At 34.9% G+C, this 144,179-nt stretch overlaps 5 protein-coding genes, 3 long non-coding RNA genes, 3 other non-coding genes and 3 pseudogenes across 11 annotated transcripts in view; 9 read left to right on the top strand and 5 right to left on the bottom strand.

Annotated features, from left to right (window-relative positions):
- LOC145002528 (protein FAR1-RELATED SEQUENCE 5-like) overlaps positions 1-881 on the bottom strand; it is a 3,621-nt gene extending 2,740 nt beyond the window's left edge. Inside the window, exons 1-4 of the mRNA XM_078961784.1 lie at positions 725-881; positions 568-642; positions 403-456; positions 174-283 (exon numbers count right to left, since the gene is read on the bottom strand). Of these exons, the coding sequence (XP_078817910.1) occupies positions 174-283; positions 403-456; positions 568-642; positions 725-881 (396 nt within the window). The remainder of the gene's footprint in view (positions 1-173; positions 284-402; positions 457-567; positions 643-724) is intronic.
- A 2,007-nt stretch (positions 882-2,888) lies between these two features.
- On the bottom strand, positions 2,889-3,614 carry LOC145048150 (uncharacterized). The gene is made up of 3 exons (XR_013682734.1): positions 3,460-3,614; positions 3,301-3,356; positions 2,889-3,173 (listed from the first exon to the last, which is right to left on the bottom strand). It is a non-coding gene; the product is annotated as an uncharacterized LOC145048150 (long non-coding RNA).
- Positions 3,615-5,581: 1,967 nt separating this feature from the next.
- On the top strand, positions 5,582-6,866 carry LOC145002519 (uncharacterized). Its single transcript, XM_078961775.1, has 3 exons — positions 5,582-5,917; positions 6,104-6,573; positions 6,638-6,866. Exons 1-3 carry the CDS (start codon positions 5,582-5,584, stop codon positions 6,864-6,866), a joined length of 1,035 nt encoding a protein of 344 aa, XP_078817901.1.
- Positions 6,867-34,331: 27,465 nt separating this feature from the next.
- Positions 34,332-35,947, top strand: LOC145002664 (cyclic dof factor 1 pseudogene; annotated as a pseudogene).
- An 11,240-nt stretch (positions 35,948-47,187) lies between these two features.
- Positions 47,188-50,133, top strand: LOC145002510 (uncharacterized; annotated as a pseudogene).
- A 20,507-nt stretch (positions 50,134-70,640) lies between these two features.
- LOC145002507 (putative calcium-binding protein CML46) lies at positions 70,641-71,066 on the top strand. Its single transcript, XM_078961765.1, has one exon. The coding sequence runs from the start codon at positions 70,641-70,643 to the stop codon at positions 71,064-71,066; it is 426 nt and encodes a 141-aa protein (XP_078817891.1).
- A 3,358-nt stretch (positions 71,067-74,424) lies between these two features.
- LOC145002501 (protein FAR1-RELATED SEQUENCE 5-like) lies at positions 74,425-75,305 on the top strand. Its single transcript, XM_078961761.1, has 3 exons — positions 74,425-74,884; positions 74,938-75,127; positions 75,212-75,305. Exons 1-3 carry the CDS (start codon positions 74,425-74,427, stop codon positions 75,303-75,305), a joined length of 744 nt encoding a protein of 247 aa, XP_078817887.1.
- A 15,004-nt stretch (positions 75,306-90,309) lies between these two features.
- On the top strand, positions 90,310-91,610 carry LOC145002619 (uncharacterized). Its single transcript, XR_013661868.1, has 2 exons — positions 90,310-90,607; positions 91,426-91,610. It is a non-coding gene; the product is annotated as an uncharacterized LOC145002619 (long non-coding RNA).
- LOC145028053 (small nucleolar RNA R44/J54/Z268 family) lies at positions 90,700-90,792 on the top strand. The gene has a single exon (XR_013675809.1). It is a non-coding gene; the product is annotated as a small nucleolar RNA R44/J54/Z268 family (small nucleolar RNA).
- LOC145028052 (small nucleolar RNA Z267) lies at positions 90,880-90,950 on the top strand. The gene has a single exon (XR_013675808.1). It is a non-coding gene; the product is annotated as a small nucleolar RNA Z267 (small nucleolar RNA).
- Positions 91,016-91,100, top strand: LOC145028054 (small nucleolar RNA R44/J54/Z268 family). Its single transcript, XR_013675810.1, has one exon. It is a non-coding gene; the product is annotated as a small nucleolar RNA R44/J54/Z268 family (small nucleolar RNA).
- Positions 91,611-95,077: 3,467 nt separating the features above from the next.
- On the bottom strand, positions 95,078-104,855 carry LOC145002493 (uncharacterized; annotated as a pseudogene).
- A 264-nt stretch (positions 104,856-105,119) lies between these two features.
- Positions 105,120-106,139, bottom strand: LOC145048149 (uncharacterized). Its single transcript, XR_013682731.1, has 3 exons — positions 105,817-106,139; positions 105,522-105,680; positions 105,120-105,229 (listed from the first exon to the last, which is right to left on the bottom strand). It is a non-coding gene; the product is annotated as an uncharacterized LOC145048149 (long non-coding RNA).
- A 1,884-nt stretch (positions 106,140-108,023) lies between these two features.
- LOC145002489 (uncharacterized) lies at positions 108,024-108,737 on the bottom strand. The gene has a single exon (XM_078961748.1). It carries the CDS (start codon positions 108,735-108,737, stop codon positions 108,024-108,026), a length of 714 nt encoding a protein of 237 aa, XP_078817874.1.
- Between the last annotated feature and the right edge of the window lie 35,442 nt (positions 108,738-144,179).

Here is a 144,179-nt window from a genome sequence, read left to right as displayed (position 1 = left end):
CTTCTTATGCTGAATATCTAGAGTATCTAGTTTACTACTATTCGGATTACCTTCCCGATTGCACACAAGATGTCTATTTGTAATAATCCCATTTTTCATTTTTTGGACTCTTCCAAGCCTGACATCAAAACCAGATTCTAATGCATATTTTCTATACATTGTTTCTGCTTCACCATATGAATTAAATTTTGATGAAACTTTTGGTTTGATGCGTCTAAAACAATCGGAGTCCAATACAAGGTGCCACCAGGAGAAACATAATCATGAGTAACATGTGGTTGTCCTGCTTAAACATAGCAAATACAAAATTATTATGAAAGAATTATATAACTTTTATTCTGACACAATTTTATTTTTTCTGTAAAAAATAAAAAATAAAAAATTCTGAATTGAAATTGGTACCTTCAATGAAATCAATATTAAACTCTGTATCTTCATGAGTAACATGTGGTTGTCCTGTTTAAAATAGAAAATACATAATCATTCTGAAAGAAATTGGTACCTTCAATGAAATCGATATTAACTTTTTTCTGTAGCAACTTCAGTATCATGAATTGAATTTATTACCTTCACTGTAATCGATATTAACCTCTATATCTTCATCAACAAAGTGATTTTCGTCTTCATCATTATTTGCCTCCTCTGTATGTTCAACAATGAAAGTATTAACAATATAGAATCTGAAAACAGAATGAAAAATTAAACAAAAAATCAAAAAACTAACCTAAATCAGGATTACTGCTTTCTCCTGTTTGAAATCCGTCATTATATAGTGTATCATTATCAGGAAAATCGAAATCTTCAATTCCATTTCCATCATCACTAGCCAAATAATGTTCCTCATACATATGATTATTGACATCTGCTTCTTGATCGCCCATTGCTAAGAAATTCCGAGAGTGTTTGTCTATGCTTTGTTAGTTAAATAATCAAAATATTTAAAAATGTCATACAAACTAGATAGGGATTAAAACGGATTCTATGCAAATTAAAAGCCTTGATATTAGGGATCATTGATAAAAATAAATGATTCCGATTTGATTTTTTTTAAAAACATGATAAAGGGAAAACATGAAAACGGTACTATATTCACATTCCAAATATAAAAAATTCCAACATTACATTATATTAACTACTTAACAATAAAATTATGTATTTTTTTAAAGAAAAGTTGCAGAATATTTTATTAACGAAAGTATTCGATTAGAATGATATATAAATATGCCTTACAAAACTCTGCATGTTATCGGAATGAAATAATTCTATCAGAATGCTATCGGAAGTATGACTTATAAAACATATCAATTTTTGTTAACTCGAATCAATGCACGCATAAACAACTCTTGTTAACTCGACTCTACTATGATATTCTGTTAGAAAGATAACCTGTATGATCATATAACACATAAATATATCATAGAACACGAACAACTTATTAATTTTAACCATAATACTTAAAGAAAAACACATAGAATTCATCAAACGACAACTTTATTACACTGAACTGAAACTTGATAATACCATATAATTCCTCAAAAACTACTTTTATTTTACTGAAATCCAACTAAATAATATCTAAAAACGTCCAATTTGATGAAGTTCTTGTAGTTCTATGATTTCTTCAATCCAGAAGGACAATTTCTGCTATAATGACCAACTCCAAAGCATGTTTTACATCTTCTTATTTTCTTCACAACTTTATTCACCGGATTCTTGGAATCATTGACATTACCCAAATCCTTCCCGGGATTTTGATCATCGTTTGCCTGGAATATTATCAAATTGAAGAAAAGGGTGTGTGGGGGAAATTTGAAACAAAATCAGTATTATCGTTGACAGAAGCTTGTAAATATGTATCAATACCTGGTTTTGATTTCCAGAATGAACATCCATCGAATGAGTAACACAAATTGATCGGCAGAGTATGTATTCGAGAATTGTGATCTGTGTTTTTGATCGGACGTTAAAATCAATTATATAGAGAAAATTACATTAAAGATAAATAAATCAATCAAAGAAAATTGCCTAATATAAAGGGATAAGACCCAGATTAAAAAAGAAATTAAAATGAAAGATTACATAATTACCCTTATGGATTAAAAAAATTAATTAATAATTTGCTAAATTGTGATTGGTGCATTTAGGCACACAATAGTTATTGAAAACATTTGAACCTAACTCTCTCTCTTTATATATATATATATATATATATATATATATATATATATAGAGAGAGAGAGAGAGAGAGAGAGAGAGAAAGGGAAGGGTTATATGAAAAAAAAAAAAAAGAATCCTAAAAATCATAAAAATGTATAAAAAAAAATTAGTTAGACATCACAAATCATAATATATATAAATGATTTGTGATGTCTAAGTATTTTTGTATGCATTTTTAGGGTTTCTTGTTTTCCATAGAACGAATATATATATATATATATATATATATATATATATATATATATATATATATATATATATATATATATATTCGGTTTAACCAAAATCAAACCAAATAAGGTATTCTTATTCAGTTAACCAAACCGAAATAACAATAACCAAATTAACCCGAACCAAATAAACCAAAAGGTTTCTATTCCAGAGGTATTCAGTGTTGCCCTTCTTCCTTGAGATTAATGGTTTAATCCGTCATGAATATAAGTGGATTTAAGATTAGATTTGCCGTTTAAAAAAAATTATACCAAACATCATTTTGGTTTGGATTTTTTATCACACCCCTCACTAAAACAACTTGTTATTTTATAAAAAGGTTGACTTTTGGAGAAAAGTCAACTATCATGTTCTACAATCATCATTAATATTGTATATTATCAATAATGTGACATTATAATCAAAGTGGAACAACAGAAAATTGGACATACACCAACAAATAGAAGACCGAAAAATTATAATAGTAACACAAAACATTCACTCTCCAACCATGACATATTTCTTACATTCAAAACCTTGTTCACACGAATTAAAACCAGTCAGTTGTTTATTTGATATACAAATGGCTAATTGTTTTTATTTGAAATCATTTCAACGTTAAATTGCTTTCATATCCATGGTTATGGCCTTGGTGTGTGACGATCATTCGCACCTGATCCTGGATAATCACTTGTTAAAACCATCCTTCTTGATGACATGGTCTCATCCCAGTTGTCTTCTTCGTTCTGTGTTTGAAAATGTCAAGGGGCATACATAAATTTCAAGTTAAACAACAAAAAGAAAAAAGGAATTCGAATTCATAATTGACCTCCAATTAAAGCATTAACGTGATTTATATAGCAAGATAATTACCAAGTCTGTGTTGCTTGAAACTTCAAGAGACCCTTCATCAATTAGATTTATAGTTCCTGAAAAGAAAAACACTCTCATTAGTTTTTAATACTTACTATTATCCAATTAAAAAGTTTTTTCATAAACACATAAAACAAGAGGGAAAGGGAGTAGGATTACTTGAGATTGGGATGGCAGTGAATGACGAAACAAGTAAAAAGAAGCCAAGTAGAACAACAACAAAACTAGTGCTTGATGCCATTGCTTTCAACACAACTTTCAATCACTTAATGTAAATCAGATGCCATCAAATTGCTATACCTTGTAAGTATATATAAAGGGTATGAGTAGCACTCACGTTTATGTTCTTATATATATATATATATATATATATATATATATATATATATATATATATATATATATATATATATATATATATATATATATATATATATATATATATATATATATATATATATATATATATATTTGTGTGTGTGGGGCTTTTGTTGATGAGTTTGCCTCTCATAAAGGTCAACTAGTCTAATACATCATGAAAATGCAAGTTGCTTTTTAAATTTAAGTTTTATATGTCTGTTATTTAATAATGTATTGTAGATATATGATAAAAAATAATAATAAATTTTAATTATCTAAAATACGATATCTACATATGTAACAATGAGAAAAGAAACTATTATTTGTAAACAAAATTAAGGGTTATTATCATTCTGCCCAACTATCTTTCGTATATTGGTTTAAATGGTCCATCGTGTTTATTTTTTTTTATTTTTTTTTTATTTTTGCTTTTAAGGGGCTTATACTTGTCATTTTACTGTTTAAAAGGTCACATTTCTAGATTTGAAGGGTGCAACCGATCACACCCATCCGACTAGGACGTTTTTTTTATTCACCTCAATGACAAGTAGATTAAATATGTTAGGTAATTGTCACGTGTTATGTCACTAAATGAAACTTATATCCGTTTAAACCCTCTCAACTGTCCCTTTCATTTATTTTGCTACCATTTGCATTCGTATACTTTTTTTCAAATCGTGATTGACACGAATCCATTTCTTAAACTCTTCCTCCCTGAAATTGGCCAACATAATCAATCCTATGGCTGTCTACATGAAGATAGATCTCCATTTTGCCAGAATTTTTACGAGGTACCTCGCTATTTGTTACTTGGATGGTGCAGAACAAAGGTTCGATGATGTCGATTTTGCTGGAATGGACAAGAACGAGTTTGTGGGGTTCGTTCAAAGATTCGCTAATGAGGTATGCATCAATGTTTACTTTTACATGCTCGATGTGGTGTTCCCTGACGGATTGAGGTTAATAGCTACTGATATAGACTATATGGACTTCATCAAAGTAGGATATGCTTCTGGTAGTGTTATTAATGTATACATGGACCATCTTGGTGTCAATGTACATCAATGGATCCTTGAGGAGCAAGGCGAAATATGCAGTTCATTAGATGAAGTGTCTGATAGAATTGAAGCTGGTGAAGAAGTGCAAGGTGGTATGGATATGGATGATGGAATTTAAATTGAGGATCTATTGGGTCATAGTTGGCAAGGTGTTACGGAGGATTTTTAAGGCACTAGGGAAGAGTTTCAAGATGGGGAAGGTGATGGCATTAACATTGAAGTCGAGAATGATCAAGGTGATATGGAGGATCTGCAAGGTAGTAGGGAGGATTGGCTAGGTAAGGAAGATGATGACATTGACTTGGAAGTTGAAAATGAACCTGATGAATGTATTCCTATGAATAGGATAAAAAATGATGTGTTTTTGAGTAAACTGTGCCTAAAGGACCAAGTTACCCATGACAGTCTCCTCATGAAGAGCTATATGAGGATGTAGTCGATGATGAAGTAATATCTAATGAGCAAGCTATTTATAATGACAATGTTCATTGGAAAAAACAGAATCCTGTATTAGGTATGAGATTTGTAAATCCTAAACAACTGAAACACATGTTATGTAACTATGCTGTTGAAAATGGTTATCAGTTATGCTACAAGAAAAATGATAGCAGGAGACTTTTAGTGAAATGTTGTTCCGGTGCTTGCAAGTTTAGATTGTGGGCATCTTGGATGAGTGAGGAAAAATCTTTCGAATTAAGAGTCTCATAAATGAGCATAATTGTGCAAGAAACTTCAAATTAGGTTTAATTGTCAACTACGCTTGGGTAGGTACCCATTACACCACCCAATTCTTATAGAAACAAAAAGTTAGTGTTAGGCTCCTTAGGGATGAGCTTAAAGAGAAATTTGGGATAGATGTAAGTATGGGACAGTGTAGAAGAGCTAAGAAGTATGCAATTGAGTTGATTGAGGGAACATTGGTGGATCACTATGCAAAGCTATGGTCATATGGTGAGGAGATAAGAAGATCAAATCCTGGATTAACAGTCAAAATGGATGTCAATGCTATGCCAGATGATAAGACTTATTTTAGCAAGTTTTACATTTGTTTTGATGGCCTAAAGCTAGGGTGGAGAGGGAGCTGCAGAAGAATTAAAATTTTGGTTGGGTGTTACTTAAAGGGTTTATGTGCAGGAGAGCTAATTGTTGCTGTAGGAAGGCATGCTAATAATCACATATTCCCAATTGCATGGGCAGTTGTATGTGTAGAAAACAAAGCAAATTGGAAATGGTTCTTGGAAAATCTAAAAGATGACCTTCATCTAGATGATGGTTTTGGTATATCATTGATGTCGGATCAACACAAGATATGTCATATACTTACAACTTTTATATATTTCACAATTAAGTTACATGATGTTTAAAATATGACTATTATTATGTAGGGGTTGTTAGAGGCTGTCAAGAAAGTGCTTTCTATTGCTGAACATAGGCAATGTGCAAGGCATATTGTAGCCAACTTTAGGAAAATATTTAGTGGTGTACACTATGAGAGCATGTTTTGGAAGGCAAGCAAAGCATCCACTGAGCCTTTATTCAATACTGCCATGAAAGAGATTCAAGTACTTAATCATGTAGCCTATGATTACCATATGGAAACAAACCCAAAATCTTGGAGTAGAGAATTCTTTCAAGAAGGAAAGATGTGTGATGCAGTGGAAAATGGATTGTCTGAGAGCTTTAACAGTGTCATCAGGGATGCAAGGAAAAAGCCAATCATCACCATGCTAGAGGAGATTAGATTATATGTTATGGAGAGGTTGTACAATTTGAAGATGAAAGGTTGTTCATGGCATGATTACAAACCCTGCCCATCAATAACACTCCTACTAAATAAATTGAAAAGAGCTCAAAGGTACTTTCTAATCTTTACACTTTTAATATAAGTGACATACTAACTAATAAGGTGGGTTTAATAGGTATTGGCAGGTTTTACCAACTGGTCTTAACCAATTTGAAACCAGAAACCTAGCAGAATCATATGTTGTTGACCTTGACAAGAAGACTTGTACTTGTAGAGTATGGAAACTTAATGGGTATGGTTGTGTGCACTTAGTAGCTATTATATCATATCTGAATAGAGATGTATCCACTTATGTTAATCCAATGTTGTATGATGCCTTCTACAAGAACACTTACAAATACTAAATACATTGGATGAATGGCAACAACATGTGGCTAGTTACTGAGTTCATACCATCCTTACCACCATTGAAGAGAAGAATGCTTGTAAGACCAATGGTAAATAGAAGAAGAGATGCATCAGAAAAAGCTTCCAAGGCACATTGTGTCTAAGGTAGGGAAAATAATCTTGTGTAGTGTGTGTAGACAATCATGACATAACAAGGTTACCTGTCCCAAAGTTGAAAGTGTAAGTAGATGAAACGGATCTTACCAGTGATCAAACAATCACGAAAATCAATAATAAGCATATGTGGAATGGGGAAATGGGGCTCAAATATCTCCTCAGCAACTTTAATCTGATGAAGGCTTAGATGATGAATGTCCCATTTCCTAAATTGCAAAAAATCCCTTCGATCATACAGACGAATGCATCCCTCTTTTAGTTTGATAACAGCAAATGTTGTAGTTTCATCGAATACCCAATAGAGTATAGAGCTTAGGGATCCATCTGGGTAACTTTGAAGCACGGGGATTTGTTTGACTTGATTTGTTGCAGGCCACATCACCACTTGAAGTGGATGACCAGTTTTGGGATCAATGACATTAGGATAATGCTTTATAATAGATTCAGAAGTCTTCATAGATGGAAAGCCCTTCTTCACCTGATCATCAAGAAAGTGTTTGAACTTAGTTTCATGTTGATTATCTGAAGGGTTTGAAAAAGGAGATTGGGACAGCTCTGAAAGATCCACCCTGGTCCAAGAATTAAAATCATGACAATCTTTATAGAGCTTTGTGTTGCCACTCTTTCTCCGCACGATCCATATATTTAGGGTGTCATGAAAACCCCAAGAAATGATTCTTGATCGATCACCATACGTGTCTCTAAACCGTACGGCCTCAAGATCCATAACAGTGGTTGTGGATTGATTCCTTGGTGCGTTTTTGTCGGAACTCCTCTTGAACAAGAGTTATCCCTTTTGAATAGCTTTAGCTTGTCTGTCACAAATAATTTCTGCAACATGTGGAGCATGAGCGGGTTCTTCTTCAAAACGGTCTACGACCCACGAAGTTTGAGCAGTTGGTACGAAAATAGGATGAGCTTGAGAATGAAGATTGATTCTATACTCATCTGCATATGTTTTATACTTGGCACCAAGATCTTCTTCAAGCTTCTTCTTTAAATCAAAATAGCAAGAGGTCATAAGATTAAAATGAGATTGGAGCTCAGAGATTTGCTTGGTCTTTGTTGCCCTATCTTCCTGAAGATCAGAAACTTAAATCTTCAGATTTGTATTCTCGCTCAAAAGATCTTCAACTCGAATGTTGAGCTCTATATTCTTCTGGCCAAACGCGTTCACTCCCCTTTGAAGCTCATCAACCACAGAGTCATCTTCTCCTGAATGACCTTCTCTAAAAGCAATTCAATTGGATTTAGAAGAAGGTGCAATAGTTTGTTCCTAGGCAAGATGCAAAGCCAACCGCACAGAGGCCTCATCAAGATCTGCCCTTGGAGTAGAAAATCCTAGTGGAGTAGATGAGCCACCGGCTTCAAAAATGGTGCTAGGGCCTCCATATAAAGGTTATGTTGATACAATAGCAGGAGTAGTCATTGGCGTAATCGTCAAGCCATGAGTCAGGTTAGAGTCCAGAGGCCCAAACCTAGGATTACGTCTTATTCTTTTAGATGGAGGCTGTAAGGTCTGGTCTGTTGTGCGATCACCCTGAAGTGGTTCAGATGTAGGTGAGGCAATGTCAAGGGGAGGAATCCCTAACACTATCACCATTGGAGTTGTAGAACCAACCACTTGCTCTTTAGAAATGAGTGTTCAGTCAAGAACATCTTCAATATCCCTTATCTCCGTTGTTGGGAGAGCAACATCACTGATATTATCAAGCAAAGTGTTGAGGTTGACATTCAATAGGAAGTCATCATTGCTTCCAAAATTGGTAGGAATTTCATCTCGATCAAAACCTGTAAGGTCAAGGTCTTCATACTGATCAGTCTCATTCGCATTCATGGAAGACCCTTCATTGTAGTCGCTTTCAATTCGAACTAATCTCAGGTCATGCTCCTCAGCTACAGCCACATTAGGAGCAGCTGTCTCTTCCCCTTCTTGATCCGATACAGTGATCACATCTCCTTCCAAGATCACCCTTTCTGATGAAGTGTGTTCTGAAGATATTTAATCAGAGGACCCGTGGGACTCGGACGCCTCATTCGGCTCAACAAATCGTCCGAATTTGACGAATGGATATAGTCCTAGAAAAGTAACCTTTCCTTTACGATTTTGTTTAATTAGCCCAATAGTGTGAGGGCCCAAGGACTTCATGTCAAGAGTATCTCCCTCCTTTACCATGTCAGTAAATTGTTTGTTGATGAAAAGCTGAATGAACCTAGGATACATCAAGAAGGTATCCTGTGTGATGGCATTGATGTTGACCATAAATTCATCCAGAATAAACCTTGAAAAATTATAACCAATTCCTACAGCGAGAGAAACTATAGCTCCGGTGTTTCTCAGTGATATTTCATCTGCACCAGACCTCCTGCCGGAGATGCAGCTCAAGAACACATGGGCTAGAAATCTCCAGTAGGGTGGCAGAAGCTTTTTCATTGTAGGAAGAGAATCTCCCTCATAACTCATTTTCCTCAAAATCTTCTGAGCATCTTCAATACCGATTTTGTGGGAAAACTTGGTAGGTCATTGATCAACAATGTTTCTTTGATGAACTGCTCATTGATCACAATTTTGCATCCTTGAACGATTCCGTCTACAGTCACAGCTCCATTATCGCCTCTTGTCATTTTGGCAGTCTACCAGAACTCTCTTATGATATTCTGATAAACAACGGTGTTCAGGGTGATGGCGGAGGCCAAACAGCATTCTCGTAGTCCATGAATCATTGACTTGAAATCCACATGAGCCACCAGAGGATTAGCTAGTACCATTCCCAGATTGTGCATTTCTGCGAACTTTAAGGCTGTCATTTGATCTACACTAAAACATACTAAGTAAGACAAGAGAGAAATTTGAGCAACTAATATTTTAAATGATTTAACTTCGATCCCAAAAGTGAATTATTAATTTTTAAAATTAAATTTAAGTCAAAGGGAAGTTTACGGTGAACGGGGGTTTACGCCCGTAAACCCGTGACCTTAAACCTATGGCCACAAACGGAGTTTACGACCATAAGCCTGGGTCGTAAACCCTGGCGATCCCTTTTTCATCGATTTCAGGCTCAAAACTCGTCAAATCTTAGAAATAAACACATATCAATGGTCGAAAACATGATACCTTCGAAGTGATCGGAACAATTTCACAAGAAAAAGAAGAAATTTTTTCAGGAGAGAGAGAGAGAGGGAGAGAGTTTGCGGCCGGAATCAAAATAGTGAATGGGTTTCCGACTGTAAACTTTATTTATACCCTTGATCAATTTATCTGCTGACCACACAGTGTAAGGCACAGTCCAATATTTTCAAAAAATTTCAAAAACAAATCTTTTTGAGGATTAAAATTAAAATTAAAATTAAAATTAAAACAAAATTTATTTGCAAAATTTAAAAATAAAAAATTAAATTTTAACAATTAAATAAATAAATAAAAATAAAAATAAAAAATAAAAAATAAAAAAGACAAATAAACTAAAATAAAATAAACACCCTAAAAAAATTAATTACTGAAAATAATTTTGTGACGCTGGGATCAAAGTTGTTGGACAACCCTATTCCACTTGTCAGTAACCTTATTTTCATGTTTTCGTCTGATCGATCACCAGTATGGTCCACTTAAGCACGAAACATTTCTGACTGAATTTGGACAATTTACGAATGACACAACATTGTTAGCCCTTATTCTTAAATAAATTTCTTTGGGACCCTTTAGCTGACTACAACGAGGGATATTGTTGTCCACCTAAATTGAGCAGCGAGATCTACAGACAATCTGTATGTGTTTAATTTTTAATTGTACTAGAACGTGTTTCCCACTTCTTGATATGTTCCAGCAATCAAGGACTTCCAGAATACTCCTTACACAAGGTGAGCAGACAATTATTGAGAGAGAAAATAGATTTAGAATGCATATGCTATACATCCAGGTCGGATCTTTTCCAATCACGCAGAGGATGAAGCATATGACTAACTGAAGTTTTAGAGGGATTGAGAAGAAAATGATGCATATACTGTGTACTAGGTCGGATTATGAGTCACACAGAGGAGACAATATATGGCTAACAGATAGAAAGAATTGCATAGAGAGAAGATGCAGAGAGATAGAATTGCATATGTTACAGTCCAGGTCAGATCTCTCGATCACGCAGAGGAGGCAACATATGACTAACAGACAGAAAGCAAGAAAATAACCTTCTACAGACCTAGTTTATCAAAATTCCGCAGTTAGCCCATCAAAACCAGAATTAAGGAGAGAATCCGCACATCGAGGAAAAGTTAATCCATAGTTCTAGATACGAGTTCTTTTAATGTGACCGCTAGATTCTTATGTATATCTCCCTGCTTAACCTATCCGAGCATCGTATTGTCAGGCTAAACGGATCTAACTGGTTCAATATTTGTGAAGTCCTTGAATTCCTTAAGTTCAACTCTTCCTAGTCAAGTCCATTTAAAATCTTTCGTGCCTACCAGCGCATCGAGCACAGAGCGTAGACAATTCAACTTTGGTACGTTATATAAATTCAGATTGTCCGTTATTACTTGATAATATCACTTCCCATCACAACACCTACAAACAAGACTGTTAGCAAGATTTTTAATTTTCTGGATTTTTTATTGTTTTTGATTTTTGAATTTTTTTATTGTTTTTGGATTTTTGGATTTAATTATTGTTTTTGGATTTTAGATTATTTCTCCCCCTAAATTTGTACATGAGTGAGAATGGAAATAAAAATGAAATAAGATGCCCAAATTTAACCTAACCTATCTACAAAAACTAAAAATTAAAAAAAAAATTAAGAAAGATAAAGGAAAACAAAAAAAATTAAAAACAGAAAAACTTAATCCTCAAAACGAATCATTTTCAAAAATCTAACAAGCACATCGAATCGAGCTTTGTTAAAAGGCTTAGTGAAGAGATCCGCCACATTATTAGCAGTGGGAACGTGTTCCAGCCGGATGAGTGAACGTTCATAACAATCTCTGATGAAATGAATTTTAATTTCGATGTACCTGGTTTTAGAATGTTGGACAGGATTTTTGGCAATTTGAATTGTGGCCTCATTATCACAGTAAATGGGGGTTTCTAAGTAATTCAAATCGTAGTCCAACAGCTGATGTTGGACCCAGATAACTTGAGAGCAACAAGCAGATGCAACAACATATTCCGCCTCCGCTGTTGAGGTTGAGACAGTGTGTTGTTTCTTGCACTGCCACGACACTAGCCTGTCACCAAGATATTGATACCCTCCTGAAGTAGATTTCCTATCAATCTCACAGCCTCCATAATTATTGTCAGCATAAACATATAAATCAAATTCAGAATTCTTCGGATACCAAAGACCCAACTTTGGGCTACCTTTGATATACCGAAAAATTCTTTTGACAGCAATAAGATGTGAAAGTTTAGGATTAGCCTGATAACGTGCGCATTGACAAACTACAAACATGATGTCTGGATGGCTTGCAGTAAGATATATCAACGATCCGATCATCGATCTGTAGAGTGTCTGATCTACGGAATCGCCATCAGTATCTGGAGTCAGAAGAGGTCTTTCGGCCATTGGTGTCAATGCAGGTTTAGCGTCTTGAAACCCGAACTTCTCAAGAATATCCTCCACATACTTGGCTTGATGTAGCAGGATTCCGATTGAATTTTGTTTGACCTGAAGCCCCATAAACATGGTAATTTCCCCCAACGAACTCATATCGAACCGCTTTTTCATAACGCTTTTGAATTCCTTGCAAAGTTGCGGACTGGTCGACCCGAAAATAATGTCGTCAGCGTAGATTTGAACAAGAATCTGATCATTATCGACATGCTTGATAAACAAAGTTTGATCGATAGTGCTACGAGAGTATCCATGCTCGAGCAAGTGCTTTGTTAGAGTCGCATACCACGCTCGAGGAGCTTGATGTAATCCATACACTACCTTTTCCAACTTGTAGACATGATTAGGAAACTTTAAGTCAACGAACCCAGGTGGCTGATCAACGTAGAGTTCTTCCTTCACCTTGCCATACAAGAAGGTTGTCTTAACGTCCATTTGGTGAATAATGAAGTTCATGTAAGAGGCATATGCAAGGAAGATACGAATAGCCTCCAAGCGAGCTACCAGAGCATAAACCTCAGTGTAATGAAGACCCTCGAATTATCAAAACCTGCGAACCACCAATCTAGATTTATTTTGCACTATAACCCCTAAATCATCCTGCTTGTTTTGATAGACCCAGCGTGGGTCAAGATACTTTTTGCCCTTTAGCAACTCAACCAACTTCCAAACCCCGAGTTTTTCATTCAAAGCCATTTCAAAATTCTTGGGATCTATTTGAGATATAAAGCAAGAGTAAAGACAGGTATTTACATCTCCACTCTGAATTCTGGTTTTAACGCCTTCGCCCAGCTGACCAATGATGTTCTCGATCGGATGATCGCGTTGAATCCTTGAGGGTATCTCCTGGATGATATCATTAAGCGGGACAGGAAGATTGTGAATATTGACACCTCCTTAATTTGTTGATTGTGCCGCACCAGATGACTATGCTACAAACTCATTAGAAATATTTTCAGGAAAGAGTAGTTCCATAAAGGTTGAAGTGACAGCGGAAGCATCTTTAGACATGAACTCTCTTTCTACAGGAGTAACTGGTGAGTTTCAGAATCAGGAGTATCATTCTGAACTGGTGATTTTGGACTATCAGGTTGTACATATGACTCCCCCTCAGGCGAAGCAAAGGACTCCCCCTCGAGCGGTGAAGAGGATACCGTTGGGGGTCTGTAGACAACTTCTTCGTCTTCGTCTTCAGAAACATTCTTCGAACCAGAGACAGATGCAGATGAGCTATCCGAAGACACATTTATGGACTTGAAAAGCGATGTGTGATCAAACAACCAATCCGGACCCACTCGAGCATCTGTCTTATTTTCCTCCAACCAACGCACGTCATAAGGTTCCACAACCTGCTTTGTCTTCTTATTGTAGACCTTATATGCGGTGTGTGCAGCATACCCTACGAAGTAACAATCATCAACTTTGGCATTAAAATTCGGGTTGGTCTCTAGGTGAAGAAGGGTGCAAGGGCATCCAAATACACGAAAATAACTTACTGAGGGTTTGTGACCATACAGAATCTCATACGGGGTCTTCATCTGAGCTTTGTTGATCAACACACGATTATGAACGTAGAAAGAAGTGTTAATCGCCTCGGCCCAAAAGAAAAATGGTAGCTTGGAGTCACACAGCATCGTCCTTGCAGCGTCTTTTAAAGTTCTATTTCTCTTCACAACAACATCATTTTATTGAGGGGTGTGAGTGGAGGTGTACTTATGCATAATACCCTTCTGCGCAAAAATGATCTAGAATAGAATTTTTTAACTCTGTTCCGTTGCCGGTACGAAGCGCCTTCACCCGGTTGTTAGTTTGGTTCTCAATCAACACAGTGAATTTCTTAATTAGATCAGCAACTCCAGATTTGTTGGATAGAAAGAAAACCCACGTAAAACGAGAGAAATCATTAATCACAACCAGACAATATGAATTTCTATTAATACTAAGAATGTTGACTGGTCCAAACAGATCCATATGTAGCAATTGAAGCACCTGACTGATTGAGTTAACCTGTTTTGGCAGGTGTGGTATTTTGTGATGCTTACCCTGGGCACATGACACACACTTTTCAGAAGTTATAAAGTCTTTGATAGGCAAACCACATACCATCTCATTCTTCGCAAGACGATTCAAGTTTTTGTTGTTAGCAGGACCGAGTCTTCGATGCCAACATTGCATTTTGTTCTGAGATCTTTGAAAACAGACACTTAACTTGTTCTAGAAGATTGTTATTCATATCAATGATGTAAGCATTCTCATCCCTTTTATATTTGACAAGAATCCACTCTTCTGGGATGACAAAGCCTGGCTTGAGAATCATACATTCCTTGTCAGCGAAATGTGTAGAATAGTCTTTGTCGCGTATCTGAGACACACTCAACAAACTATGCTTTAATTTGGGAACAAAGTTGACATTCTCGAAACTTAACACCCCATTTTTGATGGTTCCTCTCTGAGTGATCTTGCCACCTTCTCCATCCGCAAAGGAAACATACCCCCCATTAAAATATTGAATGTTGTTTAGTTGGGAGATGTCTCCTGTCATATGTCTGGAGTAGCCGTTGTCGACGAACCAAGGTCTGACGATATTCCCCCGCAAATGTCCCTGCAAAATGTGCAGGTTCATTTAGATTTGGGAACCCAGGTCATTAATTTCCTGGGTTGTCCCGTTGCCTTTTCACTTGTATCATTATTTACTAATTTTATAGAGGATGCAGATGATGGATTGGAACTTATTTTGGGTAGCCATTGATAATTAGGTTTTCTAACAGTCACCGATGGTTTTTAAACATGATTTTTGTTAGTTTGCTTTGAGAATCTGGGTTTTCTACCATAATTGGTTAAAGACCCAGAGCTACTTCTTGACAAAACCAATCTTGGTTGAGCCATGTTTGGTTTTGGCAAACTGTTCGAGACTTTTTTCTTATGATAAACCTTTTTATTAATTTTAAAAACTCCACGTTTTCTACTGCGATCATACTTCCAATCATCATTCCGAGAACGGGTTCTAGAGGACTTTCTAGTTAAAGACCTTCCTCTGAATTCGTTCTCTCCTCTTGGTGACTCAAAATGTACAAACATTCTATTAGGACAATTTCTAGCTATATGACCACGAATACCACAATCGAAACAAATCTGTTTGTTATTGTTAAAACCTGTACTACATTTTTTAGATTTGTTTGCCATACCAACACACTTGCTTTTCTCACATGAACATGAACAAGAATTAGGTTGTGAGATAAGTGAGGATGTATCAGACGGAGAAACTTGTGAAACTGGTGGTTTTTCATTAGTATCATCACAAACATTAGAATTGTCAACCACATCATCAAGCACTTTAAAACCATTAAAATCAGTATTAGAAGGTGCAGAAACATCACAAAAAACATTGTCACGTGCAACATCAGAAAAATTAAAGTCTTTATTTAAAACTAAAACTTCAGGTTCAGACTCAGTTTTATTTTCAGAAACAGATCCTTCAACTTCGTGCTTTGACTGATTTAAGGATATCTTCAGGAGAAGTAGAAATGTTAGTACTTTCAACATTAATATATCCTCCCGAAACAAAACCAGATGGCTTGCCATAAACCATGGATGGTTCATTGGCAATCTCCTCCTTGGACAAAGGTTGAAACTGATATGAATGATTGAAAGGAGGAGACACTTTATTATACCCTAGACCCTTTGACTGATTATGTTTAAATTGCATGCAGTGGTCTATCATGTTGGCAACTACCTCACTTGATACATCAAATTTTCTAAAATCAAAATCAGCAGTTTCAAATTCCCCCTTTAATGTTTCAAGTTCAGTAACTAACTCAACGTTCTGTCTCTTTATGTGGTCATAGTTTTCACATTTATTACTATAGTCTTCCTGAAGTCTTCTAAAGTCTTTTATTTTAGTTTCTAACTGGGCCTTAAGAGGTTTTTATCCTTTTCTAAGTTGATAACCCTCATATCTAAGGTCCTCTACTTCTCTACGTAGTGTTTCAATTTCCTCATGAAGAATTTTAACATAATCAATACAAGCTTGTGAGCAAGAAGACAGAATTGCCTCATTTTTCTTTGGTTCAGGAGCAGAAGAGACCATCAACGCAAACTGCAACTCCATCATTTGATCTTCAGCTGCAACACTCTCTGCGGAAGCTTCACCACTAACCTGAGCCAAATGAGCATTTTCAGGTCTTGATATATTCAGGGCCTGCATCTGATCCTCCCATTCAAATGATTGTGCAACCATAGCCTTCTCACTGTTGACTTGAGCACCGCTCCGATTGTTTCCTACTGCAACCATTGTCCGGTTATTGTTTAATCTTCTATCCGGCTTCCGGCACTCACGAGCAAAATGACCTGGCTCGTGGTAGTTGAAACAACGCAACTTTCCCTTGTTGAATCCTTCCTTTTATCAGCACTCATCCCCAGTTATTCTTCCCGGTCTTCTTCGCAAACTGCTTTTCCATGAAAACTACCACGGCAATCTGCCATGTGATATCCATTTCTTCTACGTCTTCGGGATGAATCTGATCGAGATCAGCAAATGACAATTGTGGTGGAAGATCTCCAACTACAAGAGCATTGTAGCAGTTAATGAGTGTTGTAGCAAGAGCAAGATTTTCATCACACTCCTTGTCGCTTGAGGAAGAGGCCACATTAGAAGGAGAAGCAGCTTGAGTAGGAATGAATGATTGGTTCTGAGAGAATGGCATGGCTGATGCAGCAGGAAGTGAAGTAGCTGATGGAGTGGAAAAGGACTGAATCTGAGCTTGCTGAGTAGCAAAGGGATGACCTGCATAGGAAAAGGTGAGAGATGAAAGAGCATTGTTTGATGAGATCCCAAGTTTTACAGTTGAGTATTAATTCACATGATTTATCTCCCGTTGTTTGTCATCAATATCACATGCCTTGATGACCGCTATCATTTCAGCAAGAGTGAGCCGACTTAGATCCTTGGTTTTCTTAATAACAACCACATTCATGTCCCATGACTTTGGGAGAGCATTTAGTAGCTTTTTATTTATTTCAAACTTTGTGAAAAAGATCTCGGCTACAGTTATCTCAGTGGTAAGAGTTGTAAATCGTTGCACCTGTGCCTCCAAGGTTTCTCCAGGAATGTAGTTGAACATGTTAAACCGCAGTCGCAGCATATCCTGGCGGCTCTCCTTCATGTCTTCCTTCCCTTCATATACCTCGATTAGGGCTTCCCACAGAGCCTTTGAAGAAGTATACTCCCTAAAACCTTGAGCTAAATCCGGAGACAGGGCCATGGTCAAAGTTGCCAAAGCCCGTTCCTACTCCTCAACCTTTTCAAAGTCTTCATTGGTGTAATTTTCAACCGCTTTGTCAACCACTTGCCCTGCAACAATGGTGGTTATTCTGATAGGATTTTTAATGATGCTTCTCCAAATTTTGAAGTCCTTCATTTTAATATACTTCTCTATCCTATACTTCCATTCAAGAAAACCATCAGCAAACAGCAATCTTGGAATGCGAGTGGTTGTGCCCATTGCAGAGTCCAGCTCATGGTGATGTGTTTGACTTTGTGAGTCCATTTAATATTAATTTAAGTAGAAGTTAAGTTATTAATTTAAATAAAAATTAAGTTATTTTTCAAAAAGAATTTGAGTTTCCGGTCAAACAAGTGTTCACGGTCAAAGGGGTGTTTATGGTCGTAAAGGGTTTGCGGTTTCTGTATATGGTCTGTGAGTCTAAGTTTCGGGTTGTTGAAGATGCTTTATTCACGGTCTAAGAACTAAGTTTACGGTTCAAGAAACAACTTGAGTTTGCGGCCGTAAGCTCTGGCCGTAATCTCCCAGAAATTCAAGGAATCACGATTTTTAAACTTGAAACCCTTTCGCAGCAGACACCAACTTCAGTCGTAAACAATGAAGAATATAGTCAAAAATTCAATTTGAGGATGCTTTGACACTGGTTATGCTCTAATACCAATTGTAAGGTCCTGAAACGGATCTTAGCAGTGATCAAACAATCAAGACAATCAATAATAACAAGTAAGAAGTAGAAATAGAAATCATAACAAGCTTGCACACACTTCTATTAATGAAAACGTCTGGTACAACTTGAAGAATAGCAGCCGTGAACTCCGTGGCATCAACAACCATTAAATGACCTAGCTATCATCTATTTATAGTGGACTTGGGCTGACCTTGGGTTTACGGCCGTAAACAAGCTTACGACCGCAAACTCACAATCTGGCCGTAAACAGCTATACAAACTACCAAAACTGCATATTGACACAAAAGAACCTATTACAATGAAAGCCTAGACCAAACCATTAATTAGACCCTTCAGAAAGGCCACATGTAGAAAGGTCAAGGGTGCAAAGGAGCAGGAAACTAAAGGTCAAGAAAAGGAAAACGGTTGACAAGGGTAAAGATGGTGAAGGAAGTAGTGGACCAACTAAAGGTGGTGAGGGAAGGAGTGGACCAACTATAGGTGATGAAGGAAGGAGTGGACCAAAAATTGGTAGTAAAAGGAAAAAATCTGAGAGGAACATAAATAAGAAACTTGCAAAAAAGGTTAAGACCAAGGATGGGAAAGGTGAAAGTAGTGCAAACCCGGTAGACCTTAATAAGTAGGTATAATTTGATGGTTTCCTATGGGTATGTTTGATAATGGTTTTATGTTGTACTTGTTTTTTTGGTTTGACATTTACTTGTTTGTGTGAAGTTAGTATGTTTACATTGACAATGGTTGTAATATTATCATGCTTTGGTTGTTTAAGACTTTCATATTCCTATTAGTTTTCACCTAGCAAGTAGTCAATTCCCATTATTTGTCATGTGCTATTTGTATGCTTAATGAACAAAAATGTGGTCCTTGTAAGTAAGGGTATTGGCACAAGACATTATACGTAATGACATTAAGCAACCCAAGAACATTAACAGTTGCTTTTATTTGACTAGATTAAGGGTAATGACACAACAACACATCAATGAACCATCACATAACTACATAGTGTTCTTAATTCACCAATCCAAGTACATAACTTATAAATGATTAAACAAAAAAAACCCAACTACAAAGTAAAAGCAGCTTCAACTTCAACACCTTTTCTTGCAGGTTTTTCTTCGACCTCAGGAGTACACTTAAAATTATGTCTTCATTGTTGCATTTTATTTCATCCACCCAAGAAATGAAACTTGATCGTGGTCCCTAAAATAGAAATTAAGGTAACATTAAAAAACCGATCGTCAAACTAGGGTTCTAAACATATGAATACAATTATCTGGTTTGGACATGCATAAAATGGTCTTCCAGGGTTATTGACAGTCATCGATGTGCGAATTATTGTTGGACTTCCACACCCACACACAATCCTCATGTGCGAATTTTTGAATCTCACTCCACAGTTCCTTTGAAAAAGAGAAAACAAAATGAAGGATCACAATTGCTTTGAAAAAAGAGAAAACAAAATGGTCTTCCAGGGTTATTTACAGCCGTTATAAGCATCAAATGACAAAAATACCCTCAACGTGTAACGCACGTGGGGTACAACAACCCAACATATGTTATGATCCTTCTTCTTGCATGATCTTACAACCAAACTAAAAATGGTCAAATGTACTTGGATACAAAACGCATGAGAGCTACTCAGGTCCTTTTCCATTAAAAAACTTAACATACGAACAAAATGCATGTCATTAACACATTAACACAGGTCTTTTAACATGATCGTTAGATAAAAAAAATTAAAAAAAAAAAAAAAAAAAAAAAAAAAAAAAACTAAGAACATAAAATCCATAACTATCCTAGCTTCATAATGTACCCAAAACATCTTATCCAAGCTTCATAAGGACTTTGACCCCAACCATCATCATCCCAAGCATTGCCACCATGATGCCGCCCATCACCAGAGTAATCGCTTGTAACTTCCTGTCATGATCTTCCAACTTGTGATGCAGACTGATGTGATCAACACGACACATAATGAAATCTTTACCCACCTGATCTTTGAGCGTCTGCATCTCGATCTGGTTGGCAGGAATCTTGTCTCCACAGTCGCAAAAAATCGAATTCAGGTCATTGAGGTTGAGAAACTCTCCATAATTTATCGAGTAAAGTGGGGGAGGTGGTGGAGCCGACATTGACAGATTTTAGGGTGTTGGTCGGAATCGTGTTTGGCTTATTAGGGTAGAGAGGTATCGATTTCTGCTACCTTAAGCGCCAAAGATTTGTGAACCAGACTTTATGCCCTCACCACCGACTCTTCCTTGTCCTCTACGGGTTGTTGGAGGGTTGGTAGACATAATGGCTAATTAATGAAGGTTAGTTAGATGCTTAGGTGGATGATGAGTACACGAGTCCAGTTCAATGCTGAGTAAGCTGCTTAGTTGGCAAGTCAAAAAGTTTCGTTTACCTTTGACTGTGGGTTAAAGTCCCATATTAACCGGTCATTTACAAGTATAAGTCATTTAAAAGCAAAAAATAGTCACGAGGGTCCATTTAAACCAATATACGAAAGATAGTTGGGCCAGAGTAACAATAACCCAAAAATTAAACAAGAATAATTCATTCGAAAAGAGGCTAGCATTAGTTTAGAAAGAGACACATCGATCATTACACTTGAAAATAGTCACGATGGTCCATTTAAACCAATATACGAAAGATAGTTGGACCAGAGTAACAATAACCCAAAAATTAAACAAGAATAATTCATTCGAAAAGAGGCTAGCATTAGTTTAGAAAGAGACACATCGATCATTACACTTGAAAAATATGTGGATCAGCACTCGATCTAATTTTCAATCAATTAAAACAAACACTTATCACCTCACTGGCTAGAACATTACATTTATTATATATGAATTGATATCTTGAATCAATATATCAATAAGATAGTATACGAAATTAAAATAAAAATTAAAAAGGTGTAATATGAAATATATAATTACCACAAAAGACATTATATTTTGATTTTCTTTTCTTTTTAGACCTAAAACTCTTTTTTTTTTGAAAGACACAACGGTTACTTGTTATTTAATACCCCAGCAGGTCACCAACATGTAAATAGTCTTTTTTTTGTTGCATAAAAAACCCTACATTTTTTGTAGTTCTTCCGTCTTAGAATTTTTTCTTCTAAAATAAACCAAACTTTATTATTACAAAATACAACCCCAACAAGCTATTGTTGTATATAATGAAATCCATACAAAAGTGTGTGGAAAAAACTTTTAATTAGTTGTAAAGAATGACAACATAATAATGTTGATACGTAGTTGCTAACATAATCAAATGAATAATATTTACTATCACTACTCGGTACAACTTGGGCAAGTCAAACTTTAATGCTTCTAAACTTATGTTGTATAAATCTATAATGAATTCCATCCAAAAAAAACATTTGGAAAAAACATTTTAAGTAGCTATGAAGAATATGAAGAATGACAATGTAATAATGTTGATATCTAGTTGTTATTATAATAAAATGAATTACATTTAGTGTCACTTCTCGATTGAAATTGGGCAAGTAGAACTTTAGTGCCTCTAAACTTATGTTATAGAAAAACCTTTTAATTAGCCATGAAGAATGAAAATGGAATAAGGTTGATATGTAGTTGCTAATATAATCAAATCGATTATATTTAGTGTCACTTCTCAATATAAATTACATAAATCTAACTTTAATGCTTCTAAGATTATGTTATAGAAATGTAAAATGAATTTCGTCCAAAAGCATTAGAAAAACCTTTTAATTAGCTATGAAGAATGACAACTTAATAATGTTGATATCTAGTTGCTATTATAACCAAATGAATTATATTTAGTATCACTTTTCAATTCAAATTGGGCAAGTTGAACTTTAATGCATCTAAACTTATGTTATAGAAATGTATAATTAATTCCGTCCAAAAGCATCTGGAAAAAACCTTCAAATTAGCTATGAAGAATTACAACGTAATAATGTTAATATTTAGTTTCTATTATAGTCAAATGAAAAATATTTAGTGTCACTTCTCAATATAAATTGGCAAATCGAACTTTAATACCTCTAAACTTATGTTATCGAAATATATAATGAATTCCGTCCAAAAACATCTGGAAAAACATTTTAATTAGCTATGAAGAAGGACAACGTAATAATGTTGATATCTAGTTGCTAATATAATCGAATGAATTATATTTAGTATCATTTCTCAATTCAAATTTGGCAAGTCGAACTTTAATGCCTCTAAACTTATGTTATAGAAATACATAATGAATTTCATCCAAAAGTGTAAGGAAAACCCTCTTAATTAGATATGAAGAATGACAACATAATAATGTTGATATGCGGTTACTAATATAATCAATTAAATTATATTTAGTGTCAAGTCTCAGTACAAATTGGGCAAGTCAAACTTTAATGCCTCTAACCTCGTATTACATAAATGTATAATGAATTCCTTCTAAAAACGTATGGAAAAACCTTATAATTAGCTATGAAGAATGAAAATGTTATAATGTTGATATCTAGTTGCTATTATAATCAAATGAATTATGTTTAGTGTCACTTGTCAATTGAAATGGAGCAAGTTAAACTTTAGTGTCTCTAAACTTATGTTATAGAAATGTATAATGAATTCCATTGAAAGCGTTTAGAAAAACGTTTTAATTAGCTATGAATAATGACAACATAATAATATTGATATGTAATTGCTAATATAATCAAATAAATTATATTCAATGCCAATTCTAAATATAAATTGGGCAAATTAAACTTTCAAGCCTCTAAGCTTATGTTATAGAAATGTATAATAAATTCCGTCCAAAAGCATACTAAAAAACCTTTTTAATTAGCTACGAATAATGACGACGTCTATTATTATAATAAAATGAATTGCAATTAGTGTCACTTCTTAATACAAATAGGACAAGTCGAACATTCATGCCACAAAATTTATGTTATAGAAATGTATAATGAATTCCGGCTAAAAATATTTGAAAAAACCTTTTAATTAGCTATGAATAATAACAATGTAATAATGTTGATATCTAGTAAATAATACAATTTATTAAACTATATTTATGGTAACTTCTCAATACAAATTTGGCAATTCGAACTTTGATACCTCTAAACTTATGTTATAGAAATGTATAATGAATTTCTCCCAAAAACGTTTGGAAAAACCTTTTAATTAGCTATGAAGAATGACAACATAATAACGTTGATATCTAGTTACTACTATAATTAAATTAATTATATATAGTGTTACTTCTCAATTGAAATTGAGCAAGTTGAATTTTAATACCTCTAGACTTATGTTATAAAAATATGAAATGAATTCCGTCTAAAAGCGTCTATAAAAATCTTTGAATTAGCTATGAAGAATGACAACACAATAATATTGATATCTATTTGCTAATATATTCAAATGGATTATATTTAGTGTCACTTATAAATTCAAAGGTGGCAAGTCGAACTTTAATGCTTCTAAACTTATGTTATAGAATTGTATAATGAATTCTATCCAAAAGTGTCTTAAAAAACCTTTAAATTAACTATGAAGAATGACAACATAATAATGTTGATATTTAGTTGCTATTATAGTCAAATGAATTTTATTTAGTGTCACTTCTCAATACAAATTGGAAAAATCCAACTTTAATACCTCTAAAATTATGTTATAGAAATATATAATGAATTTCAACCAAAAGCGTCTGAAAAAACTTTTAATTTGCTATGAAGAACGACTAAGTAATAATTTGGATATCTAATTGCAAATATAATCAAATAAATTATATTTAATGTTACTTCTCAAATTAAATTGGGCATCTAAACTTATGTTATAGTAATGTATAATGAATTAAGTTTAAAGTATGTGGAAAAACCTTTAAGAATTAAAACATAATAATGTTGATGTTTAATTGTTATTATATATATATATATATATATATATATATATATATATATATATATATATATATATATATATATATATATATATATATATATTAGTAGCGTACCCGCGTGATGCGACGACGACGATTTGTTTCCGAACGAAAGTTAGTGTTATTTCGGTAGTCGTCAAATTGTTTCCTTTCGATTTATTTAATTCCGACGATTTGTTCTTTTCGGTGATCAGTTGTCTCTAGACGGTCAATAAATAGTAATTTTCATCTATTACTCTTTGAGTAATTAAACGAATGGTCACTATGGTTTGGGTAGCTTGAATGCTTAGTTCCTAACTTATTTTTTTAATTTGAAAGGTTCTTACTGTTTGTTTTTTTACGTGTTTGGTCCATATTGTTTGTTTTTGGTACGTATCTAGTTTCTATCTTACCTAAAAAGACTATTATTTAAATAGGAAAAAATAGTGGAGTAGGTAAGGTAAGGTGAGAGAGTGGGCTTGAGGGTGTGTTTATTTAAATAAATTAAAAAATCAAGGGAAAAATAATATTTTACAGTAAGATAGGGACGAAGCGCATAATAAAAAGAAACAATAAGATTTTCCGAGTTAAAAAAATAAGGGACCAAATGCGCAAATGATTCTAAACCATAGGGACGTTCGTTTAATTTACTCTTACTCTTTATATGGCATATGACGACGGGCGGTGATTAGTATCGTTTAATGAATAATTTTAAAATGATGATAAATTTCCATTTTATTTGACTCATTTCAAATTGAAAATGTAAAAATACGTTATATTAAATATAAAAATATTGAACGTTTAAAATAAAAGATGTCATCTGTTTTGTGAAACTACAAATTTCATGAACATGTGAAAAGTTAAATAGTCGTGCGATGTGCCGATGATACCACGCAAATTTCAAAACAAAATTTTCATTTAAAATCATATAACTATAATATCACATTTCGTATAAAGTCAAAACTGCAAAATTGGTCCCTGTGGTTATGCAAAAACTGTGGATAGAATCCAAAAAGTTTTTGACTTGTATAAAAAGTCCAAAATCAAGTATTTTCCGTGATTTTGGACCCTAGTAAAGTTGAAATGACAATTTTGCCCTTCTATGTTTCTATTTTGCATTTTTATATTTATTTTAATAATTTGCTCATTTAAAAATAAAAGAAAAACAAAATAACGGCCCACCCACGACAATGGTACCCTCTCTCTCTCTCTCTCTCTCTCTCTCTCTCTCTCTCTCTTTCTCTCTCTCTCTCACACACACACACATACTCACCCGAAAATCTTTAAAACCCACTTCTCGTCCATCGTCTTTTTCCCCTTCCCCTGTAAGTTAAACACACACACACACACATAACTGTAACTTAACAAAAAAAACGCACGCACACATATAACTCAAACACATACCAAAACATCACCGACAAATTCGTCGACTATGGCTCCTCCCCACCCAGTAAAAATTTTATCAGTTGTTGACATAAGCTTGAAATATCCCTGATTCTTATTTGATTTTGTTAACCGGTAAAAGCAATATTACATCGCTAATCAATTAACTTAAACCACCATTACCCCCATCGATGGATGTACTTCATGAAATCATATACGATCGAAATCTTTCAAGATTGAAACTTTTTGAGAGCATCTCCATCGAAACCATTGGAGACCTTCAAATCGAAAACTAGTATCTTTCCATCAATCATCGAAATCTGATTACCAGAGCACAACCAATATGCCTAAAATCTATGATTAAATTTATCACAATAATCAACTATTCCCTCACAAAATGCAATCGCTTTTCAATATATTATCATGAAGGAATCGTCAGTTGAGGAGGTGACACTATATGTTTCACTTTCATAAACCCCCTTTCATTTGCCACAGCTTCGACATATATTACCCAAAACAGAAACAGAACCCTCCCCTCCGATTAACAGGAAACAGAAGGATGATGGCAATTAAGATTAAACATATGGATTATACAAAACCAAACCAACAAATCAATTTCTGGTGAGATAAGGGAGAACTAAAGGTGGCGGCAGACAAGGAGTTGAGAGCAAAATATTGAAGTACAGATGCTGGTCAGCGGCTGACTGGAAGTCAAACAGGGATTTGTAAGGGGGGGGGGGGGGGGTCCACAAGACCTGCTTTCATATTTATCTACTCTAAAATCAGACCTTGGAATCCATGTTGTTTTTTAATCTATAGTAAACTCAACATGGTGCTTGAATTTCTTCGATTTTCTCAATAGGTAGATTAGAAGAAGGAGGAGGTGAGAGAGAGTCGAAAGTAGAATGAGAGGTTACTATCTGGTATAATGGGTGTAAGGTGGACCCATTTTTTTCAATTATAAAACTTAATTAATCAATATAAGAAAATGGGAAAAAAGGAATTAAAAGGGCAAAATTGTCCTCTCAATTCATACAAGGACCAAAACCACAGGAAATTTCTAATTTTGGACCTTCCATGCAAGTCAAAAACTTTTTGAACTTTATCCACAGTTTTTGCATAACCACAGGGACCAATTTTGCAGTTTTATCTTTTATAAAACTGGTTGGTTTGCAAAAATAGTAATGACTAATATTATAGAAGTCCTAAGCTTTTAACGTGTAATTGAAAAAACTATAACATTTTTTTTATTATTGTTACGACCACAACTTTTTCGCTGATTTATCACTCTAACCCACTTAACAAGTTTCATGGTTAACTTTGTTATTTTATTTATTTATTTATTTATTTATTTATTTATTTATTTATTTATTATTATTATTATTATTATTATTATTATTATTATTATTATTATTATTATTATTATTATTATTATTATTATTATTACTATTTTGCAAAATCAGTCCTAAAATTGGGTTTAGCTTTAAATTTGGTTCCTGTAATTTGCAAAAAATTCAACAACATGGTTTTTTAGCTTTATTTTGTGTGTGTGTATATATATAGTTTATTTATGTTTATCTTTTAACACTATTTTTCAACAATTTGATTTTTTTTTTTTACTTTATTTTTTTTTTTATCTTTTCACCTTTTTTTCTATTTTAGTTGTTTATTGTTTTTCTAATGTTTTATTTATATAGATTCAAGTAAGCGAACTTCCATTCAATATAAAATACTATACAAGTTTTTTTATAGAGACCGAATATTATTATTTATTTTGTTCTTTCTTTTAGTCTATTATTAAATTGAAATATTTTATCTTGAATTTAAACTATTGATATCACATATATAAATATGATTTAATTTACAAGTTATATCACACTAAAACATTAATTCTCAATAAATAATCTATTATTTTTTCATTTTATTATAACATAAATATAGTAGAATTAAAAAGCAAAAAAATAAAAGAAAACACATTGGACTATAATTACAAATTAAAATATAACTATTTTATTTACATGAATAAAAATTAAAAAATTATAACAATATAAATTACCAAAATTGTAATATACTCTAATATATTAATACATTTTATACTTTTTGAGAATGATAAGAAAAGTTAAAAATACGAAGAAAAAAAATGAAAACAAATAATATGAAAACAAATTGAAAAAAATATGAAAAAAAAATTAAAAATAAAAAGATGAAAAATTTAAAATATAATGCTAAAATAAATGTAACATTTAAATTTTCAAAACCAAAAATTTCATTTTGATATAACAATTTAGAAAAACATGTATAAGAAAACATCATCGAGTCACATCATCTCATAAAACCATAGTCACATGTCTCAAAGCCATTTCATGAAGTAGTAATAATGTCAGAGTACAATACCAAGAATCTCATAATGCGGAAATCTTGTGTGTGTGATACGCTGCTACCGTGTCGGCTTCTTCCGCTTCGATGAAGAGGTACCTGAAAACAAAACTGAAAACTGTAAGCACGAAACTTAGTGAGTTCCCCCATCATACCACATACCATACCTAACACATACTATTAGGCATACATGGGTGCCTGACCTACCCTGTTGAGCATACCAGAGTGCTCAACCTACCCCTGCTAGGCATACCAGGATGCTTAACCTACCCCTGTCAGACATACTGGGGTGTCCGACCTACCCGCCCGATTTATCTGAACTGGTTACATGGATTATTTCACCCCTACTACTACCACATAAAAACATAACATAATCATACTGTCAGGCATACCGGGGTGCCCGACCTACCCCTTGGCCTAATCGACCGGATATGGGGGCTATTCCTCCTAATACCACTATCACATAACATCATATCATACTAGCACATAAAACATAACAGATAGTGGAAAACTAGGCAATTATCACAAAGACAATCATCCACAATCACTCCTACTAGTGGGCCAGTATTGTGGCCTTAGACCCACTTCTACTGGAAGGTAACTCACCTTAATGTTGTGCAGTAACTAAATTATCCTCGGCGCTAGGATCAACTCCTCTCAAACTCCTACACATAACAACCTTCCTTAATTACCATTTCATACTCGTAACCCTTTCAAGGGTCAACTCATGTCAAATTCAAAGTCAATGTCAACACCCTGGTCAAGGTCAACTTTTGGTCAAAGTCAACATCTGGTTGACTCAACTCACTAAGTTGGACCACCAACTCGTTGAGTTCCATAATCCACAAAATACTGGAACTTCGATCCTACTCGTCGAGTCTTTCAAGAACCCGTCGAGTTCTCCTTCATATAGAATCGAGATCTTTTGCTCATGACTCTCCGAGCTCATCCTTGAACTCGTTGAGTCCTGCTTCATATAAGTTGGAATGTTTAGCCCTTGACTCTTTGAGTTCTTCGTTAAACTCGTTGAGTTCTTCTTCATATTAGTTGGGACATTGCATTGAACCCGCCGAGTTCATCCTTGAACTCGTCGAGTGCTTTGATCTTTAAGTCCATATTGACGTCTATCTTGTTGAGTCCTCTTATAGACTCAACCAGATTGCTCAGAAACAGAAAAGGTTAGGGAACCATGACCCGACTTGCTGAGTCCTATGAGCGACTCGTCGAGTCCCCCAAAGTCCAAGTCCATACAGTCGAATTCAGTCGGGCTTATTGCATCCAAAGCATAGATTTGGCCTCCTAGGGTCAATATAACACGTAAAGTTACAAACTTTACGTGCATGCATGGGTGTTATAAAGCTAAAACACCAAAACTAAACCATAAATGAGTTCTAATGCATGAGATAGGACCATAGCTCAATAAAGGTGGCAACTTTGAGCTTCCCAAGCTCAAATGTTCCCAGATATGAAGTCATCACTCTAATATACACTCAAATCCAAAAGTGACTTAGAAATATCCCAAAAAAGACAAGATGCAAGCCCTAAGGAAGATCTAAGTGATGGAAAACCAAGGTTGAAGCTTTTTACCTCAAACAAGCTGGAAATGCAACCAAAACTCAGGATCTACTACCTTCTTCTTGGATCTCAAAGTCTTTCCTTCCTTCTCCAAGCTTCAAATCACTAAAATGGCACAAAAAGTTCAAGAACACTCACCAACTGATTAGGGTTTCGAGAATAGGGTCTGAGGGTGATGGAGGCTGGCGTGGAGGCCATATAAGTTGTTTAAATAAGGTGCAAACCATAAAATTTAGGGTTTCATTCAGACAGATCTACTCGTCGAGTCGGGGCTTCCGACTCATCGAGTAGACTCTTTCACCCACATCCAAGATTCCCCCCATACTCGACGAGTTTGGGGCCTTAACTCGTCGAGTCCCAGTATAAAAATGCAACAACTCATATTTAAAATAAGTACCGACAACCAGACGTTACAATAAATATGAAAAAACTAGAAAAATACAAAAAGTTTAAAATGTATAAAATATATTAGAGTAAATAAAAAACAAAAATAAATAAAGTATATATATATATATATATATATATATATATATATATATATATATATATGTATATATGTATGTATATATAAATTTTAAAAATCATGTTGTGTAATTTTTTTTACAAACTATAGGGATCAAATTTAAACTTTAAACTCAATTTTATGATTGATTTTGCAAAAAAAAAAAAAAAAGTAACAAATTTAATCATAAAACTTGTTAAGTGGTCTAAAGTGATAATTTTACGATAAAATTATAATCATAACAATAATAAAAAAAATATTAAGGTTTTTTCAATTACGCATTAAAAACTTAAGAATTTTATGATATTACTCTAAATAATAAATAGACCAACCCAATGTCAACTTGTTTATTGAACACATTTAGAGTTTGAGGTTGCATGTGTAATAGTCATGAGGGAAAAATTGCAGTTATGGATCTTTGCAGGGTAATTTTGTAAAACTCTACCATATAAAATAATTTGAATTGATTATTAATTATAAGATTACAAACTGTTTAATAGATTACAAAACAGTGTTGTAGTAAGCTGTAAGCCTATCAGTATATCACTAGGAGAGTTACAAAATAATGATAAGATCATAAGATAATAGAAAACTAAATTATATATTATTTATCTTTGACAATGCATGCTTGTATCTTACCAATCATCTTAAAAGATATTTGACAGAATTTATGTAAATCGGCAAAGACATATAACGTATTTAGGCATGTAATGAATGTGGAATAGATGTGGTACACAAGATGCGACATTATGGGCCAAAGCACACTTTTTTTTCTTTCCCTTTTGTATGGTTGTACACCCAAATCCCATCTAATTGGGTGCACCGCTTTTTCAATGCAACCAAAATAATCCAGCCACACTACGCTCCGAACACATCAAGGCCACAACATATTTGTGGCTCACAAATCATCCTCCTAAACTTTCTGTTTTTGGCCTTCTTTTGTTTAAATTATATATATATATATATATATATATATATATATATATATATATATATATATATATATATATATATATATATATATATATATATATATATATATTATTTAATACAAGAAATGCAGGACACGATAATTTTAACTTTAGAGCATAAGATTTAAGATTAAAATAATTGCTATGGTCTGGAAATTTATATTAATGTATTATACAGACATCAATATATGATTTTGGATATCTATAAAATGATGAATATGGTTATTACCTTGTTTGCACAAACATTAAAACATTTATACATACTCCCATATGAACATCATGGCAACTTTTTAAAGCTTAGGGTTATTTGAAATAAACATCGAGGAAGTTATTAACAATATAATATATCACCTTCTTATTATTTAGAGCATCCAAAATTATCAATATCTATAATAACTTATTATTTTTGCTATATCATCTTTCTACTATTCTTGTTTAATAAAATCAAATTATTGAATAAAACGGGATCGATTTAAAAACACAAATGAGAGATGGAAAAAGTAGCTGTTAATTATTCTTTCAATTTCTTTTTATAGCATATTATAACACATTGACCCTTACATCCAGGGAAAATAATGGAGGGAAAACAAGGGAAATGAATGAAAATAAGAAAGAAAATATTTTTTTTTGTGTTTCTAGTCTCATTAAAAGATAAAAATAGAAAAAATAAAAATAAATTGAATGATCACTTTTTCTTTTAACATTTTTTTCCAATTTGAAAGATTTCAAAAGAAAATAACAAAATGTTTAATTTTTCTTTTACTTCTTTTCAATTTGGGAATACAAAATACATTTTTTTCATTTACTTTTTTCCTTATATTTTTTTTTCTTTGTTAAAACTAAGAGTATTCACAATTATGAGTTTAATGAGAGAGTTGGATGAGATGACAAATCTATGTATCATTCAATGGATGAAACTCTATTATTGTAAGATGTCACCTTGATATAGTTTAATGGTTATTGAACTCTTCAATGGAAAAAAAATAAAAGTTTTTAATTCTTAAATATTTACTATAAATTGTATTTTGTAATATTCTATTGAACTTTATAGAGTTTAATGCAATGTTATGAAAATAAATGATAAAGTTGTCTGCATTGTAAAAATATGTTGCGATAATCTATTAAACTTTATAGAGTTCAATATATTATGGATGCCCAATTCTCCACCTATATCCCTCACAAGACTTGAACCTTCAACCTCAAGGAAAAAAGACAATACCGGATACCACTGCGCTGGAAGCCCTTTGGTATCAATGTTATGTGATATGCATTATGATATGATATATGTTTAAAATGGACAAACTAATATTACAGTTTTTTTGATATGTTACTAAAAATAATACAATAAAGATGGTTTATATTGCAATTCTTTTTATAGTATTCTATGATAAGATGATAAAACAAATTTAAAAAATGAGAACTAATGAAGTTATGAATCAATTTTCTTGATAAAATTTTATTTCATTTAATGAGACAAAACAAAAGCTATTAAAGCGTCCACAATAACAATTTGACAACAGTTAAATAAATGGTAATCAACATTGAATAAGAGTTAAACGAAATATAAATAATAACATAAAAAAAGAGATGTATAATGATTAAATGAAATCTGGAGATGATCAATGTTATTCTTTTTAGTTAAATTTCAAACAAAAAATCAATATAATCATATTTTTATATTAAATTTTCATTTGATTATTCAACTTTTTTTTTTTTTTTAACAAAAATTAAATGAAGCATATTCTTAGGTATTGTATTATTTAAGGTATCATATTATTAAATGTATTTTTTAAAATCAATAAATACAATGAAAGATTTCAAAATAATATTTTACAAAAATTATAATTTACAGTTATCATATTTTTAATTATTGCATTTTATGATATCGTATTTTTTAATTAATATATTTTTAGACATCATAAGTTTTAGGTTTCATAATTTTTGAAAATATGTTTTTAATACTGGATTTTTTAGTTATTGTATACATTTTTTGAACATTTATAGTAGTGTTTAAAATTATGATGATAATGATTCAAATTCATTACACATAAGCTATATTTGGCGCGTAATAGCTACCTGATAAGTTAGCTTATTTTTTGAGATTTTTTATGTTGTCGTGCTTAGGACGTGTTCGATAAAACTAGCTGGTAGCGGGTATCTTTTGATTTTGGAGCGTTTTGTTGAAAGCTACTCCAGGCGTGTTTGGTACAGAGCGTTTGAGAGCTTCTAGAGTTTGACAAAACGCTCTGTTCCGAACATAAAATCTCGTTTGACACTAGAAACTTATAGTGTTTAGTTTAAACAAAATGCTCTAAATCAAAGTGTTACTTCATGTAACATTTAACAAAACGCTACCAGTTATTTTTGCCGAACATGTCCTCCTTGTAGCTTTTGATTTTGGAACGTTTTGTTTAGCCTGAAAGTTAAACACTCATGTCGCCGAACAAGATGTTTTCTTTTTTACTAGCGTTTTTTAAAAAACTAAAAGTCAGAAGCTCCCAAACGTTGCGTGTCGAACACGCCCTTAGTAAACAAAAAGTAGCTTATAAACAAGTTTTTTAAAAAGCTATTTAGACTAGCTTTTTGAGAGCTTTTTAATTTTTTTCCAAAAATACCCCATAATTAATTATAGAAACACATTCATTTAAGATGTCATTTTATATATTTCAGTTAGTTTTATCAAACGTTATTTTTTATCAGCTAGTTTTTCAGATATCAGCTAACTTTTTATTTAACAACTAATTTTTCAGCTGATAGCTAGTTTTTCAACTAGTACACGAGACATAGTCTTAATACTTAATGGATTATTGATGTTAAACATTAAATTTAAATAAAAAAAACTGATCGACAATAATATGAAAAGGTATTGAATTCTTTAAATTAGAATGACTCAATTTTTAAAGACCTTATCTTATCTTGTTAATGGTTTAAGATGATCGAAGTTAGAATGTAAAAGTATTTACATAAATTTAAATCAAATTAATATATTACACAAGCACTTTATTTATTTGACACACTTATAAAAAGTCCGTTCGGTTCCCACTTCTACTACTACCATCTGCCAAGTGCCAACACTACTCTGCCTTTTTACGATAAAGATACTTTTATAAAACGTCGACGACAACTTCCCTTATCGGAAAATTAAAATTGATGGAAGGTACTGGTATCAGATTGTTTGGGAAGAAGATTGCGTATACAGAAAGAGGGAATATTGCTAATCATCCGGTCGTCTCCACCGCCACCGCCACCGCCATCGCCGCAGTGGAGTCTAGTGATGGTGGTCATAATCAACAGGGTGGTAGTGATCTCAATCGTGGTTTGACGATGGAGAAGAATAATTATGTTCAAGAAGACACGAAACAAGAAGATGGCAACACTACAACTCCCATCGGCGACGATGCAGCTGATAAAGCTCTAAAGAAACCCGACAAGATTCTTCCATGTCCTCGTTGTAACAGCATGGACACAAAGTTCTGTTACTACAACAATTACAATGTCAGGCAGCCTCGCCATTTCTGCAAAAGCTGCCAGAGGTACTGGACTGCCGGAGGCACCATGAGGAACATGCCGGTGGGATCAGGTCGCCGGAAAAACAAGAATCCAACATCCCGATGTCAGTTTATAACCATTTCCCAAGAAGCTTTCCAAGCAGCTCAGATCGAAGTTGCTAATGCTTGTAACGGAGTTCAAAATGTTCCTCTCAAATTACTTTCTTTTGGCTCGGATTCACCGGATTTTAATTGTAGAAACAAAGAAAACGGAGATGATTGCTCCACTGGATCCACTGTGACTACTTCTAATTCCTCGGTTGAGAGAATGCACGAAAGAAATGGATTCCATTCCCATGTACCAAGTATTCCAGGGCATCCTTGGTCTTATAATCCTTGGAATTGCGCCATTGCTGGACCGATGTACCCTTCACCTTACTGGAATTATATTCCGTGGTTACCCCAAGCCGACTCTTCCATCTTCGGAAAGCATTCGAGAGAAGAGGAATTGATGACTCCAAATGGTTTTGAAGAGGCAAAGAAACAAAAGAGTTCAGTTTTGATTCCAAAGACTCTTAGAATTGATGATCCTGATGAAGCTGCGAAGAGTTCTATATGGTTAGCACTTGGCATCAAGAATGAAAGCATCCGAACAGAAGGGATCTTTAAGCCCTTCCAAACAAAGGTCGAAGAAAATAAGAAGCACCATGAAATTACTACTTCTCCTGTATTACAGGCCAACCCTGCTGCTTTGTCTAGGTCACTATGCTTTCAAGAAAGAGCCTAAGAATGAACAAATCGTAAAGGTTTGATCAACACTTTGTTTCGGGGTGATACACTTTCAGAAATGGTTAAGGGTTCGAGTCTCAATGGTAACTACAATACGAGGATTACCATTCTAATGTAGATTGGGCTCTTTGTATACACCAGATTCCTAACAGGCTGATGTGTACCTCATTATCTCACATGATGTTCATGAATCATGAGGAAAACGGGTGAGCGCAGAGAAGTTACACGAAAAATTACCATTGTTACAATAACATTGTTTCATATATGTGTTTATTTATTTATTTAGAAATAGTAAGATACAAGGATTATTAGCACTACGAGAAACACAATGTTTGTTGTATAGTTTTAGGTATTCCAAACTTTTTTTTATAATTGATATTTGTTTAGTATACATATATATATATATATATATATATATATATATATATATATATATATATATATATATATATATATATATATATATATATATATATATATATATATATATATTCCTAAAAAGTGACTCTTTTTTCGTGTCCATATATCATTTTTCTACTTTAGGATCATAGAATGGAGACCATTAGATTAAGTCCATTCACCAGGAATTAAATGGATTTGTCCACTTTTGATAGTGAAGTCGATATAAAATCTGCAATAAAGTATATAATATTAATACATATCTTGATAATTCTTGGTGGGCATGTCAAAATCATACAAAAAATATGTGTACCATGAGAACCGGCCCTAAAGAAAACATGTAGATATTTTCATCTTCTCACCAATTTCTAGCCACATTTTTGTTACGTGGACCCAAAGTGCACTTAATGCCATATATCTACTTGTTTTGAAATAGTCATTTCTTGCCTTTTTGCTTTCCGCCTTCGTTTTCGACCCCTTTTTTCTCTTACAAATGTTCAAAAGTTTTTTGTTCTTATTCATTTGTAGACAAGTAAAGTTCACTCTTTCTAAAGATTTGTTTAATATGAGAGTCCATTGATTGATTGATCTGAGCCATTCATTAGCAAAAATATCTGTCTACTGTGCTTTGTTGTCATGTGGATACGTCTAATTGAAAAAGCAGCAGGTCCATGGCTCGTTGTTGAGGCTCATATGATCAAGAAACATCTCCGTAGACGATGTGGAATCTTATCTACAAACCTAAGAGTTCTTAGGAGAGCTCCAAAAGATGTAATAGATCTTTGAAGAAGCTTACACTGTCAAACTGTCATGTTTGTGTTGTTTGCTTGTTGTTTACCAATACAAGTCAGCAATCGTCAACTTTCTCCATAAAATTAACAAATAAAATATCTTTCACACTTGATTAAGTTCTTATACTTGGTGTGTCTCTTAAGTACGTTTGGCTTGCATTGCAGAATGTTGTGAATTTTATCATAAAAACTGGAATCCGAAAGAATTGAATTTTGTCACCCAAAATGGAATTGAATCCTTAAGTGAGAGGAAGGAAAGCACAGATGGAGAGTCCATTTAGGAAAGTCAAAAAATCTTGTGGGACCGCTCCCATTGGGTCCCGTCATGTATAGGGGTATTTGTTAAAATAAATTGGGGTTGAGGCGAAGATTAACCCCTGTTTTAATATCGGAGACGGAGGTGGACAGTCCAATCCCGACACACCCATGGAGGCCTCATTAATAAATTATGTATAATTATTTAAATATAATAAATAATAGCATGATTTTTAACCTGCTAAAATTCAATAAAAAACATGTTTTTAAATTGTTTGTAATATGTAATTTTTTTTATAAATAACTATTTCTTATTCAAAAAATAGTTTATTTTATCCCAAAATCAATTGGGGCCAACGGTGACAAGGAGAATTCGAGGGTGGACGTCAATGAGTGAGTGATATTTGTTTTTAAAAAGTTTTAAGATTACAAGGGCATTTGAATATTTATGGATTCTATCCATGGGTTTTTCATGGGTCAAAGAAATTTATAAATTCCTAGGAAATTTAAAAAATATAGATTCCCAACCGATAGGATTGTTCATTATTATTCATTATCTATATCTTTACTATTATATAAAGTATATCAGATGTTTCTTGAAAATTAAGAAGTATGAACTTCAATACATAGTGTACAACTAGCTAATGTATTTTATACTATTTAATAATCAACTTGTTTCCTTCTTTATCCCCCCTTAATCTTTAATACTATTTAATCAATCAATATGTTTCCTTCTTATTCCCCTTCAATACTGGCTTGGTATCTCGTCCTTTATCCTATTTTTGGTAGAAATTGAATGTTTTGAATGATATAAGGCTTTAGGGTTTGTAACCATCCAATTATTGCATCCGCCTCCTTACCCTTTAATTCATATTCATTCACATACACTCACACAAACTCTAGAACCATCACCATTTTCTCTATCTTTCTTATGTGATTATATCAACAGACCAATATTTATTTGATTTCATTAAGTTCATTGTAAGCAACAATCAGTGGGTACATGTTGGTTTTCTTTATTTTAGATTCGGTGGTAAGATTTTGTGACACTGAATCAGTACTTACTTCTCATGTCAAGGTATAAGGGCATCTCGGTACTTACTTATTACTCAAACTTCTCTTTTAATGCTTGATTTCTTGGTAGTTTTGTAGAATTAACCACTGAATAAGCGTCATCGTTGTAGTTGTTGTACATAATATTTTCTTAAAATTTGTTAGATCAATAATTACATATTTTGTTTTGTGTTTGTTACTTTAATTATTATTTTTGTTTTAACTTAGACTGCAAGTGTAATCTTTGGACATGCCTCTTAAAAAAATCCAAGGTTTTCAATCAAGTAGGGGCATTCATTTTTGGGGAAAGAATTAATTTTAATCCTTAAAATGTAAGAGATAACTTTGTTGATTCTAATAGAATAAAATGTATGCATGAATCAATTCACTTCATTCTTGTTGAATTGAACAATTCATGTGCAGAAATCAAAACAGGGACAGAAACGGAAGAAAGATAACATGGAAGAAGAACCGAAGGTTGTTGATTATAACTTGTTCACTAAGGTATATCTGAGATAATCAAACTCAAATCACAGCAGGAACAGGAACAAAGAAACATAAGGAAACACATGATACAAAGGCATAGTGGAAGAACGAAAATAAAGGGGGGGGGGATTCTTCACGGAAAACTTTGCTTGTTCTCCAAGCTTTATTAAGCAAAACGTGAATACAAACTTAATAAAAAAACATAAAATATGTTATCCTATTTATACTAAACATAAACAACTCCTAAACTAAATCAAAAACCTTAAAATAGGAAAATTTTACAAAAATACCCATAAGACTAATTTTGTCCTTGATTTCTAGATTATTCCAAGATAAAAAGCATAGCACATACATAAAAAGTTTGATCCATCTATATGAGATTAGTATATGAGATTCCTTTTGAGACGGTTGTGTTGAATTTTTTTTAGTCCCTTGTTGCTTTAACTACCCTCATTTTTTGTTTTTGCATATGAATTTGAAGATTGGTTTAGCAGAGCAAACACACTTTACATTATCATATTTTAGTGGTTGGAATATTTAGCTCCAAAGGTTTGCTTATTTCACTTCAATTTAATGGAGTTGTGATTTTGGATGTTATTTTGTTGTTGGGGGGTTTTGTAGCTTTTTTCATTCAGTTGATCCACCAACATATTTGTTTTCACTTTCTAAAAGATTTATCAACAATGACAATAAACCATCAACACTTTTTTGTCCTTTGTGCAGGTTTAGCTTTGTATTTATAAATGACAATGAAAAGTTAGTTTCATCTTTTATTTTGTTGGAAAGTGTTTTCTAAAGTTTAATTACTTCATCTACAACAAGCATGTAATATTTTCGTGTGGGTGCATGCCATTGGTGAAGTTCCTTCAAGCAATCTTAAGAACTTGGTAAGTCCATGTCAAACTCAAAGTGATTGTTTCATGTTTATACTAAAACCTTCAATTTACACACTGTTTTTGTGTGTTAAACTCTTAGAAACACTATCATTTCGAGAATCTCACCAAGAACACAAGCTAGACTCGAAATGTCTTCACCTTCTTCTTCATCTCGAAAATCCTCAAGGTGAGCTTCATACCCCAGTCTTTTTCGTGTTTTCATACTTTTTTTGTGGTGGCAGCGCGCGCGCACGGGGGGGGGGGGGGGGGGGGGGGGGATTACAAGTCAAAGTCTCGTTTAACCATTGGATAATTGTATGTAGCGGTGGGTAATGTGTTTAACCCTTGGATAATAGCATGCATCTAACATATTATGGTTGAAATGTTTATTACTTCATGCAAATCCATCATAGACTCGAGATTTGTAAGGTTTATGTTGATAGATTTATTTTACATTTTGGAAAATTTCTTGCATCATAGTCTTGAGTTGAAGAGGGAACAAATTTTCAACTAAAAAGATTCTTAAAGTGTTCTAAAAATCATACAGAATATTTTGATAACATATTCGTGTCTTTGGCAAAAATGGTGATTTGTTGAAGTTAAAACAAAATAAAGTAATTTATGTTACAAAACTCTTAAGGTAAACTTTGGTGTGTTGAGCCACAAAATTTGTTTATTTTGTTAAAAAATATTTTTATAGTAAAATTGTGGTAATATGTTGTAATCATTTTAAAGGTTTAAAAAAACTTAAAGCTTTATACTATTTACAGAACAAATATTACAAGTAGACAAGTTCATTAATGATTGTTTATAACAAAAAAACGTTATAAATAATTTATCCAAAATGGTAACAAAACATAATTACTACGACAAAAAAATTTGCGTGTCATAATCTGTCCATCATAAAGCTGTAAAAGAACAAGTTACAAGTTGTATGTCATAAAGCTGTAAAACGCATGTCATAAAACTACACTCATAAATTTACACTAGTAATGTTAGTTTCATTATTCATTAATGGGAGTCAAAGATCACGTAAATCTGTTAAGACTCTTGTGAGACATTCCTTCACCATACCTACCTAGTGTATACAGTAAGTCCTATAGTTATAACCAGAGTCTCCTTGAGGGAGAGTGAGGTAATTGTGTATAGATCTATATGGGGTTGACACACCCAAACCTAAGTTGTTCGCTACAGTTTGACGAGCCAGTCTAGGGTGACAAATATCTTACCTAAATCGACAACTGAAGAACGTCATGACATGAAAATCTATCATATCAAGCATGGTTGTAATGACTCACATAGCGATTAACAACACTAATTAGGTTTACGGAAAGCTTGCACTTCATCGATTTTATTAAACTATAAAACTGCAATTCACTTTTCAAGTATTCAGTCACTTACACTTCCGGTCTTAGGGTTTAAGACTACAAATCCTCATACATCAGAAAATATGGGATTTTCTGGGAACACACTCCTTACAATCACAAACACAAGTAAAACCAAGTTTTTTCAGAAACTATAAACTATTTTTTGATATTCACTCCCATCATGGTCTTAGGGTTTTTGAGACCATAGTTCATTTTTCAGAAAATATTGCATCTCTGGAAGTATACATTATTGTTTTACAAGGATGAGATACAACAAGATTACTTTCGATTTTAGTTCATACAAATGAAAATATTGGATTTTCTAGGAACACGCTCTTTAAAAATATAAACAAAAGAAAACAAAGGACATGCATGCATATATTCACGGTTTTAGAACGAGACTTACAAACTATTTTTATAGAAAATATCGAATTTTTTGAAAGTACTATGAGAACTATTCTAAACAAGTGTGAAACCATTTTATACAAAAATGCTTATGAACTCACAAACTTTTTAGTTGATGCTTTTCAAAACGACTTGTATTCTCAGAGAACCAGTAACATGTAATCAGCTCTGCTATGAGACCAAGTGGTGCGGCTTTATGAAATTTTACTTTTGTTCACTTTTGTGTGTAACTGGTGAACAATTACAATATGTAAACAATGTAAGTTTATATTTTAAATATATGTCACTTGTCATGCTATGTTTCATTCATATTCAATTGTTAAGGTAAACTACAATGACATCATCCGCCCTCGGACATTTCTGCAGTCCTGGTTCGGGGGTGTGACATGACCTTGGTGCCTTAGACCCAATAAATCCAGTGACGAAACTCACATTGAATGATCCTAAAGTAAAACACATAAACATAAGTAAGCAATTAAATATAAATAAAGAGATAAGGAGAAGATACATACCCATCACAACATCGGGAGTTAGATGCGCCTCCTCTGCCATCAGTTGGAAAGCCCTGCTCTTCGTCGCAGGCATATTTTCCCGGCCCTGGCAGACGTCAAAAATCCAAAGAGTCAGAGGAGCAGGTGCTGAAATTGGTCCTTCTACAGCCAAACTCGGACATTGGGCCTTCTTGTGGCCCCTCTTATTGCAATGAAAGAAAATCAGGTATGATCCCTGGGTGGTCGTAGTTGTACAATCGTTGCTATAATGACCCGTCTAGCCGCACCTGAAGCAACCAGAACCATCACCACTGCCACTCATGCACGGTCCCTCGTACGTCTTGTCGCATTACCCGTAGTGGCCACGACGCTGATGGCATCTTAATCTAGATCATGCCACCTTGGGCTTCTTACCCGGACTCCATGATACCAAAACCTCATGCGGCTTCCTCTTCTTCTCCATCTTCATATCCATATCCCTCTACCTGGCTTACTCAATCATATCCTCCGGCATCTTATAGTTGGATCGGCTCACAAACTGCTGAATGTCAGTCCTCAAAATCTCATGATATTAGGTCTTCTTCATCTCCTCATCCGCCACATACTGCGGGACCAGAAGTGCCCTCTCTCTGAACATAACAGTGATCTCACCTACCATCTCAGTAGTCTGGTGGAGATCCAGGAACTCTCACGTCAACTGTTGCACCTTAATCACTAGTGTAAACTCAGCTCGAAATCGTGTCGAGAAATCATCCCATGACATCACATCAACAACATAATCACCTAGTGTACAACCTACCTCCCCCCACCAGTCTCATGTTATGTCCTTCAAAAGGTAGGAAGCTAATCTGACCTTGTCGACAACGAATGGTGTGGAACGCGTTAGCAACATCTTCTAACCACCGCTTGCTTGCAATGGGGTGCTTCACCCCATGATAATCTTGAGCTCCACATACCTAGAATTTGCTGAATGTCAAAGATCATGCTCTTGCTAACACCATCATCTCATAATGAAATGAGCTTAATCATTCATTCAAAATATCTAGGATACCCTCCTTGACCAAGCCGAAGATCACAAGAGTCTGATCAAGAATGCTACAAGTAATCTTTGATGAGAGAAACTCCCTAGTCTGCTAATTGAGCTGCCTGGCTCCGGATCCTGATCCCGAACCCTCATCGGCCCCAAAATTGTCAATAGGTCTACCCCGCAATACCACCATACTAAAAATAGACCATATAAACCATCAGATCACACACAACGAAATATATATAATTAAGAATCACACATTCCTCAAGCTCCTTTGTCTTATGGCAGCTCTCCTTGAATCGAATACAAATCCTTTGCTTCCAGTAGTACGGGCCCATACTACCATCCACCTTTATCTGTACTTTCCTTAAGAATTTCTTTGACTCAACCAAGTTACTCAATATCCATACAACCTTCCCTCACAGATAAGGCTCCTAGCACTAGATCTCATCCTAGGATTTCCTAGGGCAAACTCCATACCACTCTCCACCTTCAGCTGTAGAAGGAACTCCCACTAAATTTCTCTAACTAGCTCACAAATATCATTACATATCAGTAAAACTAGATAATTCTTCAAATGAGAGGTCTCACACTAAAAAGGTTGGACTCACACAATAGCTGCGCAATGGAGTTAAAACCTAACCCTGTAAATTTTTTTAGTTCTCATAATATGTAACTTAGCATATTCGTTCACTAGTTAGCTAAAGCTAGTTAGAACTCCTAAAAGCACAAAGCAAGCGACATTCGAGAGTCAAGTATCGGAACCAAGCATAACCTAATCAGGCCATCCTATCACTGACTGATTAGTACTAGCATGCAAGTCTACATGCTCATGCAATAGGCATACAATGGCATCTCTCCTAGCATTCCATCATGCAAAAACTGAGCAGATCCTTAGCCCTAACTAGCGTGCGGTTCTTAATTTCACATATCAAAGTATAAAATTAATATGTATGGGTAATTTGGGAAAACTTACTTAAGCTCGACTGATTGCATGCACCACACCCTTTCTTATTTTAGAAAACCCTTTTCTTAAAATATGTTTCTTTTAAAAAACTTTATCAAATCCTCAGTTTGAGTTTAGACACACCCGAGAGTGTGTCCAAATCCCTCAAACCAAGGCTCTGATACCAACTTGTAACGTCCCAATAATATAGTCCAAATTTTCATTTTTAATTTAAGTAAAACAGTATTCCAATCATCAAACCTACATCCCAAATAAAACAAATGTATCAAATATCATAAAACCAGGGTATAATGTCAAGTGTGGAATCCACGTGGTGTGTGCAATGTAGTCATCCTGAGATCTTCCCCTTGGAACCGGAAGTACCTGAAATACAAACTGAAAACCGTAAGCACAAAGCTTAGTGAGTTCCCTAAACTACCATATACCATACATAGTTAGTCACATATTGGGCCCCCACCCGACATTAGGCCTCGCCCGATATCGAGCCCTACTCGGTTTACAGATCTATTATTCTCAGGCCTCTCCTATCATTGGGCCTCTCCTGCTCCACACATACAATATATATCACATAGTCATGCTAATACATATAATGATCATAAACACTAGCATATGTTCTAGTCATCAGGCCTCACCCGACATCGAGCCCCGCCTGGTATACATAGCAGCACACAACACATGTAAGGGTCACGCAAACTCCTAACATCCTAACATAATCAATAAGGGCCAACATTGGTGTCTTAGACCCAATAAACCCAATGAGGAAATTCACCTCGGATACTGAATCTCACTGAAAGAAATCCCTAGCTGCTGCCCTGACGACTCCCCGAGCTACCAATACAAAAATCACACCCAACTAACACTTGGGTTCCAATCTATAGTCCATAATCCATACTTGGGGTAAAATGACCATTTTAACCCTGGCCTAGCTTGAACCAAAACTGAGGCCTAAATCCATGAACCAAAAAGGCCCAAAACCAATTGATCCACTAAGACCGACTTATAGCCTAATTTTCGAAATTGGGCCCAACCCCCATATGGGCCTTACCCTAAAGCCGAATAAATTTCCTTAACCCAAAATCTTGATTTCAGATGGCCTAAAAGGACCAAAGCAACAAAGTCCAAAGAAGTGGCCTAATTGAGGCCCAAAGATGAGAAGTCCAAACTTACTGAGTACACAGGGCGTACTCAACTATATGCTAAGTGTACGCGTCGCATGGCTTATACGCTGCGCATACTGACTGTACGCCTATCATACTCCTCCATTAAGCCATTTCTTCCATTAAGCTCTTAATGCTTAAGCCTAACGGTCTAAAACACAGATCTGAGTCCCAAAGAGTATCTAGAACCATAAAGCCACTGACTTGGTAACTTTCGTGCCCCAAAAGATTCCAACTTCGATTTATAACATTCTACTTACAATATAATGGCCATAACTCATGCATGGATGGTTCTAAGCTTCAAAGATGACAACTTTATGACTCTTGGGCCAAAGAGCACCAAGAGTAGCAACACTAAGCTTCAGAAATGATAATAAACCACAAGATCTCATCTATGGGACTAAAAAGGGTCCAAAGCTTAAAAAAAATTAAAAAAAAAAGAGAGAGAGAGAGATCTAAGCTATAACACAACAAGTTCAGAGCTTTATACCACAAATGAGTGCCAAATGATGATGATAACCCAGATCTACAAGCTCTCACTCTTCCAATGAAGCTTCACGATGATCTTCTTCCTTCAAAACACCAAAAACACACCCAAAAGACATTCTAAGCTCAAGAACACTCAACAATGGAGTTAGGGTTTCGAGTATATGGCTAGGAGGACAAGGAAGTTGAATAAATGAGGGTTTCAAGCCATAAGGAAGATTATATAGTGGCCTACCCCGGAAATTAGGGTTTTCAAAAGTTCTTACGTACACCCCGCGTATGTTTCTGTACGCGCAACGTATATCCGGATCTACGATCAAACCCTCGCATGAGTACGCCAAGCGTACTACTTGGTACGCCCCGTGTACTCACTTTACAGCTTGTACGCTAAGCGTACCTTGTGGTACGCCCCACGTACAACTCAATGACTGAATTGGACAATTTAAATAATGCAAGGGCAAAAAAGAAACTTACCAAGATTCAAGTGTTACAAGACCGGAATATTTGAAGCGGTGAGTTTAATTAGAGAATGGGTTGTGGCGTTGATGAGAATAATAGTCTCACCTGTCATGGATTTTGCAGCAATTGAGACAGGAAGGATGAGGATCAAGATCTCGGCGGAGTTTTGAGATAGCTCTAATACCATATAATGATATTGATCGAAGGGATGATTATTGTATATTATTGCCGTTTGATTATTGGATATTATTGTTGTTTGTATCATTGACTTTATAGCCATTAGGCATTTATAGAGAAGTAAAGGACGTATATAAGGGAGATAATTAGGGAACAGACGGTTGACATACTCTAGACATGGTAATTGAATCAATTAGAACTGAAGATATTTAAAACTAGTGTATATCTGTAATAGTTACTAAGTTTTGTCTAACAAATAAGTTGTCACCTAACCAAATGATACTTGTGGTTTCTTCTTTACCCCACGCTCATAACGTTCCATACTTTTACAATATGTAAGAAAATCTTACACTCTAGCACGAATCTTAATCCACAACCACTAGGTTCGAAGACTTGGATTTTAAATAGTTAAGCCACTGTTTTCTTTCCAATTTTTGCATATATCAAATACAAAGAACATACCAAGAAATTTCATATAGTACTTAAAAATTCCTTTTCCATGGATCATTCTTGACCCCAGCCTCTGATGAAAATTCATAATATAAGTTCGATTACATCATCTAGTGACGTGCATGGTTTAACCTCAGCCTTTTAATTAAAGAATAAGAACCATCCAAGAAGCAGCCTTTTATGTTTCTAAAGTTTTGCAAGAACTTGCCTTAGATCAAGATAGCATGAAATTACCAATCGAAGAGCACAATCATTCTTTACTCTCCACATTGCTTCCCTGTACAAGGAAGACCCAGTTTTTCTTGGTCAATTATTGTTTTTTTTTTAATAACAAATTTTAGGTACCGTTTTATGGAACATGATGCTTATTGAGAAAGACACTATAAATATTTCTTAAATTCTCCATGGAAGTTACCAAGAAGCTCTCTCGGTTACTTCATTCCGTCCAATAAGTTTGAAAAAAAATAATACAAAATGTATATAGTCAATTTCCATCAATTTCTTGGGATATTATTCTACAATAACTCCCTACAAATAGCATGAGTTACGGATTTTGCAACACAAAATTACAAATAACTTTCTTGAATTTTCATCTTATGAAAGAGAACATCGAGCTGACCTCAGCCGCAGCAGCAGCAGCAGGCATAGTAATCTTCATGGAGCTTAAGTTTGTTTGTCTAACGTCGCTTAGATATTTCTTGATCTCTTACATGTTCGTAGAGTGGGTAATACTATTGCACGATTGTTATGCACTTTGGGCAAGACCCATGTGGCGGTTTATGTCCGCCACCCAAACGGCCACTACTCTAACTGTCGCCAATCAACCACAAGACACCAGAAAGCTTTGTTGTCATGGTAACAAGAAATCATTAGGAGTAGATATGAACATAATTATGGAAAGATTAGGAATGGTTTGGGATCATGATGATGATAAGAGACGAATTATCGTCTCTGAGGAGATATTAGATTTGTTCGCTGAAAAGGAGCCAAGCTTGGACGAAGTGAAGGAAGCTTTTGGTGTGTTCGATAGAAATAAAGACGGGTACATAGATGTAAAAGAGTTGCAATATGCGCTTTCTGAGATGGGGTATTTAAGAATATCGGAAAGTGATTGTAGACGAATGATTGATTGGTATGATGTCGACAAAGATTCGAAGATTAGTTTCATAGAGTTTTTGAGGCTCATGGAAGACTGTTTTCGGTGATTTTTCATAGAATTTAGTCGCCGGAGTCCAGGGAAAGAGATCTAAAAGTAGACCTTTACTCTCTTATTCTGTATTTTTGATGAATATTAATAAAGCTAGCCTTGTACGTAACTAGGTATCACCTAATTGGTATAACGTGATGTGTTCAAGTCTCTAAGAGATATAGTTAAGAGATATAATGGTGTTTAGGATTAGATTAGAACTAAGATAATCTCGCTTTTTCAAAAAAAATCTAATTGGTATAACGATGTATGATATGTGTTTCCGTATTGAATCCTGAATCCATTATTACCTGCGATCGAGACTGAAAATAAAAGTACCTACACATGATGAGTTTGAATCCACTATTTCATTTTCATGACAATATTCTCAGCTGTTTATAACGTTGAACGTTATATTGGAATTAGTTTTTGTTTTGGTTTATTCCAATTTGTACGGTAGAAACTAGAAAGCAGAACCCTATTTGGGCATTTTTTATTAGCCAAGTTGCTTTGACCTTGAAAATGCATGATTAAATAATTTGGTATAGCTTGACCCCTTTAAGGTTTAACTATGGTTAAGGCTCGTAAGGGTTGGAAATTATGTTTCATATACACAATTGGTAACTATCATTTTAATTGTAAACCATAATTTTTTTGACTTAATGGTTCTTTATATTAAAGTTTAAAACTATATTTGACAAATTAGATAAAAGATTAGTTGTTGCTAAAAAGTTAGTTAATATCTGATAAAAAATCATGTTTAATAAACTAATTGATAAACTAGTTAAAAATATAAAATTATATATATATATATATATATATATATATATATATATATATATATATATATATATATGTATTATAAATGATAAAACTGTAAATTTGGTCCCTGTGATATTCAAAAAACTTTGGATAGGGTCCAAAAAGTTTTTAACTTTCATGGAAGGTCCAAAATCAAGGTTTTTCTGGGTTTTTGGTCCAAAAAAACTTAAAAAGACGGGAATGCCCTTTTGATTTCTTTTTCCCTTTTTCTATAAGTATTTTAATGATATTTTCACTTAAAAAAAAAGAATTTTTCACCCCTACCCCATCGTACTCTCTCTCTATCTCTCTTTGACTCTTTCTCTCTCATTTCAATGGTTGAACTATTTGAGATCAAACATTAAACATGGCGAATTTTCTGATGATGAAGATAAAGTTATATGTGTCCTCTTTGCTAGCATTGGTAGCAGGTACACTTTCTCATTCAAGTTTCAGTATTAAGGGGGATTTTGTGGTATTTAGCACGCAAAAATGGAGATTTTTTGTCAAGATCTCTCATATGTGAATATATATATATATATATATATATATATATATATATATATATATATATATATATATATATATATATATATATATATGCAGAAATCTAGAAGTTCGAATAACTTAATGTACAGGTGGTCAATAATGGTTGCATAATTACCAGGAAGAACAGACAATGATATCAAGAACTACTGGAACACAAAGTTAAAGAAGAAGATGAACAACTTAATCACCCTACCCGAACTTAGAAAACCTCATCAACATCTTCAATGTTTCAGTTCTTCAACAAACTACAACTACCCATCACAATCGATTTTTCAAAATAGTAATATCAATGTTAATGCTCCATTATCATCATCAATATCATCGTCTCCATCATATTTGTACAGTACAAATACTTCTAGCTACCATGATCAAACCTTATCTATCCCATCTAGCCCTAGAATTAATGCTGCTAATCGTTAACATCCAGTTCTCCAATCACAAGATCATGGATTTCTTGGTTTGGTTTCCACGGAGACTTACCAGCAGGAGGTAAAAGACAGTTCTACCTTTGTCTTCTTTGGAGGTGATCAAGCTAGTTGTAGTTCTAATTCTGATAGGAGTTGCCATTATGAGTATCGTAGTACTGTTGGTGTATATGACCAGAATCGTAACAACTTGAGTGATTCTTACAAGGAATTTGGTGGGTATTATGATAAGGAAAAAGGGTATTATGAGGATGCTTCATTAGACTTTAGTCTTGAGGAGATCAAGCGGATGAGAGAGAAAGAGAGACGGGGGAATAGAAAGAGAGAGAGAGAGAGAGAGAGAGAGAGAGAGAGAGAGAGTACGGTAGGTGGGGGTGGGGTGGAAAATTCTTTTTTTTTTCTTTTTTTTTTAAAGTCAAAATAGCATTAAAATACTTATAGAAAAAGGGAAAAAGAAATCAAAAGAGCATAACCGTCTTCTTAAGTTTTTTTGGACCAAAAATCTATAAAAGTCTTGATTTTGGACATTCCATTCAAATTGAAAACTTTTTGGATCCTATCCAAAGTTTTTTGAATACCACAGGGACCAAATTTGAAGTTTTGTCAAATAGTAACTATATATACTTAAAAATAAAAGTTGATGTATAAATTTATTAAACTTTATAAGATTGTATGCATTTGAGAAAATGAGAAGGTGTGAGGGTGGAATGATGACAATGTTTTCTATGCAACTCTTAGGCTACAAGGATTAGATGGAAAACAACTTGGCATCTTCTCCGTGGAGCTCGACATGGTGATAGCACGCCACCCCTTAAGACCGGCAAGTGAAGAAAATATGACTTCCTCGATAGTAGGCTATATCGAGTCTCTCTCATTTGTAAGGGTTGTACGTTGACGTCGGCTGGAATACAGATGGACATTTGGACCAGGGAACCGGTTAGAACCGTAACCCGGTGGAACTGGTCGGGCCGGGATCGGGACGACATTTTTGTGGTCGGTCAGAATCGTAACCCGGTGGAACTGGTCGGTTAGAACCGTAAACCGGTAGAACCGGACCCGATAAAACCGGCAAAAACCGATAGAACCGACAAAAAATGGAACCATATCTTGCTATTTCTCGATGTCCGGTTTCAACATTGAAGACACAACAAGAACTAGTAGGAACCGGGAACTAGTAGAACCAGTGATCCGATTCGGTTCTTAATTTTGGCCGACTTCGGTTCCCGGGCCGGGTCCGGTTCCAACCGGAACAGTTCTTTTCATCATCCCTAGGTTGGAAAGAAGCTAAGGTGGTGTTCAACAATGTCGACACCACTCATCATAGCTTTATTAAGTTATATGCACTAACGATTAAATAAAAACTATGTATTTATTCGATTTATTAAAAACCAATTGTATTTTTATATAAATAAATTTTGATAAAAAAATAAAACTGAATAATGACAACATCATAAATGATGGACATGATAGGCACCAATCTTTTGTAAACACTTCTTTAGAAATAATAAGAAAAAACGTTGTTTGACAACATGAATTGTTAACTTTTAGTTTAAGAAAAAAGTTTTGAATTCAAAAGTTAACTTCAAATAGTTTTTCAAAGCTTTTAAATTATAATTTTTTAACTAGATTTATACATTTAAAAGCTAACTACTTTTGTCAAACACTTATTTATAAATAAAAGTTACACCTTTCACCTTTAGCTACCAACTAGTTTTGTCAAAAACGTTGTATGTCTTATTTACGAGATTTGTCATTGTTTTTTGGGATAATGACTTAAAAGGGTAATATATTATTTGATTCGTACACATTTGGTCACTGAATTTATTTTTTGTTCACATTTACCCCCTTCAACTTGTTAAACTGTACACATTCAATCCTTATGACCGGTTATTTCAGGTTAACCGGTAAAAATGTCTTAATAGTGTAATATATTTCTCATTTTGTACACATTTAGTCCTTAACGTTTTTGTACACATTTAGTTCTTAATTTTTTTTGTTGCAAATAATTTATTTTTGTTTTTGTACTCATTCATTAGTTATGAATATTTTCTTTAAGTTTTTCTCATAACATCTTACATGGAACAATCATTAACGAGGAGTTTTAGGCTTTTGATGTTTATGTCCATCGTGATCTCAACTATTTGGTTGCTTAGGTCATGTGTTTTGAATGTCATAAGTTTTTCATACTATCTCAGATTTTAACGATCTTTATATCTACGTGTTTGTATTTTAGTCTACTACAACTTTCGTTTAGACTACCCCCGTTAAAAAATAATATATTTTTTTAATTACGATCTTTATATCCATACGTTTTTATGAATGCATGTATGTATGTTTTTTTTTATAAAATCGTAAGTAAAAATATATTATATTTTAACAGAAGTAATCTTAACAAAAATTATAATAGAGTTAAAAACGAACATGCATATATAAAAATCGTTAAAATCAAACATCGTATGAAGAAGTTACGACGTTCAGAATACAAAACCTAAGCCAAACCATAAGACCTGTGCAACCAAGCAGTCGAGGCCACGATGGACATAAGCATCAACAACCCCAAACACCTCATCAATCAGGGACGGATGCAGGATTTGGTAGTAGGTGTTGCCAGTCTGTAGTAGGTGTTGCCAGTAAGTAGAAAAAAGAAAAAAATCGAAAAATATTCACTGCATACAGAAAAAGCATGGGTTGTCGGTGCCACTGCGGGCACCAAAAGAGAACCGTCTCTGTCATCAATGATAGTCCCATGTTAGATGTCATGAGAAAAACTATAAATAAATCATTCATAAGTACTGAATTTGTACAAAAACAAAAAATGACTTATTTTGAAACAAAAAAAATATTAAGGGTTAAATGTGTACAAAAATATTAAGGAATAAATGTGCACAAAATGAGAAATATATTACCCTAATAAACCATTTTTTTCGGCTAACTTGTAGTAACCGGTCATAAGGACTGAATGTGTACAGTTTAACAAGTTGAAGGGGTAAATGTGGATGAAAAAAAAAACTCAGTGACCAAATATGTATAAATCGAAAAATATATTACCCTTTTAAGTCATTATCCCTTGTTTTTTTGTTTTTTAATTTTCCATAAATTATCCTTTTGTTCGATATTTCTTCATATAAGACACCATAAATAATATAAAAAATAGTTTAGATTATGTTTGACGTGTTACAACTAACTTATAAAAGAATTTATTTTTTTGATTTTTTTAGATTGTTATGTTTGACAAATCAAAAAATATCTTTTAAACAATATTTATTAAAAGCTAATCGGAGTAGCTTTGCAACTAGCTTATATATATTTCTTTTAAATTCTCTCATAAGTAACCTTTATTAGCTATAATAAACACATTTTCTACATATATTTATATAGACAAAACTGCACAAATGGTCCCTGTGGTTTGCTCAAAATTACCACTTTGGTCCAAAAAAATTTGGATTAGCACCACAGGTCCAAAGTTTTCATTTTGTTGCGTCTTTGGTCCAAAGCATTTTAAAAATTCTTCAAATGACGGATTTGCCCCTCTTTATTTTTTTTTCTTTTCTTTTTTCCTTTACTATTTTTTATTATTTAACTACATAGGGTCTCTCTCTCTCTCTTTCTCTCTCTCTCTCTCTCTCTCTCTCTCTTTCTCTCTCTCTCTCTCCAATCATTGAAGAACATATACAATAAAAAACATACTCCCCTTCCCGTTGTTCTTCCTCCCTACAACCCAAACCCATTAATAACCTTCCTCTGTCTTTCTCCAGTGACTATCGTCTTCCAAAATCGATTTTTGTGTTCAAAATATTTGTTGTGAATCATTTTTTGAGGAGAATCAATTTCTGGTTTCATCTTCTCCAACCCAATTTTTGGGTTTCATCTTCCATCATCGGCAGATAAGGTATCCTTCGTCGTCGAAGGCATCATCGTTGAAGAGAAAGATGTCACTTTTCAGAGCCTTCATCGGATTAACTAGTCGATATGCTAACGGTAGTCCTAGAAAAATCGAAGAAGGCTAGATATAAAGATCGATGTCGTCGGAGCCACAACGAACCCTAGCTTCGATTGGGGCTTCGTCGTCGCTGCTATGAAGATCCAATTAGGGCTTCGCCTCCGCTTCAGATTCATTTCTCTCATCGTCAATCTGAAATCCCTCACCGTCGTTGCTATGAAGATCCACTGTAAAAACCCTCGTTGCTGTGAAGATCCACAACAAACCCTGCTCTGATTCATCCCAAATGTTATCAACGAAAACATCTTTTTCTCCATCATAATCTTTCTTTCATTCGAACCCAGAAGCTACAAATTGATTTGGTGATGGACTAGACAGTTTCAATGGACATGATAATGCTTCAAATTGTAGCACTAGCAAGAGGAGAGAGAAGCAAATGAACGGTGTTCTTTAAGTACCAATTTTTATTTGTTTTATAGGACTTCTTTTGGCTATAAAGGTTTGAAAATTATGGATTTTTGAGGTTGTAAGCATCGTATTGTTTGTGTTTGCAGTGGTATTAATTCATGGAAGCTTGGTACACACACACATAGAGAGAGAGAGAGAGAAAAGAGAGAGAGAGAGAGAGAGAGAGAGAGAAAGAAAGAGGGTGGGACCCTACGTAATTAAATAATAAAAAAAATAGTAAAGGAAAAAGAAAAGGAGAAAAACAAAAGGAGGGGTAAATCCATCATTTGAAGAATTTTTAAAGTGCTTTGGACCAAAGACGCAACAAAATGAAAACTTTGGACATGTGGTGCTAGTCCAAACTTTTTTGGACCAAAGTGGCAATTTCGAGCAAACCATAGGGACCATTTGTGCAGTTTTGTCTTTAATTTAAATGAAAAAGAAAATAAATAATTATATTGGACCCACATACCCCCTCCTTCTCTTCTCTTCTCTCTCTCTCTCTCTCTCTCTCTCTCTCTCTCTCTCTCTCTTTCTCTCTCCATACCGTCACCCCTACCATCAAAGTCCACAACTTCTTGAAAGACCTCGCCTCCCACCACCTCCGATCACCAAGACCCTATGCCAAACCTCCATATTACGACAGCAACAACCACCGATTTCCCTTACATCGATGACCACCTTTGTTGCCTTCTTCCTATTTGATGACCATCGCCACTTCAATCCGAGAGATCGATTTCTGCAACCTCCTTTCCACCGACTACCACCACCATCTTTGATGTCCATCTCATTCATCTCCCCATCTGATAGATATCTAAATTTGACATTGTATTGGATATGTAACTAATTATTTCTAGTCTAGATCCACATTTATTGATGGTATAACATTAATTTTGTTTGTGTTTTCACGTGAAATTAGGGCAGAAGGTTAAATTAAGTTCTTGATTATGGGTCTTATTCTCGTTCAGTCCGTAGAACATAAATTTGATTGATTTATCTGTGTTTGATTAATTTGTTTGATTAAGTTCTTGTTTGTGTTCTCATCCCCATCGACAACAAAAACAACACCTCCCGATAGTTCCATGAATCTCGCTCGTTCCTACTTCGTATGATCCATAAATGGGGGGGTCATTTCCCCAAATTCGACCTATATTCTTATGAGAACTTGAATTATCACCATCCCTGGAGATGAATCTCGATAAAATGTGTTCCGTTTCGGGGATTGAAGCCTGAGGGTTGAGGAATGGGTCAACATCTTCGTCCTCATACATGGGAGTTTTGGTGTGGCTGGTAAATACTGAGGAGGGGAAAGGAGTTGATATCTATCAAGGTCTCTTTGGTCCTTTCATCTTGTTGCTAGCAACAATAAACCGAGAGAAAAAAAAACAAGTAAAATTTCAACATTTAGGGGTACTTGGTAGCAAATTGTGAATGAGAAAAGGAGGTGGAGGCGGTGGCAACCGTCTGTGGTGGTGAGGGAGGTTGCTTGGATTTATAACCGGAGAATAGGAATAGAGGTGAGTTTGGGTTTGAAATTTGATGCATTGTGTTTGAGTTTTTTGGATTCCGATATGGTATTCTTCATTCGCCAGGGAAGAAGAAGCAATGACAACCCTCCATCATCGATGAGCACACAGAATCAAGAATTTGCAACATGTTTTGATCCATTCTTCTTTTTAGCGTCATTAACAGATTAATCCTCGATGCAAACACATCTTATTGATGACTAATTGATTTGTTCCATATGGCTACATCTCCGACTCTATGAACCGCCATACCCATCACCGATTTGTGTGTAATTCTTTAACATTGTTATCTGGTTCTCAGTACCCCTGGTCAAATGGTGGAGATCAAAGTTTTAGATTAGGCAGAAGAAGAAGAAGAAGAAATGGTGAAGAGGAGTGAAACTTGTTACCGGTGGAGGCTCCATCAAAGGTGGATGCTTGGTCTCGACGGAGATGGTAATTCCGATCTGGTAGGGGGTGAACTTACAAAAAAAATGGAAGAGAGAGAGAGAGAGAGTCATTTTTGTATTTATTTATTAATTATAAAACAGTTAAAAAAGAAAGAAAAATGAAAAATAAATATATTAAGGGTATTTTAGTCTTTTCAATTTGAGGAGGGATATTTTCCACGTACAAACTAGCTCAAAAGGACTAACAATCTAAAAAAATCGTAGTTTGGACTAAAACCCCAAAAAAATGCATACCACAGGGACCATTTTTGCAGTTTTGTCTTTTATAAATAATTAATATTTCATAAATTCAAACATTGCATTAACTAAAAATAGAAAGTTATGAAAATTAAACACATCTTATAAACCTAGTTAGTTTTCTTTGTTTTTTAAATTATCGATGCATTAATTAAAAAACATACAAAATCTAAAAATATTTAATAAAAAAGCACAAAACTAAATTACATCAATCAACAATTAGAAATATTAAAAATTACATAACTTAAAATTTACGACAATTAAACAAATAGGATACCTCCTTTTGTTTGTTTTGTATATTAATAACCTTTATTTAATTTATATATTAATAACTTTTTTATATCTTAATCAATCTAATATATATATATATATATATATATATATATATATATCAAGTCGGGCCCTCCCCTTTCGAACCGGAAGTACCTGAAACTATAAACTACAAATTGTAAACACAAAGCTTAGTGGGTTCCCTAAATACCACATACCATGCCTATGATACGAGCCATACATGTCATACATATCTAATCAATCAATAAAAGTGATATGTGTCAACCATAGTCTTGTCATTATGCCATGAGTCGCCTCGTGGTCTTCCTTGTCAGGTCGAGGGCCAAAACCCTGGGTCTTACAGACAAGTGCTAGGAGCCACCTCCAGGTCTTCTATGCAAGCATCATAAAGACAACTAGCATTCAATCTACACTACTCAACTAATTAACTATCAGAGTTCAAACTCTGGTCTTGCATACAGTTTTCCAGGAGACGCCTCCTGGTATTTCATACAAACTGCCAAGGGTTACCCTCGGGTCTTCCTACAATACATAAACCAAATGGGCTGTCATATTGGTGCCTTCAACCATAGAACAGTGAGGAGACTCACCTCAAATGCAGAAGCTCACTAAAAGAAATCCTTAAATGCTGCCCTAACGACTTCCGAGCTATCAATACCAAAATAACACCCAATTAGCAATTGGGTTCCAAACTATGATCCATAATCCATACTTGGGGTAAAATGAACACTTTACCCCTAACCCAACATGAACCAAAACTGAGGCCTAAGCCCAAAACTAAAAGGCCCGAACTACAAGATCCATAAAAGCCCACTAATGGCCCAATTTTCCAAATTGGGCCCAACCCCATATGGGCCTTATCCTAGAGCCTAATGATTCCTTAGCCAAAAATAAATCTCAGATAGCCCAAAAGGCCCAAATCCACAAAGTGGCCCAAGAATGTGAAGCCCAAAATGCAACAACCCAAAACTCATCTGATCGACGAACGCGGGGTGTACACTCAGCTACGTTAGGCGTACTCGAAGAAATCTAGATTGTGACCAAAAGAAGGTACATTGGGTGTACCATCAGTTACACGAGGCGTAACCAAAACTTCTCTAAGATTCAAAACACGTCTTAATCCTATAAGTCCTCACTTCAAAACCTCAGAAGACCTTCTAATCAAGCTCCTAATGCATAAAGTCAGCACCTTTATGCATTTAAATGACTCAAAGGGACCCAACAACCAACTCAATCCTTTAAGACCCAACATAATCCAACTAGAGCATGCATGGACCATTTCCAAACATCAAGCAAGCATTTTTATTGACTAACAACATCAGGAGAGGCAAGATCTATCATTCCAAGCTTCTGGAGTAGCTCAAACTCATAATGAGAACTTGATACACCATAAAAACCTTTAATCTTGCCCTAAACTCAAACTTGAAGAATAAGAAGTCAAGATGAGCACTTTATACCTTGAATGCTTTAGAAATGAAGCCAAAAGTATGGATCTAAACGCCCCCCTTTGAACCACAAGCTAGTATCAAGCACCCTTTTCTTGAAAATGAGCAAGAACACACCAGAAAAGCACACTTAGATCTCTCAAACATTGAAGATGAAATTAGGGTTTCAGAAATAAGGCTAGAATGCAATGGAGGCTGAGAAAGGAAAGAGCCTTAAGCTCATAAAGATGTTTAAATAGTGCCCAAACCCTAAAAATTAAGGTTTTGCACTCTAACCATTATGCGGGGTGTACCCCCATCTTACTTTGGGCGTACTCACCCAGCCACATGCCTTCAACCATGTATGCATGGGACTGAAACACAAGCCTTTTCCAATAAGGGTCATTTCTGCAAAAATCTTCAAAATGCCATAACTTCCTCAATTTCAGTTTGTTTCCAACAAATCTTATATCCACAGAAAGGTGGCGAGAAGCCCTACGCTTCTAACAACACACCCAAGCCTTAAAACCTTTAGAACAAAACCCAAAATCTATAAAATACCGAGTTATCAAATTATGATTATACCATTGACCTCCGAAGACACAATCGAACACTTGGGTCACTTAAACCATAACACCCACACCCGAGAAAGGCCAAATTCTTTCTTTCTCAAGGTCCTAAGCCTCATGGCCGCTGGAGATTGGGTAGCGACCCCGAATAAAGAAGCAAATCCAAAACCGAGTGTTATATATATATATATAACCATTGACGAAATAGATTTTGGCCTAGCGATATCAATGTGTTTGAAAATATAATTTTTCCCTAAGGGGTTGATGGTTGAAGTAAGATGATTCATAAGAAAAAAATTATCAAAATGAATCATTAGATGATTCACAAGAAAAAAATAAATCATTAGATGATTCAAAAGTAAGATGATGTATAAGAAAAAATGATCAAAAAAACACCTTTATGATTTACTTTTAAGTAAATCAAGAAAAAATTCATTTTTATGATAATTTTAGTGAATATCAACAAAATAATCATAAAAATGAATCATCGAGATGCTTTTTCGGGAATTGTTTTGTGAATCATTTTATTTTTTATTAACCTAGTGATTCATTTATTTTATTCGCCAAAAAAATATGCTGAAAAAAAACTTCTTAAAGGGATACAACTCCAAATCACATACAACTTCACCTCATCACCCTCCAATGCATACAATTCTCCTACCACTCCATGTAACCTACATACAACACCCATCATCAAAAGCGGAAACTAATACTTGTTTTGAAAACAAAGCCGATAAAAGATAAACATAAAATGGATGGCATGCCCCCGATGAATGTCTAGATCCCCTAATCACGTCAGCTCCTTTCCTTTCGAACATAAAGGACCAAAAATTAAAGACATAAAGTAGCAACCGTAAGCCTAAAGCTTAGTGAGTAATCACAACACTTACTCATTATATAGACCATATGAAATAACACATCAATACGTAACATCAAGTAATAAATCACATATTACTTTACATTCTAACACATAGCATATGCTAGCATACTCCTAAGAACTGTGTCTAGAACTTCCCTATGAGAGGCTATTTTCTAGAACACAAATCATTCGATTGCACTTCCTTCCAATAGGTTGTTTGTGATCAACATACTACCATGATACAACTAGAACTTCCCTCTGATAGGTTGTTCTCTAGTTTCTCGATCCTCCCAACCATACTTCCCTCCAAGAGGTTGCTCGTGGTCATACATAACATAATCACATAATCCATATAATAAGGAAGTTCGTGAGAACTCACCTAAATGACTGATAAGCTAATCCACATAGTAATCTGGGTATATGTACTTCCTCGAACCACTACACAATAATTAATCCTAATTTAGAAATTAAAGCATAATACATAACTTTCCTCTTTATATGAGTCATTCTCTTTCTAATCCTCATTTCGAGGCCAAATTGTAGTAGTGTTGATTATGATGGCATGTGCGGAATAAGATAAGATATATTGAATCATCATTTAAACTCAAGAACACAAGGAGTAAATAAAATTGTTTAAGCTTATATTAAATCTTGAAAGAGTATACAAATGGGTCTTGTATAAATTCTCTCTCTAGTCTAACACTCCAAATGATCATTATATAAATGAGTGCCACTCACTTCCTATTTATAGGAAAGACAACTCATTACATAATACAAGTGGGTAAAGCACAAATACATCCAAGCGTGATTTTGCACCCTAACATTCTCCCTTTAAAGTTAATTAGGATTGGATGCCCGACTTTAATATCCAATGAGCTTGCGCGATCAAAACCAAACTCCCCCTCAAATCAACATCGGTCTTCAAATCTGCAAATGAATACCTGAAAAACCTACTTTGAATACTCATCATTCTCCCCCTTTTTTATAATCCAAAAATGATTATAAAACCCATTAAGGGTGAGAAGTGTCCAAGGAATGAACTTCACAATACTCCCTCTTGATGTGTACCAAAAATGAAACCTTGATAATCTTGCACGGAAAAATAATCATGAAAAAGCCTCGAAAAAAAATTCCAATTTGTGAAAATTTTCGACTTTTAGGTGAGAGTTGCAAGATTTTCCAAAATCCAGGTAAAAACTATCATTTTCTGAATTCTCCAGGGATTCGTTGCACAAAAAACAGCTAAAGATGCGAAACACTCCCCCATTTGCGTAACTGGGCATTAAGTGTAAGTTCGCACCAACTACAAGGACCAGAAATGAAAAAATTTCAATTTCTCAGCTTTATAACCCCATTTTCGAAATTTGGTATATTCTATCAAAATTTTGAAACATCATGTACTAACTTCGAAACATCTTCACAATGCAGCCAAATTTTGAAAATAAGTCCTTATGTCGAAATGGATTTAAAGTGCCATGTCTTCGAAGGCTCAGGGGCTAATTTCAAAAGTTATTTGTTTTCTTCTTCACTTGTGGATATCAGTTCATCGACCATCGAACTTCGAAAGCTAGTATAATTTCATCGACCATCGACCTTCGAAATTAAATCTCCTCATATGATCCTTTGTATTTTGAACCTTCGAAATTTAGTCATAACCTTTATACGATCCAATTAACCTTCGAAACATGAACCTTTGCTTTTTCAATCAAAATCGATTGATACCAATTAACCTTCGAAACATGAACCTTTGCTTTTTCAATCAAAATCGATTTGATATCAATGTCTTCACATCATCAATCAATACTCTAAGCTTTTGTTCTTTAGGTAAAAACCCTTCTTTATCAATCGACTTCCCAAAATCAAAATAAATACATTAATTTCCCTGTATTCCATCTATCTTCATCCAGACAGACAATCGAAGTGTTCGACCCCAAATCAATTCAATCGATATTGACTCCCCAACACAGTCGATAAAACCATCGAATCAAAATCATCAAATCGATACTCCAAATTTTCGTCATCGTTAATACACCCATTTGACCATAATCACCATTACAACTCAACTATCCAAATAATCGATACGAACATCAATCGACTCCATAAAACACACATCATTCCAAGATAAAATCCAGATCAATTATGAGTTCGAATTCCGATCTCATTCTAACTTTCATCTATTTTGACTTTAGGTTTGACTTGTCGATTCTCGATGTGAAATCGATTCAAACTTCGCGAAAATAGAAATCGAACTGCTTACACCCATCAAATTCGATCCCATCGAGTCGAACACAAATCCGTACACCCATAAACCAAATTTCTAAAGAACTCGACTCAACAATCATACCATTCGACTCCAAAAACAAAAAAAAAAAGTCGAACAATCGAGTAATTTCAATCAACTCAAATTGAAAATTGATTCCAAATATTAACAAGTATGAGTCGAAATCAACAATAAGCATCAATATTGAGATTTGATTTCTCAAAGACTTCTTGAATCGTCTTTCAATTCCAAAGACGTTTAAAGTGAATTTGCTTATTTTGACTGTTGAAATTGACTTCGAAACACTTTATTTCGACTTAAGAAAGGGAATAGAAATTGAATTGGGCTGATATGAATAATAGCAACTTCGAAAATGTGGGCTCAAGAAAAAAAAAATAGTATTAAATACTAAATTTATGATTTTGTTTTGATTTGGGCTTTTGAATGAGTTAAAATGGATTAAAATGATTTTAATTCAGTGTTGAGTTTGATCTAAAAAATTGTTGGATCAACAATGGGGTTAAAATAGATTAGATCCAACGAGGCAAATTGATGAAAAATGAAAAAACATAAAATACGAATCGAAATCATGGATGTTTTGGAATCCATTTGAGAATTTGAGATACTTTTTTGACACATCGAGTTCCATTTTCAATGAACGAATCAAATTTAGAAGATCTTGGTTCTTTTGTTGGAAGGAGGAAATCTTCAATTTGAATATTGTACCATCCACTATTCATGATGTATAATTCGTTCTTCGTGTTCTTCAACGATCCAAGAACATCTTCAAAAGAACCACCAACATTGACTTAATCCATTAATTCCATCACTCTATTAGACCAATCATACAATGTGGTCGGGCGTAATTCCAAATCCCAAATCTAACGGTCCAAATGCGGGTCCTGGCAAATCTAAAACTCACATTTCCAAAATTAGCGTTTTCTAAACCCTAATTAGGCTTTCCAACCCAATCACGAGTCAATTAGTCCAATGGTTAGGTTTTTAGGTCAATTAGGGTTTCATTATGTCAATTAGGGTTAAATAAATCGGGCACCACCCACTACCACCTCGGATAGTGATGGCCAACGGCGGCTCACGGGACCAGCCACCAACTCATAGTGGTGGTGGTTACGATTATAGGCCAAAACATGTCCAAGAAACTCAATTAATAACCCAATCACACATAAATACACACCGCCACCCAACACAGCGGTTGGTGGCGGCAGAAGGTGGCAGCCACCAACTCACGGTGGTGGTGGTGGTGATTTCCTTGATTATTCTTGCAAAAACTATGATTATACAACATAAGATCCAAAGTAAACACACACACACACACAGCCACCCTTGCGGCGGCAGGCGGTGGTCGGAGGTGATAGCCACCACCTCACGGTGGTGGTGGTTCTTCTCTTTTGATTTCCGGTCATGCAACACATACACTAGCACACACACCAATCATTGCACGAGATATGGATGTAACCACCCACCTGGCGGCGGTGGACGGACATCGGCAAGAGATAATTCAACACAGAAGAAGAAAAAATTGGAGCTCCCATGATCTCGTCAGAACAGTCCAGCAGCGGTAGCAACTGGATGGTGGTTGTTCGTCGACGGCTCCATCTTCAAAAAGAACGGCGACTCTTTATCTTTGTCGGCAGCCTAACGGCAAAGGGAGTGACGACTAGCTGGCAAGAGTATTGGTGGTTAGCGGCGGTTCACGTTGGTGGACATGGAGGGGAAGATGGCTGGAGAGACAAGGGTGGTGGTTGAAAGATGATAAGGTAGGGTTAGGGTGTATGGGCAAGTTGACGGGATATATACCCCCATCCAAAATCAAAACTTCAACCATATTGTAACGCCCCGAATCTCAGGTGATAATTTTATGGCATTAATTTTCATAATTGCAAGGTCAACTCGACAAGTTGGATGCCCTGACTCGTCGAGTAGAAGCGGATTGGGCCACGTGTTTAAGTGACCTACTCGTCGGGTCCAAGATAAGACTCGACGAGTAGGAGCTAGAGGATGAAACCCTAATTTTCGGGGTTTTGCACCCTATTTAAAGGATCATTAGGCTCCTTTAGCCCCCTTTCATCCTCTTAAGAGTCCAACAAGCCCTAATCCATGTGTGTTTTAAGCTTTCAAAGGTGGATCTTAGTGAGAAGAGCTTGGAGAGCAAGTGGATAGAAACAACGAAACATGTGGGGATCTGATATCTACCTCAGTTAGCATCTTTTGGAAGGTATCAAGTCGTTACCTTGACCTTATTTCCTTTTAGATCTCATTTGGTTAAAGATTAGGGCTTTTCTAGCATATTAAGAAGCTATTCTTGGGTATGAGCTAAGATTTGAAGTTGTAACTTCAAATATGAATTGTCTTTGGTCTCTAAGAGTATAAAGCTTTCAACTTTATCAAGTATGAACCTCTCCTTAAGTGTAAAACTTCATTACAAGCTTGGTTTTGACATTATAAGTCTTTAGATCCTTGCATGCACGTAAAGTTTGCAACTTTACGTGATAAACTCTAATATTATACATTTTGGAAAACAAGTTTGTAATGATTTATTGGTTTTGAAATGTTTTTAAAAGTTCAATTTTGGCATGATTTTATGGGTGTTACACATATTAACGTTTTCAGTCCCTCCTCCTCTATTTATTTTCAAATAGGGTCCATAAATTACCATTCAGCCCCTTAGCCTCCAAAATCTATTCAATATAAGTCCAAATGATACCAAACACCCTGTGACTTCTGAAAATCTTTACAAAATAAATCCCATAATTACACTTTAACCCCCAAAATTACAAATTATATCATTTGTGTCTACGAAACCAAGAACCCGCTAAATATTACGGATTTTAGGGTTACTATAAAATAATATAAAATATAAATCTACATCTTGGGGTTCCGGGTTTATTATTTAATTACTCCATTTCAAATGGAATATTACAGGAAACATCATAGAAGGATATCTTGACACCCAAACATCAATGTATCATGGACATCACTCTTCATCTTGAGATGAAGACCCATCGAACATTATAAGAAATGGATCTTATGCAGGTAACTCTACGAAAGTGATAAATGCCCCTTTTGTAGATCAAGTTATAGACGCGACATGCCCCCTTGATAATGATATAAAGGATAGGCCGGATTTCTATCCCACAATAAAAATCAAGCACCAAAAAATCTATAAAGGCCATGTGTCGTTGGTATAGGGAAAACTAAATAATATTGTGACATCCCCAAAATCACGGCCAGAAAAGACCGGTTTTGTTTATACTTTATTTCAAAATCAGAGTTATCTTTTAATAAATGGTTTGCGGAATTTGTCCCAAAACAATAATATGATAAAGATTTATCAAAAGCATTTCCATAGAAATGTATTCATTAAAAGACTCGGGATGTCATGTTCGTACAGATCAAAAGTATAAACAGTACAATATAAGCCTTACTACATTATTTCATATCTACAGGCCTATATCCGTAATCCCTCGTCCAAAACATCACACCTATGCTCATGCGCCACTACCTGTAATGCATAAAACTGAGTGGGTCAGGCTTGGGAGCCTGGTGAGCACATAGGGTTTTCAACCCACAATAAATAAGTTTATTAATTTCATCAATCAACAATAACTCGATTACCCGTTCCCGTTATCCTCACTTTACGTCCCTAAACACCTATCATAAGGGACCTAGCCTAAGGATTATCATCGGGACGGACACTACTGCTAAGGGGATTCCTCAGCAATAAATGTCCTAATAGGCAACCATGTGGGGGATGGAGTACACCGGTGAACACATCGTTCACAACACCTACAGGTTGCGAACCTGCTAGTGTTCCACTGGACTGTCTAGAAGAGTCCGTGGTCGTCATCTATACTCCGCTAGATGACTGGATCAACAACAACAACATCGAGGCCTCTCATCATTTTATCACACATCACCTATTACATCTACCCATGTTTTACCCCAACATTTTCGTAGATATAAAATACATATACAGTTTAAATCATTGAAAACATGTATAACAACGTTCATCTAGCATAGATAGCAAGTATTCAGATAATATGCACACATAGCACGTAATTTATATAAAATACTTCATATCTATGTGTAAGTTGAAGGTAACTATGCACTCACCGGAAAAGGTGGTGATTCCGAACTCAGACAGCGCTTCGCTTCTTAAAAAGAATTTTTCTTCGACGAAACCTAGTATTATTACCACTAGAGTTTAGTTTATTATTCGTCGAGACTAATTAATAGTCTAGCTATTATTATTATTATATAAGCGTCAAAAAAATACTTATATAACCCATAATAATAGCCCAAGTATTTATTATAAGTTCCTAATAACGTTACTATAATTAAATAAAAGTTATATTAAAAATAGCGTAGGCGTAGCTCACTTACAGCGGGTTTTATAGAAAACCGGGCTTTGCTTGGAGCAGCGTTCCCGAGCCGAAAAGCTATTCTTCTCGGAGCCTTCAAGCACTCCGGGGCTTCCGCCTCGTGCTAGGGAGGTTCCCTAGGCTTTTCGGGGGATTTCGGGGCTAGAGAGAGGTTCTAGAGAGAGAGAGAGAGAGAGAGAGAGAGTAAAGAGAAGAAAGAATGGGAAAGGTGTGAAGAAAATGAGGGTGGGAGAGGTGGTATTTATAGGGTGAAATGTGGCTGAACTTGGTGCCACATGTCACCATCTGGTGGCAAGCCTTGGGGAGAAAGCAATGGCCAAGATTGTGCCACATCACCCATTTTCGCACAGCACACTTCCGACTTCTAAAATCCGTAACTTTCACATACGACCTCCGTTTTTGACGTTCTTTATATCCACGCGTAGGTAATAATAGGATCTACAACTTTCATTTTGACACCGTCAGCTAATTCTCGACCGATCTTAAATTTAACAGTACAAGGAGATTATACTGTTAAACGTCTGCGTAAAATTAATAACTTCTGCATACGGACTCTGTTTTTGTCTGTCTTTTTACCGTTGATTTCCTATTAATGAGATCTTCAACTCTCATTTACGTTGCGTAAGCCAAAAACCGCTCGAACTAAAATTCGAGTTTCAGGCCGTGCACTGCTAAGCCGAATCTTAGAAAAATCATAACTTCTTCATACGAAGTCAGATTTGGGCGTTCTTTTTATCGATGTTCTTAGTTTAACATATTCTACGACTTTTGTTTAGATTGCTAAGGCTAAAAAGTCTTCTATCGTAAATTCACTATTTACGTTTCCCGGTGTCGTGCCGGTTTTGTCGTAAAACTTCGGCGGGCCATAACTTCTTCTTTATAGCTCGGATTTCGGCATTCTTTATATGCACGGAAACCTTGAGACATATTCTACAACTTTATGTAGAGATATCGGGATTATCTCACACTTTAATTTTGACGCTCATTTTTATTCTTTATTAATTATACATTTATAATTAAATAATAAACACATAAACACACATAATTCACATAATACTCAAATATTTCATATTTATTACTTCAAAAAGAGTTACAATAGTTGACCTAGACTATTACATTGACAAAAATGCTTAGCCCTGAAAACCCGGGCGTTACAAATATATATTTTATTTTTCTATATTTATATTAAATATGCAAAGTGTCTTCATTTTGCTGCTACTTATGAATGCGACTTATCACCTGAATATACTTTCGTTGCCCTAAGTTAAAGGTTTCCCTAACTCCTCCGTTCAAATTGCTCTCGTCCGATAGCATCGATTATGTCTAGGTGAACACTATTCAAGCGACAAGTCAACTCGAAAGCTTTCCTAACAACATTTGGATCTATCTAGGCGAAAAGTTAACTCAAATATCATCAAAAAACAAGGGAACTTCTTCAACCAATTATGTGTTCACAATCAGAGGAAAAGCAAACAGTTGGATATCCAAGTTACGAAAAAGGGTTTATCTTTCAACTATATAAGCAGAGTATATGGTGATTGCAAAAACAAGCAAGAAGATTATATGGTTGAAGAACTTTCTATCAGAACTTGGGATCTAGAAGGAAGATTGTGTAATATATTATGAAAAACTATAATGCAGTATATTCGCCAAAGAATTCGGTGTTTCACGGTAATATGAAACACATCCATGAGGTACCACATTATCATGGAATTGATAAGTGATGATGGTACCTTAAAATTGAAGAAGATCCTTTTACATAGTCGATCATTCTAATTGTATAAACTATAATAAATATTGTGTTCTTAATTTTTTTTTGTTTTTGCATTATTACTATGTGTGTTAAATCATATGTTGAACTCCTTAAACTCTAATAATTGTGTAGTTGATTTTATTGGCATTTTTTGATTGATGAATCCAATAATTTCCGCTTTTTTCCTTTGACGGTTTTTCACCTGGGAGAGTGAATGTTTGTGTCGCATAAAATCCCAACAAATTAGAACTCATCAAATATTAATAGATTGGTTGTGCCTGGATGTGGCACCCTTGAGGCTTCCCGGAGTGGGTATACAAACCCACGTGTGATGCTAAGTTGGAACCCTTGGAGATGCATGAACATCGTCCTTAAGGTCGGTGCTCTGGTTGTGTTGTTAAGGCTGGCAATTCTCGACACGACCCGCGACACGACACGAAATAAATGGGTTTGGGTTGAGTTTTTCAACCCGCCAACCCGCCAACCCGTTTATTAAACGGGTCATATATGGGTTTTTCAAAAAATAAACGAGTTGACACGCCAACCCGTTTATATTTTCAATAAAAAAATTATTTTATTTTTAAATGTATTTATATATCAAGTATTAATATTTAATAAGTAATATATAATATATACCATTGATTCATAGACTATCTGACTATTTTGAAATTTTGACTTGTGGTGGATGGTCTAAGGTTCTAAGTCGTAACCTCTAAGGCTAAGTTTGTAATATGTTTCTGTAAATGTTTTTAATTTTCATTTGGATGTTTAAGACTTAAATGTCTAAATTTGGACCCACTAACCCAAATCTGACCCACGAACCCGCCAACCTGTGAACCCGTATAAATAAATGGGTTGGCGGGTCATATATGGGTTTATGTTCCAAACCCGCCAACCCGTGACCCGCTAACCCGTGACCTGTATATTTAAATGGGTCGTGTTTGGGTTGGCATATTTTGACCCGCCAACCCGCGACACGCCAACCCGAACACAACACGATTGCTAGGCCTATGTGGTGTGATTCCAAAGACGGAAGGAGACATCCAATGGGAGAAGGTGGAAGTTGGAAACAGTCATTTTGACCAATTTGTATCTGTTGCGCACACCTTAAAGAAATTTCTTTTTTCAATTTAAAAACCTATCAACTATAACTATAAATACCCCATATTTTTATAATATGTTACACTACAAAAAACACTCTCTTGTCATATATTTTTTTATCTTCTACCTATGGATCCAAATCAAAATACTTCACCTATTCCAAACACTCCAAATGATCCATTAGCAAATCTTAATTACATGCAATTGATAACATCTCCAATCCAACAACAACATATATTCAACAATCTTTCATACCACCCACACTACTACCAACAAAAACAACCCCCACAATTCAATCAATCTCAATTTCAAGCCTTTCAACAACATTCTCTGTAATTTCAACCTCAAACTTCCCAACGTCAATATACTTCCCAACATCAATAATTTCACGCACAACCATCTCAAGTTCCATTATCTCAATCCCAACTTATATCTTGACAATGACGACGGCGACGAATAGGTTAACCAGATCATAAAAGGCAAAAAAATCAAACGATCCAGAAAAATTGCACAATGGACTGAAGAGGAGAATGAAGCTTTAGCTAAAGCTTGGATTTTCATATCACAAGACGGGGATGTGTACAACGCGCAAACCGGTCAAAGTTTTTGGAATCATGTTTTAGACCACTTCCACGCGTTATTAGGAAGAAAAACGAACCGGACATACGAGGCGGTCAGTGCAAAATGGCGTGACCTTTGAGTGGCTTGCACCAAATTTAACGACGTATTTGACAACCTTAAAAATATGCATAAAAGTGATAGCAACGATTTCAATATTTTAACAACCGCATTGTACCAATACAAAATTACCAACAATGGTAAAGCATTCAGCAACCAAAAAGTGTAGGAAGTTTATCGTAACAAAATAGGTTCTTTATCCTGATACGACATTGCACCAATACAAAATTACCAACAATGGTAAACCATTCAGCAACCAAAAAATGTGGGAAGTTTGTCGTAACAAAATAGGTTCTTTATCGTGATACGGAGTATTAGGGATCTACCTCCAACAAAAAGGCAAACACTTCTGAGACGGACATTAGTGTTAGCCTCGACCTCAATGATGAGTTCAATGCCACCGAGGGAGAGGGTCTACCGGACGTCCAACTTCGTCGACCACTGGGAGGGACAAAGAGAGAAAGTGAGCGTATTCAAGCGGAAAATCAACCAACAAGGATGTACTAGCGGAGAAAATAAACAAAACTAAGTTTTTAGAAAAAAAAAATTAAATCAACGGAGAAAGCTCGTCGGCGAAAAATAGCACTCACCGATCTTTAAATTTTAAACACGGTGTTGCAAGCGAATCTCAACCCGGAAAATTTAAGCGCGTTTTCAAAATATTCAACAACAAGTTCTCGAAAAATATTGCAACTATATTCTATGTTTTTTCTGGTTCAGCAGTTTTCCTGTGTATCTATCGTTGGAGTGTTAAATTTCGTACGGTTGCAATTATTATTATAATTGAAGTTGCAACAAGTGAGACAACATAACTCTCACTTGGACTATCTTCTATGCCTCGGATTCATCGTCTTTGGTCTTGAATTCATCAACTTAATTCGTCGTATTTTTTAGGTTCTTCGTAGAAATTGCCAAGAGAACTAATTAGTGACTTCCCATTTAAAAACTAAGAAAACAAGTCTTGTCCTTCAAGTGCTTGGAATAATTTCTTATCCAAATGCAGTGAGCTTATTCTTCTTAATATATATCCTTTAATGTGTAGAATGTTTTCACAATAATTTTCTCCATATATATAGCACCGGTCATCGATTCCCAAAGACAAATTAAATATGAATATCTCTATCTGTGTTTCCAATTATCATCTTATGAAAGATCATAAGATCGGGATAACATCGTCTCTTTCATCAACAGTAGCAGGTATGACCGCAAGGGATATGTGGCTTACCCGTCTACGATCATTCAAATACTTTGTAGAGTGGGTAATGCTACTACGTGATTTGTATTCCCTGTTAGAGGGGCCCACGCGGTGGTTTTTCTGTACTATGCATACCATCATTTCTGCAGTAATTAATCCAGCTGTTGCCTTCCACTATACCATCCATTTTAGCCATGATGAAATTGTTGAAGATAAGTTGTTAGAAGTAGATGTGGGGATAATTATGGAAAGATTGGGTATGGTGTCCGATGATGAAGATATAAAAATAATTACTAGCGTGGAGGAGATAACAAGTTTATTCCATGAGAACGAGCCAACATTGGATGAACTGAAGGAAGCATTTGGTGTGTTCGATACAAACAATGATGGGTTCATAGATGCAAATGAGTTGCAACTTGTTCTTTCCAAATCTGGATGTTCATGCATATCAGAAAGTGAGTGTAGACGAATGATTGATGGGTATGATGTTGATAAAGATGAGAAGATTAATTCCAAAGAGTTTTTGAAGCTCATTGAAGATGCTCTTCTGTGATTTCCCATATGTTTCTTTTTTCTTGAACGGCATGTGTATCTATGTTTATCTTGAATAAGATATGATTTTATATATATATTCTTTCAAGTGGTTTTGCATTGATATTACATGAAAATCAATCATTCAACATTAAACTTGTAGAGCTGCAAAATATATAGGGTCACAAGATCTTTGGTTTTGGGTGATGTGAGCGCTGCCCTTTCCTGCCACATTATGCGGAACCAAAAACCTAAAGAAACACCAACCTCACCTACCTGTAATCAATAGAACAATGTTAATTAGTAATTTTTCTCAATGTTGTATGCTAATCATGAAGTAATGTTTAGATATAGTATTTATTAACGTTTGCAAGACTTTTCTCATTTGTATCTTTTTTGAGTGGACTGATCAATCCCACCTGTGTACTTAACTTAAGGACTAGAGAAGAGAAAGACTGGATCGATCTTGATTAACACTTCTTGCTTAACTGATATCTAGCCAACTTATGATCTCGGTGTATATATAGTGATACAGAATGAGTTTCATCATGAACAAAGTCCACCAGTGGTGCAATTAAAATATCAGACTCTCTAGCATTATACCACCTGCTAGCCCCAATGCTGGAAATTAACGCATTATAAGAAGTGGTGGTAGGTTTGATGACGACCTGGTGAGAGTGTTGCATGCGACCTGAAAACGGTGACCGAAGCCTGCTTTGACGATGGCCATCTTCATATTCTCCGGCGATGCCTATTTGTAGAGAGGGTGTTTTGTGTGGGTCCTTGAGCTAACAAGTTCTGAATCTATGGGTTCTATTGTTTTAGCTTGGGGCTGGCCTTAAAACTTGAAAGCATTGTTTTCTTAAGAACTCGAAAACTGCATTGGTATGAACATATTTATTAACGTAGTTTTCTTATTTTTTACTGATATCTAAGTAAAGGATTCTAATAATGAACCCAGAAGGAAAGCCAAACAAAGACGAACCGACGGAGAAAAACATGCTACCTTGTTGATGTTGATCACAAGGCGTTGAAATTTTCTATGTTTGAAATTTAGTATTGTAATGACCATTCGGTGCATAATATGTATCATTTCAGTTTTTTTTTTTTTAAACGGCAAAACGATTCAGTGGAACCCTTTATAGTAAGGGTGAGCAAAAACCGAACCACTGAATAAAAAACTATCAACACCGAAAGAAAGCGTAACCAACCAACCGAAACCAATGCAAAAACCGACGGTGCGGATTTAATTTAAAAAAAAAAAAACGAAGTTATCGGTACGGTGCGGTTTTTATCAAAAAACTGGTCCATCAAAAGCAAACAGACAAATAAATAATAAATTATTAATTTATATTATATACATAACTATATGTCACATATTATTTGAAAAAGTGGTAAATACTAATATATATATATATATATATATATATATATATATATATATATATATATATATATATATATATATATATATATATATATATATATATATATATATATATATAGATTGAGATCGGTTGAGAACTTATAGTTTCCCGAGAACTAAACATGGACCGTTGGATTGAATTTAAGATCATAAGGGTAAGATTGTCTTTTACGTTTTTTATTACTTTAATTACGTAACTACAACATCTGTATAATTTTCTTTCCAAAATATCAACTTCTAACCTTCAAAATTATCGAAATCAATGACGAAATCATATAAAATCTACATCGATCGAATAGTTGTCGCTGTTAATGCAAATTCGAGATCGATTCCAAAGAAAAATTCATACGATTCGTCATTGATTTCTTTCGAGGTTATGATATTATCTTAAATTCATACGATTCATTCATTACGATTATATCAATGAAGGAAAAACATATTACCGAATGTAAATTCATACAATTCATTCATTCATTACTTTTTATTTGGATATTTAAATACAATAGCATTCGGATTTCTAATACGTTGTTTTATTGAATGTAAATTGAGATTTTTTTTTCAACAATTTAATGGATTCAGGAAGAATAATTGAAAATCTGCAAAGCGACATAAATTTTTTAGTAGGTAATGATTCATAATTTTTTTAATAATAAATGTATGGTATTAAAATTTACTTAATTGATATTCATATTAAAATCACATATGAATAATATATGAATCACATATTCATATATGAATCATATATAAGTCGTATGTTATTCATAGTTGATTCATTAAAAAATCATGTGATTTATACCTGAATTACATTTGATTCATATATGAAGGTGCTCATTTGTTTCAGCCATTGATTCATTAACTGAGAATTTTTCACGCCATTAATGTGCATATAAGCGATGCTTTTCTTTTTTATGCTCAAAATGTTCTTGAGATGTTTCTATATTTGATACCATTGCATCTACAGCTTCGGATAATGCAAGTTCTTGTTCTGACACTTCCTTAGAAGCACTTCCATCATTTTCTTTCGCAAGTACTCGTAAAAACTGAAAAATTATCAATTAATATTGTTGATTATGAAGTATATAGAAGAGTTCATATGGAATAAACCAAGTATAATATTGTAATCATGTCAACTAATTTGATTCAAGCATGAAAGTATGGAGTTACATACTGATCCAACATTACGCCTGACATTAGAAGAGATAGCAGTTGTCTCAATATCAGGCCAAGCTGCACTTTCAATTTCTAGGAACCTGTTCTTGACAAAGATGTAGTATATGTGATTTACTCATGATTTACATGTGAATTACATTTTTTCATATGCAATACATTTGTGATTTATATGTGAATCATATGTGAATTACATGTAATTCACATATGAATTCACATGTAATATACTTGTTATTTACATGTGAATCACATGTAATTTATATGTGAATTACATGGATTTACTCATGATTTACATGTGAATTATATTTGTTTCATATGTCAATCACATATGAATAATATATGTTTCTATGTAAATCAAATTGTATTCAAACATAATTTTCATTTTAATTACATACACTGATGATAAATAAACATATGATTTTAATAGGTGATGTTGATGAAGAATCTAGTGAATTTAACATAAACAATGATGATATACATATTGAAGATGCATTTTTCAAAGATATTATTGAAGAGGATGAGCAAATTTCTTCAACATCCCAGTTAAATGATAATGAAGGTAAGTTTCTATTAATATTAATCTTGATTGTAACTAAAATATTACTTTGATTTTAAATGACATGTTTTCCTATATATGATTTGATTTAATATTATTTAATTTGCAGCAAAACATTTTGAATCAGAAGATGAATATGAATTAAGCTGCATAGAAGTAAAATCTCCTTGTCGCACAAAAACAATTGACTGAGTCCCAAGAGTTGATGAATCATTCCTGCCAAAGAAAGATATGGTGTTTGAAACATTAGATCATGGAATTCAGTTTTACCAAATATATGCAAAGAAAGCAGGATTTGATTGCAGGCTTGCATCAAGTAAAATGATTGATGGTATTTTACAATACAAGTATGTGATATGTAGTAGGGTCGGTGAACCAGATAAGAAAAATGTTGACACTTTAAATGGAGTAGAAGGCAGACAAAAAAGAAAACATCCAAGCCAAATGATGTCTTGCGAAGCAAAGATATGTTTCAAATTTATAAAAAATATTGATCAATTTTTCATTAATACATTTGTTGAAAAACACAATCATGAGCTCTACACAAACAGTACAGTGCACATGTCAAAGTCAAAAAGAAAGTTGGATCATTATGACAAGACAATTATAACTCAGTTAACCACATCAAATATAGGAGCAAGCAAAGCACGTAGCATGGTTACTGGTTTAAAGGGTGGTTACAGTAAACAAGGTGCAAAGAAATTGACTACAAATTTTTTTCAAGAGACTTAAATTGCTATATAGGAGATAGTGATGCAAATATGTTGATAAATCTTTTAACACTACGACGTAAAAATGTGCCTTCTTTCACTTTTCATTACTTGTTTGAGGATAATAAGCTAAGGGCACTGTTTTGGGCAGATGCAATAGCAAAAAGAAACTACAAAGAATTCTATGATATGGTATCATTCGATGCTACATACAAAACAAACAAGTAAATAATACTTAGTTTCTTTAATATTTATATATTAAAATATTTGCATTTAGTATTTATGTTAAATATTTTAATGATTTTCAGATATAATGTGATATTTGTTCCATTGACTGCAATTGATAACCATAAAAGATGTGTCTCCATTGGTGTTGGTTTGCTAGCTAAAGAAACAACATAATTTTATACATGGCTTCTCAATAGGGATGTCAACGGGGGCAAACGGGACGGGGAGTGCATCCCCCACCCCCGCCCCCGCCCCCACCCCCGGAATGTTTAGCCTTTCTACCCCCGAATCCCCTTTATTACCCCCGTCCCCGTTCCCCCGCCCCCGATTGATTTTGGGCTACCTTTTTTTAGGATGAAAGAAGTTGTTATTTAGGCTAAAAGAAGTTATGTTTTAGGTAACAAATAATTATTTATAGCAGAATTTTACATGTTAAAAATAAAAAAGTTATAGCATTTTAAAACATTATACTAACAACTTAAAAACATGTTTTTGATGAATTTTGGAAGTTTAAAATCATGTAATTGTTTATTATATTTATATAATTAATATATGTAAATATATGTGTAATTTATTAACGGGATCCCCATGGGGGTTTCGGGACGGGATTGCCTACCCCTGCCCCCGCCCCTGAAAATAAAACGGGGGTTAACCTTGCCCCCACCCTCGCCCCCGCTCCCCATTTTTTTTAAAAAAAAAATCCCCCAAACGGGACGGGGGCCCCACGGGAACGGGATCCCACGGGACTTTTTGACATCCCTACTTCTCAAATGCTTTCTTAATTGCTTTGGTAGACAACCTAATGTTGTGGTCATTAATCAAGATTCAGCTATGGCTAAAGCTGTAGAAACCGTTTTTAATGAATCAACTCATCGTCTTTGCATGTGGCACATTGGAAAGAAATTAACAGATAATGTAAAATTGTATTATAATATTTAAATAAGTTTTCATTTATAATTTGATTAAAAACTTTTTTTAATGTCCCATTTATTCAGTCACAGATGAAAGCATTGAACTTTTGGGATTTGTTTGCATAACTGTATACAGAGCTATATACGTGCATGTATGATCAATTATTATGACTAATGATTCACTACATACTTGATATATGACCAATTATTCATTTGTTATTTACATGTGATTAATATGTGATTCATTTGTAATTTGCATGTGAATTACATATGATTCATATGTGAATCATATGTGATTCACTTGTTATTTACATGTGAATCTCTACATACTTGATAAATGTATTAAGGAAGAAAATCAAGTTGTATAAAGGCGACAAAAATATGAAAAATAAAACATACTTAAAAACCAACTCTGTATCGTCACCAAAAGTGTAGTTGATCACCTGTGTTATTATAATACTAAAACAACATTCATATGTGAACATTAAATATCATGTTTTCCATTTATATATTAAATGTAACCTTTTATTTTTGTAGGTTTCAGCAAAAATAATAAATGAGACTAGCTTTAGAAAAGAATGGAAGGTCTAATTTGGAATTCTTGTATTGATCCGGATATATTTGAAGAAAAGTAGAAGTATCTAATAAAAAGATATAAAACTAGAAGATAACAAATGGCTGAAAGAGATGTATAATATTCGAACAAGTTGGATTTCGGCTTATTTTAGAGATACTGCACTGTTAGGGCTGATGAGGACAACATCAAGATCAGAGAGTGTAAATAGCTTCTTCAAAAGATTCATGTCAAAAGATTCAAATCTAATTATGTTCATTTGCAAATTTGAATCTGCAATGAATGAGTAAAGAAATCTTCAATCAACAAACGACTTTAATTCCAAAAATAAAAACCCACCAATTTAAACAAATATTCAATTTGAAGTACAAGCATCAAAGTTCTACACACATAATATATTCAAATTATTTCAAAAATAAATAGAAGATTCTGTCTGGACATGCTCAGCCACACCATATGAGAGAGTTCAAGATCATAAAACATACTTTATTATTGAGAAAATAATGGATGAAAATATACAAACAGAAGTGTGTTCTTCAACAAAAATTCATATATTTTCAAAAGTCACAACAGAAAGCAATTTTAATACCAGGTGTGTATGTTATTAAATAACTTTATTTATGAATGAAATTCATATGTGAACTACATGTTATTTAATCTTATATACAATTTATTCATATGTGAATCACATATGATTTACTTTTCAATTACATATAAATCACATGTTAATTACATGTTATTTATATGTGAAACACATGTGATTCATATGTGAATTGTATATAAATTACATATGAATCACATCTAATTCATATGATTTACATGTGAATCACATGTAAATCATGTGAAAAACATATGTGATTTACATGTGAATCACATGTAAATAATATGTGAATTACCTGTGATTAAAATCTGAATTTAATTTCATAAACAATTAATTCAGTTGTTATTAAAATGAAAAATATTATTTGATTAAGTTATAAAATAGTATAAATTTAAATGAAAAACAATATAATTAACATGTGTCTTGTATAAATATTTTCCAGGTTAAGGTATTTCCAAATGAAGAACATATAAATGTACTTGTCTGGTATTTGAACAATATGGAATTTTATAAAGGCATATATTATGTGTTATGAAATCAAATTTTGTAAAAAAATATACCATCAAAATATATGTTGAGAAGATGGCAGAAAAGTATAATAAGACATGAGGAATTGATAAAAAAAAGTCATGGTATTGCTGACAATATTAGTGGATGTGAAAGAATGATACAAGATGCATATTCTATAGTCACAGAATGTATCAATGTTATTGGACATGATGCTGAAGCGATGACTCAATTTCTTTAATGGCGGAAAGAAATTCTAACCAAAGTTAAATCAAATCCACCAAAGAAAGATAATCGTACAAAAAAGGAAAAGTTGGATTCAATGATTGGAGTATCAAAGCCATATGTACCTACAATAAAGAATCCAAAAGAGATTACATACAAATTATGGGCAACAGGAAAGAGAGTTAAGAGCCAGAGAGAAATAACAATGGAAAATGTTGGGAAGAATTCAAGATTTTGTACTTATTGTGAAAAGAAAATCACTCCAAATGAAAAGCATGACATAAGAAATTGTCCAAAAAGAATTGAAGATGAATTAAGAAAGAAGCAAGAAGCAGAAAAAAGAAACAATATGAGATACAAGTAATACTTTTTATTCTAGTTAATACCTTTTTTTTTAACATTTTAAGATATATTGATAACAATAATATTTTTTTAACATATTTTATAATTTTACTTTTAGACTACATTTAATGCGCCACATGGAAATTAGCCAAATTATATATGAATTGATTGTGGATAATATATAAATAACATGTGAATATATAAATTATATACAAAACACAAGTTGATTTACATCTGAATAACATATGATTCTCATGCTAATCACATCTGAATTACATGTGCTAATCACATCTGAATCACATATGATTCTTATCTGGATTATATACTAAATAAGATGTGAATTAAAAAGGAATACGAAATGAGTTACTTCTCCATAATTATGTTTGATTCACATATGAATAATATGTGGTTGAAGTATTTCAAACAAATTATGATTCACATTCACATATGAATCGAATATGTCATTTATATTTGATTCAAAATTAACACATGAATAATGTCTAATTGACATTCACATATGAATAAAATATGTGATTAATAAAAACATCTCATAATTAAACAATTCTATTTCAAAATAAAACATTTTTGAAGTTCATAATTTCACTACATTTTTACCTTGTTCAAGATTAGAAATAATTTAGAAATACATACTCATTTTTTCCTTGTGTCAAGATTAGATGCTTATTAATCATTTTTTCATTCTTCTTTATCAACATTATTTCCTTCCACACCTGAATATAATTAAAAAAAATTATTAATAATTTGTAATAATCAAATATATATTATTCATAAATATGTAATATAACTTACATCCTTTTAAATATTGTCTTTGTTTGTCTTTCACAAGGGCATTTTTGTGTTCCTCTTGTTTTTTGTTATGTGTACCTACAACCTTTTTAAGATCCTTTACTTTCTTATCATTTGTTTCCGGCATTTCAACATCTTTTCCTCTTGTTGCAGTTTCTTTATCACAACGAGGGACATTTTTTTTGTCTTTTTTTGTACTTCTTTAAAGAAGATCTTTTGGCAATTTTGGTGTAATGCCTGTGTTTCTAGGCTTGTCATTAATGTTGATATAATAGTCTAGGTTAACCTTTGTAACCCGTTTTGAAATAATAAAAGTGTATTATTTGAGTATTATGTGTTTTGTGCTTAATTGTGTCTTAACGTAATCAAGAATAAAAATAAGCGTCAAAATAAAATGTTAGATAAAGTTGATATCAATGGGAAATGTTGTAGTAGTTGAAATGAGGTTTCCGAATATATAGAGAATGCCGAAATCCGAGTTATAACGAGGAAGTTATGACATGTCGAAGTTTCACGACAGAACCGGCAACGCTAAATGACGTAAAAAGTGAAATTTACGTTAGAGCGATATTTAGCCTTAGTGATCTAAACGAATGGTGTAGAGTTCGTTAAACCGAGAGCGTGCATAAGAAGAATGCTCACATCTGACTTCGTATGAGGAAGTTATGATTTTCTGAAGTTTCGACTTAGCAGTATGTAGCCCGAATACTCGATTCGAGATCGAGTGATTGTTGGTCTAAACAATCTAAATGAGAATCGAAGATATCGTTAATTGTAGTGAAATGATGAAAAGATAGGTGAAAACGGACGTCGGATGAAGAAGTTATGAATTTATAACGGAGTTTTCCTGTCCCGATCTACTAAATATAAATAATAAAAATAAAATCAAAATTAGCCGATGGGGTCTAAATGAAAGTTGTAGAGCGTAGTCTCACCTACGCGTGGATATAAAGAACGAAGAAAACGGAATTCGTATGAAGAAGATATGAATTTTCAAAGTTTATTAAATAATTAATATTTAAATTTATTTATTATATCCGATATTATCCGAAGAGGAGTCACCGGACATATCCGAAGTACGCCCAGCGTACCACGAAGCATGACGCAGCTCGCACTCGAGTTCTTCAGATGACACATGCAGTGATGATTTCGGAGGCTTACGCCCCGTGTAAGGCAGTACGACCAGCATACTGCGAGGCTTCAGCCTCCTATAAATAGGATGCAAGGGTTCCGGGCATATTTGCTCAATTCTTCTCTTTTTCGCGCCGAAACTTTGCATGTAAACCCCCGAATCCATCCCGACACCCCAAATCTCATATCCAAGTTAAGAATGAAGTTTTACGCTCCCGAAGATCCCGAGAAGTGCGATTCCCAAGCCGAAGCTCTGCCCGCGAGGAGTTCGATTTTTGTGGAGATCTTCCAGATCTACTGAAGAATACTACTTCTGCAAGTCGTAGTGCCGTCCATCATCTTCTGATCAAGTGAGTGTGTAATTACCTTCTTCTAACGCATAATTATGAAGTATTTTATACGAAATACGTGTTATGTGTATATTTGGTTGTTATATGCGTGAATGTATATTCACTTTCTTCCATCTAATAGATCTGATTTATTCTCTATGAGATATGTGTTGTGTGTGTGCCTCATCTGTTATACGGAATATGTATTGATTGAACATGCTATACAGGTTTTAAACTATGTATAAATATATATATATATATATATATATATATATATATATATATATATTATCTACTAATATGTTGGTAGAACATGGGTAGATAGTTGATGTGTGATAAACAGATGAGAGGCCTCGATGTTGTTGTTGTTAACCTAGTTATTCAGCGGAGTATGGATAACGACCACATAATCCTTCTAGACAGTCTTGTGGAATGCTAGCAGGTTCATAACCTGTAGGTGTTGTGAACGATGTGTTCACCGGTGTACTCTATCCCCCTCATGGTTGCGTTTAGGATATCTATTGTTGAGGAAACCCCTTAGCAGTAATGTCCATCCCGATGTAAATCCTAGATTAAGTCCCTTGAGATAGATGTTGTTTTAGGGACGTAAAGTGAGGATAACGGGAATGGGTAATCGGGTTATTGTTGGTTGGTGAAATTAAATATAGTTTATTTATTGTGGGTTGAAAACCCTATATGCTCACCAGACTCCCAAGCCTGACCCACTCAGTTTTATTTGTATTACAGGAAATGGCGCAAGGACATAAGATAGATGAATCATCGAGTTGTTTTGTTTACAAGTCTGTATATGTATATATTTGTTGAATAAGTTGTAATGTTATCGTTTATGCTATATGGTCTGTATCGGAACATGACATCCCGAGTTTTGATTATATAATGAAAATGCATCTCTTGATGAAATGCTTTGATAAATATTATTTTATCATATTTTTTTTTTGGGAACAAATTCCGCAACTCTTTTAAATCAAAAGGATTTACTCTGAAATTATTTTATAAAGCATAGATGAAATCAGTCTTTTCTGACCGAGATTTTGGGGATGTCACATTTGGTAACTTTACCAAATATATGTAAAGAAAGCAGGATTTGATTGCAAACTTGCATCAAGTAAAACGGTTGATGGTATCTACTATAATAAATGAAGGTTTTTTTGTCACATGTCTTCTTCTCCTTCATTTGGACACTTGGCATTTTCTAAAATTTTTAAGTTTTCTATTTTCCACTTGTCATTTTATTGTATTTTTCATTTTATTAAATTAAAATTTCACATTTAATGTGTAAGGTAATATATATGTAAAATATTTATTAGAAATGGTTTATATATGTATATATTCAATACATTAAAGTTTCAATAATTTTAATAATTCATTTTTTTTTCATTTTTCTTATAAATTCAAACTTTCAAATTGTTAAAATTTCATATATTTTTTTTAATTAAACCCATGTAATACATGGGTCTCACACCTAGTTTTACAATACAAGTATGTGATATGTAGTAGGGCTGGTGAACCAGATAAGAAAAACGTTGACACTTTGAATGGAGTAGAAGGAAGACAAAAAAGAAAACACCCAAGCAAAATGATATCTTGCGAAGCAAAGATATGTTTCAAATTTATAAAAAAATATTGACCGGTTTTTCATTAATACATGTGATTTACAAATGATTTACATGTAAATACATTTTTTCATTTGTAAATACATTTGTGATTTACATGTGAATTACAAAGTAGAATATATGTGAATTACATGTAATTCATAAGTGAATTACATCTGATTTACATGTAAATTCACAAGTAATTCACTTGTAATTTACATGTGAATCACATTTAATTCATATGTGAATCACATGTGAATTACATGTTAATCACATGTGATTTACATGTGATGCACTTGTCATTTACATGTGAATCATATGTCAGATTATACTAATAATTTACATGTGAATACAGTTTTTCATATGTAAATACATTTGTGATTTACATGTGGATTACAAAGTGAAATATATGTGAATTACATGTAATTCATATGTGAATTGCATGTGATTTACATGTGAATTACATGTAAATTCACAAGTAATTCACTTGTAATTTACATGTGATTTACATGTAAATCACATGTGATTCACTTGTGATTCACTTGTGATTCATATGTGATTCACTTGTCATTTACATGTGAATCACATGTAATTCATGTGTGAATTAAATCATATTTAATCACCAAACTACTACCATCAAATGTTCATAGACACATATATAATTCTCATTTAATAAAACATATATAATATATTAAAACCACCAATATACCTATACAATCTCATTTTAAATGACGTGTTTTCCTATATATGATTTGATTTAATATTATTACTTTGCAGCAAAACATTTTGAATCAGAAGATGAAGATGAATTAAGCTACATAGAAGTAAAATCTCCTTGTGGCACAAAAACAATTAAGTGGATCCCAATAGTTGATGAATCATTCCTGCCAAAGAAAGATATGGTGTTTGAAACATTAGATCATGGAATTCAGTTTTACCAAATATATGCAAAGAAAGTTGGATTTGATTGTAGGATTACATCAAGTAAAATGATTGATGGTATTTTACAATACAAGTATGTGATATGTAATAGGGCTGGTGAACCAGATAAGAAAAATGCTGACACTTTGAATGGAGTAGAAGGCAGACAAAAAAAAAACATCCAAGCCAAATGATGTCTTGCGAAGCAAAGATATGTTTCAAATTTATAAAAAATATTGATTAGTTTTTCATTAATACATGTAATTTACTAATGATTTACATGTGAATACATTTTTTCATATGTAAATACATTTGTGATTTACATGTGAATTACAAATTAAAATATATGAAATTACATGTAATTCATATGTGAATGACATGTGATTTACATGTAAATTCACAATTAATTCACTTGTAATTTGCATGTGATTCATTTGTCATTTACATGTGAATCATATGTCAAATTATACTAATGATTTACATGTGAATACATTTTTTCATATGTAAATACATTTGTGATTTACATGTGAATTACAAAGTAAAATATATGTGAATTACATGTAATTCATATGTGAATTGCATGTGATTTACATGTAATTTCACAAGTAATTCACTTGTAATTTACATGTTAATCACATGTGATTTACATGTGAATCACATGTGATTTACTTGTATTTTACATGTGATTTACTTGTCATTTACATGTGAATCACATGTAATTCATATATAAATTACATCTTATTTAATCACCAAGTTACTAGCATCAAATGTTCATATACATATATAATTCTCATCTAATAAAACATATATAATATAATAAAACCACCAACATACCTATACAATCTCATTTAGACAATCTTCTCTCTGAGACACCTCACAAGCTTTTGTCCTAATGTTTATGAAACCTGAATCAAATTTCTCATATAATGATTTCAATAATCAAAATACATATTAACAAACTGCCAGATTGTTAAGAGAAATCAATATTAAGAAATTGCCTTTAATCATTGTGAAAACATTAGTAAATAGAACATTAACATACAATGGTTATGAATTTACAAAAGGATAAAGGTAAACAACAACTAAACATCACAATAACATCAACAAGAAAAATATTTGTTGTGTTTGGTTTTACATAAAAACAATTTCCAACATCATTATACACACTACCATTACAATGTCAGCAACACTTAGACAACCGTAAAAACAAACTTAAATAACTTTTACTACTACTACTACTTCCTTTCTTCACATCATATGTCAGACGCTCAAATCCTCAATTCCAGTTTGCATAATATATGTAAACAAACAAAACAAATAATCACAATAATATTTGTAAAACACTATAATGACTAAGTTTAAGAACTTTTGGTAAATTATGCAAGTTATGCTAATATACATTGTGTTATTGTCATCTTATGTAAAAAAACAAGTTTATGGTGGTAGTTTGGTGGTTAAATGAGAATTATATATGCATATGAACATTTGATGGTGGTAGTTTGGTGGTTAAATAAGATGTAATTCTCATATGAATTACATGTAATTCAGATGTAAATTACAAGTGAATCACATGTTAAACACAAGTGAATCATATATATGATTCACTTGATGAATTACATGTTTTTGGCATTCAAAATCATATATGTGATTCACATGTAAATAACAAGTGAATCACATGTAAATCACAAGTGAATCATATATATTTGATGAATTACATGTTTTTGGCATTCAAAATCATTATATGATAATTTTCAAACTTGTAATTCATCATAACATCATCAATACAAGGCTTAAATAAAGGGAATAAACAAAAAAGATCAAACATACTTACCAAAAAAAAAAGTCATCTGCAGTTGGATGAGCTTAATAAAATCTCCACATCTTGGTGCAGCAAAACAGAGACTTTAAATCCCCTCTTTCAGGTCAAGACAACATTCCTTGTACTACCGTAGGACAAAAATCCATAAAATTGGATAATCATGGCAATTGATAACATTAACAATAATAAATAAGACTAGATTTCCATATGAAGGATACTGATTGTTTTAAATCCGCGTACCTGATTCTTAACATCATTGGTGACTACACCATATCCTCTCCGTGTTCAAGTGATTGGTCTCCGTCTTAGACCACCTCACCGATGAAGACATCATCTCCGACGACTAGGAGGCGATTAGACGACAATAGTCGAGATGAGAGAGAGAGAGAGAGAAAGAAAGGGGTCTGAATTATTTATTTACTAAAATACCCCTCATTCATAATAATTATGATGCCCCCATGTATTTTTTTTCAAACTATTTACAAAAACCCCACTAAGCATCCTAGCCTTTCATTGTTTTGATCTAATGGCTCACAATTGATTGTCGGGTTCTCGGAAAACTTTTGAGTTCTCAAATGATCCTTCATATATATATATATATATATATATATATATATATATATATATATATATATATATATATATATATAAGTCGATATCTATTTAGAAAGTTATTGTAACGATCCAATTTTCACTTCCTGCAGGTCAAGCACTGCTCGATGTACCATGCCACATCGGATTATTGGTGGCCCTGCGATGTAGTGTCAATAGTCCTCGACTATCATAATCGAAGGAGGAAACCTGACCCACCACACGCTCACTCTTCCGATGTTCCTCCTTGATAACCTCCTGTTGAGCCTCCCGAATCTGCTCCAACAGAGGAGTCACCACAGCCATCCTCAAGCAAATATCCCTGATCGGCGCCGCCGTGCGACTAAGCGCATTGACCACCATGTTGGCCTTTCCCGGGTGGTAAAGGATCTCACAATCATAATCCTTCACCACGTCTAACCACCGACGCTGCCTCATGTTCAGATTCGGCTGATCCATGAGGTACCTCAAACTCTTATGGTCTGTGTAAATGGTACACCAAACCCCGTAGAGGTAATACCGCCAAATCTTGAGAGCGAAAACCACCGCCCCAACTCCAAATCATGTGTCGGGTAGTTCGCCTCGTGAGGCTTGAGCTGCATCGAAGCGTAGGCAATAACATGCCCCCTCTGCATCAATACCGCGCCCAACCCTGAAATAGACGCGTCACAATAAACCACAAAATCCTCTACGCCCTCTGGCAGGGCTAAGATCGGCGCCTCGCACAATCTCTGTCTCAATGTCTCAAACGGTGCCTGCTGCTTGGGTCCCCACCGAAAGACTACGACTTTCTTTGTCAATCGTGTCAGGGGTACGACTATCTTGGAGAAATCCTGAATGAACCTCTGATAATAGCCTGCCAATCCTAGGAAACTCTAAATCTCAGATGGAGACTTCGGAACCTCCTATCTCATCACGGCCTCAACTTTGGTCGGATTGACCAGAATCCCGTTCTGGTTGACAAGGTGTCCGAGAAATTGCACCTTGCGCAACCAAAACTCACACCTGGAGAACTTGGCATACAAGCTCTCCCTCCTCAGGGTTTCCAAAACCTCTCTCAGATGCTCCTCATGCTCCTCCTACGTCTTGGAATAAACCAAGATGTCATTGATAAAGACTATCACAAACCAATCCAGCATCGGTCTGCATACGCGGTTCATGAGGTCCATGAACGCAGCAAGAGCATTGGTGAGCCCAAACGGCATCACCACGAACTCATAGTGGCCATAGCGCGTCCGAAATGCGGTCTTCTGCGTATCCTCCTCCCTGACCCTCATCTGATGATAACCCGAACGCAAATCAATCTTGGAGAACCAAGATGCTCCCTGAAGTCGGTCAAAGAGATCATCAATCCTCGAGAGTGGGTAACGGTTCTTCACCGTTACCTTGTTCAACTCCCGGTAATCTATACACATCCGGTGCGACCCGTCCTTCTTCTTCACAAACAGAATCGGGGCTCCCCAGGGTGAACTGCTTGGTCTAATGAATCCCTTGTCTAGCAGCTCCTGCAACTGCGTAGACAACTCCTGCATCTCAGGAGGAGCCAGCCGATATGGTGCCTTGGCTATCGGAGCCGCACCAGGAACAAGGTCAATCCTGAACTCCACCTGTCGCTCCGGAGGTATCCCAGGAAGCTCCTCTGGGAAAACATCTGTGAAATCTCGCACCACTGGAACCTCGCTCACAGTCACCTTACCCGCCTCCCGGGTATCCATCACGTACGCAACATAACCTGCGCATCCCTGCTGAAGGTATCGTATAGCCCTTGCTGCTGAACAGACTGAGGGTCCACACTGTGGCCTCTCGCCATGAATCACTAACTCTCCCCCACCTGGGGTCCGGACTCGTACTAGTTGTTGTGCGCAATCTATCATTGCCCCATTAGGGCTCAACCAATCCATGTCTATAATCACCTTGTTCCCATGCAACGGAATGGGAACCAAATCTACCAAGTAGCGCTCCTCGAACAAACGCAAGACGCAATCTCGAAACACCATTGATGCTCACACCGATCGATCATCAACAATTTCTACCTCCAAAGGTCAATCCAACATGCCCGAAGACTCAGGAAACTTCTTGCTAAGCGCAAGGGACACAAACGATCGGGACGCACCCGAGTTGAACAACACCTGAACTGGGATACCGTTCACATGGAACGATCCTAACACATATACATATACCGAGTACATATCAATATCATAACATCATATAAATAAACGAGAGGTAAAGAATCATACCCGTCACCACATCGTGTGCTGCGCGTGCCTCCTCGGTGGTCAGCTGAAATGCCCAGCTCCTCACCACTGGAGCCTCTACCTTGTCCTGTCGACCATTTGTGATCCGCAGGGTCGTTGGAGCTGGCGCCTTCACCGGCGCTGAAGCTGTCAACTGGGGACAATTGGCCTTCTTGTGGCCTCTCTGGTTGCAGTGGAAACACAACAACTCCGATGTCTGAATAATTGTTGCTGGAGCAGTGCAATCCCTGCTATAGTGCCCAGTCTTGCCGCACTTGTAGCAGCCTGATGATCCCATCCTGCACGCCCCCTCGTGCGGCCTGCCGTATTTCCTGCAGCGGCTCGGTCCTGACTGGCCTTTCGGCCTACCATCTGATCCCTTGGGCTTCTTCCCCGAAGCCCCTCCTGTTTGTCCCTCCTCTGACTCCCGTTTCCGATATGCTCCAAATCTATCTCCCTCTCCCTCGCCTTGGCAATCATGGAGTCCAGGATGGGGCAGGCTGAAAAACTAACATGCTCCCGGATATCAGCCTGGAGCATGTCATGGTAGCGGGAGAGGGAGAGAGATGGAGAGAGAGAGAGACCTATATTTATTATTAATGATACTATACAGTAAATAGAAAAATAACTAAAAATGTATTAAGAATTCGTTTTAGTATATTTAGTTTTCCCGAGGGATTAAAACTACAAGCAAGCTTGCTCGATCATCAATCCAAAAATTTAGTGGTTTATATATCTTTTCTAAAAAAAATACATACCTCAGTGATCAATTTTACAGTTTTATCTAAAATTAATTAAACCCAGAGGTCTCTATAAATATTATAACGAAAGTTAGAAACTAATATGCTTGAAATTAGATATAAAGTTGAGAGGAACCAAAATCACCAAAAAGAATATGAAATTGGATCATTGTTAGATGTAATATTATCCTTTAATCAAATTTCCTATGTCATACAACTTAGAAGGAAAAAAATTAACATAAAAGATATGAAAATTAAGTATTAGGAACACAATTTGATGTATTTTAACCAATATTCCAAAAAGTTCGTTATAGCTTTGCCATAACACGTTGTAACTCCAAAGTTTGTATTTAACGTCATGTTTTAACAAAAATAAGGTATTAAGTCATATATGTATCTAAAAAAGAATAATATTAAAAAATATACATAAATCATTAACTGTATAAAAAACTGCCGTTTTAAGTCACGCTTTATAAACAACGTGACTCGTTATGACTCATAAAAAGATTGATGTTTGATATTGCCGTTAAATCATACCTAACTTTATTTAAAACATTGTTTTCGACATATGCATAAAAAAAATTAAAGATTAAAATGTTTAATCAAAATGTTATCAATTCCTAAATCTAGTCATATAAATAAAATAATGTTGAATATCTAACTAGGTGTGCACCATTCTAAAGTGGTGGCGGGAATTATTACCTTTTTGACAAATGTTTTTTTTTTTTTTTCTTTTTTTTTTTCTTCAGAAAATGTTAATTTACAGTTTTAATGATTATACATTTCTTAACTAATAGAAAAACATCATGACTATATGAAAAATGAAATAAGATTTAATTGTACATTAGTTATAAAACATGTATCTCTTAAATTTCAAGAAAAGTTTAATATGCTTTATAATATAGTTTATATATATATATATATATATATATATATATATATATATATATATATATATATATATATATATATATATATATATATGGGTAAAGTGAATATACCTAACAACCTTATATAAGCTTAGGTACCTAACCACATCATACTCGTAATTTTGTATCATGTTTGCATTGTAATCACCAAAAGTTTTTAAAATTCAACCTCGTAACTTGATTGCTTCCAAAATCTTTGGATTTTCACCATTATCTTCCTTCAAATGACGTCTTTCTATCGGAGACCCCCTAGTGGGCTTCATATACTACCGTTACAAATCAAATGGTGTAGGAGGAATATAATGGTGAATGTCTGAAAATCTTGGAAGTAAATCAAGTTAAGAGTTGAAGTTTAAGAACCTTAGACGATTGCAATGGAAATATAATGCAAAACAATGTAGTATAATGTGGTTAGGTACCTAAGCTTATATAAGGTTGTTAGGTATATTTACTTTACCCATATATATATATATATATATATATATATATATATATATATATATATATATATATATATATATCAATGTTCTAAAAATCTCATCACGGCTCTGTCATGACTCCAAGGGTTGTACTTGCCGCCAAGCTTTGACAAAATGACGCATTAAGTCATATATGTATATAAAAATGAATAATAGTAGGAAACACATATAAAATTATAAATTATATACAAAATTGCCGCATTAAATCACGCTTTACAAATAACATGGTTTGTCACAACCCAAAAAACCTTAAGGCTTGATATTACCACCAAGTTACACCTTACGTCATTTAGAAACATAATTCGTTATTAAAATTTAGCAAAATATATGTCCCTTAAGTTACAAAAAATGGATCTTTCAATTTTAATTGGGCTATTTTAGCCGATGATCAATAGAAGCAAAGCCACTTACAGAATCAGGCCCGGAACTTGAAACGGTGCCCTAGCAAAACATATAACCCTCCCGCCCCAGAAACTCGCATATGCGATACAGCTGACCTGTATATATAATGATCACCACATAAACCCTAATTTATATCTTCGGATCTTTAGAACTTTCACAATTCGCTCATTTTTCTTTGTTTGCTCGTTACGTTTCTTCTTCAGTTCTCCAATTTTTCGTTACATGCCGATCTTGTTTCTTTGCCAGTGATCGGTATTAAAAATACTTTGATGCTTGGGGCCATGAAAGCAACCAAATCTTTAGGCAAACAATCTTGTTTAGGTGTGTTTTTTAATCAATTTCTTGTTGTTTATTGCGTTTAAGCAGTTTATTTTGTTAAAATCCATATGTTTTACTGTCTGTGTGATAATACAATTGCAAATGATGATAAAAAGACAGGGACATCAGAACTCCAGTTTTGGAGTAGGGATTGACCAAGTCTATAATGGGAATCTCTTTGATGCAATTATCGCCCACAAAATATTTCATTTTAGCTTTTGTAAAATGTTCGACTTCGTGTCTGTTTTCTTGCTATCTTTAGAGTTTTCTTTTAATTTTTGCCTATGATGGTTTATAAATATACTTTGAGTTTACGCAATGAAAAGAATTTAATCTGAGGCAATTTATTTATGTTCTATATGGAATGACATTCTTTAAATAGCAGTTATTGTGTTTATCTACTTTTAATTTGTTGCAAGTGATGATAGATCAGACAGGGACATCTGTATTCTATTAGAACATGATGATTTGTCTGTGGGAATCTCTCTGATGCTTGATCATATGGTTATTTTCTTTTTAAATGTTTATGATAATGTTTTATTACATCTTCGTCAAGGTTTTTAATTAAAAATTCTTTCTGTGTAAAGATAGTATACCTTGCCAATGATGCATCTCATTCATATGTATAATCAGAACAAATAATGATGATACTCAAATATTGTCACTACCTCTGAGGCAAAGATTTTTCTAATAGTTTTTTGAATCATAAAAGTACTTGAATTTCACCATATCTTTGAAGTTGTTTTTGTTTTGGTAATGTTTTTCAATAAAATCCCCTTATTGAACGTGATAAATGACATCTGTTTATTGTAACTTTTCAGCAAGTATTTGACAAATCGGGAATGGAAGTTAATTTTTTTGATCGAAAGCCTTGTGATTGTTTTAGAAGAACGGAGATTTGAATCAAGACTTTGTAGAAGCTAAACAAAGTAGCCTTTGTTTGGCTCCAAAGTTATCATCATGTAAAATCATTTCTACCATTGATTATGAAGGCTTTTTCTCTAAATCATTATTTTTATTGGGCTGTCATTATACGTCTAATACGTTGCTGACTGAATGGCTTTAATCGGTATAGTACAACCATGTGTTATGTATTCATCATAACCCTGTAAGATAGTTTTAGCACATTAGTTTCCTCTTTTTTTCATTGTTTTAAAACTTGTTAAAATAATTAATAAAACTAGTTATAATATATAGTTTTTATAGTAAATTAATTGATTGTTTGTATACAAGCAATTAAAAGATTATTTTAATATGAAAATGTTAACTTATAACTTGTTTTATTAATATTTTTTAATAAGGTACATGTAGAGTACTAGAACTTCAAATTGTGGTTAGTGTGAGGGATAATGATTTGAAAGGGTAACGAACTTTCGAATTTTGTTACATTTAGTCAATAATTTTTTTTTGTCATCTATTTGTTATTGAACTATAGAAACTGTTCATATTTTATCCTTATGATCGGTTGTTACCGGTTATAAGGGTAAAATGTGAATAGTTTTGATAGTTTAGTGGCAAATAGATAATGAAAAAATGTTTAGTGATTAAATATGAACAAATTTGAAAGTTTGTTTCTCTCTAAAAAGTTCAATAAAGTTCAATGATTAAATGTGAATAAACTTATTATTGTATTATGTTTTAGCTTTATTTATTTTTGTTTAATGGTAGCAACATTGTTGATCAAGAAATCTATGAAATAAAAAAGCAAGATGTAACATCCGGATTTTCAGATATCATCATTTAAGTATTTTTCTTTTGAGTTAAGAAGAGAGACTCGACGAGTTAACGTCTCAACTCGTCGAGTAAGGTCGCGACTGATGATTCATATTAATGAATGGACTCGACGAGTCTGTGCTGTTGGCAGAAACCCTAAATCTTTGGGCTTGAGCCATATTTAAAGGCACTTATGGCCATTAATTGCGACTATCTTTTCCATAAATGAGAAACCTAGCGAGCTTGAGTGTGTAGAGTGAGAGGAAGAGTTATCTTGAGGTTTTTGGTGTGATAGATATGGACCCTTCTACGTTAGCCGAGAATATAAAGCTTTAGTAGAGTAAACCTTGGTTCAAAGTTAGGAAGCATTTATGGTATATATAGTTACTTTCATCTTACATATAGATATGAAGTATTTTATATAAATTACGTGCTATGTGTGCATATTATTTGAATACTTGTTGTCTATGCTGGATGACCTATTTTATACATGTTTTAAAAGATTTAAACGGTATATTTATTTTATATCTACAAATATGTTGCGGATGAAACATGGGTAGATAAAATAGTTGGTGTGTGATGAAATAAATTGATGAGAGATAGATGATGATAGAAAGGTGGTGTTAATTAGGTAAATAGATAATGATGAATATGTGATGTAGGATGAAAGGAGATACCATAACCTTAACCAACAATGTGGCGATGTAGTCATTTACCAGAGTATAGATGACGATCACGGATTATTCTAGACAATCCAGTGGAAACAACAGCAGGTCCATAACCTGTAGGTGGTGAATTACAAGTTTAAACGATGTTGTAACTACGTATTCATTTGATGATACTCTAACCCCTTAATATGAATTACGAGTTCAGACGATGTTGTACCTATATATTAATGGGATGTCACAAATTTCGCATGTCAAACCAATGGTCATAATGTCAAACCATTGGTTTTTTATTTCGGTTTTGGTTTTTTGTTTTTTTTAAATATATTTTCAGGGTTTTGTTTTTGTTTTGTTTTTTTTTAATTTTTTTTATTTTATAGATTTCTTCATCAACAAATGTTACTACAATTTAACAAAAATAAATAATTTGTTAAAACATAATACAAGAGGAGGTTTGTTCACATTTATTCATTGAACTTTTTAGATGGAAATGAATTTTCGATTTTGTTCATATTTAGTTACTAAACTTTTTTTCGTTATGTATTTACCATTGAACTATTGAAACTGTTCATATTTTATCCTTATGACCGGGAACAGCCGATCATAAGGGTAAAATGTGAACAGTTTTAATAGTTCAATGACAAATAGATAACGAAAAAAAGTTTAGTATAATGTTTTTTAAAAATTATGACTATTAAAATCAAAATAATGTTTTTTAAAAATTATGTGTTATCGGTAGAGTTTTTAGCAAAAAAATGTAAACTGATGGCTTTTTTAGTATAAATGCAAATTGTAGATGCTGTGATTGAACTTGTAAAAATTAGATGATGAAATAGGAAAAAATAATAAAATAAAATTCTTTCTTAGTTATTAATTATTTTAAATAAAAAAAGTTAATGTCTTTTTACAACTATCTAAACATGGTATAATAGATTTATAACGGTGTTACTAATAAAACATCCTTTAGAAACTATTATCACTTTCATTAAAAACAATTTATAATAAATTATTTATAATCAATTTTTTCAAAAAATAAAAAATGTTTTTTTTCCTTGAATAAACACCCCTATTAGTTTGAAACAAAACCTATACTAAAAAACGCCATAATAAAAAAAAGTCGAAGTGTTCTTGAAATCCTATTTTGACTAAGAATCGGGATGAGATTCTTACAAACCCTTCAATATATTCAATATAATTATAAATATAAATAGAATATAAACTTCAATATATTCAATATAATTATAAATATAAATAGAATACCAGAATAAAGACCATTCCCTAGAAAAATCAAGACACTAAACTCAACTTTGTTTTTCTTTAATTCACGGGGCCTTCTTTTTATTTTTATTTTCTTTATTTTTTATTTATAATCTTTTTTTTTTAATAATCAAATAGTATATAGTCATGCGTTTCTATGTAATAAGAATAATAAATTAAAAAATCTAAAATAATTTAAAACAAATAACTAAAAAATAAATATATATTTATATATGTAACAATTAAATATAAATGATTAGTTATTTATTTTTAAATGATACAGGTTGATAATATATATATATATATATATATATATATATATATATATATATATATATATATATATATATATATATAGCCGTTTACCCGCGCTAAGCGCCGGGCGACGAAAAGTTTTTTTCGGAAGATAGTTTCCTTTAGACGTGAGTTATTCATTACGGCCATTTGGTAGACTATTATGTGTCGAATAGTTCATTTCAACAAATAGTTTCTTGCTAGGTGTATAGTCATACAATACGATAAAAGTTAGAGTCTACATCTCAAATAATTCATCTGATAGTTCATACTTGATTTTAACAATATATAAATAACAACAATCTACAACCATATAGTTTTGTACATTTATAACATGTCTAATATATAAGCTACATCAATCTGTAATCATGTTGCTTCATCTGCTAGCCCTGCATTAAACATTAAATAAGCATCTAAGATACATATTTGAAGAAATTGTATAATAATAAGTTGTTGATTGTACCTTGTTAATCACATCACACTTCTTTGTACACAACGTTTGATGTGTAGTTTCCATCATTATGAAACGTTTTTTCCGGCTTTACTAATACCTTGGTATTGACACGTGATATTCCTCTGGACAACGCACATAAAGCTGGTCATGTGAGAATACCGATTCTGGTAGATAAACACCTATATTTGGAATTGTTTGTCCTTGAGCTTTATTGATTGTCATAGAGAAACTAAGTTGAATTGGAAACTGCTTTCTTTTAAGTTTGAATGGGAACATCTCATCGTCAGACGGACATAGAGGAATTCTTGGTAAAAACACTCTTTTTCCAGCATGTTGGCCAACAGCTGTCTCTGCATCAATGACATTTTGTTGGAAAGCTCGACATATCAATCTGGTGCCATTACATAACCCATTTGAAGGATCGATATTTCGCAAAAGTATTACAGGGCACCCAGTTTTTAACCGAAGATAATGAGGGGGTACACCACTAACTTTTAGCGAGTTCAAATACTCCATCGGGTATAAGTTATTTTTGTCATCTTCCGCTTCATCAAAACTATAGTAAACTTTTTGTTCGCCAGAAAATCGTTCGATCAACTTATTATTAATCTCATCAACACTTTCATTTTTAGTTGACAATATCGCTCTCGAAATGATAAATTTTGAATCGGCGCCGTTGGATTGCAAAGAAGGAAATATTGCATCAATCAGAGCGTCCACTGATTTAGTTTTATCAGTGTATCGAATGGACATGTTATCAGGTATACGAATATAGGACTCGTCCAATGTTTCCTCCTTTCCATCACCGACTCGTAATAAAAAATCAGAAAACCACGGGTCATTTACCGCTCTCATGTTGATATTTAATCGAAGCCTTTTAACTGAAGCCCATAGAGGTGACATTCGTAAGCTAGAGTCGACAATTTGTGCTCGAGGGCCACGTCTCACGACCGGCAACACTTGTCTAAAGTCACCTCCCATAACCATTATCTTTCCACCGAAAGGGAGCTTCTCATCTGTGATGTCTTGCATTGTCCGATCAACTGCTTCTACTGCCTGCCTCTTAGCCATTGCTGCTTCATCCCATATGATTACCTTTGCCTCGCGAAGTATCTGAGCCTTCCCACTTTGTTTAGTGATCTTGCACATCGAGTTATTATCAAGATTGAGCGAAATTCCAAATCGTGAATGAGCTGTTCTCCCTCCTGGCATGTTGTTAGCCGCAACACCTGACGTGGCAGTTGCAAGTGCAATAAGACCACGGGCACGAATATTAGCCAACAAAGCTTTGTACAAAAATGTCTTTTCAGTTCCACCAGGACCATCTATGAAGAAGACACCCGGGATATTTTGATCCGCATGCCTCATTATCTCATCATATGCAAACTTCTGGTCTGGATTGAGAGAGTCTCGCGCATGTAAGTCTTCATATTCCACATTTATAGAGTATTCTTCTTGTACCTCACGATAGCCTCTTGATTGTAAATCGATGTGTGCACTGATATTTGGAAGGTCGTAATCACTAAGCTTTTTAGTCATAGATTCTAGGAAGACTCTAATGTCGATGAGGACCATATTTTGCACTCGCTCGGCGCATCCATATTGTTTCCTATAATCTTCAGAAAGAGAATCATAGTGGTCGTCCCATAACTTGCGAACATTTCCTGGTTCACAAAAAATCAGCATCGTCGCAAATAACCTTCTAAGTGCACTGGGAAATTGAAATAAGGAAGTCTCTTCAAGACACTGTGATAAATTATCATCCGTCTCTATTAAACCTCTTTCAAGAGCTGCTTTTCGAAATGTAGGGTGTAATACACCATTGGCTGTGTATAAATCTTGAAAGCAGGTAGGCCCGGTGATATGACATAAAAGCAGGCGTAGGTAGTATCTCTCTCCTTCAGCTGGATTAGCATAAACAAGTCGACCAACCATTGATTTATGTTCCCGGGTCCTCCAACAATGGTTGCTCCGATTCCATGTAAAATGTTTGGGAAAATCCTTATACAAATATTCTCTCGCTTTGGAATCTTCTTTATTCTTCTTGAAAAATGCCGTCAACATTGAATCTTTTTCTTTCTCCCTATCAACAATGTCTTCCATTCTGTCACCGTCTTTGAACCTAACCAACTGTTGCTTCGGGAGATGTATTTGCAAGGCCATCACACAAGGGTGGATTTTTGAAAGAGGAAAGCTAAAAACTCGCCATAATGCCTCGGGAGGGGACACATAACGTGCGTCTTGAAACTTTTTTATCTCATTAATAACAACATTTTCTTGGTCTTTATCAATATGGATAACTTGTTTGTCATGGCCCTTATAAACATATTTGAAGAGGTACTTCACAGACTTTATACTCGAACAAACCTCAACGTTGATATGACAATTAAACATCATTAACAACTTCGGGTTGTATGGAGCCACCCATCTGTTATCCAATGATGTATTTCTTACAGTAACCTCAATTCCATTATTTCTCCTTCTATATAATGGATATGAGTCCTCTCCTTGTGATGTCTTTTCATTGAATTGCCTAGGATATCTGAAACGACATATTTTTGGCACACCCTGCATACACGAACTTTTTTCTTGCAAGCTACCACAGGGACCGTGCATCATGTGACTTTTGACAAGATCATGCATTTCAGGAAACCTTATTGGGTCGGGAATTTCCGCACACACAAGTTTGTCATAATCGTCTGGATTATTCATCTTATATCCAGGGGTCATTATTAAGAGGAAATATGCATGTGGCGATCCACGCTTTTGAAACTCTATCACATACACATATGACCCCACCACACCGATTATATGTCTCTGCAATAACTGTACCTTGAGATCCTCTAACTTAGCATGAAAAACTCTTGCAACAAGGTCCGGTCGATCTTGAGCTGACTGTCCAGGCAATAACTCATCATCAATTTCTTTCCATTTTAGGTTGCACGTCATTATAAGAAATATATCAGGCCTCCCATCATCTTGAACTAAAGCCATGGCATCCAGAAATCTTCGGCGCATGTCACGTGGACCTCCAATGAAACTTGCAGGTAACACAATCTGTCCAACCCTACTTGGTTGAGCCTCACCGGCATTGAAACAATCAACAATTCCCTGGTATAAATCAGCTCTAATTTTGGTTTGGTTCTTTTCAACAAAAACCAAACGTGTAGTCTCAATCTTTATATAGGTATCTACTGCAAACTGCTGGAACAATCTCCCTCCCATCAAAATCACATTATCATTCGACCGTATCTGGAACTTGTAACAATAGTACTCCCGCATACTTACAGTGTTTCTGCCTTTTTTTGAAGTAGATCCTGTGATATCATAATTTATGTGAAAAATATAAATTTAATATCCAAATATTTAAGGCAATACCTATTACATGTTTTAAATATGTAAAAGAATGTTAAAGGCGTACCTTCTGAACCTTCATCATTGTCTTCATTGTCACTATTAATTTCATCCATGGCCACCCCATATCTTGGTATTTTAGGATGCCATCCAGACTCACCATTGGGAAAGAATAAAGGATACGACAAAGGATCATAACAACCAAAGTGAGGTTGAATTTCAGTACTATAGTTAGACCTCCCGTAGACAATAATACTTCTTTTATATGCAGTGATGTTGTCATTTCCTTCAACCCAAATACCAGCAACCTATGCAAAGGTGTAGTTCAATATGGTGATTAATATGATATCTATAATTATAAATATGAGACATTTAATTTTAAAATGAATAAAGTTAAATGTTACTATTCACACCTCAGATGTGGTAGGCTTATTGTACACCCTTTGGTCAAGCTCCACCGATGCATTCAAAGTCACTCTATAATTATCAAGCGGTCCTAGATCAGATAGCTGTTTAAATGTTCTAACGTACGGATTCGAAGCTAGAATACGTGTTAGTTTTTGGATGATTCTTCTATCAACATTCTTCCAGGAGGATCTCTGTGATATTTCAGCTTCACCGTCATAAAAATACAACTGTAAATACCTCGATTTACCATCCCTTGAAATTAACTGATCGATATTATGATAGAGTGTTCCGTGCGCACAAAAAGTGTAAAATCCAGAATTCATATTGGCCAATTCTTTATCCAAATTTACACCTAGTGATGCGAAAGAAAAGTTTGAGTTATACGCCCTTATATTGTACCTGAAGCTTTCTTCTAGCTGCTCTTGCCTTGTGAAGAGTTGGTGCAACTCTGTGGGAATAGGGGAGTGTGCCAGTTTTATCTTCCCACTCATGCAACAAAAGGTAGGGAATTCATATTGTAGTCGCTTTGCTCCACAATAAACACAAGGGTTTTGAGCCTTTAATATACGATGTTCCATACGGATATTTTCGTAAACAAAATCATACGGATCCTCTTGAAAGGCGTATACTCTTCTTTTTGTCATCATAGTTCGTTCCTTTCTTCGTTGATAATATTCTTTATTATAAGTACTCGTCCTCTGAGCAGCACTTATAACACTCACAGAGGAATCTTCGTTCATATTTGTTTCGTTTGTCTCCATTGTAGTGCAACTTGTGAGTGCTGTAGGTTGACTACATCCTTCACCGTTAGCTATCCTTCTCTTTTTGTTTTTCTCCTTTTTTCGTGCATAATAGTTTCTATTGTATCTTTTTAGATTTTCTACAAACATATTATTTGGATAAATAGTTATATATTATAAATGAAAACATATACTCATATAAACGACATACCTTTTTCTATATCTATCGGGTTTTGGGAATCATCACAGTTTTCGTTTCCCTTATCTACAGTTCCCATTGAACACTATAATGGAAATGTTAAGAATAAGCACATATTATATCATCAAGAATGTAACATTTTGTAATGTAGACCATGTGATTTAGTAGTCATGTATGTGTGTGTTTCAAAAAGCAACACAACCCTTAATAAATAACCAAATATACTAACAACTTGTAATCCAAAAGCACAATAGAAGAAAGTTATACATAATTAAAAGAAAATTTCCATAGATATCCAAAAATTATTATTTATCAATTTATAAGTCAACACAAGAAAAATAAACCATACATGAAAAAATTCAACATAATATGTCTAACATTAATGTAGATCAACAATAAAAGCAACGCACTCGTAAAAGTTGTCAAAACTTCAAAAAAAAAAAAAAACACCACCAAATGTCTCACACGGAATTAAAAATTCTTCTAGGCATATTTATGATGTTAAATGCTTCCAGCATCCGCGGTTGGAACTCTACGTTGCTTAGTTTGGTTGATATCAAAATGTTCACTGAAAATAAGATAAAAATTATTAAAATGTATTGATATAGGTATTTTAATAGCACTACAAGTACTATAATTTTCTAGAAAAAACTTACTTGAATCCAAATGAACCAATTTCACCCGAGAAACAAATACTATATACTTTCTCTCTATTGCATAGACAGTCCTCAAAATTTGATAGCGTGTTCGGTCGGTTATATGTAGTTTCATCTTTATTATACTCCCTCTATTTATAATCAAATATTTCCAAAGTCACCTAATTTTGCTTTAGTGTAATAATAATAATAATAATAATAATAATAAAATAATAATAATAATAATAACAACAACAATAATAATAATAATAATAATAATAATAATAATAATAATAATAATAAGAAACACTTACGGCCCATCTTGGAGATATAAAGTGAAAGAAGTTAACGTCAGTAAACCAACGTAATGAGAATAGTTTCGCTTGTCTCTGATGATTTTTCCAACAATATCTAAAAATAACGATAATTAAAAGGACAACTTGTTATTATTTTAAAAACTTTAGAATGCTAAAAATATATACAATTTATTAAATTTACCGATCATCATTTTTCTCTCTGTCCGATCTTCTACTAAACTTTTTATTGAGGGAACCAATGGGAAAACCGGAAACCATGATATGATAGCATCGGCCAAACGATTAAACTGTGTGTTATTGCTGATTTTAATCATCAAATCACCACGTAATAAACTGTATTCTTGATATCTCGGATACTCAGCATAGGTTGGTTCGATTTGGAAATGGTTTAAAGAAAACACACCACCCAATAGATTCCCTCCATAAATAAAGCGCATCATTTGTTGTGGAACAATTGCTAACAATTTCTCTCTCTAATAAAAAATGTAATATTTTTATAAACAAAAATACTTGTGATAAATTATGAAAATGAAAATAAGATATAAATATTTTTTTAAACATATATTTTGATCAATGAGAACCATGAAGAGTTTGTTTGCTCTTGAGTCCCTCCAAATGAAATCAACACGAACGGATGTCAAAACATACCACAAATGGTAGTTTAGTAGCAACGAAAATGCATCAACGTAAATATGACCATTCATGATTCTACAAAACGAAAGTCGGATGTGATTGATGTAGAATTGATTTATTTAATTATTTGTATTAAAAACTATATTGATTTGAGATGCCCAAAGTATAATAACATATGTATCGTACTTTTGAAATATCCAAGCAATAAGAGTTTTTATTACATGATTTATTTATTAAATATTACAGAAAACCTAAAGCATATATTAATAACAAATATTAATAAGATTTATTTGATATGAATTGTAAGATTTAAAAAGTTTAATAACAAATATTTAAGTAAATAATGGATGTTACAAAAAGTCAAAAACAAATTTCGCAAGACTTTGATTTAAATAGAAGATTTTTTAATACTAACATGAAACACAATGTCCTATTTCACAAGATTTTTTTAGTACTAATATGAAACACAATGCCCTATTTCAAGCCCGTGTGCTGATGTTATAATGATTGTGTCTATTTTAAAGTTTTTCGTATATTTGCAACATAAAATATTTAAATTTAAATGCATGAAAAAAGTTATGGTTATTTGAAATCCCGTTGCATAAGTTTGATCTTGTTATTTTGTAGGTCACAAGTTTCTTGTTTTAACATATTTTAGATATTGTTAAAATTGATATATGTTGCTAGATTATGTTTTACAATCATTCAGTTAGTATTTATTATATCACCGGCAAAACTTCCTGTATTATCTATATTATAAAAACTAATTTTAATAGTTTTCTTTGAACTTAAAACTTTCTACACTCACTTATAAAAAAAATTACTTACAGTTGGAACATTATAATATTGTAACCAATTTATCAACAAGTTTGAAGTAAAATAGCTTTATATATCCTACAACTTAGTATTTAGTAATTCAAAATGAATGTATGATTCAGTCAAACTTATTTGACAGGGTGAAATATCAATTAATGGAAAAACTTAATACATATTGGTTTTTTTTTTCCGAATGAATGTATGATTCACTCAAACTCAAACTCAAAAACACAATATCCCAACTTATACATATACAAACCATAACATATGTACAATGCCAAAAACAAATACATACACACATATATACAAAATATATACATGTATTATTTGAGATAAAGAATAAGAAGATTGATCAATTTAGATAGAAGACAAACAAATACATACACACATATATACAAATTATATACATGTATTAATCAATTTAGATAGAAGACAGAATAATATTAACAGTTGAAACAAAAGAAGTTTATCACTTCAAATAGAAGTAAGAAATAAAATATTATACACATTTGAAGTTACAAAATATAAAAGAAGTAAAGAGAACCTGAATTCGTGTCAAGAAACGCGATGAAGCAATGAAGCAGTCTTCCCGATTCCAACTCAATGATCAAATCGTCCCAAAACCTCAACTGTGAAATTTTGCTGTGAGAGAAAAATGAAGAACATAACTTAAATTTATAGGTAGAATAATCTGTTATAGAATAGAAAATGCTGTATTTTTGGATATTGATAATCATTCCAAAATTAAGCAAATTAAAATCTTACCATGAATATTAAAATCCATACCAAAAATATTTAAAATCTTACAAAATTAACAAATATACTAATTATCAAAATCCCTACCAAAAATATTTTCAAATCATATCAAAGTTAACAAATATACTCAAAAATTTAAAAATGAATATAATATTTGTCAATTTTATTTTTGGAAATATATTGTAATCTAAAAAACAGTTTAACAGATCGGCAGTCAAAACATATAATTAGGTCACTTAATCTTTTGCACATTACAGAATTAAAAAGTCGATACCTGTCATACAGAAACATAATAAGTGAAAAAAATATATTTTGGACATAGCCTGCAGATAGCAAACTGCAAGTCTTTCATTTTTTCATTTTCTGTTTGCTTACATACAAGTATCGAATATTTTCAACAAATGGGCAATACCCCTAATGATGTGTCAAAAGATCAACATAAAGAACTGCTTAAATTTATTCAAATTTAAGCATTGAGTAGTTGATAAATTGACTTATAAACATGAAATTATATTTCCTCTTACTCAATTCTGAATATGAATTATAATGATGTTATGGTTGCTCTTGAGAAATTTCAGTTTTCTTTTATAAATATAAAACTGAGATTTGGTGATTAGCTACTTACCAGATATGTTTTCCCATAGAGAAATATGTACATTGTGATCACTGTTAACTGTATATCAAAACATAAAAGTTGTTAGCTGTTTTTTTTAAAAGTAATATGAATTAATAAATAAATAAAGGTGTAGTGTACCATGGTGCACAAGTAAAATCCAACAGTAGTAAAGTAGAATGAAAGCATGCGGAAGAAGTCAAAGAGTTGACCAAGTCTGTATATTTCTCTACTAAGAACCTGCTCTCCATTTCCTCCAGCTACTTTTCATTCAAACAGAGCAATCTGATTCAGCCCCACATCTTTCCCCTTTCCAACCTTCACAACATTTAAATAAATAAAAAAAATTAAAAACTACTTCTTCTTTTTTTTTTTAATACTTTTAGAAGGGAAAAAGTATTTTTAACAAAAATATCAAATACCTGGATGTATTCATGATGCGTGATATTTCCTTGACGCAAAGTTGAATTAAAACATGAATTTTAAAGGTGACATTAGATATATTAAAAAAACAAGAAAACAAGAAATAAAGAGAGAAAAAATTATTATTATTATTATTAAATATATATACCTGCGTAAATATCTTCACTAATGTTGATGACACGAGAGGCTTTGCTGATACCACCTCGTGTTATATGGAAGACTCTATCAAACACATCGGGATGACCATAATGCATACGACCCTGAAAAATAATTTAAAATCAACAAAATGACAAAAATACCCCTGGGAACAAGAACATATATCGCTTGAATAGAAAAGTCAAACTTACTTTAGAGGACTTGCAAGAACACGTTGCCCAAGAGTTACAAAACTCGTTTCTTGATTTGACGTGAAGGATGCTAAAGAAGAGACACTGCATATATGAATCAAAAACATTAAAACTTTCTGTATGTGTGTGTTAAATAGTAAATACATTATTATTTTTTATTTATAATTATAATTTTATACCTTCCCTTAAAAACATGTTCCCTGACACCAAGAATGGTAGCAAGACGGATACCATGATTCTCATGGAATTCTTCTAGAAGATTCCTCATCTTTAAAGCTTCTTCAAAATAATTATCTTGATTCATGTCAATTGTTTGAACAACATTTCTACGTGTAAAAACAATCGCATGATTTTGATTTTCAGGTTTTCCTTCACCAAGCTTCGGATTTCCTGGCAATTTTATAGAATAAACTTCCTTCATGATAATTAGCAATTTACATCAAAATTAAGTATGATATAAGTAAATAACAAAAAAATATATATAGTTAAGACTCATAGAAAAATATGAACCTTATCTTTCCCATTGATGTCACCCTTCACAAGTTTAGAGTAAAACTCTTTCTGCACTTTCCCATTGTGCTCTTGCTTCAGGAGAAAACTCAAAGCCTTTTGTTTCTGTTGCTTCATTAGGTGGAACAGCAGCTTCCACACCAAGTGTAATATAAGTATATTAGAAAATAGATTAAAATAAAAATTAAAAAATATTACTTTTAAAACAAAAACCTCCAACTGTCATCTTCTCCAGATAGGCTTGTAACATTAAAGTTTTCCTGTAATACATCATTCCTCGCACTGTATATGGTACAACATACAAAAATTAACAAAAACAACAATGTAGCCCCATCCAAATGATGGAAATAAAACACTTCTATCAAAACAGAGGAATTACCTGATACAACACAAATTGTAGTTGATAGATCTTTCTAGTTGTTATGTTGTTATCTCTAGTAAGCCTCACGTCTAAGAAGCATTCATAGTTCCCCAAAACTATAGCTTTTCTCCTGTCAAATCCAATAATTTCTGCATGTTAGATTTAAATTCGATGGTAGTAATACAAGTTAAATTTATGGCTGGAAAACAGTGTAAGGAAGTGCCTGATGAAACATGACATTCATCAAAATATAAACATTTTGCAGAAAATTAGCATTGAAAATAGATGTAATTAGGCATAATAGTTTGTAAAGACAATTTTACTTATAAATGCAATTCATCGGGTGTAAGGACATCGGTTTGGTAACTTTTTAGAATTAATTGATGGGTTCTGAAAACATTGCTATTGTTCATAAAATCTACCTTTAGTAAAACTGAAATTAGTGAACAAAACCAAAGTCACAGGTTACCAAACACGAAAAGATGTTGCATCAATCTGTTCTATAGCACCAACTTGAAAACCAAGTAACCCCAGATGCTTTAAACTACTAATCGGACGTGGAAGCAATTTTGGATTCTTTTCTGCAACCAAAAAATGTGAGATAAAAGTTAGATTTTAACTTACCCAATAAACATACCCCATTGTGCAAACTCCAGTTGAGGAGAGCATAAAAAAAATGTATTATCATAAATATGTTGAATATGGGTTTGAGGGTACCTGTGGTGGCTGAGGGAGGTTACGAAGGTGGTGGTAGGCGGCGAAATCAAGCTTTAAAGGTGGTGGTAGGTGGTGGAATCAACTATTGAAAGGTCCGTGTTTTACTGAGACCTGATTAGTCATCAGCAACGGCGTCTCGAGATGATTGATGCAGATCTTTAGGGTTTTTCAAGATCGAATATGCTAAGACCTAATTCGTCGTCAGCAGCGGCATCCTCCTCCCCTCCGTGTTCGGGATCTTTGATAGCTGATACCTGAGACCGTGTTAGGGTGAAAATCGAATGCGGGGAAAGGGGCATCTTTGGTGGTGTCGATGTGAAGATGGGTTTGAGGGTACCTGTGGTGGCTGAGGATGTTACGAAGGTGAGATGAATGGGTTAGATGTCAGATCTTTAGGGTTTTTTGAGGATTGAAGATGCTAAGACATCTGTTAGGGTGAAAATCGAAGGCAATGAAAAGGTTTATATTGGAAACGCTGGAGATCCACCATGTTAAGAACTCGACTGCTTGAAGGTTGATGATCAGATTGAGGATCGAAGATGCTGAGTATCATTAATCTGTCCTCATGATCATCTCCGGATCTCTGGATCTGTTCATCACCGCCTCTGCCTCTGGATCTGTTAATATGTCGATGTGAATAGGTTAGATGGTTGTGGTTAGGAGATTAGGTAAGGTCATTGTACGGTGTAGTATACGATCCTTGTGTAGCGTGTAGTGTAGTATAATACGTATATTGCTTAATGTAATTGTACATAAGGTAAGATATGTTGTACCTCTTAATTTTCAAGAGGTGGGCAATATCCTTAATAATATAGTAAAGATACTAGTTTATAACCTTTGGTAATTACGGTTAAAAAATTAATTAAACTTTCTAAATAAAAATTTAGAATTATTAATTAATAATTTTAAATAACTTATTAATTAAGAGATATTTTTTTAGTTATATATAAATTTATAATCGTTGATTCAAATAAATACGTAAAATCTTATAATTAATTTGTATGGATTTATTTTATTTTTATTCTAATGTTATTAATTTAATATAATTAAAATAAAATTTGAATTTTGAAATTTAAGATTTGAAATAGATAATCGATAAGTGTCATGATATTAATTACAATGTCTAACATGATGATACATGATAAAAGAACTACTATTTTATTAGTATTAGGTGTGAAACCCGTGTATTACACGAGTTGATTTAAAAAAGATTAAACATTAAAGTGTAAATAAAAAATATTTTTTAATGTACAATTTTAAAATAAGGTGAAACATATTTATTGCAATTCAATATCTTATATATAATATTTAATACTTTACATATATAAGTATATGATTTTAATTTTAAAAAATGAAACAAATAAAAATTTGATAAGTGGATAACATTTATTTCAAAAATTCCATAAAATGATAAGTGTTAAAATTCATAAGAAATTGATATGTGGTAAAAAAAACCTTTATTTGTTAAAAGAGGATAGGAAGATTCATATATTATTTAATAATATAAATGAATACATAAAAACAAAATATGATGCAAAAAAACAATAGCATTAAGCCATTAACAATCTATATTAGACAAAACATCCTAATAAAAAAATCAAAAAGCGTTGTTTTAGTGTTTGAATTCTGTATACCAAAATAAATACCCCATTTGCTAAAAAAACAATCTATACTTAAAAAACAGTGTATTAAAAAAGCCAAAAAGTTTTGTTATTTTCTTGAATTCTGTGTACCAAAATAAAGAATATCCCCTCCACAAATCAAGACATTAACTTAACGTGCCATTCTTTTTATTTTCTTTATTTTTTATTTATAATCCTTTTATTTTTTATTTTCTTTATTTTTTATTTAAAACCTAAAATACTTTAAAATAACTAATTAAAAAATAAATATATATTTACATATATAATAATTAAGTATAAATGATTAATTTAGTTTTAATTAATATAGATTAATAACATATATATTTGTATATTATTTAATAATTAAATATAAATGGATTTTTTTTGAACGGTGGATGTATTAAAATAAATTAGCAAGATGCTAGACAAAATTACATAGGACAAGCATTACATGGGGAGATACACCAAACGAACCAACAAATGAAATTATAATAAGATCTATGTTTAATCCAATTAATTGTGACCAGTTGAATCTCATCAACCGTTTGTAAAGGGGAGCTTCTCCTTTTGTTGAACACCAAAGAATTACGAGCCTTCCAAATTAACCAAACGCACCGAATAGATTAAGGCAAGTTTAAGCTTTTTTCTCTTCTTACTTTGAACAAGTTCATCTAGCTTTTTGATCAACTCCATTCCACTTCCGGAGCAATTCATCAATAAACCACTCCAATCTTGAAACCATTTCCAAATTTGAGATGCAAACGAGCAATGGAAGAAAAGATGATCAACATCTTCATCATCTATGTTGTACATAGGACAAACAACAGACACTAGAGGAATGCCTATCTCTTTTAACTTTTTTGTCACCGGAATACGATTTATGAAAACTTGCCATATGAAGCAATTGATCTTAACTGGGACCCAACTAACCCAATTAAAATCACGTAAAGGGCTGTGAACTCCAAGATGTTCAACCATCAAAATCCTCAACGAGCGGACGGAAAAAATCCCCGAAGCATCAGCTCTCCAAAGCCGAGTATCCAAATTTAGGAACAAAGTAAAACCGTCGATGACATTTTTCAACGCAGTCAGCTCCCTAGCCTCTTTTCCTTTCCTTAGCTGCCTCTTCCAACTTCCTTGAAAAACCGCATCAATGTTTCCTCCTAACCTATCCAAAACCATGCAATCTTTTTCAACATCAAGCTTATATAAACTCGGGAAACTCTCTTTGAGTGTGTAAGTTCCAAGCCATTTGTCCTTCCAAAAATGTGTACTATTTCCAGCTCCAAATGAATACATAAAAACAAAAATATGATGAAAAAAAACAACAGCAATAACAATCTATACTAAAAAAACACCCTAATAAAAAAGTCAAAAAGTGTGTGTTTTTTTCTTGAATTCTGTATACCAAAATAAACACCCCTATTTACTAGAAACACAACTTATACTAAAAAAACACCCTAATAAAAAATTCAAAAAGTGTTGTTAAAAAACACCCTAATAAAAAAATTCCAATAAAATAACACTTACAAATAGATAAATATTATATGTTAAAAATAATATTTATTAGTATATAATAATCCAATAAAAAATAATATAATAAGAAAAAAGTTAAAAAAAAAAAAGATTATTAAAAGAATTAATGTACAATAATTCAATAAAATGAAAAAGAAAAATTGTATAATTGGTCCTTATAGTTTGGTAAAAAGATAAAACTGCAAAAAAGATCTTAGGAGTAAATCTATCATTTACCAAAAGTTAATAGCCATGCTGTTAAACTTAACGAGATAGGGACCAAACCACAATTAAACCACCAAATATGGACATTTTTTTGCTAATAAACTTATTTTTGGACATTAACAAAAAAAAATTAACAAACCACAGGGAATATTTTTGCAATTTTGTCTTCAGTTTTTTAAAACATATAATTTATTGTTTGTATTTTATTTTAAACTATATAACATATAATTTGGTTAGATATCGAATCACATAAATGCTTTAAAAGAGAGAATATTAATTATGAGTATTTTTATTTCATAACTTTTTTGTTCTTTTTGAACATGTCATGCTTTTTTAGATGTGTATAATGTGTCATGCTTTTAAAACGTACATTGCTCATTCATATGACCGTTGAATTTGTTAAAAAAAATTATATATGTAATTTAGTGTTTATACTTTATTTTAGACTATACTAACGTATATATTGGTTAGACATTGAACCAATTATAGACACTTGAAATAAACATATAAATGTTGTGTATTTACTGTTTTTAACATTTTTTTTTGTTGGAATCTCTTTTATGAATGCACATAACATACTTTGAAAATTACTTTCTTATTTTGTTAGTACTTAATTTAGTGTTTGTATTTTATTTTAGGATGTATAAAATTTTATTTTGATGTTCCTCCCGCCTCTGATCCTAAAGAGACTATTTGCTTTTACTATTTGCTGCAGTTTTCCGAGCGCAGCTGCCAGAGATGTTTGGGTCGATTAAGACCGCGATGGTTGAGTACTTTGATGAGCGGTATGCAACTCTAGCAGAGACAGCTGCTGCTGCTGCAGCCACATCAGCTGTAACCGCGACAGGGGTTGGAGGAGGAGCCAACAGGGCTTTCTAGTATCGGGACTTCGATAACACGAAGCCCCTGACGTTTGATGGTACGCAGGATGCGATCTGGGCTATGAGGTGGTTATCTGACATGGAGGGCTATTTCTTCACGTGTTCATGTCTTGCTGACCAGAAGGTCAGGTGTGCCCTGAACCTACTGAGGCTTAGGGCAAAGGATTGGTGGAAATTGATGACATGGTCGTACACTGATGATCAACAACCTGTTGTTACTTGGGGGCAGTTCCGGGATATGTTCTGCACTCGCTACATTCCACGCGTTGAGCAAGAGCGACTTGCTTAGGAGTTTTTGACATTGAGGCAGGATGGGGAGTCAGTGATGGAGATTACTCGTATGTTCACGGAGAGGGATATGTTTTGCCCGAAGTTTGCTTCAGAGTAGTCTCAGATGACTCGTTATCTGAGTATGCTCAAGACTGATATTCGACAGTTTGTTGCTACGCAACATTGTGAGACTCTTTTGGATCTTTGGGAAACTGCGAGGCGGCGTGAGTTGGAGATAGAGCTGCAGTTGAAGGAGCATCGTCAGGTTCCAACACAGTCTTAACCGGCACCTAAGCGGTCCAAGACCGCTGATACTCAGACCGGGGGTCTGCAGAGCCGCACTTGTGGAAAGTGTAGAAGTGGTCATTCTGGGGTTTGTCGAGCAGGAGGTGGTTGCCACAAATGTGGAAAGGAGGGGTACTATGCCAGGGACTGTCGTCAGTCCGCCCCTTCAACAGATATGAGGATTTGTTACCATTATCATAAGGTTGGTCACGTGAAGACCAACTGTCTGCAGCTCGCCGCCAAGCCGGTACACTGATCCGCACCAGCTACTTTGAGGATTGGGGATGGGAGGCCAATCAGGGTGGAGCCTCCGAAGGCTCAGGGGCGCACCTTCCAGCTCATTGCCGAGGAGGCTAAGGTAGCACCGGATGTGGTTGCTGGTATGTTTCTATTTTCTATCTCAGTTATTATATATGTGGTATGCTTATTAGTTGTACCTATGATTTGGTACGTTTTTAGTAAACTCTTTGCCTTCTTTGGTTCTATTTGACTCGGGGGCAAGTCGGTCGTTTGTATCTCAAACTTTCAGTAGAGAATTCAGTGTGTCAATAGATGAGCTTGAGTGCCCGTTGCGAGTTTCGATCGCCAACGAGCATGGGGTTTCTGCTTCTTCGGTCTACCGGGGATGCGAGTTGGAGATTTTCGGGGTATCCTTCCCGATATATTTGATTCCTATTCCCATGGGGGAAGTATGTGTGATCGTAGGGATGGATTGGCTCAGTCGGTTTGGCGCCATGATCGACTCTGAGGGACAACGAGTGGTAGTTCGAACCCCAAGTGGGGGAGAACTGGTGGTTTATGGTGAGAGCACCAGAGTGGGAGCATGGTTTTGTTCAGCCGCCAGAGCTCGGCAGTTCATTCAGCATGGGTGTGTCGGTTATCTAGTGTATGTGATGGATACACGGATTGGAGATCATGCTTCAGTTTCAGAGGTTCCAATGGTTAGAGAGTTTGTTGATGTGTTTCCAGAGGAGCTACCTGGAGTGCCTCCGGAGAGGCAAGTAGAGTTCAGGATTGATCTAGTTCCGGGTGCGGCCCCTATCGTTAAGGTGCCGTACCGTCTGGCACCGCCAGAGATGCAGGAGCTGCTGGGTAAGCAGTTTATTCACCCGAGTAGTTCTCCTTGGGGAGCATCGATCCTCTTCTTCAAGAAGAAGGACGGTTCGCACAAAATGTGCATTGACTATATGGAGTTGAATAAGTTAACGGTGAAGAACCGTTATCTACTCCCGAGGATAGATGATCTTTTCAATCAGCTGCAGGGTGCATCTTGGTTTTCCAAAATCGATTTGAGATCCAGATATCACCAGGTCAGAGTGAGGGAGGAAGACGTGGAGAAGACCGCGTTTCGGACTCGTTATGGTCATTACAAGTTCGTGGTGATGCCGTTTGGGCTCACTAACGCACCGACAATGTTAATGGATTTGATGAACCGAGTCTGCAGACCGATGCTCGATCGCTCGATCATTGCGTTCATTGATGATATCTTGGTGTATTCCAAGACCCGAGAGCAGCACGAGGAGCACCTCAGGGAGCTGCTGGAGGTTCTGCGGCGAGAACGACTATATGCCAAGTTCTCGAAGTGTGAGTTTTGGTTACGAGAGGTCCAGTTCCTCGAACATCTCGTTAACCAGGAGGGGATTTTGGTCGACCCGGCCAAAGTCAAGGCGGTTAAGCAGTGGGAGATTCCGAAATCTCCCTCAGACATCAGGAGTTTCTTAGGATTAGTGTAACGCCTGTAGATTAGGGTTAGTCAATTTAAGAACAACAAGCATAAAAAATGACTTTTTGATGGAAGATTATTTTGAAGGAATAATCTTAACTAAGTTGTAGTATATGTTACAAGGATTCAGTACATATAAAAAACGCTGAAATCCGAGTTATAACAAAGCAATTATAACCTGTTGAAGTTTCGAGACAGAACTGGTACGACACAGCGCGACGTAAATAGTGAATTTACGATAGAGCGAGATTTGGCCTTAGCGATCTAAACAAAATTCGTAGAATACATTAAACCGAGAGAGTGCATAAAAAGAACGTCCAAATCTGACTTCCTATGAGGAAGTTATGATTTTTCTAAGTTTCAGCTTAACAGTATGCAGCCCAAAACTCAAATTTGAGATCGAGTGATTTTTGGTTGAAGTAATCTAAACGAGAATCGAGGATCTCGTTATTAGTAGTGAAATGATAAAAAGACAGATGAAAATAGACGTCGGATGAAGAAGTTATGAATTTAAAACGAAGTTTTCCTGTCCCGACCTACTAAAAATAAATAATAAAAATAAATTCAAAATTAGCCGACGTTGTCTAAACGAAAGATGTAGAGCATAGTCTCACCTATGCGTGGATATAAAGAGCATTGAAAATGGAGTTCCTATGAGAAATATATGAATTTTTGAAGCTTATTAAATAATTAGAATATTTGATTTAAATATAAAATCTGATATTATCCGAAGGGGGAAAAGTCACCGGCCTGATCCGAACTGTTGGGTTATGAGCATTCTAACACTCCTAAGTGTACATGCAACCCTAAATACCTTGGATCTATGTTTTCTCTATTATACATGCAAATATGAACATCCAAGGTATTATCCTAATCTAGCATACAAAACTATCAATATAACAAGATAGAATACATACCTATTTGATGGTGCTTGTCTTCATGAAGCTTGAGTGCCTAGTGCCCCAAGTGTGACACCTCAAATGGTTCACAATCATCAAAACACTTAGAATAACTTAAAGAGAATTCTACACTTCATGAAATCGGCTAGCCCTTTCTTATTCTCACTAGTGGCCGATTTTGGTCAAGAATAAGATCTTTATATAGTGTTACAATTAGGGTAAACTCTAATTGTCATGACTTTCCATTTCCTTGGATCCATGGGTTCAAATACACCATGGAGCATCCATGGAGCATCATATGGGTTTTGGCCCAACTAGATAATCCATGGAGCATTAGCCCACTATACAAGTATGGATGATTTACACAATCAACCCATATATTTAATTAGTCTTCTTTTGATCACTCAATTAATCCTAGATTAATTCTTGATCAATACTAATTAAATAATCTCATTATTCTTATTATTAATATACTAGAACTTATAATATATTAATAACCATAAGTGTCTTATTTCTCTCATTTAGTCTATCAAAGTGCATGATGGTATGCAACCCAAATGGACCATGCCGGGTCGGGTCAAGTCTTACCAATTATAGTTATGGACTTAGACATTAATCCAACAGTCTCCCACTTGGATAAGTCTAAAACTATTATTGCGTATGACTTCAGGAACCAACTGGAAATCGTAGCTCTCGAAAGCTTCTGTCGAACTCTGACCTTGTAGATGAACTCTGATCTTGTCAATGACTTGTCCATTAGATAAGGGATCATATATTCCTCCATTCTAGATATCATATGGACTGAGACATGGATTATAATCATTCTCTCTGTCCATTTGTTGTTTCCCGATTTCCGATTTATGACGACTGACTAATTGAACAAATCAAATTAGTCCTGGCCCGGCCGAGCACTTCCATTTGTCATCATCAAATCATCGAGGGGCCCACAGATATCGCTTTTATCCCGAAGGTAAAAGGAATGGATAAACTTCGACTCATATGGCTTGTTCTACTACTTGTTGAATCATACACAAAGACACGTTTTATAACATCGAGTTACCAATGCGTTTCGTGTAATCAATGTACTATCAACTCATAGTAACAACTCATATCTCTAGGTTTGAAGAATATAAGATATTATCGTCTCATGATCACTCGTGATAAAACCCATGAAGTGATTCCAATGAGCGCGGGTTGAATCCAATACTCAGAACTTATGAGCACTCATGAGTGTTGTAGCCATTTGTCCAACACCTTAGACCTCTACAAGCCAACCCATGACAGTCTTAATTCATATCTACTTCCAACATATGACCGACTGTGGATGGTTTGAATAACTTAGTCATTCCGGAAGAATAACCTAGTTTATTCGGGAAGTCAAAACATGCAAAGTGCAACACAATAATAATTGAATCCAATATGGTCTCAGAACTTATGAATATAAATAAAACACTTTTTATTTATCACCATATGATTACACATTATTCATTGTATACTGTTTCAGCTATCAACATTACTCTTGAATTTAAAACAATAGTTGTCCCATGCTCCAAGCATGTACACTATGTTTTTTTCTAAACACTAGTCATGCCATACACCAAGTATGCATACTATGTTTGTCTATGATCTTTACTTTGTGAACTAGATCAATTGAACATAACTTCAATGATTCTCTTTTCACACTCCCAAATCCTTATTGTAAATACAAGAATTCCAAATTCATGTCATTTACTGAAATCTGTTAGATTCTAAAATTATATGCATTGATCCTCTTGTAATGATTATGCACAAATTCACAAAGACTTGGCAACAATCATTACAGAGCATTCCAAAGGAGATCAACTCCTTGGAACCATCCTTCTTGCATTAAGTTTCCTTAATCTTACACAGATTGAAAATTCTAACTTTGAAACATTTCCAGATTCCATTTTGACTATCACTTCTGAACAAGAGTTGCCTCCTTACAGATTATGTCAATATGGTCCTTCCAGAATTATCACTATACTTCCAACTGTCCTTGAGCAACCAATCTTTGGTAAACCTTAGATTGTCCTCGACAATTGTTTAATCCTTTTAGTCATATCCAGTTCTAAACCTTTTCCCTTCTTAATGCCCCATGCATTTGGAAACTTTTAGAAAGGATAAATATAGCACATGTAATAGATCCTATATCCGAAGCATATGGGACACAATTCATGATGTCTCACATAAAGACTAAACCAGTCTTTTGCTATAACATTTCCATTTCTATTTGCCAAGTTCTCATAATTCAGATTATGAAAAGGGATGCCGTAATCATAATCGAATTTTAGAACGCAAATAATGGACCCATATACAGAATTTCCTTATGTTGAGCCATTCCAACATGAAAATCATATATATTCTTGACTAAATGATTAAAACCTCACGATCTAAGCTTATAGATTTGAGATGAAGTATAATTTCCTCTCCCTTAATTATAGCAAAACAACTCTTTCCCAGTTGAAAATTTTGTTTTCTATAATTAACATTGCTAACTTGCAATACTTATCATAATTATCATGCTCCCACTAACATGATGATTATTAGCATAACACTTATGCTCCCACTAGCTTTGACATGTACTCAGAAATCAGCTGGACTTCTAGAAATCAATACTTTATTGACTTTCTTACCAAAGTTCAGATTTCTGATACTGGATTGTTTTGATAGAACTTTATCAAAATCATACACCTTCCCTTAGATAGCACACTTGTGTGTCTAAACAATTATGAAGAGGGATGCCGTAATCATAATGGTTAGACCTTTTTGCCACTTCTCACAAGTCCAGGTTAGTGTGCCGGTAAACCACACACGCTCCACTAACGACTTTGAGAATGCAAATATCACAATTGCTATCTAGCTAAAATCTACTTAGTGGAAGTGTTTCCTCACCATCATTTTCATGAATCGGAGAGAAACCTTATGACACTTAGATTTAATGGTGTATGAGTTCTTATCCATGTGAATTTGTCAAAACCATAATCACAAGACAAAGATAATGACAAATCCAAAACCATATGGATTGAACTCAATCTTAATTTCTTGCCACCTGGCAGCTCAAGGGCCTGCCATTGCTTCCAAGTTGTTGTGCAACCAATTGAGAACTCTAAGAACTCATATGCAAAGCCAACTTTGATTGGAATGGGCACAGAATATGTCAACATGATAGGTTATAAACCTCAAGTCGTGTGCTAGTGAAGAACTTCAGGTTTCATTCTTGATTAGTTCTTGAGAATTTCAAGACCTTTAAGACTCCCACTGTCCTCTTGACCTATAAGACTCCCTTGTCAAACATCCAAGAGATAGTGTGGATTCTAACCAAGACAAACACTTCACACAATTGGCCTAAGTTGGTCTTTGTTTTATCCAAAACATCACAACTTACCAATTTCAAATGTACAAGAGTAGAAAACTTTTACTCTTACATTTGATAAGTGTTTTTAAACCTTCTTAAAGACATGTCACTCAAGTTACAATCTTGGAGTATGACTCTAAGACTTGTATTGGAACGAAGTATGACTCATCTTCTTGATTTAACCATTTCAACAATTCAAGATCCCTTCTTCTTAGTCATAAGAATGAACTAAGACTTCCTTAGAGAACTAATTTTGATATGGTTTCTTAATCATTAAGATGATCACAAAACTGATACTAAAGTACTCTCCCATATTTTCAGATTTGAGAAACTTTTATCTTTCTGCCTAAGTTGATTCTTCTTATTTGCTCTGCCTTACATTGGAACCTTTTCCAATGTCTCAGAGTTACACTTAAGCTTGTAAGTATAATCATATTTACTGAGCTTTAGTAAACTATGACGAATAGCCTTATATCTTTTGTGGTGGACTTAATCAGTGCACATGACTATGTACTCGATCCCTTAGTCCATTACTTTACTCACACATCCATGTGAACAAGTAATTAGTCTTAATTTTTCCAATACTTGAAGGTTCTCATTCATCATGCTATAGGACTTGCATGATTCCAAGTCCCGGTCCAATTGAGACTTTGGATGATGAGAATCTTTCCTTATTTGGTAAATTTAGACATTACCACAAATGAAGGAATCAATTTAATATTTCCACTCTTGCTATTAATGGAATCATATAAGCAACAATTTTTCCTCAAATGCCATTGTAAGGATATTTTAAAATAAATAAAACCAAAATTTTTCTTTTATTTTAAAACTATGCGGAAAAACTTATCCTTACAACCCATATGAAAAACTTGTTGTTATCTATTCCTTAGCAATATCTCATAACTCCTAAGAATTAGCTCAAGAATCCGATTTTTCAAACTACGCGATAGAAATCCATCTATGCGATCAGATTCAGCATATTCTTTCTTTAAGTTCCTTTACTTTTCTTTGATTCTTAAAACATTACCATGTGACCCAGTCACATCATGTATCAGGAATCTCAAAATAGAAACTTAACAGAGTTAGATTAGTGGACTTTTACCTGAAGAAGAGTCAATCTTATTGACTTTAACATCCTTAGGTAAATTAGGCAGCTTCGCAACTAATGACCCTTACTTTGGCAATATAAACATATGGACCCTTTGATAATGGTACACGGGACTATCACAGACTTAGCTTTTCTCTTTACCATTTGTTCAACCGAGTTGACTATGGCCGATCCCTTTCCATTGGGAAGAGAATGCTTTTTCTGTATTTCCAGTGTCACCATTGTCAATGTCCATAAAGTTTCAGGAAGTTGATCTTAACAATAGATAAGATCATTAAGGGTCTTGTCATAGTCTATTTCATAGGTGTCCCAAAGGAACTCACTATGTGACTTAGAAAGTGATTGAACCACCAACTTTCTCAAGACTTTGACACCCAACTCTCCCGGCTTGTCAATATGTGACTACATCTCCAAGATGTGATCACACCTAGACCTTGCCTTGCCAATAGGTCTCGAGTGACCTTAAACTTTTTAAGAACTTGTGGGGTAGGGAGAATAATTGGAGGAGGTGAAAGAAGTATGATTTCCATGGGACATCATCTTCATTTAGGAAAGCTTGTTTCAAGAGATTTGGGAGGATCATAAATGTCTAAACCAGACATCTTTTTGGGAGATATTCAAGATAGTTGATTTTAAAGTCCTTAATATGACACCCAATATGAAATATTAAGGCTAGGACCCAACAAACTATTTTATAACTTAGAAGAGGTATGCCGTAATCCAAGCTATAAAACAATTTGAAGGTAGGTGAATGACGATTCACCAATTTCCACCAAGATAAACGAAATGTATTATTAGGTTTTAATTGGTTTTTGAAACTCCTAGATCTTTTTGAGATTCATTGAACTGTTCAATGGCATGTTTCAATCTCGAGTGTGCCCTTCAGGTTTTGTGACTGGGATGCCGAGGATCACAAAACAAGGTGTGAAGTAACCATGCAAATTACTTGGTACCCTTAATAAATTACCCCTCAATCGATGTGCCGGTTAACCACACACACTCCATCGATACTATGATAAATATTAAGTCACCCTTTACCTACCTTGTTAAGTCCAAGTTAGTGTGCCGGTTAACCACACACGCTCCACTAACGACTTATACAAAGTGTAAAGTGTAATTTCATGGATTAGCACCTTATTCACATTTTCCTAAGTAACAAAGATTGGGAATTATTAAGAGTTTAGTTACTTAGTATTTATCATTAATACTTTTAATGAAGGGAGAATTATAGTCCTGTCAAACCCGTTCGGCTAACGACCCTCCACCAGTCAAGCAAGCGGTGGGTGAGAGTGGACACCCATTAAGTTGCCATTTTATAGGCAACAACCTTATACCCACCTTATAGACCGGCTTCGTGAATGAGGCGTACTAGCGGTAAGACCGACTTTACTCTTATACATATATATATTATTAACTTATAATATTATAAAGTATAAGGGTTGAATTTTAACTTTTAAAATTCTAAGGGCTAACTTGGAATTAAAGTATTCATAAGAGAAAACTTTACAAATTCCAAAACTTGAGGGCAAGTTTTGAAACTATTCAAAACTAATTAATTCCATAACTTATGTATTTAAAGTAGTTTTAATCCAAAAACTCTTCAAGTTCCATAACTTGAGGACAAATTATGGAAGACTTTAAACTAATAAATAATTAACTTTTCTTTATTTTATAACTTATGGAATTAATTATGGTTACATTATTTTTTATTATTTTTTTTATTTAATGAAGAGACTCTTGGTCCTCCATAACTTGAGGACAAATTATGGAGTCATAACTCCAACTAATTAGAACTAGACTCTTCATTTTTGTAACCTTTGCCAACTTTATGAGTTTTATGAGTCTTTAATGTGACTCTTCATGTAACTTGAGGATAAGTTACACAAACACATTTTATACTCAACTCTTAGATTAAAATGGATTGAAAACAAATATTTCATTCAATTTTTCTATTAATCTAAGAAACTCATAAGAACAAGATAATTCAAATCAAACTTTTTCATGTAATTAGTCTAACCTTTAAACTAATACAAAACATGAATCTATTGACAATTATCTTTGAAAATGGATTAGCATGAACATTACCACATCAAAAAACAAGTTTATAAGTTCAAAAACAACTTAGGGTAATGTTCCTAGTCCATTTCTAGCCAAAAGGCTCGAAAATATGATGTATGGGGTCCAACTCGTCGAGTGCATGAACACAACTCGACGAGTTGGATGCATTTTGCCTTGGACTCGTCGAGTCCCTTCATGGACTCGGCGAGTCTGCTGGGCTGACAGCACCAATTTCGATTTTTCAGCTTCTATTGCAGGTATAACAAAAAAACAAGCCTAGTCTCTGATACCACTGTTGGGTTATGAGCATTCTAACACTCCTAAGTGTACATGCAACCCTAAATACCTTGGATCTATGTTTTCTCTATTATACATGCAAATATGAACATCCAAGGTATTATCCTAATCTAGCATACAAAACTATCAATATAACAAGATAGAATACATACCTCTTTGATGGTGCTTGTCTTCATGAAGCTTGAGTGCCTAGTGCCCCAAGTGTGACACCTCAAATGGTTCACAATCATCAAAACACTTAGAATAACTTAAAGAGAATTCTACACTTCATGAAATCGGCTAGCCCTTTCTTATTCTCACTAGTGGCCGATTTTGGTCAAGAATAAGATCTTTATATAGTGTTACAATTAGGGTAAACTCTAATTGTCATGACTTTCCATTTCCTTGGATCCATGGGTTCAAATACACCATGGAGCATCCATGGAGCATCATATGGGTTTTGGCCCAACTAGATAATCCATGGAGCATTAGCCCACTATACAAGTATGGATGATTTACACAATCAACCCATATATTTAATTAGTCTTCTTTTGATCACTCAATTAATCCTAGATTAATTCTTGATCAATACTAATTAAATAATCTCATTATTCTTATTATTAATATACTAGAACTTATAATATATTAATAACCATAAGTGTCTTATTTCTCTCATTTAGTCTATCCAAGTGCATGATGGTATGCAACCCAAATGGACCATGCCGGGTCGGGTCAAGTCCTACCAATTATAGTTATGGACTTAGACATTAATCCAACACGAACTACACCCAGCTTAAATCGGGGTTTCAGCGCCTATAAATAGAAGTCGATGGCAGCCACGTTTCCTTGCTCATTTCTTCCTTTCTCTCTCATTCTTGCATCGTTTTGCGTGCAAGAAGTATCCCGAAGCCCCGATATTATTCCCGAGTCCCGAAGCAAGTCCCGAAGATCCCGAGAAGTGACATTTTTGAGCCGAAGCTCTGACCGCGAGAAACCTAGTTTTTGTGAAGATCTCCCGGTTTCACCGAAGAATACTACTTCTACAAGCGGTAGCGCTGTCCAATCGTCTTCTGATCAGGTGAGTGTGTAGTTACTTTCTTCTAACACATAAATATGAAGTATTAGCTGTGAAATACGTGCTATGTGTTATATATTATTTGTTTATTTGAGATGGGCTTGGAATTGATGTTTTATACGGGTGTTAAATGATTTAAACTGTGTAAGTAGTTATATATACGAAAATGTTGGGTAGAACATAGGTAGATGAAATAGTTGGTGATAATGTGACTTCGTGCCTATTGAGTAAAGCCTTGGTGACGATGTGACTTCATGCCTATTGAGTAAAACCTTGGTGACGATGTGATTTCATGCCTATTTGATGAACCTTGGTGACGGTGTGACTTCGTGCCTGTTGAGTAAACCTTGGTGACTATGGAGTTAGCGCCTGATAGTTATGGATTTAGTATCTGATAGATAAACTTTGGCAGCAATGGACTTCGTGCCAATTCCTTATGTAAATCCTTAGGAATGAATGAATGACGGATAGTGGGTTCTTAGGGTAAACCCTTGAGAAAATAAAGGAGATATGAGGATGGGTATTTAGGTTAATTGTTTGATAATTGAAATTTATAAATGTATTATTGTGGGTTGAAAATCCTATATGGTCACCAGGCTTCCATGCCTAACCCACTTAGTTTTCTTTGTATCACATGTATCAATACGAAGACATATTTCCCTGACAGATTAAAGGAGATGTAAATCATTAGTGTAAATAAATGTAAGTTCTATTTATGCTTATGTGTCTGTATCGGAACATGATATCCCGAGATTTTGTTATATAATGAAAATACATTCTTTTTGAGAAAACGTTTTGATAAATTCTTATCATATTTTGTTTTGGGAACAAATTCCGCAACAATTTTCTTTAAACGATTACTTTGATTATAAAAAAAAACAAAGCATAAAAAATCGGTCTTTTCTGGCCGTGAAATTGGGGATGTCACAGTTGGTATCAGAGCATTAGTTTAAGCGAACTAGAAAATCTGTAGGATTTCTAGACTTAAACTTAGAATGCTAAGTAATGATTGTGAGATGAGTGTCTACCATATTTTAGACACGATCACTAATATATTTTAGGAAAGTTGCCTAAAATGCTTTTATATGCTAAATGTTATATGTTTTCGGATCTATGGTTTGTTGCCAACCGGGTCTGGAAATCTTATGTGTTTAGGATTCTAAGAGTACGACTACGGTATTAGAACTAGCATGTAAACGTTTCGAAGTGATAATGATGATTTGAATATCTACCGTGAATGAGAATCTAAATTCACCTTATTCGGTGTATAGATCAACAATGGTGAGAACGAGAAGTGGAGTTGGAAACGATGACGAACACAGGAATCAAGCACCTATGATTGAACCAGTAGTGGTGGCAGTAGTAGCACCTGAGCCAATGACAATGGCCGAAGTTCAAGTGATGATCCAGGTAATGTTGGATCGTTAGATGGAAGAAACCAGACGTTTGATAAGACAAAATCGTGAAGAATTGTCAATTCAAGTTGAAGAGCCCGAAGTAAATGGAGGGCAGTCTGAAGGAGGAAACTTTAATGAGATCATTAGTCAAGACGACCCTCCGACTGTTAGGAAGAATAACCAGGATAGAGGAAGCAATGGAAAAGGATGCAAGTACGAGGACTTCATGGCATCCAAACCCCCATGTATTTCTGGAAACCCAACGCCGGTACAAGTTATGGAATGGATCTCTGAAATGGAGACAATGTTTGAAAGTTGCGAATGCAGCAACTGACCGAAGACCGCTCTTGCAATTCCTCTGTTAAAATCAAGCATATTGAGCTGGTGGAAGCTACTGGCTGGTTATATGCCCAAGGGAGAAGCAAGCATACTGAGTCACATAATGGCATATCATAAGCATACAATTATATATGCATGGGTTTGTCCACCCCTTCGGTATCTTTCAACCGGTAACCTTCTTTGGTATCTTTCAACCGGTAAACAGGGGATACCGTGCCCTACTACTACTAACACATACTACAGATATAGCAACCAGAAAATTATCATAAAGATAACCATCTCAACAATAATCTCCTACTGGTGGGCCGACATTGGTGCCGTAGACCCACCCCTACTGGAAGGTAACTCACCTCATAAGGGTGACTGCTCAAAAGCTGATTGACAGATGTCCGACTGCTGCTCCGGTGATCTTCCGACTATAATTCCCATAAAACACTTAGTCAGACACTGATAACTATTCTTATGGTAAAATGACTATTTTACCCCTAACAAAGTCAAAGTCAAAGTCAAAGTCAACTTTCAGTTGACCTGACTCGCCGAGTTGGGCCTCTAACTCGTCGATTCCCTACCCTTCATCTGTCCTTTTTCACGCTTCTACTCATCAAGTTTAGCAATGACTCGACGAGTTCTCCTTCTAAAACAACCTCGAATGAACCTTCATCTGACTCGCCGAGTTGTATGAACAACTCGTCGAGTTTATCCTCGTCCTTCAAAAAATCCTGATCTTGACTCACCAAGTTATATGAACAACTCGTCGAGTTCATATAAACATCATAGATGAAAAAGGATAGATAACTATATATAAAACATTATACGGTAACTGATTTGGTTGAGGTTTCCTCAATGCAGGTACAAAAGATGAAAACGACACAACATTTTGCTTCAGAACTATTACTGTAACACCCCAACTCTCAGGTATGAGTTTTACAACATTATTTTCATTTTGAAAGGTCTACTCAACGAGTTGGATTCCTTGACTCGTCGAGTAGGAACGAACTTGGCCGCGTGTCTTAAGTGACCAACTCGACGAGTTGGAGCTGGAGGATGAAATCCTAATTTTTAGGGTTTGCACCCTATTTAAAGGGCCTTAAGTCCCTTCCTCCAGTCACTCACCACCCCCTTAATGGCTGAAGAGAATCCCTAACCAGTCTAGATCTTGTTCTTGAGTATTGTGAAGCTAAAAGTGCTTTGTTGGTGCATTCTTTGAAGAGATTTGAGGAGCTAGCGGATTGGGACAAAGAGAAGTATGTAGATCCAATATCTACTTCATCTTGGTATCATTTTGAAGCTAATATGTCATTACATTGGCTTCCTTCTAGCTAGATCTCTCCATGCTTAAGATTAGAGCCATTTTAGCATGTTGGTGATTCATTGCGGGTATTGGGCATGATCTGGAGTTGCCACTTCAAATCTAGGCTCATCTTAGTCCTTATAGTCATAATGTTTCATCCTTTAACAAGATAATTCCTTTCCTCACCTAAAACCTTTTCTTTAGCTTGATTTTGGCCCTTAGCATCTTGCATGTACGTAAAGTTTGCAACTTTACGTAGGAAGTATGCCGTAGGAACTTAGATCTTCAATATGGAGCTTTGGGATGGCTTATAAACATCTTAATGGAAAAATGACTGAAGGGACTCGATATTATCATTTTTAGCTACTTGAGAGGTGAGTTTTCCTCACTATATTAATAGGGTGGAAGGCACCAATGTCGACCCTTTTTCGGATTTGAATCCGGGTTTATTGCACGTTATACTTTGTGATATGTATCCTGGTTATACAATGGTTTCTATGTTAGAGATTGGTTAGATCAGTATCCTAGTTATAGGATGGTTGCTATGCTAGTGATCGGTTAGATCAGTATCCTGGTTCTAGGATGGTTGCTATGTTAGAGATCGGTTAGATCAGAATTCTGGTTATAGGATGGTCGTTATGTTAGTGATCTCTTAGATCTGCATGACTAATTGTTTATATGTATGTGTACATGTTTGTTGGTTTGGGGAATTGGGTTGAGGCAGGTCCTGTTTTGTGATGTAGGCCAAAATACCTAGGGCACACCGGATAAACTGCAGACCCGGGAGGGCATATAGTCAAGCCGAAGTCTCGACGAGGGGTCCGGATAGGCTAAAGGCCGTGAGAGGCGGTCCAGAAATGTCGAAGGCTCGGAGAGCGGTCCAGATAGACTAATGGCCTGTGAGGCGGTCCAGATGTTGTATTTGTTTATATGATATGGTTATATCTGTATGTCGTTGGTATTTTGGGGGAACTCACTAAGCATCGAGCTTAAAGTTGTTGATCATGTTTCAGGTACCTTTGATGATCGCGGGAAGGAGAAGGTGTGATCGTACAACTCCTCATATTTCATGATTTTATGTTTCATTCAGGGATTCTCTGACATTATAATATTTTGAAAATGAGTTTTGTAATAATCGTTGATTTTGAAAATGTTTTAAGAAGTTTGAATTCGGCTTGAACTCGCATGTCTCCAGGGTCAAACTGAGGACAATATTTTAAAATGATTTTCATAAAATGTTTTCAAAATAATAAAGGAGGATGCAAGTGTATGATCAGCTGGAGCTCGTAGATAGACCCCAAAATACCTTACGAATTATTTGATTCATGTGATATGTTAGATCATCATGCTAGTACTAGGATAGGGATCTTCAGGAATTTCATGATAGAATTTCCTGATTATATTATGCCCGGTAGCCTAGGATTTTTCCGTATATGAAATTGACATCATTAGGGTAGTTGCTTAGTGTATGCATCACGGCTGTACATAATTAAGATCTTATAGCCTGATAATATTTGGTTTAGCTTTATTTCCTATTCCTTGTTTGGTTGTGGGCTTAGAGTAGGACTGAGTATTCGAATGTCTATAGGGTCTAGTGTTATGTATGGCTAGCATACACGAGTGATGCAGGGTTGGTGGAAGTTTCATGGGTAGGTTGTATGAAAGAGGCACTGGCAAAGTTTCTAGAAGGCCGACCACTACATAGAGAGATCCATATACCAGTCATGAGCGATAGCGAAGCCTAGAGAGGCGCAGGGCAGGATCCAAGAGCTTAGAAAGGGTCAGGAAAGGAGCAGAGAAGGGGTTGGATTTCACTTATGATCAGATCAGTGGGCAACCATAGTTTAATTTTTTCGTAGTGTTGTTAACGTTGTTGAAAGCTCATTTCTTATTTAAGTAGGCCCCGCTTTTCAGAGCTGCTCCCAGCTCACACTATGGTGGAGGAGGTGCCGTGAAGATCTAGGAGCACTAGTTATGAGATATTACCCTTCCTTTAGGGGTGGAGAATGAGGGCATGCCATGCTTGTGTATAGTTTTAAGGCATTATGATGACACTTGAAACAAATATGGGTGGGTTTGGAAGGTAGTATGGGCCCATACTACTGAAAGGATATGATCCATACGCATAGCGAGGAAGTCACAACCCCTAGGGTTTTGTTGGGGTTTGGTTCCTGGATTGTTATATGGAATATCTGATATCTTCCTAGTATATTTTTCAACATGGTGGTTACTCAATGATTTATGACTAGATCCAGGTCAGGATCAGGAGATGGCGAACAGGAGGCACCCCCAGTGCCCAAGACTATCGGCCAGATGGGGCCAGACGAGATGGATGCTAGGATCCGGGAGATCCTGCATGATGAGGTGGCTGCGATGTTCTGGGCTCAGTTACCGGAGATGTTTGGGTCTATCAAGACCACCATGGTGGAGTATTTTTATGATCTCTATGCATCCCTCACTGAGGCGGCTTCCGCAGCAGCCACAACGGCTGTAATGACGACAGGGGTAGGAGCCAGTCAGGCTTTCCAGTATCGGGACTTCGACAACACGAAGCCCCTTACTTTTAATGGGACTCAGGACCCCATCAAAAGCCATGAGGTGGCTATTTGACATGGATGAGTGTTTCTTCACATGCTCATGTCCTACTGACCAGAAGGTCAAATATGCCTTGAACCTGCTGAGGTATGGGGCAAAAGACTGGTGGAGATTGATGACTGGATCATTTTATGATGATCAGAGAGCTGCAGTTATTGAGGAGTAGTTCCAAGATACGTTTCGCGCTCGCTACATTCCACGGGTCGAGCGGGAGTGGTTAGCTCAGGAGTTTTTGGATTTAAGACAGGATGGTGAGACGGTGATGGAGATCACCCGCATCTCCATGGAAAGGTCGATGTTCTGCCCAGAGTTTGCCTCTGATCAGGCTCAAATGACACATTATCTGAGCATGCTCAAGACTGACATCCTTTAGTTTGTTGCTACTTAGCGATGTGATAACTTTCTGCAGTTACAGGAGGCCGCTAGGCGGAGTGAGTTGGAGATTGAGTTGCAGTTGAGAGAGCAGCAGCGGGCCCCGACACAATCACAGCCGGCACCGAAGCGGTCTAAGACCGCTGATTTCAGGATAGGGGGACAGTAGGGCCACATTTGTAGCAAGTGCGGGAAGGGTCACTCGAGGGTTTGTAGATCTGTTAGCGGGTGCTGTAAATGCAGAAAGGAGGGGCATTTTTGCGAGGGATTGTTTCCAGAAAGCCTCGGTTCAGGATATGAGGATCTGCTACCACTGTCACCAGGTTGGTCATGTGAAGTCCAACTGTCCATAGCTTGTGGCCAAGCCGGCGCAGGCTCTAGCACCAGCTACACTGAGGATTACTGATGGGAATCAGGGACGAGCAGCGCCCCCAAGGGCCCAGGGACATGCCTTCCAGCTTACAACAGAGGAGGCCAGGAAACACCAGTCGTGGTTGCTTGTATGTTTCTATCCCTTAGCTTACTAATTATATTTTTTTTATGCTTACATATTTTTACTTGTGGTTAGGTACATTTTTAGTGAACTCCTTACCTACATTGGTATTATTTGACTCGGGGGGAGTCGATCGTTTGTATCTCAGACATTTAGTAGGGAGTTCAGTGTGTCGGTAGGAGAGTTAGAGTGTCCATTGCGAGTCTCTATTGCCAACGAACATGGGGTTTCTACTTCTTTAGTCTACTGGGGATGTGAGTTGGAGATCTTTGGGGTGTCTTTCCCTATCGACTTGATTTCGATTCCCATGGGGGATGTGTGTGTGATCGTGGGTGTGGACTAGCTTAGTCGCTTTGGTGCCATGATCAACTACAAGGGTCAGTGAGTGGTAGTTCGAACCCCAAGTGGGGGAGAAGTGATTGGTTATAGAGAGGGCACCAGATTGGGATCATGGTTTTGTTCGACTTCCCGGGCTCGGTAGTACATTCAACATGGATGTGCGGGTTATCTAGCATATGTGATGGTTACGCGGGTCAGGGATCAGGGTTTAGCATCAGAGGTTCCAGTGGTCAGGGATTTTGATGACATATTTTTGGAGGAGTTAATGGGAGTGCCTCCGGAGAGGCAGGTCGGGTTTAGGATCGGCCTAGTTCCAGGTTCGGCCCCTATCGCCAAGTCACCGTAGCAGTTGGCACCACCAGAGATGCAGGAGGGGTCATCACAACTGCAGGAACTATTAGGCAAGCAGTTCATCCGTCCAAGCAGTTCCCGATGGGGAGCGCCGATTCTCTTCGTTGGGAAGAAGGATGGTTTACATCGGATGTGTATTGATTACAGGGAGTTGAACAAGTTGATGGTGAAGAACCGTTATCCACTCCCGAGGATAGATGATCTTTTTGATCAGTTGCAAGGAGTATCTTGGTTCTCCAAGATAGACCTAAGGTTCGGGTATCATCAGGTGAGGGTTAGGGAGGAGGACGTGGAGAAGATCGCATTCCAGACTCGTTATGGACATTACGAGTTCATCCTGATGCTATTTGGGCTAACCAACGCGTCTGCAATATTTATGGACCTGATCAATCAGGTCTATAGACCGATGCTCGATCGCTCGATCATTGTATTCATAGACGATATCCTGGTATACTCCAAGACCCGAGAGCAGCATAAGGAGAACCTTCGGGAGTTATTAGGAGTTTTGATGCGAGAACGGATTTATCCCAAGTGCACGAAGTGTGAGTTTTGGTTACGAGAGGTTCAGTTCCTTGGACACCTCGTTAACCAGGAGGTGATTTTGGTCGATCCGGCCAAAATCACGGAAGTTATGTAATGGGATCTTCTGAAATCTCCCTCGGATATTAGGAGCTTTTGGGATTGGCAAGGTACTAGTGGAGATTCATACAGGATTTCTCCAAGATTACAGTGCTGCTCACTCCTCTGACGAGGAAGGGGGGGAATTTCCGGTGGGGCCCCGAGCAGCAGAGGACATTTGAGACCCTCCAATAACGTTTATGCGAGGCTCCAGTATTGACTCTTCCAGAGGGAGTCATGGATTATGTTGTTTTCTATGATGCATCCATCACGGGACTGGGAGCGATCCTCATGCAGAGAGGATGGGTAATAGCCTACGCATCTCGGCAGCTGAAGCCGCACGATACGAGATACCATTTCATGATTTGGAGTTGGGAGCAGTGGTATTCACTCTCAATATTTTGAGATATTATCTCTACGGGGCCCACTGTACCATTTACACGAACCACAATAGCCTGAGAAACCTAAACATGAGACAACACAAGTGGTTGGATGTAGTCAAGGACTACGAGTGTGAGATCCTTTACCACCCAGGTAAAGCGAACGTGGTTGCGGATGCTCTGAGCCGCAAGTCAGTTGGGTCTTCTACCCTAGTGGCATGTATAAGGCTATCAGTGGATTCTCCACTTGTGAGCTTGATCAGGGAAGCTCAGGTAGAGGGTATGCGTCAGGAGAACTGGAGACTTGAGAAGATTAGGGGTGAGAACACCTGACTTGTGCAGGATAGCTGGGGATTATTGATCCGCTATGGTTGGGTCTAGGTTCCGATGTCTGGTGGGGTCAAACCAATTTTTTTTGGAGGAGGCTCATAAGTCTCACTTATCTATTCACCCGAGGGCAACCAAGATGTACCAGGATTTGCGATTGAGTTACTAGTGGCCATGTATGAAGAGGGAGATTGCATGGTATGTTGAGAGGTGCTTGACCTGACGGATGGTCAAGGCCAAGCATCAGAGGCCGCACAGTCAGCTATAGCCCTTGGAGATTCCCATGTGGAAGTGGGAATAGATCACGATGGATTTTATCATTAAGCTGTCGAGGAAGGCAAAGGGCTTCGATGCTATGTGAGTCTTCGTGGATCGATTGACCAATAGCGCCCACTTTTAAGCTATACGAGAGACTACATCGGCCAAGAAGTTGGATGACATATATATATCCACAAGATCATTGCTCGCCATGGGGTGCGGGTCTCTATCATGTCAGACCGTGATGTTAGGTTCACCTCTCCTTTCTACCAGAAGTTCCACGAGGAACTGGGCACACGTCTGCATTTTAGCACATCCTATCATCCATAGATGGACAGTTAAAGTGAGCGGACCATACAGAATCTCGAGGATATGCTGAGAGCATGCGTTATTGACTTCGGTGGGATTTGGGAGTCCTACCTACACCTCATAGAGTTCTCCTACAACAACAACTTTCATTCCAATATTGGTGCCCCACCATATAAGTTGTTGTTTGGACGAAGATGTTTCACCCCAGTTTGTTGGGGTGAGATTGGTCACAAAGTGATGGTATGGACTGAGGTAGTTCTTCAGACTACTAACAGGATTCAAAAGATCAGACAACAGTTGTAGATCACACAGAGTCGGCAGAAGAGTTACACTGACCCGCGCTGACATGAGTTGGAGTTTCAGGTCGGTGACTTGGTACTCCTGAAGGTCTCGCCCTGGAAGGATGTGATCTGCCTCAGGAAGAGGGGGAAATTAGGTCCCCAATACATCGGGCCGTTCAGGATAATTTCCAGGGTTGATAAGTTGGCGTATACATTAGAGCTACCAGAGGAGCTTAGTCAAATCTACAACACTTTCCATGTGTAACAGTTGCGAAAGTGCATATTAGATGAGGAAGCAGTGGTGTCATTGGATGACTTACAGGTTGACGAGCGCCTGAGTTACGTAGAGAGTCCAGTGGCCATTCTGGAGAGGAAAGAGAAGTTTCTATGGAACAAGGAAGTACTTTTCGTAAAGGTACAATGGGAGCGCCAGAGGGGATTTGAGTGGACTTGGGAGCCGGAGGCTGAGATGCGGGAGCATTACCCAGAGTTGTTCACCGCAGCGGACTTCAAGGACGAAGTCTAGCTCAAGTGGGGAAGAATTGTAACACCCCGAATCTCAGGTATAAAATTTACAATATTATTTTCATTTTGAAAGGTCTACTCGACGAGTTGGATGCCCTGACTCGTCAAATAGGAATGAACTTGGCCGCGTGTCTTAAGTGACCAACTTGACGAGTTGGAGGACACAACTCGACGAGTTGGAGCTGGAGGATGAAACCCTAATTTTTAGGGTTTGCACCCTATTTAAAGAGCCTTAAGTCCCTTCCCCCAGTCCTTCACCACTGCCTTGATGGCTAAAGAGAAAACCTAACCATTCTAGATCTTGTTCTTGAGTATTGTGAGGCTAAAAGTGCTTTGTTGATGCATTCCTTGAAGAGATTTGAGGAGCTAGCGGATTGGGATGAAGAGAAGCGTGTGGATCCAGTATCTACGTCATCTTGGCATCATTTTGAAGGTAAAAAGTCATTACCTTGACCTCCTTCAAGCTAGATCTCTCCATGCTTGAGATTAGGGCCATTTTAGCATGTTGGTGATTCATTTCGGGTATTAGGCCTGAGCTGAAGTTTTCACTTCAGATCTAGGCTCATCTTAGTCCTTATAGTCATAAAGTTTCAGCCTTTAGCAAGATAATTCCTTTTCCTCATCTAGAACATCTTCTTTAGCTTGATTTTGGCCCTTAGCACCTTGCATGTACGTAAAGTTTGAAACTTTACGTAGGAAGTATGCCCTAGGAACTTAGATCTGCAATATGGAGCTTTGGGGTGTCTTATAAATATCTGAATGGAAAAAGGACTGAAGGGACTAGATGAGTTCCATGGCCAACTTGACGAGTCCGATGAAGATTAGCCTTTGAGGGTTTCTACGTAAACTCAATGAGTCAGCAAGACAACTCGACGATTCAGTTAGGGTTTTCCAGACATTTGGACACGCATGAACTCAACGAGTTACCTGGGAACTCTACAAGTCAACTAGGATCTTCACGATTCCTTGAGTTCTAGAAGGACTTGACGAGTCAATGAGATGCACTCGACGAGTTGTGTCAACATGGACTGTTGACCTTGAGTGTTGACTTTGCCTTTGACCAAGGGTTGACCAGTTTGACTTTTGGGGTTATTTTGGTAAATTGGGAATTTATGGAAATGGATCATTGATGGGTGTAGGTGCTGGTATTATAGTTGTTTTTGGAGGAGGTTGATATTATCATTCCAAGCTACTTGAGAGGTGAGTTGTCCTCACTATACTAACAGGGTCGAAGGCACCAATGCCGACCATTTTCGGATTTGTATATGGGTTTATTGCACTTTATTCTTTGTGATATGTATCTTGGTTATAGGATGGGTGCTATGTTAGAGATCGGTTAAATCAGTATCCTGGTTATGGGGTGGTTGCTATGCTAATGATCGGTTAGATTAGTATCCTGGTTATAGGATGGTTGCTATGTTACAGATTGGTTAGATCAGTCTCCTGGTTATAGGATGGTTACTATGTTAATGATCTGTTAGATATGCATGACTAATTGTTTATATGTATGTGCACATGTTTGTTGGTTTGGGGGATTGGGTTGAGGCAGGTCTTGCGTTGTGCTGTAGGCCAAGATAACCGGGGCGAACCAGATAGACTGCAGACCCTCGAGGGCATATAGTCTGGCCGAAGGCCCGACGAGCGGTCCAGATAGGCTGAAGGCCCTGAGAGGCGGTCCATACGTGCTGAAGGCGCGGAGAGCGGTTCAAATTGACTGATGGCCTGTGAGGCGGTCCGGTCAGACTGATGACTTATTATGTATGTTGTATTTGTTTATATGATATGGTTATATCTGTATGTCGTTGGTATTTTAGGGGAACTCACTAAGCTTTAGGCTTACAGTTGTTGATTATGCATCAGGTACTTTTGATGATTGCGGGAAGGCGAAGGCGTGATCGAACAACTACTCATATTTCATGATTTTATGTTTGATTCTGGGATACTCTGACTTTATAATATTTTGAAAACAAGTTTTGTAATAATTGTTGATTTTGAAAAAAAAAATTAAAATTTTAAGTTTGGCATGATTTTTATGGATGTTACAATTACCTTGAATATGGTGGTTATGGAGGGTTGCGTCTTGATCGAAAGCTACAATTGGTGGTGACTTAGGAAGCAAGCGATAATTTTTCACATGTAGTATGCCGACTATTCAGTTGTGATAGTGAAGCCGGTTAATAGTGGTAATGACTAGTGTTTGTAAAGAGAGAAGGATAGAGATCATGGTTTATAGAGAGATGGTTAAGATCACTCCATTTATAATCTTCCTCTTTATACAGTCCTCTATTCATGGGATGCAGTGCAACATAAGCGGTTGGGTAAACAAACTCTAGATAAGGTTGAGGAATGAACCCACCCTTTTTATCTTGATTTTTTCAAACATTGACCATTTGCTTTTATGCATAAATTGTTTGTAAATATCGCAATAAGGTTTGTATGACTTAAAATTCAACATTTGACCAAATATGCTTTATAAGGTATAATATATATATATATATATATATATATATATATATATATATATATATATATATATATATATATATATATATATATATATATATATATAGGTGTGAGATCGGTTGAGAACTCATATTTTTTCCGAGAACCCGAGAACTAAAGGTGGAATGTTAGATCAAAAATTACTTATTAAGGGCATGATCGTCATCTTACTGATCTCATTTAATGTTTAATTTTTTGTTATTGGAAATATTAATAAAATATTCCAAAAATTAACATTATAAATCAAATTTCGGATTTTTTTTAATAACTTCAATTTTTTTTTAAAATGGTGATTTTTTACTTTTTTCAGAAAACATGAATTTTTAAAAGAAATTGAAAAAAAAACATTTTTTAAGAAAACTGTAACTTTAAAAAAAAAAAAAACAAAAAAAAAACAAAAAAAAAACTGCATTTTTCTTTTAAAATCAATAAATAAATAAATAAACTAGAATATTTTAAAAAAACTTATTTTTTTAACTAAAAAAACTTATTTTTTTAACTAAAAAAATCAATGGTTTAGATGCATATATGCATATTTTTTCAAATGCATATATTCATATTTCTTATAATATAATATTTGTAAGTAAATCATAAAAATTCTCATTTTTATTAATCAATCTATAAACATAATAATACAAGAATTTTATTTGATACAAAATAAAATACAAAATAAAATAAAAAATGCTACAAAGATTCATAATGTTGTCATTTTTTTCATATCAAAATTTTCATATTTTCTTCAATTTATCACTTTTCACCTCTTCAATATTTTCCACAAATTCTTCAAAATCTACAATAAAATTAAAAAAAAATTATTAATATAAGAACACTCACAAAAATGCACATGTATATATATCATGTAAGATTCACATGTGATTATATCATGTAAGATTCACATGTAATTATACAATGTGATATTCACATGGGCTTGTATATTTTAAGATTCAAATGTGAATTTGACAAGAAATTTTTTAAAAATAACTAATGAAGAACACACACACAAAATGTATGTGTGATATAGACATAATTCTTATGTGATTCACTTGTGATTTATATGTGAATCACATGTAATTCATATGTTATTCACTTGTGATTTACATGTGAATTACATGTGATTCATATGTGAATTACATGTAATTCATATGTTATTCACTTGTGATTTTCATGCGAATCACATGTAATTTATATGTGAATTACATGTGATTTACATGTGAATAACATGTAATTCATATGTGATTCACTTGTGATTGACATGTAAATTACATGTGATTCATATGTGAATTACATGTAATTATATGTGCTTTACATGTGAATCACATGTAATTTATATGTGATTCACTTGTGAATCACATGTAATTCATATGCGATTTACTTGTGATTTTCATGTGAATCACATGTAATTCATATGTGAATTACATGTGATTTACATGTGAATCACATGTAATTCATATGTGATTCACTTGTGATTTACATTTGAATTACATGTGATTCATATGCGAATTACATGTGATTTACATGTAATTATATGTGATTTACATGTGAATCACATGTAATTCATATGTGATTCACTTGTGATTCACATGCGAATTACATGTGATTCTTATATATCTTCATCAAATTGCCATGATAATATTGTAACACCTTTTCTAGAGCTGACATAAGCTAATTCTGAGGAGTCATGCAAAGATATTTAATTGAAAGTTATTTATTTGAATTATGAGATTTTACATGAGGGTGTTTCGTTAGGAAAGTTGCAAGTTAAAACCTCCAACAAAGCCAATATTTGCCGTTGGAATTCATAGCCCGAAAAAATTATTCATCCAATTTTTTAATTAGAAAAGAAGATAAAATAAACATAAACACAAATCATCTTGCATCAGCCAATCAAATCAATAAGAATCAACCTATCTCATGATTAATAGATCCACCAATGTCTCATGTCAATTTTCACTTAGAACTTTAAAAAAAAATCTCAAATTTTGTTACATGGATAAAATATATGATTTTTATATACTTTCAAATTGCACGACAATAATAAAATACCAAATGGTTCATAATCTCTTTCAGAAATGTACTTCTGTAATGCAAAAAATAAGATTAATGGATCATGGAATATTTTTCTATAACAAAACAGCACAAAAAGGTTATAGTTTTTTACCAACATAATGGTTTCCTACTTTTTATGTAACTAACGATTCAACTTTTTTACTTTCCAATACAACACCAACTTAGAATATATATATATATATATATATATATATATATATATATATATATATATATATATATATATATATATATATATATATATATATATATATATATAAAGAGCACCAAGATCAATTACAACTGCCCTAAACTGGAAAAGTATGTATTTTTTTATTCCAATTCCAAATTGAAAAAAAAGAAAAGAAAAGAAAAAAGCTTGCAAAAATTATTATTGTTGTTCCATATGATGTCATTCTTTCAAGATATAAAGAGATGAGCATAAATCCAGATATTATTCCAGAATGATAAGAACTTGCTAAATATCCATGATCAACATTTAAAAAATTGCTTGAATCTATTACATCAAAAAACCAAAGCAAGATCAGAATTGTTTGGACAACATAGTAGTTGAGTTTCTTTATACTATGCATAGCCATCAAATGAATACATGCATTTTTTTACTGGATGCAGTTTAAAATCATATTATGGTGCACAAATATGGCTCTCTCCTCCTATATTTCACAAAATATAACCAAAAAAAAAAAAATTGTTCAGAATCCTAAATTGGAATTGGTTCATCATTCATGAAGTCAAGGTGAAGTTAACCTGTGATATTTTTCATTTAGGCATTTCATCGAACTTGTTGAGTGCAAACAAATATCTATATTTTTCAATAACACATGTGTCTATTTTTATACCTACAACCAACAAAAGATTTAAGTATTTTTAAAAAGATGTTGACTAAACAGGTTCAACTTAACGATTAGGCAAAAACATTTCATAAAAGTCAAACAAAGGTCAGGAATCAACAACAGAAACAAATGATACCAAAATTTTGATCGACAAGGGATCATCTTCTCCGTTCAGGTCTTCAATCGACAGTGAAGACTGAGATGAAGTTGGCGATTACGGTGTACTCCAGGGAACGAATTTATGGAGGATAAAATGATTCAAAATCAAAGCATCTTCAGTGGAGTTTTTTCTATGAAGAATGTGAGATCAAGGAGTTCAACAACAATGAAACTTCGATTGTTGGGGGATTTCAGATTTCAAATAGATTGATGATTAATGATGATAATTTGATCGATTGGGATCTAGAAATTGACGATAAATGTGGTTCGTCATTTATCTTCACCGTATTTGTGTGAGTAGAAGCAATTTTAGAATTAAAAGCATGGAATTGGATGAAGGATTGGAGGCAATTCGACGGAGGTGAGTCGTTGGAGGATGGTTCGTAGGTTTAAACGAGAGAGGAAAACGGGGAGGAGAGAGAGATGAAAATTTATTTTATCAGATACTATATTTAAGAAATCATTTAGTTATACTTTTAATCCTGTAATACCCCTGACCGAATTAATTAAGATACCCCTCCTTTTTTTTCTACTTATTTACAAAAACATCATCTTGCATCTCGACCCTTCCGTTTTTTGATTCAACGTTCCACCTTTAGTTCTCAGGTTCTCGGAAAACTTTATGTTCTCAAATGATCATTCCTCTGTGTGTGTGTGTGTGTATGTATATATATATATAGTGGAAAAAAAAAGAACATTTTTAAATTTGTTTTTGAGCACTTTTCATGTGTCTTTGGTTGTGATAAGTAGGCTCTCACCACCATTATACCAAAAGCTTCAAGTTTATTAGGTCTAGTTTTTTTTTTCACTACAGTAATTCATGAAACACTTGATTCTATTCCCAATTCCTATTTCATTTTTTCCGATTCTTGATTTCCCACTTCCAAGTCTAGTGCTAGAATTCTCAGATGTTAATAAATCGCTAAAAGAGGTAGAAACTAGACAACATGTTCTTTTGGTTCAAATCCTAAATAGCTAGTTGTGTTTGAAGTAAAGGTTTTAGTTGGAAAGGAACAACATGTTTATTTGGTTCAAATTCTGGGGTGTGGTTATTAATCATTCAACATTAGTTTGATTAGTTTTGTGTTCTTTATTTACCTGCTAAATCTAATCGATCTTTAAGGATTTCATCTTTATAATTGGTATCAGAACAAGAGCTCGTGTTTTCTATACACATTTCTTCTGTATGTTGAGATACTAGGGTATCCCCTTATATTGGATCCTGTTTAGTTGTCTTTATTAGTTTTCTGACGACTTACTGTGATCTTTATATTACCCTATTATTTGTTTGGTTTACACATCTGATTCATAGCAGGTTACAAAGATCTTGTTAAAATGCAACACAACGACTCCAATATTAACTCCTTGAATATCTTAAGCAGTATTGGATCAAATACAAGGATTCCAATACTCTTATCTCATGAGTATGAGGTTTGGGCTCTCCATTTTGAAGATTATGTCCTTGGTTCAAATGATAATGGCTATCTGATATGGGAAGCCATGACTCTAGGTCCATTCGTTCACACCAAGACCAAAAGAACCATCAAAACACAGAAAGAATATAACCAACTTCTTCTTGACGTCAAAGACGTGCCACAAGACGAGAAAGAAAATCTTATTAGCAACGTTAAAGCGATGAGGATTATCAGATTTGCTTTGCAAACAGACACGTTTCTCTTACTAAGTTCATGTGATACTGCGAAGGCTATATGGAACAGACTCAAGGAACTTTACTCCACTGACACAGATCTTGAGCATTCGACTCAAACACTTCTGCTTTTGGAGTTTGGGGCTTTCTTACAAAGCAAAATGAAAATCTAAGTTAGACATTCAACCACTACAACCATCTTCTTAGCAAGATGACCAAACACACCATTGGACGAGAAGTGATCGAGCAGAAGGTTACCTTTATGAACACACTCAGGTCTGAATGGATGGCATTTGTATCTACAGTTAAGGCACACGATCAATTTAAAAGTTACTCTTTGGCTATGTTGGTTGGTATTCTCAAGTCGCATGAATGCGTAGTGTCGAAGGAAGCGAAAGTAGTTTCTGGTATGGGGTCTCTAGCCCTTGTTGCGAAAGGAAAGACTGTGGTAGAAGAAGAATCTGAATCCGATCACTCTGAATGTCATCTTACGAATGAGGAGTATACTTTGATGATTTTGAATCCCAAGAGGTTTGTTAGGAAGAAATTTCCTTTGAACAAAAATAGAAATTGGCAAGGGAATTATAGCTTAGAAAAGGTGAAGGAAGAAACTAAGAGCACTTATCAAAAGGAGGATGATAAAAAGGAGAAGAAGGTAGTTGGTGACTCAGGCTATGACTGTAACTATTGTCATGACAAAAACCATTTGGCAAATTGACATTCTCACGAATGGTCTTAACATCTTGAACATACATAACATGTCTTTCCTTCGCAACATCCTTCAATGCTCTAAGGGCTCCATTAAAGCTCTCAAATTTAGATTTGTCCCTTAACTCATTATTCTTGTAAATTTGATCAAGTTTGTCCTGAATACAATGCTCTTGAGCTTTCAACATGACATCCACCTCGATACCCGAAACTGAATCTTTACCCCCACCATATACTTGTAATTGTAGCAACGAATTAAGCTTCCGATTAAGAATCTTAAATTGCTTCCCAGACATCAGCATGTGATCTGGAACGTCCTCTTCATTAGGATCAAACTCTATACTAGCAAAAGAACCCACGAACCCACCATAATCAGTTTCATCATCATTAATTGTTTTGGGACCTTCTATGGATTGTGATGGGAATAAGGAAGTAATGTGTTATTGCATGATATTCTCAAAGGTACGTGAATGAGTTGATGGAGGTGATTTGGTTGAAGTAGGAATAATAAATGGATGTAAAGAAACTGTGGTATAAACAAGAGGTGTTTCGAAGGTAGATGAGACAACAAGAGAAGGATTACCTTGGGGTGATGTATCCAATACTCCTTCACCCATAGTAACATTTACGTCCATATTAGATATGTTCACAGTGATGCCTGAAGTGTGAACCTCCTCATGAAATGATTCGACAGTCGAAACTCCCGGTGGTATGAATTTTGTCTTCTTAGGAGTAGACTTCTTCATTTGTTCACTTGGATTGATGGGTGTGTCTACTTTAGAAGTTTCCACAGTGCCATCAGGATTTCTAGTCACCTCGATATTCGAATTGAGTGGAGAATCCATCACATGTGAAGAATGGACCTTTTGATCATCTTGAACTAGAGACTTAGTCCAATGACCGAGTGGACCTATTTTATGTTTCCATTCCAGTCCGATGACTGATTAGGCTTGGGGTAATCCAACCCGATGGATGTGGATCCATAGGTATTCCAGTTCGATGACTGATTGGACCCAATATGCTTGTTCATTTGTGTTATGTGTTTTACATGGTGGTACTTTTGGGGGAAACTCATTGACTGATTAGGCCAGGGGTAATCCAACCCAATGGATGTGGACCCATGGGTATTCCAATTCGATGACTGATTGGACCCAATATGCTTGTTCATTTGTGTTATGTGTTTTGTGTGGTGGTACTTTTGGGGGAAACTGACAAAGCGTTGGCTTACAGTTTTTGGTTATGGTTTCAGGTGATGGGTTTTGAGCATTCTAACACTTCCTAAGTGTACATGCTACCCTAATAACCTTGGATCTATGTTTGTCTAATTATCATGAAAAGTTGAATTCCAAGGTTATATTCCTATCTAGCATACATGGGGAACAATTTTATCATAAAGTATAGATAGAATAACTTACCTTGTTGTTGTTTGTGTTCCTTGAAACCTTGTGAGCCTAGCACCCCAAGTGTGATGCCTCAAATGCTTCACACAACACCAAATGCTCTTGGAAGAACTTATGAGAGAACACACACTTCTTCAAAATCGGCCAAGCCCTCTTATTTCTTAGTGTAGCCGATTTTAGGTGGAGAACATGTTACTTATATAGTGTTGACACATCTAGGGTTAAACCCTAATGTGTCATGACTCTTCATTTCCATGACCCATGGGTTTGTAACTCCCATGGAGCATCCATGGAGCATCCTATGGGTGGAACCCAACTTGATAGTCCATGGAGCCTTTTAGCCCACTATACAAGATATGGATGATTTACATAATCAACCCATATATTTAATTAGTTATCTTTTGATCACATAATTAATTCTAAATTAATTCTTGATCAAACTAATCAAATAATATTATTAATATATTAGAACTTATAATATATTAATAATCTCCAAGTGTTATTTCTCTCATTTAGTCTATCCAATTGCATGGTGCCATGCAACCCAAATGGACCATGCCGGGTCGGGTCAAGTACATACCAGAAATAGTTATGGACTTAGACAGCTTATCCAACATCAGGTACCTCCGAGGATCATGGGAAGGTGAAGGCGTAACCGTACACATCCGGATTTTATGTTATTGATCTTGGAAAATTCTCTTTTGAATAATGTTTTGAAAACAATGGTTTTGTAAACACTTTTATTAGTAAATGGGTTGATTTTAAAAGTTTAAATTGGTTGTGATTTTTTAGACGTTACAAGTTGGTATCAGAGACTTGGTTTGAGCGGATTGGAGGAACACATGTGTATATCCAGTCTCAAGTAGACCCCAAATTACCATACAGTTATTTAATATTATGATATGTTAGAACATCATGCTAGTGATAGGCTAGGGGTCTTCAGGAATTGCATGATAGAATTGCCTGATTATATGATGCCTGGTAGCCTAGGGTTCTTCCTTATATGAAATTGACATCATTACTGTAGTTGCTTAGTGTATACATCAAAATTATAAATAACTAAGATTTTATTGCCAGTGTAGAATCATTATTCGATAGTCTATAGGATCCAGTGTTATGTTTGAGTAGCATACACAAGTGTTGCAGGGTTGGTGGAAGTTTCATGGATGAGTTATGTGGGGTCAACTGACCAGTTGTGGGATATATATCCTTTTTCTAGGAAGTGACAATATGGTGTATGTGTATTTTAGTGAGTGTGGTTAGGGTTGTTGGTGATGATCTTTTGATTAAAATACGGGTAGGTGTGGAAGGCAGTATAGGCCCATACTACTGTAAGCACATGACCCGTACACATAGCAAGGAAGTCACAACCCCTAGGGCTTGTTGGGAAATGGTTCCTATGTTATGATATTAGTTTTATCAACATCTCTCTAGTTTATTTTCAGTGATGTGCTTTCGAGACGATGTGAGTCAGGATCCAAATTAGTTGGCCAAGATGGACTAGGATTGACTGAGGATTGAGTTATGGAGATTATCCATGAGGAGGTTGCTGCTATTTTCCGGGGACAGATACCAAAGTTATTTTGGTCTATCAAGTCTGCCATGATGGAGCTCTTTGATGACCTATATATTTCTCTTTTATAGACTGCTACTGTTGTAGCCACCACAACCATTGTTTCTACGGGGATTGGTGTTGGGATAGCTTTCCAGTACCAAGACTTCAACAATATGAAGCCCCCGATGTTTAATGGGGTTCAGGATCTGATCATTACCGTAGGGTGGCCATCAGATGTTGAAGCATGTTTCTTTACTTGCTTTTGCGTAATTGACCAGAGGGTCAATTGTGCTCTAAAGATTCTCGGGTTCGGAGCGAAGGATTGGTGGAGACTGATTTCTAGTTCCTACACTCCAGAGTAGAGCATTGCAGTATCTTGGGAGCAGTTCTCTGAGATGCTCTGCTCACTATACGTTCCATTGGTGGAGCGAGAGAGGCTGGCTCAGGAGTACTTGGATCTGAGACAGCGGATCTAGTCGGTGACGGATATCACCAAGATGTTTATAGAGAGAGCTATGTTTTGCACTGAGTTTGCTTCTTCTGAGCAAGCTCAGATGACCCGGTACTTGAGCATGCTTGAGATGGACATCCGTCAGTTTTTGTCTGCTCAGTGTTGTGGTTCACTGGTGGAGTTGCAAGAGGCCTCTAGGCGGTAGGAGATTGAGATGGAGCTCTAGATGAGGGAGCAGAGGCAAGTGCCGACGCAGTCACAGTCTGCGCCAAAGTGGTTCGAGGCCATAAATGTTAGACCTGGGATTCAGAGGGGCCATACATGTGGAAAGTGTGATAAGGTTCATGATAGTGCTTGCCGATATTCTTTCGGATTCCACAAATATGGCAGGAAGGGCCACATTACGAGGGACTGTCGTCAGCAGGCTCCAGTACCCATCACCAGGATTTACTATCACTGTTATCAGGTGGGCCATGTAAAGGCCAACTATCACTTGCTTGCTTCTAGACCGGTGCAAGCTGCAACGCCGACTACTCTCAGGATCACAGATGGGAGCTATGGTAGGGTAGAGCCTCTGAGGGCTTGAGGTTGTGCTTTCCAGCTTACGGTAGTGGAGGCCAGGGCAGCACCAGACGTCATGACATGTATGTTTCTATTTATTGTTCTGTCAATTATTTTATGGTATGCTTATATTTATGATTGTATTAGGCACCTTCCTAGTGAAATATTTGTATGATCTTGTGCTTTTTGACTTGTGTGTGAGTTGGTCTTTTGTATCCTAAACGCTTAGTGAGGAGTTTGATATGCCTCTTGCTGAGTTAGAGTCTCCATTGCGGACTTCTATTGCCAACAAACATGGGGTTTTTTTGCATCTAATGTATATCAAGGTTGTGTATTGGATATCTTTGGGGCGCCTTACTCGATTGATCTAATCCCTATCTGTATACGGGATGTATGCGTGATAGCAGGGATGGATTGGCTAAGCATCTTTGGTTTCATGATTAACTATGAGGGCCAGAGAATAGTAGTTCGAACCTCAAGTGAGGGAGAATAGTTTATATATGGAGTGGACACCAGGGTTGGTTCAGGGTTTTGTTTGGCATCCAGGGCTTGACAATATGTTCATCATGGGTGTGCGGGTTATCATTTTAATGTGGTAGATACTTGGGTTAGGGAGTACGTATTGATTTCATATGTGCCAGTTTTTAGGGAATTTTCCAATGTATTCCTGAAGGATTTACCCGGTGTGCCTCTAAAGAGGCAGGTTGAGTTCAGGATTGAGCTAGTGCTAGGTGCGGCTCCGACTGCCAAGGTGTCGTACTGCTTGGCACCTCCCAAGATACATGAGTTGTCCTCTCAGCTTCTGGAGTTGTTAGGCAAGTAGTTCATCAGATTGAGCAGTTCGGCATGGGGAACGCCAATACTTTTCGTCAAGAAGAAGGATGGTTCACACCAGATATGCATTGATTACCGGGAGTTGAACAAGTTAAGGGTGACGAACCATTATTCCTTTTTGCGGATTTATGACCTCTTTGATCAGTTTCTGGGTACATCTTGGTTCTCCAAGATCGAATGGAGGTCTGGATATCATCGGGAGAGATTGAGAAAGGAGGACGTGGAGAAGACCGCGTTTCGGGATCATTGTGGGGATTACGAGTTCATGGTGATACGATTTGGGATCACCAATGTGCCTACAGTGTTTATGGATTTGATTGATCAGGTGTGTAGCCTGATACTCTACCGGTCGGTTATTGTATTCATTGATGATATCTTGGTGTATTCTAAGACCAGGGAGCAGCACGAGGAGCACCAATGAGATTTTCTGGGAGTATTGAGGCAGGAACGATTGTAT

The sequence above is a fragment of the Lactuca saligna genome, chromosome 1 (assembly GCF_052625555.1).
Source record: "Lactuca saligna cultivar CGN05327 chromosome 1, ASM5262555v1, whole genome shotgun sequence".
In the NCBI taxonomy this organism is placed as follows: domain Eukaryota; kingdom Viridiplantae; phylum Streptophyta; class Magnoliopsida; order Asterales; family Asteraceae; genus Lactuca; species Lactuca saligna.
Note: the sequence above shows the minus strand (reverse complement) of the source record. Positions and strands in the feature narration are given on the sequence as shown.

Coding starts and splice junctions, on each gene's coding strand:
- LOC145002519 (XM_078961775.1), top strand. CDS start 5,582: ATGGGACAGTGTAGAAGAGCTAAGAAGTATGCAATTGAGTTGATTGAG. Junction 5,918..6,103: donor TCCCAATTGCATGGGCAGTT/GTATGTGTAGAA, acceptor ATTATTATGTAG/GGGTTGTTAGAGGCTGTCAA. Junction 6,574..6,637: donor AAATTGAAAAGAGCTCAAAG/GTACTTTCTAAT, acceptor TGGGTTTAATAG/GTATTGGCAGGTTTTACCAA.
- LOC145002501 (XM_078961761.1), top strand. CDS start 74,425: ATGGTGTTTGAAACATTAGATCATGGAATTCAGTTTTACCAAATATAT. Junction 74,885..74,937: donor GGGTGGTTACAGTAAACAAG/GTGCAAAGAAAT, acceptor ATTGCTATATAG/GAGATAGTGATGCAAATATG. Junction 75,128..75,211: donor GCTACATACAAAACAAACAA/GTAAATAATACT, acceptor AATGATTTTCAG/ATATAATGTGATATTTGTTC.
- LOC145002507 (XM_078961765.1), top strand. CDS start 70,641: ATGCATACCATCATTTCTGCAGTAATTAATCCAGCTGTTGCCTTCCAC.
- LOC145002489 (XM_078961748.1), bottom strand. CDS start 108,737: ATGTATTCATTTGGAGCTGGAAATAGTACACATTTTTGGAAGGACAAA.